The sequence below is a fragment of the Electrophorus electricus genome, chromosome 17 (assembly GCF_041902795.1).
Source record: "Electrophorus electricus isolate QZ-2024a chromosome 17, ASM4190279v1, whole genome shotgun sequence".
NCBI classification, from domain to species: Eukaryota; Metazoa; Chordata; class Actinopteri; order Gymnotiformes; family Gymnotidae; genus Electrophorus; species Electrophorus electricus.
This window is the reverse complement of record NC_137513.1, coordinates 16,483,933-16,594,846: the sequence shown is the minus strand read 5'-3', so window position 1 is coordinate 16,594,846 and position 110,914 is coordinate 16,483,933. Positions and strand designations below refer to the sequence as shown.

The following is a 110,914-nucleotide window of genomic DNA, read 5'->3' as shown; positions in this document are numbered from 1 at the left end:
CCCAGTGTAACCATCTCCCTATACCCCAGCACCTCCCAGTGTAACCATCTCCCTACACCCCAGCACCTCCCAGTGTAACCATCTCCCTACACCCCAGCACCTCCCAGTGTAACCATCTCCCTACACCCCAGCACCTCCCAGTGTAACCATCTCCCTACACCCCAGCACCTCCCAGTGTAACCATCTCCCTACACTCCAGCACCTCCCAGTGTAACCTTGTCTCCCTACACTCTGACATCTCCCAGGATCACCGTGTCTCCCTACACTCCCACACCTCCCAGTATCAACCTGTCTCCCTACCATTCCAACTCCAGCCCCTGGGAGCACAAAGTTCAGCCCTGGCCAAAGACACCTTATAGCAGGTGCACCAGCAGAGATGGAAATTGCTACAAGGGCTGATCAAACATGAGCTGCTCATTTTATCCTGTTAAAAACAGGCTGAATATTTTCAAGGACTTAAATAATTTTACAGTGCCATTACACTCACACACTTCTCTGATTACCCTCTCTGTGCCAAAAGCAAAAATGTTATTTACTACAAGCCCTATGTGCAATATAATGAGTATAGGTAATGTCAGAATCAAGGACAGAGAACTTCAATTCCATTTTTAGCAAAAAACTGTTTGCGAAGGCAATCTCATTGGATTCATTCAGTTCTTTCTTTCTATTACCACTGAAAGTAGGTTACAGGGTCTACATTTGTGGTGAAATTTACAGTGATATCTCTTTAACTACCACTTCTTCTTCTTCCCCTACTCACTGTCAGATCTCCAGTCTGCTATGCTTCGCTGTGTGCTGAAGCCGGGTTGCAGTCTGTCCAACATGTCAGGATGCTGAGCTGTTTAAATCCTGGCTACAAAGTTTTATTTGGTTTCCTGAGAAACCTTTTTTTTTTCGGATCTGGGAGCATGGCCATTGGTGAGCTCCTGAGGGAACGGAAAACCATCTGATCTCAAAAAAGAGGACGGATACGGCTTCGGTAACCTGACCAGTAGTCTCATTGCGGAGTTATGGCAGAGTCAGCAGTCTGTCACTTATAATAACGCTACTGTATACTTGCCTTGTGACCAAACAATAGTTTATAAATTCAAGGTTATATTCAGAAGTTTGGGGTTTTCGGGATTTTGATTGTTTTGTTACTGCTGAAATAAAGTGGTGTGGGATTGCTGCTGTTTACATAAAGAGGTTAATATAACAAGTTACAAAACCTGTCAGAGGCCCTGGGATTTTGACAAATACACCAGGAAAGCTGTTGGCTTTGGTCTCATAACCCCATATTTACCAGGAATACCACCATGAGAGGGCTGATCTGAGAAAAGATCCTGTTCCAAACCACAAAATTATATTCATTAAGATCTGAAGGACATTGTTCTTAGATAAGACGCCTGGAGAAGGCTGACTAGTGTGGGCCACTGACCTACAATAGAAGAATGTAACAGATGACAATTTCATCAAGTTTCTGGCAGCCCATTCAATCTAAACATTTGGGAGAGGTAACAGAAACACTCTAACCTAAGATAATTCTCACAATATTAGCACAATTCCAAGGTCACTAACCATAAATCAAGAAGCAGGCAAAAAGAACTGGAGCATGATTCCAACTTCATTACCACTGTTCTCACATTTGCATTTCAAAGCCCAGTAATCAGATATGAAAAGATTCTGGGATATCAAAGCCAACAGTGAGCTTTGAAGCCAGAGGAATTTGTATTAATTACCCAAAGACTTGGAAAGATGGTTTGAACAAAGTCTTCAAAGACTGTTCTACAAAGGGAAGAGATTACACTCAGTGTTTAAAATGGATCCCTGAGATTAGAATTCTGTTCTCTGCTGAATTTTCCTGTTAAAACATTACTGGACATCCTTCTCGCTTTTAAGCCACAAAAGGTGAAACATCCACCTTTTTTGATATTTCCTATCATGCTGCTGTTAGAAATTTACAAGAAGAGAAACCATTGAACAATGGAGCAGAAGCAGAAACAGTAACAACTGCTCTTGTGTATGCATTATGCTGGCCTGACACCAAACGACTGTTCAAGTGATTTCACTGTCGCAGACAAATTTCCAATGTCGGAATAAAGTCATGAGAGTTTTGCTAGAGTTGTGCCGCGCTCCAGTCATCTCAATCATTTAGTGTAAAGTGGACAAGAGATCCGCCTCAAGCCTGTCTTTTACTTGTCTTGACGCTTGATAAAATCAACCATGTTTAATATTATTTCCAAAGGAATCTCTTTACAATCTAGCAAATAGTTATCCATATTATTTGCAATATTGTCAATGACTAGTGACACTTTGGCTTTAGATGTGAGAGGTTGTCACACTTTAGTCTTTTTAAAGCCTTTTCAAAGTCTTTTAGTGTGTGGTTATAACAGGATGCTTCGAGATGAAAAGGAGATGGTTTTACTGGAACACGTGACAATCTTTTTAAAAAAGTAATGTTTGGAAATGAAGGGAAAGGGGTTCAGATATTTTGAATTGAATTTCTTGCTTGGCTTAAGACAGTGTCATCTGTGATATAGGACTGGTGTGGTTTCAAGTTATAGATAAAAGCAGAACAAATTGCCTACAGATGACTCAAGTAAAATATCTTGGACATGCTTATAAAACATTTATTCAGATGTTAGTCGTGTTTAAATGGTTCAAATGCACTATGACAATACCAAAATTTATAGACAGGAGAGGTAAGGTATTTTGAAATTGTATGTTTGCAGTCAAGAGACATATACAGAATGCCTTATCATTTATACAGAAGTCCACTTTATAATCACGAGTGTTTTCGATGTGAAACCGCTTGCTGAAGACAAAAGCTTACCCTTCTGCTGTCTGCCTCACATCACAGGAGAGCTGTGGGGAAAACATCTACTATAAACATTTATGCAAAGTTATATTTCTGCAATTCTCAGTGCACCCACAACTCCCATCAAACTCCCATATACCCCACTGGAGACAAGCCACTAGGCCTTTTCCAGTACAAATCAAAGCAAATCATTTTCAGATTTCAATGCTGGGATAGGGGGGTTGTGTGAAATTTCCCTTATATTGTTAACATCTATGTAAATCTTCTGACAACAGATGAACAAGTGGAAACCATATTATGTGGAAAAGGCTTCTTAACAGAGCATATGATTTGGGCCTAAAACTATACATTGCAGAAAAGAAATACAAGATTTGTGTTTCTTGTCATTCTTATTACACTTGCATAGTTTTAGGAGCTTCAACATCAAGTTAACAGTTGATTTTGTTTATCTTGTGTTTTCCACCAGTGTCCCATCCTCATGTGCATAGTCACCAGGAGTTTCAAGTGTTCATCATCAGTACAGCCTCATTCCAATAAAGGCTATTGCACTACTGTTCCTTCTCTCTGAAATTGTGAATGCCTCAAAAATTGGACATATTCGCATGCACACACACACACACACACACACACACACACACACACACACACACACACACACACACAAAGACAAGTGATCTGACAAAGTAATGTATGGCAGGATTGGCAGGATTTTATTTTTGCAATGTCACTTTCTGATTATAAAGCTTTCTGTCATTAGTTGGAGAGGTCATCTGTAACTCCATAAATAGTGGATGCACCCATGCATGCATGCACACACACACACATAGAATGAAGCATTCTGACCAGATGGCTCTCGGTACAGGGAGACCAGTAGCACCAATTCCAGTTCATCCTCTGCTCCCGTAGCCCTGAGAATCAACTGACTGCAATATACATACATGTCCACATGCATTTTCATCTGAAGAGAATCACCCTTGGACACTTTTACTGAGTGAGAGGCCTCTTTAAAAAAAAGAGAAAAAAAAGAAAAACTTACCCTCCTTCCTCATCAGCTTCTCCTAATTCAGAAAGAGAAAGAGAGGAACAGTCTACAACACAATTGTAAAAACTATAACATTTTAAGTTAATAGCTAATATATCAATGTAAGAGATATATATGACTTTGAATAAGATATGCAGGCATAAATGTCTGGCTGTAATTTAGGGTCAAATATTTCAGATTAAAGTTTAGTCTGGGGGCCAGTGTTGCAGACCAAATCTATTCTTTAACTAAATTACAGATAAAGAGAGGAGTTTTTACTGATGAATCTTTTAAACTGGGGACTATGATTGATCTGCATTTAGGAATTTGGCTGTTTATGTCACAATGCTAAATGTAAAGCAGGACAACAAAGGAGCACAGCCTAGTGCTCCACTGCTGCCAGCATCACATCTGCATGTAATAATCTGATATCTGGCAAATGCATCCACAACACCGACTCTGCTTCTGTCCAGAGAAGGTCAGGGCTGTCACAAAGAAGATGAACGGGACCTTCATATCACCTCCAGTAAAAGCCATCTATTTAAGAAAAACAAACCCGTGTCGCTCACAGGGACTCATTGCAATCCTACCAGTTTTCACAATTGCTCGATATATGAATAGCAGTCATCAGACAGTTAATCATTTTACTTTTGAGGACTGAAAACTGGCTGATTGCAATGCATTATGCTAAGTGGTTCAGACACTGATGATCCAGGAGTGAATTGAAATATCAATATGGAATATTTGTCAGTCTTGGTAAATAAGTTAAAAGAGGTGTAAGTCTCAGACAAAATCATTACACTGCACCACCACATTATTACCTATCTTTAGCCTGCATGTAGAGAGCATTGTCTCCCTCCATTCTAGTCAATCAGCATTAAGAAATACTCATCCACTCTCTGTCTTAATCAGTCATTCACTTCAGCAGTTGGTTTGGCACATGCACACTGCAAGCAGCACTGCTTTCTGCTACTTCCATATGGGAGGGCTTCAGGTGATGAAGTGTCATCATAGTGGAGATATGATAAATTTGATAGTATCTGACAGCTCTGTGCCATAACTGAACACCTCTTCCTCATGGCTCAAACAGCATAATCTACTACAGGATGAGGGCACCTGCACGGGGATGACAGTTATGCATGTGATTATGTGCATGTGCGAGGTTTTTTAGAATTAACTATCCTTCTAATGTCACCATGGCATTTTTGCTGGATTAAAACTCATTCAGTTTCTACAACTGCAAATTTCTTCTCCTGGAGCAGACCTGGCCATGCGCTGAAGATCACAGTCTTGCTGCAGCTGTTCTTCAGTCTGAACTCGCAAAGGGCCAGATTCACCACAGTCCCAAACGCTTTCCATATGAACTATATCGCAGATTGTAATACAGCAGTGCTCCAGAGCTTTGTAAGCTTTGTCTGTCTGCTCCAGAGTGTATCTGTCAGGACAGTAGTATTTAGAAAAGCATTTGGTGATTAGTAATTTAACAAGCAATGATAGGACAAAACTTATGTTGTCTTTGCTGTTTGGTTCCATCTGCGTCACACTGACAACTTACAGAAATGCAGGAAATATACCAAAAAAATGCATAAAAATAAGGGGTAAATTACAACAAATGTGAGTACGAATTATAGGATAAACCTAAAGTCAACCATCAGTCTCCTGAAGAACAGTTCCATTTCCAAGCCCAGACAACACTACCCTGTAATTATATATGCTTCCACATGCTCCCAGATATCAGTGGGTCTACAGTGGCTTAGTGGCCATGTTTAAGGATAGCAATGGTCTTTTCCTGAAACTCCATTCACTACTCAAGAGATGAGCTGCTGATCCATGGTCAGGTCTATTTTCTTCCTGTGCCTCCATCACAGCATTAACAAGCCGAACTGATCCAGAAACAGCACTTGTGACTATGCATTCAGGTTATCAACCAGACTGGACAATCATAGTTCTGCCCCTTGCATTTTACTGAATGACATGGTGTATCACAATTTTTTTTTCTTTAGTGATTTATAAGCTCACAGAAGCAAGCCTAGAGACCGAGTTGATTTACCGCACCGCTCAAAATGGCTAGATTTATCAGTGTCCTAGCAGTTTTTATCGTGTTGTCAGAAATCATTCAAATCAAATAAAGCAGCAATCCTCCCTCCATTTGTGTCACTATGACAAATTTCACTTTTTTTTTTTAACTTACCTCATTTACTTGGTATTTACTTTAAATACTGAGGATTTTATTATCAGAAGACATGGTAACTATAGTTAGCGTATCGGTACTGTACATTTGACCTTAAGTGCATTAGAGAGAACAACAGGATTATGATGCCACCTACTGGATAAATGAAGAAAGTAAAGATACCGAAAATATTTAACATTACTTCCATTGAAAAGGTATTGCAATCCTTCACACTTCATATATAAAAATGTGCAAATGGTGTGCAACTATGGTGTTTTGAGATTTATTCCCCATTCTAAAGTCTCTGGGGAGGGCCTATTTTTAAGTTTTGGATTGTTGGAACCCTAGAGGGAACTGAATATTTTCACCCCTTCACAAAACAGGCAAAACTACCAGATATTCAAAGAATATACTGCTTTATTTGTGTTATTAAATAGTCCATTCTGTCATTTGAGTGCCACTATGCTGATGTGCTTGATTTCATCCACTCTGTTCTTGTGCATCTGGAAAGCAGGCGTCACCCATCGGCCACATGAACACTGCTCACCGTACCAGTTAAAGGAGCCCAGCTTGGAGTTGCACTTGGGGCAGAGGAGCTGCAAGAGAGAATATCAACTTTACATCTCTGCACACACTAAATATTCTCGAACACGCAACCATGACCACAAGGTGGCTGTGTCACAAATTTTAACATTCATTCTCAATTGTTCAGCAAAAAGATCTTATGCAAATGAATGGACAATATTGACTGCCATTCATCACTAGGCACATTACCATCTTTGGTCATGCTATTCCTTCAAGTGCATGGCTAAGCTTTATTTTATTAATTTGTTTATTTGTAGGGTTATTAGGATCAGAGGTTTGCAAAGCACTGCGTGTGTTGATCAGGATATTTTAGTATGCTCATTCAAGCAAGAGTACGAGCCAATTTCTCAGTCCCAGGTCAGGCATAAGCACAGATGGTAAATAATTTCCACTGGTGATTTACCATTGGCAGTGCACTTAGATCCAAAATTCAGCTTTCATGTCTATGCAGCCTGCTTTATGTGTATGTAAACCAAAATATGTATAAACACACTTAAGCCAGGAAGGCAGTGACATCCTTTACCCAAACTGTAAGCTTTAACTCATTATTTACAGCAATCGCATGCCTATTTGACAGTTTAACAGGCGACTTAGTATTGTAACGGTTTTGACTTTATATTGCTTATGAAAAATACCTGTCCATCCATGACACCAAGCAATCCCTTCTCCATCCACTGAACAGGCTCGATGAAATAAGACGTGCACTCTGTCTGATCACCAGTAGCAGGAAGTCTGCCACTGGGTCTCTTATGGGAGAAAGCTGATGGCCCACTGCCCATGCTGTGACTGAGGATGCTGGAGCGGCGGAAGAGTACGCGCCTAGAAAGGGTTGCCAGATGTAACAAGCAGGCAGAATTTTCACATGGGACTCTCAATGATAAAAAGTGCACCATAGGTCTCACCTGCATTTTCTGCATCTGTAGACCACCTCGGCATTCTGTGTTTGCGCTGGGTCAGCGGCAAAGACTTCTTTGGGGACATTCTGAAGTTCTGCATTAATAAAACACAAGATCCCTTGCTCTCTGGTTTAATAAAATAATGTGTAATACTGTTTACCTAGGGATCAAAAATAGAAGTTTCCCAATAGGAGCACACCGTACTGTACCCCAACAGTAGGCTCAACGTGGACACAGTTACACTGACTCATCACATTACATGAGCACATTTTAGTTTGAAGATAACACATACCTGGATATTTTTCAGTGACTTTTCTCAGTCTAAACTGCTTATATAGTGGACTATTTCTGTCCAACTCACAATTCATGGATTCGTACATTGCCAGCTGGTCAAGAAACTCCTCATTCATTCTAAAAAATATAAATATATATTAAAGCAACAGTTACATTTAGTTTGCAGCATGTATGAATAATTTTCCTGCACTTACTTGACATCTGGTTTTAACCGCTGGAGTTTGGTATACGCGTCATGAAGGGTGAGCTTCTGAACTTTCATTAGATAAGCAGTCACAACAGCAGCACTTCTGCTCTGACCTACATGGCTGAAGTTTAAAACAACAACACTGAAGATGAAACCAAAAACTAAAAAGTAAAGATAATTGGCTAAAAACATTCAAACCTATCTTTACCAATGGACGAGTACAGACGACGGTTTACATTCTGATGCGTTCAGGGCGTCTTCAATAAAGTGGATACAGTCATCTAGTTTGCTGAGAAGGTCTGTAGACGAATCGTCCAGAGCGCGAACAAATTTAATCTCAAACCCAGTTACAGCTGGTTCTTCGGAGTCAACAGTAAGTATATGAGTGATTCCGGCCTCGGTTAACGCTTGAGCATCCTTAAGATCAGAGACCTCTCCGATATAGAGTCCAGTGTCAATAGCAATCATATCGTTCCTAATTTGCAATCTGTCTGGTGATGACAATATAAATATTTTAACTAGCTAGCGTTTAGCTAGATAAATACGTAAATTTGCCGTTATCATTCAATTGCTATATTTCAAAAACTATATTTCCTTCGATATAACACACAATATTAATTAAATAGCTAAATAAATATATAACGGTTTAATGAATGTTTCCGTCTAGAGGCTTCGCATATTATTTTTGCTTTTCTGAAACACACCTAGCTAGCTAACACGTTTCAAACAAGTACAACAATCTGTTCTGGTGGTCCGACACAATAACAAAGTCGATGAGCCTACAGAATAGGCTCTTTAGTTCCGGACAAGAACTCGTTTCGTTGTCGCCAGAGGGCATCAAAGAGCAAGTCATTGATGGGTTTGTTGTTTAGTTTTATGTTTGGTTGGTTGGTTTTGGCCTAAAATGTAGCTGATGTTTAAAAAAATCTTTAAAATATAAAAACCTGGCCAGAATCACTAATTGCTAATGGGCTATAAATTTTATTGGTAGATTAACTGTTCAGTATCCCTCCAGTACATTTAAAGTAAGTGTTACTGACTTCTTTAGTTTATTAGGATTAACTGCCAATGGCATTATGCCTAGTCATTATTTGTCATGTCACACCTTTTTTCTAAGTTCAAATTTAATATGCAGTAACATAATATTGGACCGTAATGTTACGAAATGGGTGTTCACACAAGTTCATACATTTGACTAAAACCACATGCCATGTACTGAAACTCACATACTCAGTCTATCTTCATCCATCTAGTTTCAAAGAATGTCTTAAAAGTCCCTGAACTCCAAGATCCCTGAACTCCAACATGCTTTTAACAATCAAAATGTGTTAAATTTAAGTGCTTTCCTATAGGCATTCTAATGATACTAACTTTTTCTGTTTTCTTAGAGATTGGATTACATTAGCTCATCTTGAAGTAATTTAAATCAGGTTTCTCTGAAGTGATTACGCATTTGTTGAGTAAAAGCTCTGGTTCAGCCTACTCCCTCCTCCGGTCACTGCTTGGCATCGTGCCAGGGGGCTCATGGCAAAACTCTGCAGTGTTTGCTTTTACTGAGACTCTCAGGCTCTTGTCCAATCAAGTGTGAATGATGTGTTACTAAGTTCAAGCCTCAGTAGCATTATGTCTGTCTCAGATGTTGTGTATGAAAGCAATTGCTGTGACATTTAACTAAGAGCCAGTCGCTCCTGAGCGGCAGCTTCAACTGTACATCTTTTCTGGGCAGTGACATCTTTCATAACATTCTAATTATTAATCCTGGGAATAACTTTAGCATTCAATATTTTTAAACACGCTAATACAAGCATACAACCAGCAGCAGGTTAAAATAAACATTTAATGCTCTTAATTGTGCACAATGGTGTATAACATAAATATCACATAATTTGCCCTAATAATGTCTGAAACAAATGACATTACTGTAATGGTGAATAAAAATATGTTGTCACTTAAGGCCATGTCTTATCTTTTGATCATATGATTTCTATGTGAACATTGAAAGGGGTGATGTAGGCATAATCTGACCTATCACCCCAGGGAATGTACACCTTACAGTGAACCAGACACCCAGCCCAAGGGACACACCCACTGTCACACACCACCTGCCCTGCTCCTAATCACCTGATTACTGACCACTAGCACCTGTGCCTCATTTTCCTCTTTGTTTCTCCCTCTGATCTGAGCCCACAGGAACGCCAGTCCAATGCTGTGCATGCCTCTCATTCTGTGTTGCTGATGCCCAGAGTGTTTGCTGCCAGCGAAATCACTGTGCAACCTCACTCTGCTGTGTCCGCTCGCTTTGAGACTCGGAGGTTTATAGTAAGCGCTTCTTGCTTTTCTGTGTGTTTTTGCATCACAGCAGCTCGTTGCTGTGTGCTTCTTTACGCTCCTTATGGAGAATAAAGAAGCTCCAATTATGCACTTGTATCTCGGCCCCTCCCTGCCACCATTACAAACTGCATGCGGTTTGACCCTGTAAGACGCCAGGCAGGGAACCTAGACAGTCTCAGTGGATCATAGCACCATGCAATACATATCTAATATTCTTTCCTTTCTTTCTTTTCCTATAAGGTGTTGCTAAAAGGCTTCTAGTGCAAATTATATACAGTTATTGATTTTATTATTAATTTGTCTCCTAGATAATATACAAGACCAATCTGGTCTGCATATCTTTAATGTGTCTAGACCTTCAGGACAGACACAGAAAATCATGGTATTAATACTGTGCTTCTTTGAAAATAGCATCTGTGTAAAATGTAATGTGACGCCTCCTCTGATACCATTCACTCCTGAGTCTGATGGGTATATAAATAGAACAGAAGAATTGGGTATAATAATTATTTAAGCAGTCAGCTTAAATTGTACCTGCAGTAGTACACTTTGAGTGTCAGTATGGCCTAGTATATCAATAATACATTGTGTATATCAGTAATGTACTCTGTAGCAGTAGTATCCTCTGTATCGCTAGGATAGTATAGTAGACTCTGTATCTGTTTGTTTTTAGCCTGTTTTGCGTGAGGATGTAATGCCCCTGAGGCCTGTTCCTCCCCTTAAGCCTCAGTGCCCTTTCTTCCCCATTTCAAACTCTAGCCCCGTAGCGCATTGCTCCCTGTTCCTGACCCAAAAGTCCCAGCTTCGCTAATCACTCTTACTTACAGCGCTCCCCGTGCACGTCCGAGCAGCCGGCCGCATCTTGGCAAAGCGAGTGTGTTCTTCCTCCAAGAGGTGATGAGAGGCCGCGGCTCGTGAATTCCTAAGGCACAATTGATTTTGCCCTGCTGCTTCCTCTCAAAAGTTCATCCAAGCGCATTCTGCTTCAGTTGTGGCCTAAGCTTCTATTTTAGTGGCCCTAAATATAAGAGTTTCCTGGCATTTGCTTTCTCCTGTATTTGTTTGGGTTTTTTTGCTGATCAATAAGAGTCTTTTAGTGCGTTATTTATATTTCATTGTGTGTGGGTTTTTTTTTTTTTTATCCATTGCAATCTAATGTACTTACAGTATGTTTCTCTCATCTTCATTGTGTCAGAGGGTTTTTTTCTGGTGACTCTGTAGTATGCCATGTTTGCTTAAGCATGTGTATTAAATAACACTTATTCCCAAAAATGTCATGTTTCCGCTACTTTAAAACATTCTGAAACAAGTGCACTTTTCTAAATGAAAGGCGTTGGCTAAACTGTTGAACAGGAACTGCACATTCTGTCAAAATAGCTTTCTTTCACAATCAAACAGAATATCAAATTAAATAGAACATATTTTGTTACCTTGAATTTCCAGCAGTAGAATTATATATCAGTCTTGTTCTAAGTAGATGTCTTCTTTGTTGTTATTACATCTTAGACACTTCCATTGTGTGCCTAGAAAGATGAGGCCTGAATTCCGAATTTTGCATAGTTGTTTTGTTGTAATAGCTGCTGTAAAAAAAAAAAAAAAAAAAAATGCAGATTATATATAGTTTAAAAAATGAAATTCAGGCAAACAAGACATTAAACAAGTTCATAACTGAGCAGCTCAAATATATGAGCTTTTCATTTACATGACTGAGGTAGCATTTGCACCTTTCAGACTGCTCTGCATATGATTTCTTTCCTCTCATGGCAAGTAGTGCATGTGTGTGCTTTGCTAGGAATGCTGTGTTCATGGGCACGCACGTGTGTGCATGCATGCATTCATGTGTATGCGCTGCTAGTTCATCTGTTGATCAGTATGTCATGGATGGCATTGCGCAAGCCACTCTGTCACTGCGCTGGAGGAAGATTTATGATGCACTTCCTGCAGGGTTGAAGTAGCGGGGAGTTCCTCATGAAGTAATGCATGCTGACCTTCTTGGAGGTCAGAGCCAGCTGCTCTGTTTGTGCAAACCGAGCACTGCACTTCTCTTTCACCCTTTGCATGTTGAAGGATGCCATTCAGAGGTAAATGTACCTATATCATATTATACTGAAGTTTTACACATATACTAGAATAACAATGTAAAGTTGTCTTCTAATCTGCCCTACTATTCAAACACATTAATTTTAATTAAATGTAGTCGATTTTAGCAATGTATTCTTATATTTTGGCACAATAACTAAAATGTGAAATAAAAACACTGACAAAAGGCAATTAAGAGAAATAAAAGAAGCATGTATTGTTGGTTAGTTACATGTTCCAGTGAGAACGTTCCATTGATACCGAAGCCTGTTCTTTTACACTGCACACAATGTAGTACATCACATATCTTTTGTGTGCTCTCCATTACTCTGACATGGCTGAAAGGTTGCCTACTGACAATGTGCAGCATGTGTAGACTTTAGACTTTAATGAACAAAGCCCAATGATCTGTGAGAGAGATAATGATCCACTGCTATGTGATGGTATCCATGTGTGTGTGTATGTGTGTGTGTGTGTGTGTGTGTGTGTGTGTGTGTGTGTGTGTGTGTAGAGAGAGACTAATAAAAACTTGAGAGGTCCACTTAATGAGCTCATGATAGATGAGTTTGTTCTGGCATACAACATGCACACACACAGAGTCGCTCTACAAGACAATAGGAGTGGAGTCAGGAAGACTGCATGTTGTGTGATGAACTGGTGGTGGTTCACACACATGTCTTTACTCAGTCACATTTCAGCCCTCACACCACACAACTGAGCCTTCACACAGTAACACGGAGGTCCAAGTAAAGTTGTGGCAAACAAAAAGAGCACTAAAGAAAGCAAACTGCCATTGGATGGATGGATGAAGAGGAGAAACCAGTGTTTTTGTACTGGTGTCTTTGCAGATTTTGCACTGGTATTACTGCAATTGTGTAAAACCACCACTGCAAAGCAATACATAGGGTGCCTGAGAAATTCAGAGTGGAAAATATATGATCAAACATGACATGAAAGACATGGTGTGCATAAAAAACAATTTAGAAAAATCTAGTAATTTTATGTGAGCAAATAAATAATTATATTAGGTAGTTTGTTATTATTATAGATGTACCCATACAAAGATTCAGTTGTGTTAAACCTTCTGCGAGGCTTCGCTGGGGTAAACATGCTAGCCAAAGAAGAGTAGTGGAGCCTGGTGACAGACAGAAGAGATCCCCAGTAATGCTTCCTCGAACAATGTAGTGAAATCACCATAACATGAACCCAATTTAGGGACTTGTTCACACTGTGAGTGAAATTAATATTCATGGTCCATTCATTTTAAAAACACATTGCAGTTTACTTTTAGAATCAAACATGAATTTTTAGACTGATTTAATTAATTACCATGCATTATCACATGAATAATATTCCTAGATACCGCTAAAATAATAATAGATTCCAGGAGGAAATGGTAGTGGGATTATCTATGGTAATACATGAGAAAGAACTGGAGATTGTAATCCAGTATTTTATCAAGTGGAACAGTTTTTGTTCATACACTAATATTTGGGCTGATTTTAGTTTTATTTATGCTTTTGATTTGTTTTTGTTGTTGGTAATGGCGATGTCTGTTTGTTTTTACAAAGGCAAAAAATGGCAGTACATTTTGTGCAAGTAAAAAAAAAAATTGTAGATTTCTTACCCTACAAGTGTGCTGGGCTTTCCTATGTTATGCAACTCCACCATTTCTTCCTGTAAAGATGATACCTAGTGAACCTAATGAATGTTCAGTGGTCCCTGGTTTGGTCCTTGGAATCCTTGGCCTCTTTTATAGAGCATGAGACAGAAGGCAAGACTGGAGCACAGAGTGCATGCTCTATCTTCCGAGTCTAAATCCCTCAAACTTGGGTTCTGATTACAACTTCCAAAATGTACATCTAACAGACAAAGGGCTGATTTTGTGCTGGTAGTTTCACATCCAATAAACAGATATTTAAGAGGCTTTAAAATGTTAGGGCTAAGGGTTATTCTTTCCTTTTCTCTTAAGTGGGTTAATTTTATATGGTGTGAATTTCAGCATATGCTGTACCTCTAAACACATAGCCTCAAATAAATGAAATTAAATAACATGAACTGGATGGTATTATTAAGCTTTTCTGACCCTTTTCCCAAGTTCTCTAGAAGGTTTTTAGTATCGTAGTATATAATAAAAGTGCATGTTTTTGTGTAGTACTTAGCACTGCAGAAAGAACATGTATTTCAGAAAGAACATGTATTTTAGCGTAACTAGAGTAACAGAGCTCAGTCATTAGTACCATAAAGAAACACCATTGTTTGCCTTCTATTTGTGTGTGTGTGTGTGTGTGTGTGTGTGTGTGTGTGTGTGTGTGTGTGTGTGTGTGTGTGTGTGTGTGTGTGTGTGTGTGTGTGTGTATGTCAGCACCCTTGTCATAAAGCTGAGGGATAGCAGGTAATGGTCATTTCTCCTGCATGCGCTGTCTGCTGCAACTCTGCTGGGATAAGGCGAGAGCTACTCTGCTTTTAAGCACTGATGGATGGTTATGGGGCTGGCTCTCCGACACCAGCACCCCTCCACTAGCTATTGTTGTAAACAAATGGCAAGTTTAGACTTTTTTCCCCAAAGCTCCAGGGAAATGTGATAAGAAATCCTTTTAAAAAAGGGATTGCATTCTTTCCTGTTTTCTGTCCTACTGAACCACTGTATTGCTTAAGGAAACATTAAAATGGCCATCCTAACTGTCACAGTATCCATACAGTAGGTAGGCATATGGCACAAGGTAGTGCTCATGCTCTGGGACATGTGGCTTCATTAGAGAAAACGCTGCTTGATAAATTGTCCATTTAAGTCCCTTTTAAGACCATTTAAGATTGCACAAATTTACATTATCTAACAGGCGCCAAATGAGAATAGCCTTATTAGTGTGGAATGGGATGGAAGAGAGCTATTTTCTTGCTTAGCATAGCCCTATGTTCTTTTGTGGGCTGTTTTTACAGGGCCAGGAGTCTACCCGTTGTTCCCATGTGCCAGTAGAGCTTGAGACTTATTCTGTCTCCTCCTTAAACAGGAGTTCAACACTGTGAGTGCTGGTGACATCTGAATAACCTCGTGCGGTAACAGGAGCTCACCCTTGTGTGACCCCACACTCTGAAGGGAAGTCTTGGGGGGATTCCAAGGGGGTATTCGGACCTTTCACCAGCCTTGCAGGGACTGAATGGGCTGGAATTCTGGGAATTTCTTTCTTCTCAGATTCCTGAAAGCCAGTGCTGTGTAGTTCTTCCATTAAACAAAGACATAATCAGAAATTTACTGCAGCCCTGTGACCAATAGGATTCACTGTTTAGGAATAAATATTAATTGTGTACAGGGTCAACACAAACTGTTGTAACTGCTTTTAAGCAATTTTATATTTAATAGTTTGTGCTACTAAATGACTTAGAACATTGCATCTGTATCTTATTTAAACACATATAAAGCCCTAAGAATGCTGGTTGTGCTGTCTCACAATCCAAATGTTTTAACTTTCTTCTAGGCAAAAAAAAAAAAAAAAAAGATGAAAATTTGATTCTCAAGCTTAATGTAGTTTAGATTTAAAAAACAACAATGAATTTATGGTATCAATATCTGTAATCCTAATATACTAAAATTGTTAGTATAATAGCCTGCAATGGATCCTTTAGGAAATATTTTATATAAAGAATATTTATTTGTTTATTTTTTGTTTATAACTTTAAGTAATTTCCCTCTTAGGAATGTCACTGAGAGAATCCACCCCCTAGGCTGCCCCCCTCTAAGTGGACAGCAGCGATTCCTGAGTCAAACCGCGGGCAGCAGAAAGGAGATTCTGCCGCCTTGAACGGCACAACAGGACATTGTGGGGGGAAAACGCACGGCAATTACATTTTAGCGACGAAATGGATGATAATGATTACCTCCACATCGGTAAGTATTTTGTGTGTTTTTGTTTAGAGTCTCGGTTACCTGGCTGACTTATTTTTCTACTGTGTTTTTGGTTATTGTTCTCCATTAACGTAAGTGCAAGTATTTATTTATGTTCTCTCGCTCTCTTTGAATTCTTTCGCACGAGAGCCATAAATCCACTCTAGTTAAATTATCTGTGTAGTTGTGTCATGTGTATTGACTTGTAAGCTGTGGCAATACTGAACTCTGCAGGTGATTCTGTCTCTCAGTCAGGGTCAAGGGTTGGCACTTTTATTGCATTTAAGTAATTTATGGTCTCTCCATCTTGTGTCTTGTTAAATTGTTTGCCTACGGGGTCTTTACTAATGGATTTCATGGTAGAGCCGTATACTTTCGCTTTACTAGGCAGTTGAACTCGGTGACAGTTGCGCATATGTGCTTTCGAGGAAGTTTGGAGGATATTTTTTTCAGATCCAGCAACACGATCTGAGATTAGATTGTGAATTTAAAGGGATTGTCAGAGGCTTTCTGCAGTGTGTACTTATGCATGTAGCTAAACTAGATATCTCTACGACGATTATGGAACCATACAGATTAAAATATCAATTCCATCAGTTTTTGACCACCAAGAAAATGCTGTGGATGCATTATATATTGAACAGGCAAAAGAGTACAGCGAAATCCTGTTACAAAATACCAGAGACAGCAAATGTGTTAAAAATACACGTATTTAACTTTTTCGGAATTAAACTTCACATTTAAAAGATATTCAGTCCTCTTTGTAAAGCTGAAATGCAGGATGTATGTTTTTTCCTTTGGTGTCAACAGGAAAGATGAACGTCCACGTTAGTGTATTTAACACGGATACCGGGACCACGGTGTAGTCACTAGATAAAAATGTCACTGTGCCAGTAAGCTGCAAGCCTTACTCCGTGCACAATTAGAGCAAAGTCCATTATGTCTCAGTTAATAACAACACGCCATGCCCTCACAGAGTGTGCAAGGCAGGGATCTCGGCACCCGTCCGTCTTTGACCCAGCCCTGGGGGCTTACCTCCAGTGTTGAAAGACATCTGCAGATGTTAACCAGTCCTATACCTACATGGCAGTTAGCCCAACACTTGATGTGAAAGCAAATCTTGCCATGAAGCATACTCAAAGCCAGGTCTCAGAGGTTTATGTGTAAAACAGGACAAGGTGCAGCAAAGTTTAGCCTTTTCCCTGATTTAACATAGTAGAGTCAACCTGTCAGCTAATTTCTAAGCCTTCTGTGAGCTGGAGTTACAGCCTTGGCTGGACGAGATGAAAATATCATTTTTCTACATGTTTTAAGTTAAAGTGCTAATTACATTTACAGTTTTATTTCAGTTTTGTTGCTGTCGTTTTGTTTTGTTTCATATAAATCTTTTATTGCACACTGCATTTTTCCAATCTTATCAAAACTATACCATCAAGCATATTTTAAAACTAAACAGTGTTTGGTAAAGAGTGTTGGTACATCCTCATTTACTTTTGTGCAATAGGTGTAGGCCAGGAAATACACTTATAGTGAACTAATTCTCATTTTGCCCTTAACTTCATCATCTCATTTCATTTCCCTTCTCACAAAACCGGCACAGTCAGTCAAGGCAAGCAGTAGTCACAGAGAAATTGAAATTGCCTAATAATTACTCAACATGTACACGTAGCATGGAATAGTTGCTTAAATGTGTTGCATACAAGATGTAGTGAAACAATGACAGTAACAGTAACAGTGATGACTTATTCTTAATCAGACACTATTTCCTGGGCATGTCAGTATGTCATGGTGTAACCTATCTGCCAGCCTCTAATGACGTGAATGGTTTTCTGCAGATAAGCAAGTTGGGCACCTCTGCTTTACCCGCATCTCAAGTTTCCTTTTCAGTGACATACTACTTGTCATGGTGCGTAACATCATCCCAGGGGTCATGCCATGGTACATTCATTAACACTTGCCATTTCTCATTTCTTCTTCCCTGAAACCATTTGCTCTACCTAATTAGGGCACTGATGTGCATTATCATGTCCATTTGAAGCATGCAATAGGCATGATGAAAGTGTGCTTTCGCATGCCAGTGACAGCCATGAGACCTCCTGACATCACATAACATCTCTGTCCTCTGGAACAGAGTGTGCTCAGACGCCCACAGCACCATTAGAATTACTAGATTGGCAGCATCCTAATCACTGCATTAGGAAAGTCCAGTGATGTTTTAGCCTGCTGGTGTCCTGTTTATCAAAATCAAGTGACACACCATTGAACATCACTATCGGGCATTTGTATTCAGTTTTTCAGCCATAACTGCACTGGGTCAACTAGCATAGTGAAAACTCTCTTTATGTATTGAAAAACATGGTTTAGTGAAAAACATTGCTAACAGTGAAAGCAAACAGCATTATGCAAAATTATGTTATGCAAAATAACATAATTTCAGTTGGTATCTGTTAGCATTATGCCTATGACATCATGGTAATTGGGAGTACTAGCTTCATTCACTGATTGCAGTAGAATTCTCCTGAGGACACATGTTAAACTAACACATTATGCAGCACATTAGACAAAGATTTTCCTAAAACTGACAAACTAGTCTATAGTCCAGTGTTATAGCAGAGAGCTGAGCTCACATTACAGCAGTCACTTCAGAGGAGCAGATAGAAGGCCAGTGTTGTGTCTTTTGTGTCAAGAGGCTATTCTCTGTTGCTTATGGACAGGATTGGAAGTTGAAGTGGAGACATTGAGTTCTGCCCCCCATTGTCAAAGACTGTCCTAATGTGTCCTCCTTACCCAGTTACAACACTGGTCTTGTATATGTGTGTGTGTGTGTGTGTGTGTGTGTTCAAGGATGTGAAGGAATGTACTTTACAGTAGTGCTACTTTGTAGACTTGAGTTTAGATTAATTGAGCTGAGTTGAGTTTAGATTAGTTGAGTTAAAATACAATGTTGTTATTGATCCTGTATAAAGTAGTTGTAATATCCACTTACTAAACTGTATATTGTAAATGTAACAAGTGAATATTAGTGACATCCATTAATTATATGTTCCACATTATGGGCATTAACACCAGTGTAACCGTATCAAGCTTTTAGAAATCAAATCACTGGAAATAAGGCACAGCTTGTTTTTGTCTACTGATTTTCTGCACAGGTTTCCTCAATTTCAGAAGTGGATGAACAAAATCTCAAGACTCAACTTACCATCATTTAATAAGGCTTTTGTGATGGATGAATTTAACCTGGTGTTCTGTGTCGTTTAACTTGCACCTATATCACCTATATACACATGAATATACAGTTTGTGTACACTATGTATCATAGTACATAATATCTAATCTCCCCCCCTACCCCCATAGATCTGTCATTATTGTTGAAACCAGTACACTGCACCTGGTCCCAAAGTGCAGATTTTCTCAGAAACGTTTTTCAGTTTGACTTTTTAGATGTCCATCAACCTAATGATGAGCTTTAGGTGCCAGTGTCCTCATTTTTTAATTTACCTTAATGCATCAGTATCTTTTTCAGTCTGTCTATTCAATCATAAAAAATAACAACATGAATGACTGAAGCTGTATGTTCAATTCTGTAAATGTGAGGTAAAACTCAGCGAAAGAGTAGAGAAAACAGACTAGTATGCGTTTTATCAGCAGACCTGTTTGAGAGCAGTGAGAGGAGCTCACCTCCAGATGTAACCTTTGCCCCATGCCCCCAGTTTAGGAGTATAGGTCAACTGCGGGACCCCATAACTATCAGCAGAGACTAGTTAAAGTTGTATTGGAAGGGGTTCTTTGGCTATTGTAATGTGAAAAGCTTTCTGTTCTAAAAGTGTGAAGACAGTAAACAGAATATAGAATAATTTATGCACCTTTTTTGCTGGATTTTTTCAGCTTAGATAACTTCAGAAGCTCTAATGGCAGGAAGATATTTATATTACAGTATAGCCAAAACAAGTTAACTCATCGGCCTCAAAATTTACGTGACCACACATATTCCTCACACAGACTAGGATGAGCTATACTCAATACTGATGATATATATCATAGAGTGAGAGAGAGAGACACGGGATTGATACTCTATATACTGTATATAGTACATTTACACTTCACAAAATGTATTCATTTATTTTACTAAGTGAAAATATGCTGAAGTGCAACATTGTGCTTTCTTATTGTTGGAATGTTCTATTGTTAGAGTGCTATTTTAGTACAAACACTTTGTGCTTCCACTGCTTCTAAATTGAGCTCCTGTTTTTTTTATTGCAAATATGTGGTAGTGTAAATGTTTGTTTTTTTTAGTAGATGAAATTCTCACACACACACACACGCACAAAAAAAAAGAAAGAAAGAAAGAAATGGTGCCAAACAGGAAATCCTGTATTGTTCTGCTCTGGCATTAGAACGCACAGCCTTCTAGTAGGGTAATGGTAGAGAAGGCCATGCAACTGTGATAGCATGTTTGTACTGTAGGAGCTATGGGTATGCTGGGTCTGAGTGAGAAGTGTGTTTGTGTATGCTCCAGTTGAGGCCCTGTTCTGTACCTGCTGTAACATCATCATCATCATCATCATCATCATCATCCTCACTCTGAATTTTCGAACAAAGATTGCGACATACTGAGTGTTGTTTGAAAGCCTGAGACATGCAGGAACATAAAGAGCTCTGTGCTGCAGCAGTTCCTCAGGTTTTAAAGTTGGCAGTGTGTGCATGTGTTTGCTTGTATAAAGGTGAGATAAGGGGGGGCTCCTTCCTGCTGGAGGACCCGTGCTGTGATTAGCCCACATGCTGGCACTCTGTGAAATGTGAGCCCAGCTGTGGTCATTTGTATGCCCCTAGCAAACTTGCACATGCACACACGGCTCGCACATGCCAGTACATCTCAGTTTCTTCAGGAAGATGCCTGTTTGGAGTCTGTCAGATAAGGAGCTCCCACAGGTCACAGCTGTAGGTTTTCAGAAATCTGCAAAGATCACTAAAGATAATAACAGTCATTGTGTTTCTGATTTCATCCAAATTAGTTATGATCAAATGTGGCATGCGGGTGCAGAGTCATACTGACCACCTCTTTGGTTTCTTACTGGGTGCAACTTGCAGACAGCATCCCCCATTGACCCTATCTCTGTGTCCTGACTGGATGCAGCTTGTAGCCAGTAACTCCACAGACCTCTCTTTCTGAGCACTGATTGGACACAGTGTACGAACAACAACCCCCATTGACCCTTCTTTCTCTGCATTCTGATTCTAGGCTCCTCAGTGCTGGTCAACCACAGTCACCAGAGGCCCCTGGCCTCCCAGCCCCCGATTGCCTCCATGGTGACCCACCTGCACCCATCTGTTATCAGCAGCCTAGGACCGCCCTACACTATCATCACATCTTCATCACTGAGCTCATCGGCCTCCTCCATGACCAGTACACCCAGTGTGGGCTACAGTCCTCAGGTGCCCCCCCCTTCCCGCACACACATAAAACAAGCTGTTGTGTAGGGGATCATAGAAGATAATGTATAAAACAATATCAGATGTACACTAACTGGTCACTTCATTAGATTCACATATTCTGTAGCTGTACCTATAGGCTACCAATCTTTTTTTTTTTCAGATCTGTGTGCTCAGATGTTTGAACTAATTATAACTTGTTTTATTCTTGGCACAGGATGTACTGTGCTTCCAATTAACTGCTTCACAAACAACCTGTTTTGAAAACATGGTAGTTCTGAATGTTTTATGTATGTACATGCAGTAAAATGCATAAACATCGATTTAAGCAGAATTCATAATTGTTTGCATAAAGAGTATTTACAAGTATCCACAAAACACCTGTCATTTGGTCAGAACCAGTTCAATTAATAAAGAATGAAGCAATTTGTGCAAGGTCCAGGACTCAGGTATACTCAGAATTTGACTTCAGCTAACCACAGAGTACGACTGTGGTGCCAGCAGTGCTGAATTACATTTTACAAGTGACGTTAAAATGTATATTAGTGTATTTGGTAGCTACAGATTAAGAGTAGGTGTATCCATATTAGTTTACAGTTCGTTATTCCATACTGGACTTTTTTTTTTTTTTTTTTTTTTGAATTGATCGATTATTGCCATCTAGTGGATTAAGGCAGGATTACACAAAACACTTGCTTTTCACATTTTCTAAGATTGCGTGAAATCATCTTATCATGTGGTCACTCTTACGAGCGCTTATTAAATAGCTGATGTGTAGAAAAAAAATCACAGCACTAGTGGAACGTTTCCCTTTGAAACGTTGTGCTGATACCCCTAAATAATGCCTAATTCTTTCCCTTCCTCAACAGATGAGCCATCTAAGCAGTTCCGAGGATGTGAAGAACAGTAACAGCAGTTTTAGAAGCTATCAGTGCATCAGTCCAGGCTCCCTGTCCAAACACATCTGTGCCATCTGTGGAGATCGCTCCTCAGGTAATCTCTGCATAACACCATGAGCAGCATGGTGGCTTGGTGGTTAGCATGTTTGTCTCTCAGCACTAAGCTCTTGGGTCTGAGTCTCTATCTGGGTGGAGTTTCCATGTTCTCCCTGTGTCTGTGTGGGTTTCCTCTGGGGTCTCTGGTTTCCTCTCACAGTCCAAAAATATGGAGGTTATGTTAGATTGGATACTATAAATTGTCCTGTATGAATGTGACCAGTGTGTGTAGGTATCTCTGTGTGTGTGAGAATGTGTGCATGTATGTCCAGTGATGGTTGGTGCTCTGTCCTGGTCTTAGCCTCCTCCCCTTCCTGTTCAGTTGCCCAGGGGGATATGGTTTCTGACTGAGAGTACGCTTTGCACATTCTGTTAAGAGTATGCTTTGTGCATTTCATTGTTGTGTGAGTGATTGTAAAAGCTGATATATGTCTGTGAAGTGACCTTGATTTTGAGAAAGGTGCTTTATAAATGTAACTAATAATAATAAAGTTAGCATGTCATCTAATTCAACCTGCCCTAAATGAACATTGAAGTCAGGGTAGTACATAAATGTTTAGGAAGACTCGACAGATATACATGGCGTATGCTTCTTTCTTTAGAGAATTCAACTCTATTATCAACCAGTATAGGCAGGTATAGAGTATACCAGACAGTATAGTTTGTGATATTAGCCATAGGTTATGACCACAACTGCTGAACATTTTGGGGGTGATGGATCACTCTCAGTCCAATACAATTGTATCAGCTCAACACCAACAACGTCACAATAATTGACAGTGTTAATACTGTACAAAGAATGGGCTGCCATTCGAATGCCATGCCGTGTAACTAGCTGCAGTGTGTAATTGTACACCTAAATTCACCTATAAGTATACCTAATAAGTCGCTAGTGAGTGTAAGTTCAAAATGGGTCTTCCCAGTGAAGTAACTAGGGAGTGCAGGATCTTAATAATGTGATTTATCCTCATGTAATGTCCAGGAAAGCACTATGGGGTGTACAGTTGTGAAGGCTGCAAGGGCTTCTTCAAGAGAACAGTCCGGAAGGACCTGACGTACATGTGCCGGGACAGCAAGGAGTGTCTAATAGACAAGCGTCAGAGGAACCGCTGCCAGTACTGTCGCTACCAGAAGTGCCTGGCCATGGGTATGAAGAGGGAGGGTGAGTGAAAGGGCTCAGACAGACTTGACAGAATAAACTTGACAGGGTTATTTTTGCCTTTATGTGACTAAAATTCATTTATTGTTGAAATGGTTAGAATTACCAATTGTACAGTACAGTAACCAGTGTACAGTATACCCAGCCCACAAATACATTTTGAAAGTTAACAGTTGGTTGAAAAGGTGTTAGTAAATGAGGCCAATGAATACATTAGTTTGCCTCTTCAGGCATGTAAGTATGGTGAACGTAATTTCACACAGTTCTAATCGTCTGTCGGTGTGTGTAGCTGTGCAGGAAGAGAGGCAACGAGGACGAGACAAGAGTGATAGTGAAGTTGACTCCAGCAGCAGTTTAAACGAGGACATGCCGGTCGAGAAGATTCTAGATGCCGAATTAGCCGTGGAGCCGAAAACAGAGGCATACATACACTCTAATGCGGGCAACTCAGTAAGTGACCGTTCCACATCTTTTAATAAGCAACATCTCTAAATCTCTTCTTACTATCACAGCCAACTGTCAGTTTCACTTGTCTATGTAGTGACATTTTCTTTGCTGGTTTTACCATGCCACTGACGTATTTTACCATATTTAGTCTCTACACCAGCCATGTAGCCAGATATTACAGATAGTCCAGATAGCTTTGTCCTTTGGCTCTTATTTCACACATGGTCATCTGTCTGTGTCGCACAGACCAATGACCCCGTGACCAACATCTGCCAGGCAGCTGATAAGCAGCTCTTCACTCTGGTGGAGTGGGCCAAGCGCGTCCCCCACTTCTCTCAGTTATCCCTGGACGACCAGGTCATCCTCCTTCGTGCAGGTCAGTAAGGCTTCAGCACACAGATCATATGATTACAACTGATCTGTTTACTATACAGCAATCCATTTAGTTGAGAGTACAGCTGGACATCACTGCAGTGTGCTTATGTGCATGGGCTAGTATGACTGAAAAATCTCAAAAATGTGTACCAGCATAACAGAGTATACAAGAATAGTAAGGATAGCAACAGGTGGAGAAAAGGTGATTTCTGAAATCTTTACAGTAAGAGTTTTTTGTTAAAGATCTATTTAGATTTAGAGTTATTTGTCTAAAGTAGCACATGAATCATTGCACATCCTTATGATAGCAATACTTAGTATGTGTGTGTGTGTGTGTGTGTGTGTGTGTGTGTGTGTGTGTGTGTTTGTACCTAGGCTGGAATGAACTCCTCATCGCCTCCTTCTCTCATCGCTCGGTAACAGTGAGGGATGGCATTGTGCTCGCCACTGGCCTGCATGTGCACCGCAGCAGTGCCCACAGCGCAGGGGTGGGCTCGATCTTCGACAGGTCCGAACCCACCCACCATCCCACTCCCTCCCCCTCGCTTAACATAAACCACGTCATACCCACCAGCCCCTCAGATCACCATATTTCCTTCAGATTCTGATCTATGATCAGACACTTAATTGCAGGCAAAGGGTGGTTGGTTGAATGTATCTACTGTCTGATTTTTCTGGTGTCTGAGTTCGTCTGATTCCTGACTGCACTTCAGGGTGCTCTCTGAGCTGGTGTCTAAGATGAAGGACATGCACATGGACAAGACTGAGCTAGGCTGCCTTAGAGCCATCGTGCTCTTCAACCCAGGTACATTTTAGCTCTCAGTTGTATCCAGACACTCTCTACAGACTGATTTCCACTATATACCTGTTACTGTTCACTGTTAATTCACTATTCACTGAAATTTTTCATTTTGTTATGCTGAATTAAGCTGAATTCCAGACCCATCATGTGTCACAGAAGAAATAGATGTTTTTTGTGTTGTTTCTGAATGTAACCCATAGATGCTAAAGGGCTGTCAAGTCCATCTGAGGTGGAGGCACTGAGGGAAAAGGTGTATGCCTCACTGGAGTCCTATACCAAGTACAAATACCCAGAGCAGCCAGGCAGGTGAGGGCCAGGCATGAGTCCTGTAACACTGCTTCTGAACACTTGCCTTCAACAGCCTCTTGATTATACAGTTATAGTCTAGTCATCGTGAAATACGAGCGTTTACCCATTTAAATTATTGGGTTGTTTTTTTTTCAAACTGCAAAATAGATGAGAGAATGTCTGAAGCTTTATGCGTAAAGTGCAACCAGCGTGTCAAATGGCTGAACGCAGCGACTGAACTTTTTCAAACTTTGAGTGATCCTGTTTCCTGTGTTTTACTTGTTTGACTTTTACTGACTACAGCCTTGGCTCTGTTACACAAGTTCATGGGGTGCTTTGGCTGTTTTTTGTGAACCGTTTGCTGCAGGTTTGCCAAGCTTCTGCTGCGGCTTCCCGCTCTGCGCTCCATAGGCCTGAAGTGCCTGGAGCATCTCTTCTTCTTCAAGCTCATTGGAGACACGCCCATAGACACCTTTCTGATGGAGATGCTCGAAGTGCCTCACCAAATCACATGACACCATTGGTGTCCCTGTAAATACTCACCCCAAATACCCTCCTTTGCACAAATCCACCCCAGAGTAACAGAGATTCTTGTTCTTGCTTTTTTTTTACTTCAGTGTAAAATATGGTTTGTAATGGCATTTTGAGAGTAAGATTCAAAGTATTGTAAACTTTGATTTTGTAAATAGATTTGTATCAATTATGATACCAATGACATAACGCAGTATGTTCAATGGAAACCTGTACTAAACTATACTAAAAGTCACTGCCATGTATTTTATAATGCTCCATTAAAATAAAGTTGTTCTAAATGCCATTATGTGGTTTGTAGTTCTTAAGACACTTGTTAGTTGTAAGCATGTGAAGTCTAGAGAATTATTACTGTGTTTGTACATTCACCCAATATTTTCCCAATAATATGATTCAACGTGTTATTTTCCTTAAAAGCAGCGATTTATTTTAATCTCAAACACTATTAATGTTCCATAAAACTAAGAGTTTCTGTTTGGGCTAGTCAATAACACAAAAACAAAGCCTCCCACAGCCCCTAAAATCTTTCAGTAAATGAACAAGTTTGAAAGAGGCTGCAACAGTTTTCCTGTACTGTAAGACCATAGATTGTATATAGTCTTTGTAAAACAGAACTTTTGCAAATAGGAATATGTGAATTTTTGTGTTAGTCCTGTGTCTTGTTTCTTATTTAGTATTTTGACGACGCATCGGGCCGCAATCGGTGGAAAAGAAGAGGTCTGAGCCGTCCTCAAGCTGCAGCGCCCGCTCCAAACCAAAGCAGCGCCTGCAGACAAAGAGCTCAGCGACCAAACCGCTTATGTGCCAAAGCTGAGCGCAGACTGACACAAACAAAAGCCGCACGCCTACGCTCACTGAGAGAGTAGGATGGCGATAGACCATATAAGATAGACCCACCAGCTCTCTTTACACTTCAGGTTCGTTACGTTTTCCCCCGCACTTCTAAATAACCACATATTTAGGGAACTTCTTTGTGTCTATGTGACTGCGTTCCGACGAACGGTTCCATTACAGGTGAATTGAACCGTGCACAGTAGCCTGCATATTGCCTGTATAAATAAATGGCGTGTAATGAAATAATTCTAGTAAAAGGATACTTAAGTATTTTTATATTATTCTGTGTTTACTTCAGTCAAGTGAATGAGATTTTGCTCGGCTCATACTTGAATAAAACATTTTCGAGAGCTTTACACTCTTGGGAAATGTATCTTGAGTTCTGCTATAGTATTGATACACTTTTAATTGACGATTTCAATCTTTTTTCATCTGTTGTAGGGTAAGCAATACGATTTTGTAAACTTCAAAAAAAGAACAACAAAATACTGGCACAGACCAAGCTGATGAACACGTGTCTGGTCTGAAGCTGTATCCTCAGTAGCATTCAGCCAATTGGCGAAAGTCGTGGTCAGAACAGGCGTAATAAATGCTCAGTACAGTGTGTTCCTAGGTGTGGCAGGCTACATTTTCACCAGAAAGACATTACCTCAGTAGAAACGAATTCCCACAAAGCGGATGTCTTCCCTCTCGCTTACGTTTGTTCTTTAAATGCTGCCGTTTTACTGCATCAGTAAAATGTACAGTAAAAAAAAGTAGTTTGCTGGACCACACTTAGGAAAATGGCATGCAGTTCTGTTGGTTGTAATTATTTACAATCTTCATTTTATGTAATTACAGTGACTCACTTCTACTGATATTATTTTTCTCTTAATAAATGCAACTATCGGTTGATTGAGCTGGTTCTTATTCTAAACATAACCTATGAATTAATATTATTTCGAAGTTGTAGTTGAAAATGCATTTTTTTTTAAATAAACTGCTACAACAGTGACTAACTAAATCAAGGGAGCTTTAAGGTCCTTTATCAGTATGTTATTAACTGATCCTTTAGCATCTCTATAACTGTTTTATAACTGACACTTTAAAATTACAATATGTGTTTTTCAGAACGTGTCACTGCATCTGTTACACTAGACAACATACAGTATTATGACCAATAATCTCATTCTATGAGTAAATGACAAAGCACCTTTGTAAGTCACTTTGGATAAGAGCGTCTGCTAAATGCCATAAATGTAAATCTTCTGATTTCGGTAGCTAATCAGTAGGCCTATAGCTAAGGCTTTGAGTGGTTCACCATTGAACATATCTTAGTCAGAGGCTAGGCTTACTCTATGATTTATCTCGCAGCAAATTATAGGCACAAAACTGAATATTGCAACAAACCTGTCTCCCTGTCAGCGAGGCAAGCTGAATAGCTTTACATGACTGTTGTAACCTTTTAACTTTCAGTCATATCATTGCATATTAATAGCAGTTAGTGGGAGATCAAAAACAAAAACTCAGATTTGAGTTTGATTCCAGTGCTGCAAAAGATCTTAATTGGATTCTTCTTGTACAAACATTAGCATTTCATTGAATGGTGTAACCTTAGAACTTGTAATATAATTGGATCTGTCTGAGTTACTCTGACATGAGTGGGCTGACAAAACCATGTCTTGGGCCTATGGGTCTAGAGTAAACCCCAGATGTAATTATTCTCTCAGTGGGCAGAGGAAGGTCACATAGCAAAGGAGTGGCAAAGGAACAACATGCATAAAATACAAACCAGGGCTGTTATTCATATCTGAGGCTGGTGATTAAAAATCCTGTCTCTGCTCAGTGAAGTGGCCACACTGTAATATGAGTGTTCAGCAACAAAATAATTGCATCAGGTCAGACTGATCTTTAAAGGATGTGAGCGTGCGCTTATCAAATAGGGCTCATTGACTGTGATGTCATCAGACTCCATGCAGACAGATGCACTTATAATGCTTGGATATTGCTTTCACTAACTGGAGTGTGTGTGTTTGAACTGATTTAGTCTCTTCATTTCAACCAAACAACCCTGGAATGACAGAAAAACAGGAAAAAAAACCTCTAGGTCTATGGGGAAGGGAGTACTTTTTTTTTTCGCAAACTGTATGTTTCACCTCCAGAAATGAAAAGGTCTGACCTCGGCTGAGGGCTAGGCAGTTTTTAGCCATAATAATAAACTGCTTAATGAAAACCCACCATAAAGACAGTAACACAATACTAAACAAATAGGCCATGTGTGCATATGTGTGAGACAGTGTAGGAGGCCAGCCTTTGTCTCATTCTGGTTTAATTGGGCCACGGTGGTTAATTACACAACGTTCTGGTCCACAGGAGAAATCCAGCTGCTCTGTCTAATATAAAGGCAAGCAGCCGTGAAACAAACCAAAGGTGAGTTTAGCAAAGGTCTGCCTGTAGGTAAGGTGTCCTCAACATGTCATGATTACATATAATTGTCTTCTGTCCTTGTAATGTACTGATGTATTTAACTTCAACTGTATATGTTTGACAATATATTCACTATATTTTTCAGACTTGCCTGTTCAGATCGTTCTGTATTGAGAACTGGTTGGGACTCAAAGTGTTACGATGGCATGTCCTTCTGTGATTGCCTCTCTGCTGCTGGTGGTTTGCATCCTCCTGCCTCTTACCTGCGTTGCTCAAGGTCAGTTATGTGGTTTGCTCAGGAGTTGTCATTGCTTATTAGGATGGATAAATTACATCAATTTTAGTGGTAGTAAAATGTTTTTGATAATTTTATTTGTACTAAGGTAATCGGATATAGAGGTGTGATCGATTATTATGAACTTAATTTTAACACTGTCGTAGCCAGAACTAAGAGTATGAGAGTTTGAGAGTTCCTCTAGAACAAGATGCATGTCTATTCAGCGCGTTTGTGACGCTGTGCAGGTAGCTGCAAGGGGCGCTGTGGAGAGCCTTTCTCCCGCGGGCAGCCCTGCAACTGCGACGCCAACTGCCTCACCTACAAGGAATGCTGCAAGGATTATGAGGACATCTGCACTATTCGTAAGCCTGTTCAATTATCATTTCATCTAGTAACGTTCTCTCTCTCACCAGTGGTACAGTGCTTAAAGCTCATTCACTCATACGTGCATTCTACATCTGGACTGCTCCTGAGACTCTGAGCTAATTCTAAATATGAGTGTTGAAATCCTGCACTGACTCAGCTGATCAAGGATATCTATTAAATCAGAGCAGGGATGGATGAGCCAAAAATGCTGTGTGCGTAGGGATGCTGTTGGGAAAGTGGGAATATCGCGACTGGCATGATTAGGTACGCTTTTAACCACACTTGGAGGCTGGCGGAAGGTTAAATTAAAGTGGTGTCTGTTGTCGATTGCCAGGACACTCTTGCAGGGGTCGATGTAGGGAAACCTTCCGGAGAGGGAGGGAGTGTGATTGTGATCCGGACTGCACCCTCTTCAACAACTGCTGCCTTGACTACCTCGGACACTGCGGTACGACATTTCATTTTTCTCTGTGTACAGGATCATCAGCCCGGCTCAACTTCATTTTCCACTCGCAGTTAACATGCAGTATTAACGCTTTTTAGATTTGGATCAGATCTCAGCAGCGGCCAGAAGCGCTCAAAACAACCTCAAGCCGACAGGTGCAGTATAAATTGAATCTGCCTACTTCATCCTAAACCTAAATAATCCGGTGCGACAGTCTAGAGTGACCAAGGTTTTCAATCAGCTGGGACAGAAATGTGACGTGTATGGCAAAGGGTGAAAGCGAAAATAAGATTTGCTCTTCTCAAAAATGATGCAGAACTGGAATGTCAGTGCAGAGTGAACATCCTTCATGTTTTAACTTCTCTTCATTAACCATGGCAATGATCACAAAAATACATCACAAAAAAATACATTTGTTAATAAAACTCAACATTCAAGTGACAGAAAGTAAATGGAAGGCATTTTCTCTGCTGTTTTCAGAATATGTTGAAGATCTAGCAGACCCTGTTGTGAGTACCATCTCTCCTGATGCTGGCCTCTACTCTCCTCTACTGCCTGCCAACCCTGGATCTAGCACACCAGGTAAAGTTCCAGAAGATTCATGAAATGCTCCAAACAGAGCCCTGCACATTATATAACACTTGGAAAAAAAAAAAAAAAAAAAAGCCAAAAAAAAAACCCCACTTGTATCAAGCATGCCTTACAGCTAGACAAATATGTTAGCAGTATAGTAGATAAGCTTTTTTCAGCAAGAAGTGGAGTCTTGATTTCAAAATATGGAGACCATCAAAGGAAAGGTCTCACTGGTTTCAAACGTTCTAGTCCAAGCTCTTAAAAAGTATATTTATTTTATTTTCTTCCCATCCAGGGGCTGATACCAACTCCCCCATATCAGCAGCAGGGCCACCCCACACTGGAGACGCTTCTTCTGGGAAAACCATCTCCATTCCCTTAAAGGTTTCCCTCTCCTTCAGCGAGCATACAGGTGAAGCCCCTGCATCTGGAACTGGAAGACCCAGCACACTGGCAGACATAACTCAGGCCCTGGAAGCCGGTGGCCCAGCAGGACTACCTGGTAAGGATCACACTTTGACTTGTAGATCCACAGCTATAATTATCAATAGTACAAGCAAGAATATTCATCGTGCTCATTTCAAGTTCAATTTCACAGAGTATACATTTCAGATTGAACTAAACTCGTGATGCCCAATGAATTTAATAGTTTTTTACTATAGTGAAAATTGCATAGTTTCCACTGGTGACTTAGGCAGTGCCAAAATTCAACAGAATACTTAATAATAATAGTTAACATTTTGTAGTATTATAGCCACTCTCCATGTATGAATCAATAATTCTATAACCTTTCTCTATTAAAAGAGAGTTCCAACCCTGACCTGTGCAATGGTCTTCCCATCGATGGTGTCACCTCCCTGTTTAATGGCTCCATCATTGTGTTTCGAGGTAAACTCTTAATCTCTGTTCAGTTTATTTCTTGAAGCAATTCAAGGTCAATACTGCCGTGACTGGTTTGCCATCAGATTAAATTTCCTCCTCCACAGGTCATTTCTTCTGGCTGCTGAACCCCCAGACCAGAGTGGCTGGTCCTGCGCGTAATATCACAGACGAGCTCGGTGTGCCCTCCCCCATTGACACAGTCTTCACCCGTTGCAACTGCCAGGCCAAGACCTACATCATCAAGGTTTATCAGATTTTTTAGCTTCTAATCAGTTTAAAAACATTTGAAGGTGGCCTTCAAAATGTCTGGCCTTGTTGCTTTTTTACTTTTTCTTTCTTCACTTTTGGCATTAACCTTCTGACCACTTCTTCACCTTCTCCACAGAATGACAAATACTGGAGTTTTGAGAACGGTGTAATGGAGCCTGGCTACCCTCGGTCTCTGTCTAATGACTTTGGAGGGCTCTCTGGAGAAATCTCCGCAGCTCTGCCTGTGCCTTCCAGCAGGAAGAGACCCGAGGTTATCTACTTCTTCAAGAAAGGTGACTGATAGGTCATATTCATTAAAGATCTATACACCTCTATCACCAGGTAATTACATGTGCCTGTATGTAAAACTAGTGCTTATCCATAGTTGATCAGCGATAATGTCCGAGAAAAATAATTACTATTCAGCACTTGTATTCAAAAAGAGGATCTACTCCAAAATTTTGAAATTTTGTGAGTAATGAGAAGCAAAGTGTTATAATAAGCAGAAATCCTTTCCCCAGGCAGTACAGTGCAAAAATTATCCTACCCTGCTCGAAGTAGCCCAAGGTGTAGCGGAAAGACATCCAGGAATTCCATCTACACCAGGAGTCACCAGGCTAGCTCTGAAGGTGGGCTATGGATGACTTGTTTGTACACCCTTCAACTTTAGCAATAATAATAATAATAATAATAATAATAATAATAATAATAATAACAACAACAACAACTACACAAGATTTATATAGTGCTTTTCAATAACAAAGATGCTCACAGGTACACAGTTGCAGGCTGTGGCTACACAAAATTTATCTGCTGTTCTTTACCCTGTTCAGCAATGGTCTGTTCTAACCACAGGACCACTGCTAATCAGATATTACTTGTGTATGCCCCCTATCAGTGTAGCTATGACACCGCAATGATTGTTTCAAAGTGGTCTGAATATCACAGCACTGCTGGACCAAGACTGGTCTACTACAGAAAAAAATAAAATAAAATCTCCAGTTGTATGGCTGCACGGTGTTTCATGTTTGTAGCAAAATGGGGTATGAATGTAGATTGTCTACCAGCAACGTTTAAGAGCCTTTCATTGTCATGAAGCCGTTTATACTCATTATAACCAACATTAGTGGGTCACAGTACATCTGCTGTGAAACTCCTTCGCTTTAGGTGCTTCACCATCTAAAATCCTTCTGTCTGGAGAAATCAGCATTAACCTGAACTGGAAGGGATTCCCCACCCCAGTGACCTCTGCCCTGTCCATACCCAACCCTAGGAAGCCCGATGGGTTCGAATACTTCATCATCTCCTGGCGTAAGTCTAATCCACCTATGACAATTGGGAGATCTGAGAATAATTGAGAGGTATTGTGGGGTGGAAAGATCCGAATACAATATCATCAACTTGTTTTACAGCCAAACTCTTCAGCATCAAGATCAGTGGCGAGAACCCATCTCTGGTGTCTCCCACGAAACTGTCTGGCCAGCAAATCGATGTCAGAGGCTGGCTCAACTGCCCCCAGCAGCCCTGATCCAAGAACACAAGCACCCGCTACCCAGCTAAGCTGCATGTTACCATTTATTAGCAAAAACATTCAACAGCAACAGAGTCGTTATTCACAAAGTACAAAACATTAAAACTAAATTGAATCAGCATGGTAAACTTAAATGGGTGGACAAAAGCAATGTACAAAATTTACAAAAAGGGGAACCGAGCGGGTGCTCTGGTTTTGCGGTGTGAATCTAGTGCAGAGGGAGTGGCTCCACAGCTGCAGGGGTGGGACAGGCCCTCAGAACCGAGCACCCCTCTTGAGCGACCGCCCTCGTCCCCCCCGGGGATAGGGTATACCTGTGGAAAGATAGCCCACATTAAACAACAAAGGAAGACGTTATGGTGAAAAACGAAAAAATTTTTAAAACCTTCAATTGTAGTATAGAAAAAAAAAGGCCTTTGTATTTTTTGAATTAACAGGCCTTGCATTATTTCCAGTGAATGATATCCTGTTATAAAACTACACTTTTTTTCCTGCATGAATACTTTGCTTTAATAAAGCTAAAAAAGAAGCAATTTTGAAGACTCTTCTGCATTTTGTGTATTCGTGTACTTCATTTCTATGACTTGACAGGGCAGTACTGCAGAGGTATTGATGGCCAGGCTGAAAAAGGAATGGTGTGTGGGTGTAAGGGGGGGGGGGTGTTCAGCACCTCTCCTGATGAGCTGACCTCTCCGGGGGGGCTGCAGATGGGTCAGGTGCCTGTCTGCAGGCTTGGACTGCTGGCTGCTACTGCTGCTGGTGTCTGGAGGCCAGATTGTAAGACATGAGTATGACTGAGAGAAGGCATCAAGAGCATTAGCAATTCTGCAGCGAGCATCGGGGAGCGGGTGTACCCGGAGCGGAGCTGGAGGTGGGCTCTTGGCTGGTCGATGGCAGGCTGGCGTCATCTGAAGGCTGAGCAGACTCCAGCTCTGGCTGGCTCTCCTGCGACGCCTCTCCGCTTGTCCTGTTCACACAGAGGACAAAAACCCTCGCATTAAAAAATAGCTCCAACAAAATCACACTAACGTGGTTAACAATGAATCTAAGAAGCAGCTACAAACAAACGTTAAAAAATGTTTCATACAGTTTTGATGTAAAGTGACAGTTATTTAATTTGCATAATGCCAACGGGTGGTGTTGCACTTTTATAGATCACTGAAGTTGTGTGACATCTAAGATAGCATTTTTTTTTCTATGGACAAAAAAAAAAAGCATTTTCGAAAAATCATCTCCATTGCACCCTGCGATAAATAAAAATTTTAAACCAGATACATGTTCTATATTCTCCTCAACATGACTGCCTTCTCTGAATTACGAGATAGTTAAATTGCTGAAATATGAATATTGCTACATTCAAGCCAAAAACAACTGCACATTAAAAGTGACGCTAGTAAGTCATTTGAAGCCAGCTAGAGTGGTCATATCCCTCTGAGTTGGGAGCCATTTTCATACGAAAGTGAAAGCCACTTTCAGTCTGGTCATGTAGTTTGATTGCAGCTCAGCTTGTAGGGAACAGAAGAAGGTCCATGGTGTCAGTATCAGATGAAGAAAGTTAATTATCTGCATCAGACTATATTACCTACAAAAGGGCTCTAGCCAACTAACCAACAAAGCTAACTGACAACCGCAAGCTGAACAGAAGCTGGTGTAACAAAAAAAACAAAAAAACAAAAAGTTTGAAAAGTCTACCTCATAAAAAGTGGAAAAAAACCACAATAACCAGAGGATTTGCTTCTTCTGCCAAATTAAATAAACAGTAGTTTGAGCTTGTAGCAAAATTAGTTTTTTGACCAACTCATAATTCAACATTTGGGAGAAATATGCATGTATGTATGACACAACATATCAAATCAAGTCATATATCTAAATTCAGGTATAAGCAATATTACCGTTTTATTAAATAACCCATATATTAAGCTTGAAGCTTATGTGCGCATTTTTTGTAGTCAGCTACTAAAACAAAACTGCATGATGTGGTTGACCTGAAGGTCAAGGGCTAAGCAAATGATGACTCCTCACCCTTCACTCTCTGCTTCAGCCATGAAAACATCATCTCCGTCATCTCCAGCGTCTCCGGCCACAGCCTCCCCTGGTAGTGTCAGGCCTACTGTGGACGTGCTGACCATGGGCACCGACTGGGAAGCTGGCTCCGCCCCATCAGACGGTTGGCTCTCCGTGAACACAGTCACTTTTACACAAAGAAATTTTTTAAGAAACCTGCAAGAATTCCATGGGCTTCAAACAGCCATGTGGTCAATGGTCAAGCACTGCAACTGGTTACCTGGAGCTGCGACCTGCAGTGGAGTGGTGGGAACACTCCTGCCTCCAGACTCCTCATCGTGAGCAGCCAGGAAGAGAGGGCTCTCGTACATGCCCAAACCTGATGCGTGCACACACACACACACACACACACACACCTGCTAGTACAAACAAGCAGACCCATTATCCTAATGTAGGATGGCAGAGGCTACCATCACCATTGTCCATAATAATTGGACGTTATTACCATTGTGGTGCTTATTGGACACACAAAGCAAGTACCATCACAGCTGGGCCATAGTTCAGTGTGAAAACTCACCACCCTGAGAGGCCAGCTGACCCAGGTCAGAGTGAGACGAGCTCGCCTGTGGAATCATGTCCTCGGGGGGGCCGAAACGGAACCGAGGGACTCCAGCAACTTGAGGAGAACTAGAGTGAGTGACGGACGAACAGAAAAAAAAAAAAAAAAAAAAAAAAAAAAAAAAAAAAAAAATTGTTAATATCTCCATCACGATCTCTACCTCTGCCCTCTGTTTGGCCACAAAAGGTTTAACTTTTCTATGATCTGCTACTTACTGAATAGCCTCAGCAAAGCCGTCTGTGCGGTGTGGTAACATGAGGGTCGGTGTGCTGGGAACCATCCTATCATCATCATCAAAGAAGTGTTGCTGCAGAGAAAAACATGCAAAGGAGCCCAGCTGAGCGTTACCAGAGGATGTAAATTACACCAAACACAAATGGAGTTTAAGCGAGAGAGAGAAAGAAAAAGAAAGCGTGCTTGTGTTCACCATGCTTCCTATTCCAGGTGTGAGCTGGGGTGCGCGGCTCATTGACAGGCGTCTGCTCTGGCCGGGCTGCCTCTATAAGGGGACACAAATTTTCCCTTTAAAACTCCTGCATCAAAACACTCCACTCATGAGAACATTAAATCTTTAAGTTTGTTACATTTGCACAGAACATCATTTGACCTTTCTGGACTCGAGCCAAAATAAAGCAAGTCATCAAAATTTTTTTTTTAAAAGACTACAATGCAGATGTATTTGGTTAGCCAAAAGTGGCACGTAAAACAGGTACTGGCCGTGGCAGGAGACGGTTACCTGCACGAGCGGGGGACCAAGCTCTGGCACGGGGTGGATATTTAGCCGGGGCGGGGGCGTGTGGTGGGGCCGGCGGGGAGACTGGGGCGGCCGGGGCCCCAGAGAGGCCGTGGTGCTGGCCACGCTAGGGGCAAGCTGCAGTTCCCTGGCCGTCTCGGCCACCGCGCACAGCTCTGGGGCACTGCCGCCGGCTTCACCTGCAAGGGGGTGGGGGGTGGGGGTGGTAGAGAGTTTTTGAGGGAAGTGTTCATTTATAGTGCATTCAAGAGTCAGGGGACACCTACGGTTATCTTTAGTCAGACCTTGAGAAATAACAGTTAAGCCAATTAACAATATGAAAAACATCTTTGACTAAATATAGGCCATCACTTCTATATGTAGGATAAGTGTGCATGCGCGCACGTGCGTGGCCTTACCACCGCTCTGAGAATCAGCCTGTTTCTGGATGGAGTCTGATGCTCCTTCACTCTCCTCGTTCTCAGTGCCTGGGTCAGTAGCCTCAACTGTCTGCAGTTACGCAGCCATCAAAGCGTGTTAGCATGTCAGAAGGAATTTTTGCTTTACTTTTTGTAGTGAATAAACAAGCCCTAAAAATGGTGATATTCTAGAAGGGAGCAGTCACCTCAGTAGCATTCCCCTCGAAAGGCTCGGTCACATCGCCACTGCCTTCATTGCTCTCCTCTCTTTCTGCCATTGCACCATCTCCATCTTCCTCCTCCTCCTCCTCCTCTCCATACTGCTGAAAGGGAAGGAGATGGTGAACAATGGCTTTTAAAACAAGCTCGACAATGTTTCTGTGTGGATAGATCACTGTAGCTTTCTGCCTGCGCAGCTACTTCAGGTGTTTATAGTTAGGAGGTCCTGACCTGTCCAGGCTCTTCCTCGACTTCCTCCTCTACCTCTGTGTCACTGTCAGACTCGATGAGGATGACATCGTGCCTGTGCTCCTCGGACGAGTCTTGCGCACTGAGCTGGGACTCGCTCACCTGATCCATGGGGACAGACTGGGAGAAGGATTCGTCCACACCCGTAGGGTAGCCCTCCTGGAACAGTAAACACGCACGCACACACACGTATTGCGACTGCATGCCCCAACCAGAACAGGTACCGCGTCTTGTCTGCCGTCTCTCACCTCCCCGATGTCGGGAGCTTCCTGCGTGTCTCTGGGAGACTCAGCCTCCGCGTCGCTGCTCTCCTCAGTGCCCACATCCTCCTGTAGCCAGACCAAGTTGTATAAAACACAGCTCATCACATGTACAACCGTTTAGGAGAAATTAGAAAGAAATCGACAATATGTACAATATGTGTTCTATATCTATTCTGCCAGCCCAAAGTATAAAAGTGTGTACAGGCACGCACACACTATAAAGATGCTGCATTATTGTACAGAGCTTACCTCCAGGCCGACTCTCTGGACGAAGCGGATCTTCTTGAGCGGGGGCGCCTCGGTCTGGTTGTCCTGTGTGCTGTCAGTCATTTCTGTGGAGCTCTCCAGCACCTCCTCCCGCACACGTTTCTGCAGAGATGGGTCTGTACTCGCCGACACCAACCCATACCAGACACGCGTCAGATACCAACCCTCCAGTTCTCTCCCTCTCTCTGTGTGTGAACAAGAACTTTTCAGACTGCCTTCACCCAAAAGGCATGCCTGAAAACACACCTGTTACAAACACGGCAGTAGAGGTGGACGGCCTTTCCATCTGAGAGCTATGCACTGCCTCCATCACGGATGATGGCGGCTCTTGATTGGCCTGCTGCTGAGTGGGCTGGACAAAGGCCGTGACCTGGCTCTGCTGCAGGGTAAGGATTGGCTGGGTGCTCTGCACGTTGGGGCTGGTGGCACGCAGAGCTGGCGGGGACAACAACGAAGCACCCACAAAACATTCAAGTTTAAAAAAAAAAAAAAGTGAAATAGAATGGAGGGAAGAGTGTAATTTTATGAAGCTGTTTCTTACTCGAGCCATGTCTAGTAGAGACTTAATGTAGAATATACAAGGTGTTGGAAGCCCAGAGTAGTCTGATGTTATCATCTACTAATTAGGTCGTCACAGCAACAACTGTCGTAGCCGTCAGGTGAACAGCGAAAGAGCTAAAGAACGTCTGCACTATAAAGCTTGTGGGCTCTGATCAAATCAAAGCCACTGGAATACTGAGGCGGAGTTACCCTCTTGTGTCTCAGCCTGTGCTGTGGGCATGACCGTAGCGGTGGGCGTGGTCACAGGTGCCGGTGTAATCATTGGCCGGATGCTGGCTCTGGGGGTGGACTTGCTGCCTGGGATTGGTGAGGGTTTGCTAGCTGCACCAGCTACAGGAGTGGGCTTGATGTTAGCTGTAGGGGGTTCTGTAGAAGTGGCACTAGAAACAGATTGAAAATTAAGAACCATTAAAAAAAAAACAAAAAAAAACAACAATTCAAATGTTTGTGTAATTCCAGTGTCTGATTTCTATTTATTTGGATTTGCACATCCAGTTAATCCACATCTAAAGTCCTAAATGAAAATGAAAATCATCCTGAAGTAAGAGTCCTTACCTTCCTCTGTCGGCTGTGGGTGTGGTCTTCAGGTTGATCTGCCTGCTTTCAGAAGGCCTCTGTTGCTCCTGAGTCTACAGAAGAGGACAGGTTCAAGCTCAAAGATACCAGCTGCATGAAACACTACACACCACAGCACCCGGAACCCTCTCTGAAGTCACACACCCAGTTTAACCGATTAAAGTTTTCACTGTTGAAAAAGGTGAGTGTCAATTTTGCTTTTTATAGCTGATAGGGTTTACCATGTTAAAAGTCTTTCTATTCCTGTGCTGGCAGTGTTCCCTGAGGCAATACATTCAGCAGAGCAAAATAGTGTTCTCTTGGTCATTGACAATTTGTTAAAACATTTCCCCCAATTATGAACCTTCACATGATAAAAAGGTGTCACTGCAGGGGAGGCACTGAATTGTGCAGTGGCGTGACTTGCCACCTGGTGGCCAGTAGGAAGCATTACCTTGATGGCTCCAGGATCCAGGCTGTCGTCCCTCGGCTCCCCGTGTCTCTCCTGCTGCTCGCGGAGCTCCCGCAGCTCACGATCTTGCCGGCTCAGCCGGCCTTCGTACTGAGACTTGAGCGCACTCAGCCTCACTTCCAGCTCCTCCCGCTGCTGCCTTAGCTCCTCATTCTCCTGCGCCAGCTGCTCTTTCGCACCTGGATATCACACACACACACACACACACACACACACACACACACACACACACACACACACACACTCTAGCATCACCCCTCTCCCACTCAATCTGTATTATTTTAATAAGGTTCCTGTGTTTACGTTTATGCAGAGATAAAGAATTATCAATAGTAGCATAAAATCGAGGCCCAAGAAATCTACAGCACAAATGAATACCATGACAACAGGGTGAAAACCTGACGAGTTTTGCAGGTATATAAGGACACGGGCTTTAAGCTGAACTAAATGAATGTTTGAGGTTCTGTTTCAGTGTCCACTCCCCCACTTACTATTGAGCTGGTGGATCTTCTGCTTGGCGCCCATAAAAGCCTTCTTGGTCTTCTCCTCCTTGTCGGCGATCTGCTGCCTGAGCTGCTCCTCTTGGGCACTCTTCTCCTGGAGCTGGGCACGCAGGCGCGTCAGCTCCGGCTGAGCCTGTGCCAGCTGCTCTTGCAGGCTCTTCAACTCCGCCTCACGCTCACCTGCTGCCTGCATCCAGGGACACCAGTTACAGCTTAAGGAGGCCCACCGCAACCTCGATACCCACACACCCGAAGGAACATGAGCAAGAGCTTACAGACGTTCGCTCTATCCCTCCACGTACGTACCCAGCAAACAATTACGGTTATTTCTACAACCGATGTCAACTAATGCTTTCAAAAAGGGGAACAGCATACTGCACAGCCTTCCACCAGACCAAACAGTGTCTCAGTTCGCCTTCAGCATAAACATTAGCATCTAGGTAGGAGAACTAGACGTGTTGGGGAATAAAGTGGTTACCTTCTGCTGGCTGTCCACCTGCCCCTCCAGCTCTGTGGCTCTGCTCTGAGCCTGGCTCAGGGAATTCCTCAGGCTCTCAATCTCCTGCTGCACCTGTGCCTCCTTCTGGGCCTCCTCCTCCTGGGCAGGCAAAGGAGCCTTTGCTGCCTCTTTGACCATCTGAGACGCACGGACGCACACGAGAAATGCACACAGAGCACAAGACATTAGAGATGTCAGGACACATACTTAACAGCATACTCTTCTGTGAACAAACACCTCTATAATCTGAGGCCTTTTGACTGTGGAGAACTATACATCATCCTGTCCGACGTACCTTCTCTTGTTCCGCTTTGAGCTCCTCGTACTGGGCTTTGTAGCGTCGCCCGATCTTCTTCACTTGCACAATGGTTTTGAGTTTCTCTTGGATGTCCAGAGCCTTGGCCTCAAGCTCCTTCTTCAGGACGTCTCTCTCGGCTGTGAGCTTGCCCATGCTGTCCTTCAGGTTTTGGCCCTGATTCTGCGCCACCGACGCCGAGGCATTCGCCCTGCACACACACAAGCAGTTGAGCAGTTAAGAGACGAATCCTACACACACACACACACGACGGCAGTTCATTATTTAATTAATAAAAAAGTGTGTAAAGATGAATTAAAAGCAGTGTAGGCCTACTCGAGACCAAACTTTAAAAAAAACTTTTTTTTTTTTTTTTACACATATAACGTCTCATTGACGCCCAACGTCAGAGACTCCCAGTCGGCTTATGCCACTGAATCACCAGTTGCCTTTGACCAGTTAGCTGGTCTTACATGTGCATTTATGACATTTAGCTGATCTTTCTGACTTCTAGGTTGGCCCCAATTTGTTTTCCACTCATCATAAAAGGACTCTAGCTATATGTGGCAGACATATTGCTTTAAATAGTTTAGTGGTGCAGTGGACTGAACTGAAGCAGTCGCCTACCTGGCCAGCTCACTCTTCAGCTTGGCCGTCTCCTCGGTCAGCTGCTGGATGCGTTTCAGGTGGGTCTCCCTCTCCATCTGGAGCTTCTTACTCTCCTCCTGGTCGCTGTCCTTCTGCTGACTCACCAGTTGCTGCAAACCAGCATAAGATGGTTTTACTTACACACACACACACACACACACACACACACACACACACACACACACACACACACACACACACACACACACACACACACGATTGCTGCACACCTGTGTACGGGTCCTCCAGCGCTTGACGTCTTCCTCCAGCAGCCTCTTCTCAGCCTCCAGCAAGCCGTTCCTCTCACTCACCTCTGCATTATTCTCCTGTAGGGGGCGTATGTCCGCCTCTAGTTTGCGCATCTGTGAGTGGGAGAGAGAGCACGAGAAATGTCCATTAGAGCTTGCTTTGGAAACAGACAAGTTGATGGAAATTAAGCAATTACCTACTCGTAAAATTACCCAACAAAAACTATACTCTGATAAGCATATTAAAAACAAACAATGAGATGAGTACGTGAAAACAATTCAAAAAGGCTCCTTCCAGTCTGTACAGCACAGAATTCCCAATGAAAGTAAGTGATCTTAAATGATCTCCAGAGACTGAGGGCCTTAAAGATAGCGAACAGCCTAATAGGCCTTTAAGTGAAGAGCCCTTAGCATGGTGGGCCTAACAGGCGAGGAGCCCTCAAACGGAAGGCTTATCAGGCAGTTGAGCTTTTGCCTTGGCACGGTTCTGCTGCAGCTCCTGCTCTAGCCTGTTCTTCTCCTCCTTCAGCAGTTTGTTGGTCTCATTCAGAGCGTTCACACCCTCCAGCCTCTTTAGCTTCTCCTCCTGCTGAGCCATGGCCTTCGCAGTCGCCTGAAGAAAGGGCAAAAGGTCACAATGGAGCCTGAAAGAGAACTCAATCATGCGCATATAAAGTACTTTTACAATCGAAGGTTTCTGTAATGGAAAATTAATAGTCAAATCAACCCCTTGAACAGTTTGTGCAGCAAGTTAAGATGTTACAGGTGCTTCCTCTCGTCTCTCTGACCCCGACCCTGCCCATTATCTGACCCAGTTTCTTGACACTGGTGCTGGGAAGATAGGTCCAGCAAGACAAAACAACTAGTAGGGAGCTGTTCCTTTTTCTCCCTGCTTTGGATAAACAGTATAAAGGTGGATTTAAAAAAAGTAATAAAATAGGGTGGGTGGGGCTTAGTCTTTGAATAAACTTTTTTTTTCCTTTTTTACCCTTGCCTTCCAGTCAATTCATAGCATAGCAATTGCTGCAATCATTATATTGTTTCTCTAACCTGTTCACAAAGATTTCCACCACACTTCTTAAGAACGCCACTAATACATAAGGATTTAACATTTGAATAGCACTTGAATTAATATTTTCCTGCTCCCACCTGCAGTTTGTCTCGCTCGGACGTCAGACTGTCTTGAAGCTCCTTCAGATCTTTCTCCAGGTGCTCCATGTGCTGCTTGTAGCGTTCGGTCTCTACCTGTGCAACCTCGAACCGTGCCTCGGCTATCTCCTTCTCCCGACGCACAAACCTGCACCATAACATGTGCATTGAGCAATAACAAACACATCCCATATGCAAACACTAGATTCTATATTTCTGAACTTGGAAATGAATTGGATTTTTAGCCAACATGTCATAAGTCATGATGCAGCACGAGACTGTGGGCCTTCTCACCTGAGGATCTCCATGATCTGCTCCTGGGTCTTGCCCTCCTCATTCAGAGACACGTTCAGACTGCCCTCAGGGTCTGCCTGCTGCTGAACTGTGAAGGCCATCTTGCTGCTCAGGCTCTCCATCTGTTGGTGGAGCATACCGTTCTGCTGTTGCAGCTCCACCACTCGTTGCTGCTGCTTGGCCAGCTCCTCCTGTATACACCAAAGGCCAGAGAGTTAAATACAGCCTAATGGGTTCTTCACCAAAATATGACCAACTATGAAAAAAATCGTTAGGTGCGTCTTGTCTGCAAATCTCTTAATACTATACAATTCCAAGACTCTTTAGAACCAATATTCCTAGTAATCTGAGAATTACTGCAGTACCTTAAGTACCATCAGACAAGAATATTTCAACAGCCAATATGCCTGGGACAGTCTGCCCAGACCTCCCATGGGAGTTAATCCTGCCCTCCCTGTCCCACCCAATCCCTCATTACCTTCAGGTTCTTCTCCTGTTGCTCCCAGCTTGCATGCCCCTGCTGGAGCTCAGCTGCAGCCTTTTGGGCCTTCTCCTGCAGCTCTTTGATGGTGCTCGCTGCCTGCTGGGCCTGCTTTTTAGCAGCCTGCAAGGCCTCCACATCGGCAGCGTGCAACATGAGCTCCCGCTCATATTTACCCTGCGCCTCAAATGCCATCTTAGCCTGGGGGGGATGGGATGGGGTGACAAAAGCGTTAGAAACACTTGAAAATGCTACGGTGAATAATTGGGGGTGAAGAAGAGGATGGGAAGGATAAATAGCCAAAAAAAGCCAGAATGTCACTTTAATTGCAATGATTACAAATCTTTTTATTTTGACCTCTCAATGCCTTTGTGCTAAAAACACCTCTGCACTTCTAAACATGGCAACAAAATCCAAATTGTGCTCATCAAGCTTTGGTTCACTTCATAGATTAAAGGGGCCCTTTTGAAGTGTTGGTGTGCTAGACTGCCAGGAAGCACACCTGCTGCTGGCTGTCCTGCAGGGCTCGCTGTTCCTGGCCCACGGCGGTCGTGGCTCTCTGCAGCGCTTCCTGCAGTTCTGTCTGCATGTCCGTCACACTCCGCTTCAGCTCCTTCACCTACCGGGAATGAAGAGAGAAGGCGGCAAAATGTTTGGGGTTTTTTTACCTCCACATTTCAACAGCCACGTCATATCTCTGTAGTTTAGTCTGATGCATCTCCTCCCACCCCACTGCACGCACAGTACACTCAGAACATGGTGCAAGTGTCCCAAGGCCTATAAGCCCTTGCTTTCCCTCTCTCAAACAAATAACTGACCACCAAAGGGGTGGGTGTGGCAGGGACAACGACCAGATGTTTTACTACGTCTGCAGGGTTCTAGCTGTACCCCAGAACCCAGAAGGTGCAGCTCACTTACATGTTTCTCCACATTCTCCACAGATTTAAGCTTCTCCTCCTGCAGTTCCTGTTTCTCCCGCTCGGCCTCCTCCAGTCGGGCCTCCAGCTGCTTGTTCAGCTCCTGGGCTTCCTTCAGCTGGCTCTCCACGGAAGCGCATGCCTCCTCTGCCACCTGGACCGGGAAGATAAAGGTGGAGTGAGACAACGGCCATGGGGAAAGGGCCATGGCCCGAAATTTCAGCATTTATCTTTATCTTTTTTTTAAGAGTATTCTCAAGTGCTGCTACATATATTGTCTGTTTTAGTACAAGAAATATGGGCATGTTAGACTAGTTAGCCTGTATACACATAAAATATCAACATCTAGATTTCCAAAAGCATTGCAGCAATAAGATCTCAATAGCTCATCTGTTACAGCTGCTGCTCAGTTATATTCATTCTAGAATGACCTGAAATTTAGTGTTTTTTGGGGAAACACTGCAGTTTGTCCGTTTCCCTACCAAGTTTTTAAAATGAGGATGTGTGTCATAACTAGAGACCAACGTAACTAGTCCCACCTGTTTCTCCTTGCTGATATACTCCTCCAGGCTGACTAACATGGTCCTGTACTCCTCAACATTATCCGTGGTGCTCTTCAGACGCTCCTTCAGGTCAGCGTTTTGATCCTCAGCCTGTTGCAGAAGGGCTCGCAGCTCTTCCACCTCCTGCTGTGGGACCCCAGGAGCTGTGGGTGAAGAATGCAAGAGTAGAGCTGCATATCATGTCAACTGCTCAACAATAAAGCACAAGCTAAATGAAATGGTCAGCACTGAAAACTAGTTGTGGCGCAGAGTTATATGATCTTTATAATGCCAGTTTGATTTTAAAAAAATTATGCCAAAACAAAAGCCACAATGCCCAATATTGCTTAGAGGTGGGCAATAGAGCCAAAAACCCATTATGGAGAGTGTAATTATATGGTTCATCAAAACATAGCAATCTGTTTAGAAACTTAATTTTAAAACTTTTCATAAATGAAAGGACAATATGGGAATTAGTTTTAAAATATGATTAATCTTCCCATGTAATGTCTTACTCACCCCTCTAAAAAAAGTTTCTTTTTATCATAATATAGGTTTATGTTTTTAAACTAAGGTTTAGCATTTATTGGCAATACAACCAACATGTTATCAACGACAAGGACAAAAGCTTGTTAACAGATACCAACGAGACAAAAAGAAGAAATGAGGAGAGACGAGAAATGAGGAGATCAGTGGCAGGGGACAGGACAGGACTGCGAGCAGACAAAACTAAATCCAACCGAGTACAAAGCGCAGTCGCCATTTGCACCTCAACATGAGGTGGACAGTGCAACAATAAAATACTACTTTTAAAAATATATTCAGGATCACACATCCATATGACAGAAGGTGCACCTTCCTAACATGCTCCTCACAGTAATTTTTCAACTGACTAGGAAGAATCTAGGAAGCTGGAAAACTTGACTCTGGCTGCATTTAAGCACTCAACTGGTGGACTTTTTCTACCTTTGAAAGGCAACATAAGATGCATTAGGGTAGAATGGAATAACAGTATAAGCTATTTACAATATAAAATTACCTGTAGCTGGCGGTTTGACAGGCTGTCTGCCCGTGTTACTCTGGTTGCCGTTGTTCAGCTGCTGCCTCAGTGTGGACAGCTGCTGCTCCGCACTCTTCAGCAAGTCCTTCGTCTTCTGGTGCAGAGTGCTCTGGGCTGCTAACTGCTTTTTGGCCTCCACTAACTGGGTCTATACAACACAAAAGCCAAGGTGATGGTAAAATCGATCAATATGTGCGCATTGGAAGTAGGTTGCGTCTTTTGTCTTGCATTCAAGCAGAATTCAAGCCAAAATTGGGGACAACATACTGAAGAGGCATCGTTAGCGAGCTAGCTAGGTCACAAATGCTAGATTGAGCCTTATCATATAGGTAGCTTGCTAATCATCCCCTTTAACTTTCACTCATTATTAGCTAATTTGGCATTTCACAAAGTTAGTCAAACAAAAAGCAAAATCAAAATATTGAGACTGCAGCTTACATCTTGCTTGCGTTCCAGTGCGTGTCTCTGCTCCACCTCCTGTTCAAGCCTCTTCTTCAGCTGAGCAATCTCCTTTTCCAGTTGTCCGACCTGGTTGATGTAGCGCTGTCTGGTGTCCGCCTCCGAGCGCTCCATTGTCAGCTATGTCACCAGAAACCAAGGGATTAGGAACATATCCCGACCAGACAAACGTCACTTCAACCCCACTTCGCCTGAAGTGGGTGCAAGCAAGTGCAAAGGATCCCCTTTCACAGTGACTCCCCTGAGAATACAGAGTAAAGTCCGAATACACTTCACTACCTACAAAGACTTAGCATAACTGATCTATCGAGGGAAAGACACTTTCAGTTTCCAGATACTGATCAAAGGGTATTGCACCCAAAAAATGGCAACAGAAAAAGGGTATTTGTGGCCCGCACTGCACCTGGATTGATTTGAGGTTGGTGAGCAGCAGGTTCTGGCCACGCTGCTCTGCCAGTATGGACTCCTTCTCCTGGGTCAGTCTGATCTCCACCTGCTTCAGGATGTCACGTTCCTTACGGACGTTTTCACAGCGCACCTTAGGAAAGGAAGGGGGTGAAATGCAACAAGAACACTTTCATTCTATTAAATGGGTGAAAAAATAGACCTTTGACATCAGTGCTGCTAGAGTTTTTACATGGTGTAATCAGAACAAATGTCAAACAATGACATCAAGCCTTTAAACTTAATTACAGTGAAAATGGCCACCCTGACACACAAGTGTTATAAAACTGAAGGACTCTTGCACACCTCCGCTACAGCTAGCTTCTCATTGGCTTCTCTTAGGTCCTGTGTCATGGTGTGGATGATCTGTTCATACTTCTGGGAAGTGGCAGACAGCATCTGAGCCTTCTCCCGCAGGGAGTCAATCTCTCTTCTATACCCATTCACATTTTCCTGAAGCATTGTATACCTGCCAGGTAGCACAGTAAGAACCAATTAAAAATGGTACAGCGCAAAAACATTCAATCCAGCCAAAAAAAAAAAAAAAAAAAGGATCCTTGAAATCAGAGGTTTTGGATATCTGACTGAATGAAACACCAAATACACTTGTTCACATTTCTGATTAAGATAGCAGTAGCCATTTTTCTCCGTTACATCAGACTATGGGACTGCGCCAGGGAAGGAGAACTCACCGCTTAGAGGCAAACTCAAGCTGAGAGGAGAGCTTGGCCTTCTGGGAGATGTAGTCCGACACCTGTCTCTGCAGTCGCTCATTCTGCTCATTCAGTAGCTTGTCATTCTCTGCCTTCTCCTTCTTGTATGTCATAAAGGCATCATTCAGCTATGAGAAAGCAAGGAAGTTCGGTCATACAAAAAGCTTTCCCCAGCGATCAAAATGATGACCAACAAAACCCAAGTTTCCAAAGTCTGGAAGATGCCTTTAGAATGTTGGAAAAAGGATCTTTAAGCCAGAAGAACAAGCATGACATAGGTAGAACATCCTAGAAACAATTATACTAAATGTTCACCCCAACTTAGTATTTAAGTTTGGTGTTTTTGTATGTGTTGTTAGTGTGGAGTTAACACTGAGGAAACTTCAATGACTGTAGCTACAGTTAAGGCAGTTTACTGAAAGACAGTGGGTATAAATACCCTTCACTTGCCAACATCATTTACAAACATCACAAAAAGGTACAGGCGTAAAAATGGGAACACTGACCTGCTTGAAAGCCGCTTTAGCTTGCATGGCCTGGGCTGAATCTGCAGCTCGGACTGGGGTGTACCGTACGGGCGTGCTACCGGGCGTGCTACCAGGCCTGCTGGGTGCAGCAGTCTGGGACTCTCCCTCCGAGCCTGAACACGAACATCATCTGCATGGTCATACTTAGATTATACAAAAAACTGTGCTAAACTCATGTGGAAGATAATTGAGGGAATACGCTCTAAAACGAGATTCATAGATTAGTAAACTGGTTTCACTTTAGGAACAACAAGCTGGAAAACATTCTGCTTAGCTCATTCTGTCTGGTTGCTAACCATAAAACCAGCTTTGTAGTATTACTTCCCTGCCTCAGCCAAAAGAACAGCAGGCTCACTCTGTGGCGGTAGTTCAACCCCAGTAGTCTGCAGCAGAATGCGGTACATGTCTCTCTGTCTCTTGGCAGAGTTGGCTAGCTGTTTCTGCTGGTTCATCTGCTCCTTCAGCAGATCCAGCTCCTTTTGCACCTGCTCCAGACTCTTCTCCAATTCAATTTGCCTGCAAGAGGGATTCCAAAACACCTCAGTGCATCATATCTGGTACAGTTCACTTGATTTTTTTCAGGTCCTACAGTGAGTAATGGTAATAAAACCTAGGGCTCTAATATGATGTGAAAGCAAGATTTAATCTTGTATTTTATTTATATATGCTTAGATTCAAGACTGATCCAGAGTAATCCATTTCTACTAAACTACAGTACCAACCAGAATATTCACAGCTGCTGCAGCACTAGCTTTACTTGTGCACAATCCTTTTGTACCTTCTACAGGGCATTCGGTAGCTGTTTGAATGTTTTTACAGTATTAAAGGTGGTTTGCTAGTTGGAATCAGTTATGTCCAATTAGAACTTTAACTTAATCCAAAGTGATTAAATCCCCATCGCCACTAAACAGGTGTATGCCTAGTGACTACCTGGCCGTCTTGGCTTCACTCTCCGTTCTCTCCCGCTGCTCCTCCAGCTCTCTGATCTGGGCCAGCAAGTTCTGGTTCTGCTGCTGGAGCTCCTCCAAACTACGGAAGGCCACCTGGTGTGGGCCCAGCACTTCTGAGCTGCTACTCACTGCTGCGCCCATGTCCTCACGCACCACCTGGTTGCCCCGAGCCTCCTCCAGCTCCACTAGCAACACACGAACCTGTTTCCAGGTAAAAGGTAACATTTTCTAATAAGCTGCACTTTCTATGGGTATTCTCCAATGAACACTGGTAAAACAAACATTTTTACTTTAAAGGTAAAATTATTCTTTAAAAGTCTGCTTTTGCATTCCTGCAAATACGGTTGTGTACCACTGACAAGATCAAACTCAAACTCATTCTGATGCTCATACACCATTAACATTCATGAAAAGATTATTAAAATTTATTGATACCGCAACAATGGAGGACCGGCTATAGAATATATAACAAAGTGGTTAGCCCACCTGCTGAGACATGTCTGCTATCTGTTTTTTAGCCCTCTGCCACTCTCTGTCCAACACAGATGCTCGCTTATTTGCCTCTTCTGTCTCCTTCTGCAGTTTGTCGATCTCCTGAAAAATGAAAAAAACAAAACAAAAAACGCTTGTCTAAGAGTGCATTTTTAGATCAGTTTCCTTGGTCTAAAACAAAGCAGAAAATGACGCATTGTCGCATCTCGTTTGTCAATTGCTCACACTGACATACCACCAAAAACTATAAAAGAAACTTAAAGAAATCATATGGATACAGTCACCTCCTGACGTGTACTTTGCAACAATAAACTAGAATAATGCTAACCAAACTTTCAAAACAATGCTCTGTGTTTGCCTAGCTGAAAATTCAGAAAAAGCTGGTAAAATCCATAAAGTTAAAACAACGCTACGAAGTCCTTCACATTGTAAATTTTTGGCATTTAACAGATGTTCTTATCGAGAGCGACTTACAAAAGAGCTGTCATCTATTCATACAATCCTAGCGAGTTCAATACAGTTGATCTAGAATACTGCTAAATATAGCGCCGATACCTAAAAAATGCAAAATGAGCAAAAGAACTACATCAAACAATGAGTGCATTACCAAACCAATGTGAAGTGTTCCATTAATAGTAGTACAAAATTCACATCTTGTGAAATTACATCCTATGTTTTTTTCCATTTGTGCCTTTGGTTTGTACAGTGTTCATACTACAAAAGGTTCAGTGTTCATTTGAAGAAGTCAAACGTTCTTACTTGCTGTAATAAACTGCATTAACTGCACCATCATACCAGAGTTCATTTCAATCGAACCAAAGCTGCCAAGTCTGAACATATCCTAAGAGAAGTAAACAAGCACAACTGCACTATAAATTTTAATATTTAATATTTTGACACTCGTCCAAGGGTCATCTTTTAATAGGCAAGTCCACTGGCATTTAAACCTCTCTGGGTGACTCATACCCATTATATTGCAGATCCTACTCACTGAAATATACAGGGAATAATTAGTGTGAAATTGCCATGGTAGAAATGTCAGGAAGGCTTTGTAAATAGCTGATAAGAGGCGTAGCAGCCACCCCCAACCATGAATGGCTGTTCTAACTAGACAGATAGCCACTATCACACTTAATTCACATCAATCGTCCTCTCTTCCAAATGTGTACATTGATGTCCTCAAAGGAGTATCCCTTTTCTTTTAGATGCAGATACACCATTGAGTATTCAGATTCAATTAGTCGCACCAAGAACAGGCTGACTCCCTTTTGCTTGGTTCAGTGTTTATATTATTCGTTCGAAGGCTCAGTAACAAATGCATGTCCGAACACACCCACCTTCATAGCTTGCTCCAGCTTAGCACAGAGGTTGCCCATGGACTTCTTCATGTTCTCATACTCCTCCCTCTGCCTCTTCAGGACAGGTGCCTTGGTTTCCACCTCCTGCACGATCTCATTCAGCACCTTGTTGACACGCTTATTTTCGAGCTTTTCCAGGTGCAGCTGGTCCTGAGCCTCCACAAAAGCATTATAGAGCTACAAGGGAGGGGCCACATTGAGCCAGTTATAATCACTGGTGCATAAGGTGTAAGGAAGCTTTATACTACTGTCACTGCTAAATATGGACAGAATAATATATACATGGGAAACTATTTAAGCAACTACTATTAAATGTTACCGTTTCATTTTATTATCAGCGACTGCTGATAATGAGGGTGATTTACCTCCATTAGCTTCATGCCAGGTTTCACTATCTTGGCCACAGCAGCTGCAGTTGGAGACAAGTTGGTCAGCTCCTCTTCGGTCAGAGCTGGAACCCCTGGTCCAGAAGCAGAAAATGTTACATTATTCACCAAGCACAAACTAAACCAGCAGGTTAAGTTGTACAGCCAGTGTTGAGTGCAACTCTTGTTCGATTTACAGTGAAAGCATTACAGTGAGATGTGTCTTGGGTTCTGAATCTATCCATATAGATATGCTACAGAACCTCTTCTCTTGAAGTTGGTGAGGCTCGTATTGGCATTCTCTAACTCTTTCTCCAGGTTCCTGATCTTCTCCTGAAGCTCATCCTCCATTTTGCTTTGCGAGCCCTCCAGATCAGATAACTTCTTCTCTGTAGTTTTGTTAGCTATTGGCAAAAGAGATAAAACATCAATATCCATTCACAGAAACCCAAAGCCTGGGCTAGTGTTGAAAAGCCATCATGTTTTCTGCTATGCTTAAAGACAGAAAACTGCTCATACCTTCTGTTGACTCCTTTAGCAGTTTGTTAAGCTCTTCCACAGCTCTATTCAGTTCTCCGTTCTTGGCCTCCAAATCAGCAGCTGAGTCCTGTTGAGACCACAAAGCTTAGTGCAAGAGCAAGCATGTGGTCTGAAATGCCATACAAGAGTACATTCAATACAGAACTGACATTGGCATAAACTGACCTTGTACAAGTTGCTGAGCCTAAGGTTGGCATTCAGCTCATTCCGATATTTTTCCTCCATGGCAGTGCGATGGTCCTTCTCCTGTTGCAAGAGGACATTGAAAATAGATGCTTTTTAACACCCCCCTTTATAATTGTGAACACTGAATAAAACAGTTTATGTAAAACAGCAGCCAACCTCTTCCAGTTTGGTCAACAGGGCCTCAGTGTTTTTCTGCAGGTTTTCACTTATGGTCTTAAGTGCACCCATTTCATCTTGAAGTCTGGTCACCTGGAGGGTAAGGGAACAGCACTGGTTAAAGCCCACTGATCTCCAACAAATAAAAACATGAGACTTAATACTACTACACACTCCAGAGCTATCGTACCTCATCCTTCTTGTTCTCCAAAGAACACTTGAGTTCCAGGATCTCTTTACCCTTCCCTCTGGACACGTTGAGCAGCTCCTCTGTCTTGCTCTTCAGTTCTGAGTTTAACCACGTGTTCTGGTTTTGCAGGAGCTCTTTCTCCTGCTCCATTCGCTTCTCTCGATGCTGTTAGGACAGATTCAGAGCCCATTAAATCCATTTGTTAGTTAACAATAAATAAAAATCAGGAAATAGAAAGTCATTTTTCATACATGTGCCCCTACAAGCTTTCATTTAGTATTTTTAGCATTAATAACTTTTTCCTTTTGGAAATTTTTCCTTGATTAGTGTTGCTATTTATAGCAATAATGGTTGACTTTACCTGAATAGACATCTCAGATGACTGGAGCTCATCCAGTTTGAGCTGAAGCTCCATCTTCACTGCACTGGTTTCCACTAGTTTGTCACTGAGCCGTTTAACGTCCTCTGAAAGTAAGCAAAAAATAGTTTCAAAAAATGATATCTAGAAGCATGCTGGCTTAACTGTGTGTGAAGCTGGAGAATTAAGAGGTTATCCTACCACCAAGATTTTCCACCTCTTGTGATTTCTTCTCAAGCAGACGTGACAACTCCCGGTTTTCAGCCTCAAGCTCATATTTGGCTTTTTGAGGTTTACCCTGAAACAAGTACATTTTCATTACAAAGGATATAGTATCATTACTACCTAGGGTTATAGTACTCAAGTCCGTTCTTGGTCTTGTCCACATAATTTTAATTCTCTCTTGTCTCAGTCTCATGGCAAGGTAGACTCAGAAATGCTTCTTGAGACCAGCCAAGTGCCATGTCTCCACCTGAGGTACTTAGAAACTGAACTGTTTTTCCTATTGTTATTGAAAATCAATAACCCCAACAAAATAAAACTGTCCTTTGCCTACATGCCTCAGTAAAATCTGCATTCAGATTGGCTACCAGAAAAACAAGGTCACGCCTTCACATTCAATATCCAGTCAATGATTATGTTTTATTCTGAGGAGTCCAACTTTAGGATTATATTATATTGAGACCTCACAGAGCCTGTTTAAGACAAAATGCTCCAGACCCTTCTAAAGCGGTTGAATTAATCGACTAGTAATCAGAGTTGCTAGTTCATGCCACACCAGTGCCAAATTGTCACTGTTGGGCCTCTGAGCAAGGTCTTTAACCAAATTGTATTCAGTCATAATTGTAAGTTGCTTTGGATAAAAGCATCAGCTAAATGGCATAAATGTAAATATGTAGCAGTGCATTATTATTATTACTGCTGCATATTTTTAACTACCATTGTTATTTTTAAGATATGTAACAGTGTCTTCCAGTGAGGGTATGCTGGGCCAAGATGGAAGCTACCTCTTGTCAGTTTTTTTGTCATTATTTAATATACACATCATGTTAATGAATGATGACTGAATCAATGAATTATAATTTAATTAAATTACAATGAATTTTTTTCCATTTTCCTCCTATACAGAAAAAAAAAACCTACTTAATCTGACCCTGGTATTTATTCGAATTCCGCTTTAGTGGTCTAACCACCAACATTACAGAATTAATGTGTGAGATATATATATATATATATATATATATATATATATATATATATATATATATATATATATATATATATATATATATATATATATACACACACACACACATAAATAATATGTGTGTGTGTGTGTGTATATTATATATCATTATTAGTGATGCTTATATCTGAATTATTTTTTAATTATTTACAAAATGTAGTAATACAATTTAAATGTGTCCAATATAAAACTTTATTCATGCATGCATTAACTAGTTACCAAGAATAATGCACAAATTTAGAAAACTAAGTATTTGTCTGTTAAAGCATGAAATCCAAGCCCTTACCTGCTGTGACGATCCATCCTCCTCCTCAGTGTCTTTTAGTTTCTTTAGCTCTTCAGCTAAATAAGAGGAATGCATTTTTACAATAAAATGAGGACTGGACAATTTCTAATGAAATGCACATACACGAACACTGAGCATATGACTTACTTAGTCGGCTGTTCTCCTCCTTGACAGTTTGGTATTCTTTGCCATGGGACACCAGCTGTTCCTGTGTCTCGTTCAGTTTCTTCTCAACATTGAAGTACTGTTGCTCTGTACAAATACCCATAACAAATTACAACCATGTCAAACACAACTGGAGTTAGTTATTATTTAAACAGTATATTTAAACAGCATAAAATATGCTAAACTATGAGGTGAGAGTTAGTCAGTGGATACGGTCTTACAACCGTTAGAAAGACTTAAGAGGTTAGCTATTGATTTTTGATACATGGATTTAGGTTGACAAAAAAAAAACCGTCTGGGAACGTTTGAGTTGGCTACCTAACTGCTTAGTTACCACTGCTGCCTGGACAATTCAGTCTTAATCTGAACACGTGGGACTTGTTCGTTCTACTCGTTGTGAAGTGTATATAGATACCGAAACCAGAACCGAATAAACCGAATATATTTTAGCATGATAACTGGCTAAGTAGCTGCAGCTGGCTAGATAGATGCTATGTCCCTTCACTTGTGCAGTCACGACATTTACATTTGAGGACATAAGGTCATCTAAGATATATAGTTACCTAATTATTTTATGGTTTGCTGCAGATTGTACAGAAAGTACTTCCTGTTTAAACAATCCCAAGAAACCTGCACTGCACTTTATTTTGCGTAAATCAGTCATACCAATCCAGTTAGCTCGGTAGCTAACAGCAAGCTAGTTAACTAGCTATCTTGGGCCTTTTATTTAAAATTCTTGGATGTCATGTTTTACGATATAGAAATAGAGCACATGGAACATGAATTTACGCATTGAAGTCACTTATAAAGAGGTGACTAAACAGTAGTAAAGTAGCTAGATAGTTTTCCAACGCTACACATCTAACTAGGTTAGCTTAGCTAGAGTGTGACTTCTGACCAACCTAAGCTAACGTTGAGAAGTGCGGCTATCTTATACTACTTACCGCAGTCAGCTTTGTATCGCTCATGGGATGTTTTGACGGAATCTAATTCTGCCTGCTGGTCTGAAAGGAACTTCTCGAGTTTGTTCTGGAGAGCTTTAGGGATCTTGTTCAGCTCAATCCTTTCCAAAGCTTGTTGCAAAAGTTCCGCCATATCTTCTACTGCTGCAGCACAGGCACCACCACTACCGAAAGTTGCGACGCTCCGACCAACGTCGACACATTTCCGCGACTGCGTATATTTTCAGTTGTCCCAGCACCTTTGGATGACGCGGCTTTTCTGCGTCAGCCGTAACTTTCCTGACTAGAGCAGAGAGCTCCTCTCAGCACATAACGTAGATACCAAGAAAAGTAAAGGTCCTGTAACGTTACGTTGCAAAGAGGTCAGTCTGAACGTTTTCCTCTGTTACCATAATCGGTTCTATTAAACTTGCTTTATACGAGCGAAGTGGCTCATTTATTTTGCACTAGCTTCATTTACAGTTCAAAAGCACTTAACACATACCGTGTTCCAAAACTATAGTTAGCTGTTTACTTAGCTAGCCATAGCGTTAGCTAATTAGTGGTACTTTAAAGGTAGCAAGCAAGTATGAAATCTAATTCAATAGACAAACAAGAATGATCTTCCAAAAAGTAGCCTAGCTATATTAGGTTGCTAGCCAGGTAACATAATTCTAGTCTTGTTTAGGCCTACACACTGAGCATATGTTAAAAGTCCTGGCTATGTTAAAAAAACTGGCTATAGTTCAGTCCATGTTTCATATATTAAATATTTTATATTTAAACAGTGGCCGACATTACTTGTATAAGTGCCATCATGCCCAGATAAAGCTATTACTTACCTATAACCATTTGTTTCAACAGGTATTTTGCAGAATGGGAAGAGGCTACATTGTTGAGGAGTCTGTGGAGAAGCACCTTGCTAATCTTTCAACAGTCGCCGGATCTTGCCTATCTGGACTTTTAGTTGGCCATGTGAGGAAACCAGACTAAATTCACATCCATCTAGTAAAATGGTTTGATATTTTGATAAATAATGAATGGGCTTCCTTATTTCCTTTCAGTCCTCAGCACAGAGAGACTTTGTAGTGCTGGCAGTGCAAACCCCTCGTCGAGAGAGTGAGGGCCCCCCGGAAGGCCAGAGAGGATCAAACCCTCTGGATGACACTGATGTGGAGTGGGTCAGCATGCATGCTAGGCAGGTGGGTGGCATAAACAAGTTTAAAATCGAAACGTTGTGTCTGAATTATCTAGTAATAATGTCGCTGTGCTTTACAAGGTTACAAGGATGTTACCTGGAGGTGTGGGTGTTCTTGGTGTATTTCTGATCACCCCTCCCGAGTTGGCGAAAGAAGCCCAGAGCACACTAAAAAGGGTATGAGTTTGTTGATGAAGAATGGCAAATAAATTTGTTAAATGTGCAGGTTTAATATTGTTGCTTTTCTGGTGTTAATGTAACTCACAAGTTAACAAGGATTAATTTCATTTTAAATAATTCTGTTACAGTCAGACATTTACTGTAGCCTGCATGCTAGACTATTTAACACAAGCAGATCTGTAGGCCAAATCTGTAGATCTGTAGGCCAAATCTCATATTTATAACCTTATAGACATAATCCTCTTCCAGATGATATATGAAATCTAGTTCTGTGCTACAATTTTAAGGGACACAAACAGAACATTTTGGAGCATAAACACATAAATATGAGGCTTAGCTCTTTCACTTAACATTATGCAATTCTGTTTATAAATTCAAGCTTACCATTTTTTAAAGGTAGTGCAGATTATTATAACAGTACAAAAGCCATTTAACAAGAAAGAGAACTAGACACAAGTCACATCCCTAGATCTTTTTGTGAGTACCAATGACTTTCAATCAGCAAGGAGAACTCTCTCTGAACAAAACTCAAAAATTGATTAGTTTGTCTTGTCCATTGCTGTTTAAAGAGAGTTTGTCTGCCACTGACTAATCAAAAGTAATCACATGCTAGAAACATACCCCAACAAGAAAGCCAATATCAGCAGTTATAACAAGGGATGAATTCACACCTAAAGTCGGATTTTTGTATGTAATACTTTGATATACTGATCAGTTGGCCATTTGTAGTGGGGTAGAGCCTGATTATTATAGAGTAGGGTTTGATAGAACCCATACTGGCATGCAGATCCACTGCCTTCTACCACAGTGTGTTATTCCTGACATCATAATCGAGAATGTTCCTTCACAACTCTGACTCTGTCCAAAAATGAAAGCTCCAATGATGAAATATCTCTGCATATGTGTGTGTTTATGCGTGTGTGTCTCTAGCTTGTCCTTGCTGTTGATAAATACATGTCTAAGACCAGGCTTTGGGATCTCTCAGAAGATGATGTGACTGACCGTGTTACACTGCACATCTGCTCCAAAACGAGAAAGTATCCTTCGCAATGTTAAATAAAACCTTCTTCATGTGAGGAGACTTTTAAAACAGCTACTTTTTATGCAACTCACTCAAGACAGCAGAGTGAGGTGTTTATACCCCAGGATAAAGTGATGGTATGACTAATAAATACTGAGTGCCAGACAGTTAGCAGCACCATTTGGTTAAATTACAATATGCAAAGGAGGGTCAGAGTAGATGGGTCAATTTCCATCAGTTTACTATAGGCCATTGCCTGCTTACAGGAAACATGATCATGAATATTTGTTTAGCTTCAAGAACTGGGACAGTTGCACACTGGGAATTTTTGATGGTTCTGTAGACAGTTGTGATTAAAGGATTCTATATTGGATTATATATTAGTTTTTGAAAAGTCATGCAGAGTGAGATGCTGCCAGTGTAGAACATAAAGTCTCAGTTGTTCAGTACAATAGATCAGTGATTGCCAGCATTTAATTATTGGTCTGACTTCAATAAAGATTCATCCTTCATTTACTATACACAGAGCTGTCTGCAAAACGTTTGACGTGAAAGACCCAAAGGTATGACATTCCCAAACTGGGTAGCCAGACTCAAGGTTGAACATATAACTAGTCTCCTTGTTATTTTAACTGGGACCCTGTACACTGGCTGTATTCTCTGCAGTGTTCAGCAAAGCCAGCAGATTGGAAGTACCAGTCAGGCATCTCCTCCTCCTGGCCGGTGGTCACCTGTTCCGTGAAACTCGACCTGGACATCCCTGTAACCGACATGTCCTCTGAAAACCTGGAGAAATGCCTGAAGGTGAGGTGCAATTTCTCTAAACTCTTGCTGAAATGTCTGCTTTGTTTTTAGGCTTCCCACGATTATGTATTGGTCTATCGTACATAACCATTAATAAAAACACTGATGGCAATTTCAGTATGACATGTTACAGGATGGACTGAAGAGGTGGGCTAAGCAGATTGAGTCTGGCGTTTGTCTCATAAATGGAAGACTGGCATTGGATGACTCTGAGCTCCTATCAGGACCAGTGAGCACCTCTCCTGACTTTTCAGAACAGTTTTCTTTAACTCTCTGTGCCTGTTTTGATAGTACTAACTTTTTATTATTTTTTTCACCAGTTAAAGTAATATAGAAGTTCCAATAATGCGATGTGAGCTGGTGATGCTTTTTTGTGTTGTAGAAAAAGAGCACCAGGGGGAGCCAGCGGCATACGTTTCAAATACAGATCCTTGTGTCAGCGGTGAGAGCAGTGCACTGGTAAAACAGGTGAGCAAGTGTGTGAGATGCCACTGTGCTTGATCCTTTGCATGTGCGCACGTGTGTGTGTGTGTGTGTGTGTGTGTGTGTGTGTGTGTGTGTGTGTGTGTGTGTAAATCATGGAGGCAGGAGGAGCCAGAGCCAGGGCAGAGGTCCAGCGCTCGGGTACAGGCATGCAGTGGTTCGGTGTGTGTGCGAGGGACAGTTCACTGCAGAGCCTACATCCACAGTAACAAACCCAAGGCCAGACATGCTGCACAGGTAGGCGGAGCCTTGCAGGTCTGCCTTTATCCGTCTTCATGCAGCTTCCATCAAACGTCAAATGACTTGTCTTACTGAGCTTAATGTCTCTTGCTAAACCACTATATTAAAAAAGTTGCCTTCACGCCTTCATAATATAGTTTGAATATCAATCTTATGATGAGTCTATATGTATGATATACTTGCAGTGCCTTAATTTATTCTCTTTAGTATGTAAATTGTTGCTGTTTGGTTTTTTTTGTTTGTTTGTTTTTTTTTTAAATCTGGCTTTTATAGGCCATCAAGAGGGACATACTGAACACAGTTTCTAGCCGAGTGGAGATGCTTCTGGAAGATTTAATGAATGAAGGGGGTAAAAAAAACACAGAAATTAATAATCACTTATAATTGTGAAGAAATATGTTAATTAAGTTCTTTGTCCTTAAGGGCTCAGATGCGATCTTTGTTTACCACTGATTTAGGAATGTCAGAAACTATGCACTAGATGGCGCCACTGACATATGTACACTTTAGATGCTCATATGCAAACAGATTTTTATTTCTTAAGTATTGCTTTGCTGAACCTTTTGGATAGTGTTAGGGAACATATCAAAATAAATATTCTCATAAGCAATAAATATTCTCTGTAGACAAAAATAAGATGAAGCCCTTATAGTTGTCTGCTTATGTTTGAAGGTACTGAGCTGGTGGTTTGCTTAAGATATCAGATGCGTCCTGAATTACCCAAATATATTAATAAGATAGTAATGCCAAATAAATTTAAAATGTTCAGAGCTGAGTATTCCTCTTTAAGGCAAAAATGTATGTTATGTACAGGGGGGTGGGAAGTAATTTGACATCTCTCTGAGCAGGTCCAGCCAGTGGGCAGCAGGACCTTCCCCGACGAGTGTTTGCCCCTCTGCCTGGTTCTGGCCTAAGTGTGTGTGATTATGTGTTCCCTGACGAGACCCCCACAGATGTAGCTGAGCGCCTTAAAGAAATACTTGAATGGGATTCGTCAGTGGAGGACATTGACATGAGAGTGGAGGGTAAAGATTCATAGCAGTTCATATATTAAAATAATGGGGGCATACTTGTAAAGCACCATTTTGGATGATAGTTTTTGATTATATGTGACTGCAGTATCACAGTGATGGAATTGAAGAATTTTCGTATCAAATAGTAATTGTTTTCATTAACAGTAACAGTAATTCTTTATATGTGCAGAATATTTGCAGGCTATTGGTTTTATGGTCTTTAAGATGTGTAGTTACAGAACAAGTCTTGCATTTGTAGTGGAAAACAGTATGTCAGTCCATACTGGATAGCTGGGAAGACTCCAGGCAAATGTTTGACACTTGAGTAATATGTTGAGGGCTTCTACTATTCATGGAATTTTTCCAGACATGGAAAGTCAGGGAATTTGATCATTTTTTGGTCAGGTCATGGAATGTCAAGGAAGTTTGTAGATCTTTTTGATAAACTTAATTAAAATTTAGTGTTATTTTCATGCGTGTCCCATTTTGTGTGAGCAGTTGTTATGGTTACTTGAGTTTTCTGCACCCATGTAAGAAAGCCTGTCTTTCCATTCTGTATGGGTCATGGAGATTCCGCTTTTTAGCCACTCAGGGAAAAATCAGGGAATTTGACATATGACTTAGTGTAGGAACCCTGTGTGTTTGACTCAGTCTGACTGAGCGGATCCTGGTGTGCTTTTTGGTTAAATTCTTTTCAGGGGGATGCCCTCATATTATTCTCTTTGATCCGCTTCTCGACATACCTAGTCACCTTTCCTTAAATTGTAAGAGCCATCCAAATATTGACTCAAACCAGCTTGAATAAACATCATGGGCACATGATTTCCCCTGATTAACCAGGATAAAATTCCAGTGCAAACATCAGAGGGAGGATATTGTTAACCTTGGGATGCAGAAAAGTTACCCAGCATTGTTCAGACAGTCTATAGCTCAGGTATCCCTTTCATTCATGGGTCTTTCCTCAGCCTGCTGCTCTGTGGATGCACTGGGAGGGGAGAATACATGTGATGATGGAGTCCCACAGGAGGGGCCTATACAGTCCAGTACGGATGCTGGAGAAAAGCCGAAAGCCTCACACTACTATGCTGGTATGTTGTATAGCAGCTGCAAATAAATCAGGGAACTTCCATGCAAATGAAGATATTTTTTTTAGTACATTGGAAATATGAATGATTTGATTATGTGTTGTTGTTGTTGTTGTTGTTATTATTATTATTATTATTGAATAGGCAAATATTGTATATTCGCCTGCGATTATGATATGACTGAATTATTCACTATGAGCTGTGTTAGTCATCTATGAGTATGATTTTATGCCCAAGTGTGTGTAAAAGAATTGCTAGTCTTCCTGGATCCCTCTCACACCATACTGCACACTTGTCTTACTGAATTTCTTTTCCTCTTCCCTCCCTCCACATCCTTCCTCAGGTGTGACAGTTGCAGCCGTGATAGCCCTCCTTGCTACTGCTACCTCTCTCCTGTATCTTACTGAGTAACACGCACACACAGACACACACACCCACACACACACGCAGTTATTCCTATAAAAAACCCTAAGATAATAATGCCTTCATTGTAAGGCATTGTAATATAAACCGTTTTCATTGTAAAATACTCACCATTACGGGCTTACATTTGTTGTATTTAACAAAACTATTCTTGGCTGGGCTGGAATGTTATGTATCTCAGAAGCTGGCTGTGTCATCGTTGTCACTTTGTGGCATTTAAACTGTCCCATTTTCAGAGCACAGTGTGAGCCCCTCCATGTAAAGAAATACAAGAACATCTTTTACATATGTGTATGTAATATAATATGTAAAACCACTTTCAGCATGAGGAAAATTGTTGTTTGTACAAGTAAAACCACTTTAGCACATTAGGAGAAATACTTGTACTTAGGGTCACAAAGAAACAGTGTTAACAAAAAAACTTTCATTTTTCCAGTTACCTTAAACAACAAAATCAGTTATTGTTATGGCTAAGCATGAGAGCTTTATTAAAATGCCTGCCTACAAAGACTACATTACCAAGAATTCTTAGTCATATATATTTTATTCATATACTGGTTGTGTGATCTATAAAAAGTGATAATAAGTGTAATTGACTTCTTCCTTGACATTAATGTAATGATAGTTACATCAAGTTAGTTCCTATGAAGTTCATATTTCAGATTTTTTAGATCACTAATAACAGTATGAAAAGAGTAGGTCCTTATCCAGCATTTCAGCTGAACATAATGGAGCTTAAATATACTATATATGTTGGTTTGCCTCCCTTGCTGGGTGTAAACTGGATGGCCAGTTTAGGGGTCTGGGGGCAGATGTCAAAGTTTGAGATTGGTGCTGTCTGGTGATTTCTAAATGTAGGTGATGTTGCATGCATTATAGCATAGATTTTGTATCTGTCACATTGGGATAAGTCATACCAGTTGCCATGTCTCATATGCCATGGCCCCCTCCCAAACAGATAGGATCCTGCAGGATCATTCCACCCCAAGCTCTTTATCGCCTTCAGGGCAAGGAGCAAGCTCCTTGGCTGGCAGTAGGCCGTATTCGTTAAGGAAGTTCTCCACGTCGGTGGCAAAGAACTCTTCGTTGAGATTCTTGGTAATGCAGATGAAGTTGGCCAGCATCTCTCCAGCCTTGTACACCAGCAAAGTGGGCAAGACATCTTTGGGGAACTGCTCCTCAGCACCCGTCGCAGACACCCGGATGCGACAGAACTTCACAGTGGAGTATTCATCTGCCAGACAGGTCAGGCATTTGTTGAGTGCCTCACAGCCCTGTATTCCATCATCATAGATGTGCACAATGACCAGGGTGAGGTGGTGCTCCTTCTCAATGGTGTCCAGGAAGGCCTCACCGTCCTCTAGCTCGATAATGCTGTTGAACCTGGGGCCGAAGCTCAAGTACTCATGCATCTCCTGCATGCAATGCTTGCGATATTTCCTCAGACATCCCTCGTCCTCCTCACGGATCATCTTGTATTCTTGCATGCTCATCTGTTTTGGGTGACATATTACACCTTTAGTTATGTCATGTGCATTGACTGATATTCAACAATGGTGATGACTGATGGAGGCATATCTGATATGTTTTCATTGTGAATTTCATTTGGGTGCAGTTAATGCTTTTGACTAATGTTACCAAATGTACTCCTTCCAGTGTCAAATGCACGTCCTAGTGCAGCCCAGTTGAGACTTGTTCCCAGCTGATGGTGGGATAAAAAGTCTCTTCAGAGGCTATGCAGAAGCTGGAGCAACACAACAGTGTTGGTCTGATAATGCACTGAGTGCAATAACTAAAAATACTACACCATACAAGTCCAGCATTTTCAGAGCCTTCATAATGTGGAGACACCAAGCTTTCTGTGGTGGAGATCTACTGACCTTGCGGTTAACCTGCTCATTGTTGGTGTTAGCCTTGGGGTTGGACATCTGTCGAAGGAGTTCTCTCCTTTTCTGTGGTGTGCTGTCATGGTCTTCACTTTCTAGTTTGAATTTCCTCCAGTCATGGATCACTCCTTTGGGACCTGTAAGAGTCACAAGAAGAGGATGGACTTTGCAACCCCTTTAGCCCTCTACATCATGAGTTTATCCGCACCATCCTTGAATTTAAAGGAACGCTTCACCCACTGCTAGTGCTTTTAGCAATGAATATTTGGGGATTAGCATATGACAGTAGGATTATCCAGACTGGTTACCATTATCTTTTATTAAATGTTAGCATCATGTTAACATTTTTGCTAGCTAATGTTCAGTTTCATTGTTTACATCAAAATCTGGCACTTTATTGAACAGTTCAAAAAATAATATGCTTGGGTGAGCTATAATAAAATACAATGAAATAAGAAGCAGGTCTTCCCTACAAATTTGAAAGAGTAATAGATAAGGGGACTTTGGCTTTAGGCAGTACATCTGTGCAGACCTATGTGTTTCAAATGCAAATGTAGCAATGGCTTTGCAGGCTGCAAAATACTATTAATACTTTTTCTGGGCGTTAACAAGTATAATAAAAGGAAAAAACACTATTTTGTCTTTGAGTGATAATTGCTTAATAGAGTAGATATATACCAACATGTGAAATTCTGCACTTCCATGTGTATTATATTTTGTCAGAGGCAGTTGACAAATACATAGATGACAATGTCCCTGGGACAACCTTTGTGGTTCAGAATCTTGTGGAGTAGTTTTATTGTGCGGTGTCTTATGTTGCTTGAACGAACTAAAAGTAGACTGATGCCAGCTTTTAGAGCTGTCAGCATCTGCTTGTTACCTGTGCGCATTGCTGGCTGCTCCTCTTCCTCCACAGACATTTTAGTGGACAACACCTGAGGACAGAATCAGCACTCCTAGGTTTGAATTATTGTTGTGCAAGGGTGTAATGTGAAATCATTTTTGGTAAATTCTTTTGCACTTCCTCTGTCTCAGCATGTTCTCTTTTTCATGAACATACTGAGAATATTGCTCAACTTTAAAAAGAAATTATTATGAACAGATTATAGACAGGTATGGATACATAGAAATAAGAATGCTTCCTCAAAAGGTGTGCTGGATTGTGTAACACCATTCTTGATGATGTAACTGCATGACATTGGATTATACTTTGTAGCATGATGTCATTCAAGATTATCTGGATTGAGGAAGGATTACAAGATTATACATGTGATGAGTTTGGGTTTCAGTAGGCACCTGTGGTCTGTGCGGAAGTGCTATTGTCTGTAACTAGTAATTATGGTGGTTATATGTCATTAAAACTTACTGGTCTTGTTGGTACCTTGTTTGACAGAAATCAGAAAGAAAATGCTCCTGTTGTGGTTAATGGAAAAGGTGAAGTTACAGTTATGCTACAGAGTTCAGGTGAAAGGAGCCAGGTATGCTGTCACATGTAGGACAGCCAAGTTCCACATCACAAGTAATAGTATACGTGGTACTGAGTCACATTCAATAGGCTAATCATCTCTTGCCTCTTCTTCTCACATCCTATAACATACTTGTCAGACCCCAAATAGAGATTCTGACTGAACAAAAATATTGGCAGCAGGATTTTCAATGGTGTTGGTATACTAGTTATATACTTTAGGCAAATACTGGAAAGCAGAGGCAAAATATCCACTGATACAGCGCTGCTGTGATTTACTTTCCATAACATGCTGTACTCCAGGCCTCAGTAAATTCTCATAACCATTGTACGGCAGTTTTGAATAATTAGACTCGTGCTCTGTACAGTTAGTACACAGTGTTTCCCATTTCATTTTGATAAGGGCTTATTCATTCTCATAACTAAATACCCTATACGTTGTACTTCTCAATGTTATATGACTACTGTGTATGCACCTCAGACAGATTAACATTTTATTTCTCAATCTAAAGATTTTTTTTACATTTACTGCAATACTCCCAAAGATTATTTCTTTATAAAAAAATGTATATACAGTACAATAATTTGTAATAGTCTAAATATGTATTTATATAAATGTATTTTATATACACAATATATTTAAACTGTAGGTCCATATAAATAACTTAATACATAATGTAAAGTGAATGCATGCTGATTAATGGAACAGCATTTGTCTCTTAAATTAAGAACATAACACAGATTATCAAACTACGAAGGTGCTAAATGTGCAGTCAAATAGCTGTCAGTCTTACCTGTTTGCTTGGTATGGTTTGAAAGGATTCACTCATGGTTTATGAGTGTTCTGTTATGTTCTGACTGGAACATTTTTGGCCACCCAGATAGACCCTTGACAAGAGTGTGGGGTGGGTTTGGCTTAATATGCTTTGAGCATTAGACATGGACAGGATGATATCTCAGGCATAATTCGATAGCATGTAATAGGATTACAGAAGGACAGTAAAACTACCTCCACAAGCCAGTACTGTGAAGACACTAATGACACTGTAATATCATTACCATTGTAATGATAATAGAAATTATGATGAGCTTTTAGAAACAACTTCTAGGTATACAAGTTAGAAACTAAAGCCCATGTATTAGCAAACCTCTAACACTTCACCCATGGTTCGCTTCTTGCTATACAATGGCAGCAGCACTAGTCAGTATCTAACCGCAGCTCAATCAATGTGGGACTTTTCGCTACACATCACTGACATTGACACCGACGCAGTGGACAGTCCATGGATGTCCAACGGTGCTGTCGAGCTGTACACTCAGTCTCCAAGGCCTCTTGCGTTGGTGTTCATGAATGTCTGCTAATGATGTACACTCAGGTCTGTTTCAGTCATGGATGCTTTGTGTCACAGTCTTGCTAGTCGGTCCAGCGCAGTGAAGTGAGTCCAGGTCAGCATTGTTGTGTAAGAAAGGAAATTCTAAGGAAGTGAAAGTTTAGTCTACTCATTTGCAAAACTTTCACCAAATCCCTCAATATAGTGGTGTGTCAGAGAGAGAGAGAGAGAATAGGATTACAGAAGGACAGTAAAAGTACCTCCACAAGCCAGTACTGTGAAGACACTGTAATGACACTGTAATATCATTACCGTTGTAATGATAATAGAAATTATGATGAGCTTTCACTTCCAGAAACTTTCCACTTTTAGAAACAACTTCTAGGTATACAAGTTAGAAACTAAAGCCCATGTATTAGCAAACCTCTAACACTTCACCCATGGTTCGCTTCTTGCTATACAATGGCAGCAGCACTAGTCAGTATCTAACTGCAGCTCAATCAATGTGGGACTTTTTGCTATACATCACTGACATTGACACCGACGCAGTGGACAGTCCATGGATGTCCAACGGTGCTGTCGAGCTGTACACTCAGTCTCCAAGGCCTCTTGCGTTGGTGTTCATGGATGTCTGCTAATGATGTACACTCAGGTCTGTTTCAGTCATGGATGCTTTGTGTCACAGTCTTGCTAGTCGGTCCAGGTTAGCCATGATTTTCATCAGTTATAGTATTGACCCAGCTGACTTCTGAGCCGCAGCAGTTCACAAAGTGCACGACTTTGGACCAGGACATCCGGAGTACAGCACAGTTTGTTGGTCATTTGATTCAAGTCATCAGTTAATTACCAGCATTCAAACAGGCAAGTCAAAAAACTCTGCCAGGCTTCAAACCTCCAGGACTGCCCCTTTAAAGAGGATCTCTAATGATGATCACTAGATGGAGGTAAAATCAAATTTTTTAGGACAATTTGAGGCCCCATAAAGGAGGAAAGTTGTTCCTCCCACACCCCTCTTAGGAGCAGACTGTTATTCTCATTCATGTTTACCTGATCCTCAGGAGCTTCCGCTGGCATAGATGAGTCTCTTTGTGAATCACACTCCCTCATCAAACCCTTTCGTGCAAGGGTTCCCAAACAAACACTTATTTGTCAATCCAAGAGCACCACCCACAGACAATTGCACAATCCTGTGAAAAAACCAGTTAGTGGTATGTTCTTCCCCCCCCCCCGTAAAACAAGTTCTATACCTCCAAAAGCATTTTATCTCATTTTGCACTGTTGACTCAGAAAAGGCTTCCATGGTAATTTGTTTTTCTGTCATCAGTGAATGTTTGTAGTTTTCCCAAGCCTTTCGCTCCCTGTCATCATACTTGTGTCAACACATCATGTGTGGGTAGAAAAAGGGATTCCTTATACTTTTATTTCCTCTAACATTCCTTTTGCCCTTTGATGTATTCTGATATTACATCTATTTTGGTTTGGGTTTACATCTATGGCCTTCTCCCATCCTTTTCCATGTGTAATGTCTTTCTGGTATTTTATTCTATTTTGCCAGCACTGTAAATTATTTATAGTTTCTCCTAAACAAACACACTTAAATTGGGTAGGTGAATATCCTCAGATTCCGCTTCACTTCTTTCTTGTTTTAATTTTTTCTCTTGCTGTTATTAATCATAGAACACATTTATATCATTGTGGGTAAGATTATATGCATGAGAGAGGTCAGTACAGGGAGGTCACGCTCTGCAGACTGTGCTTAGGTATGTAAGTTTCCTGTGTGCACACGAGGTCTAGTCGGTGCCTGGCATGGATAGCGCAGTGAAGTGAGTCCAGGTCAGCATTGTTGTGTAAGAAAGGAAAGTCTAAGGACGTGAAACTTTAGTCTACTCATTTGCAAAACTTTCACCAAATCCCTCAATATAGTGGTGTGTCAGAGAGAGAGAGAGAGAGAGAGAGAGAGAGAATGAGAGTCTTCATGACTGGGTTCATATGGTTTTAGTCCCAGATTTGTAGGGAAATGACGCACTAGACACTTTTTGTCTGCCTGATGTGGTGACCTCATTGTATTATTGCTTTTACTGCCTGGCAGATTTTCATGAAGCAGGGATCAAGTGGGGGTTTTTTTTCAGGAAATAACTAGAAATAACTGGAAATAACTGGTTTTTTGCTGTTTAGGACATTAACAGCAAACAGAATATTGATATTCAAAGCGTTTACACTCTCGCAGAAATAAAATGCTCAAAACACTGACCTTCTTAATGATACTTGACCAGGAGAAAAAAGTGGCATTTCTGGCTACAATGATTATGCCTTCTTCTGTAAAAATAATAATAATAAAGCAAAAGTGCTGTCTGTTTTTACAAGCCAGTCAGAGAAAACTAAGCGAAAATGTAATTCCATTCAATTTTATTTGGGTTGTGGTGGTGTTTTTACCACAGACATTTTGGCAAAGCAGCTAAAGAAACCCAGGAGCCAAGTTTCACAAAAAGGAATTCAAATCTGTAACCCACTAGCGAGGCTATGTCAGTCTACCACAGCACCTAAACACAAAAGAGTGCAGTGGGAGTAGGTGTGCTATACTGCCATATTATGAATCCTTTTTTTTCCCCTTCAGGCACATTCTTTCTGTAGGCAATGTTTGTAGGCACATTTTTTTTTCATCACAGTCTCTGTCAGCTATGGGACTGAAACATGCCTGAGCATGTTTCCATCTGCTTCAGTGTTGAGGCAAAAAAGAAAAAGCCATGACATGAACTAAGTTGTTCTGACTGAAGTAGTTCACTCTAGCTAGTTAGTTTACTTCTTAAATCCATGAAAATCCCTAATCCAAGCCTAAATGTATTTAAAGCAGAGAGAAAGACAAAGAGAAAGCCATTTTTTACTTTGTCTGTGTTTGAGATCAGTTTGAGTTGCTGCAGTTGAAAGAAACATACATTATCCAGCAATCAAACAACGGGCAAATCTAAAGTCATACACAAAGTCTAGCAAACACAAGCTCAAAATGTAGCAACAAGTCCAACCCAGAACACCAAACTCTTCTCCAATGAGCCCTTTGTCTCTTCCTCTTCCTTTTATTTTGTGCTCTGCTCACTGGAAAACCTGGTGTGGATAAGGATGGGGACACCAGAGAGGAAGAGGCAAAACCTGGAACACAGAATCTTTTTCTATGGTGCCATATGCTAACTGATGTTTTACAAATTTCTTTGAGAAATAACACCAGGTTGTTCTAAGCCTTGGGTATCCTCCTGTATGAGGACAGCACCAGCACCTACACCACTAGCATCAACCGCCAATATAAAGGGACGCGAGAAGTCAGGTGCAGCCAGAACAGGTGTATGGGCTAACAATACTTTTTAATAGCATCAAAAGCGTCCTGGCACATAGGGGACCACTCAAGGGGAACTTTTTCACGGAGTAAGTTTATTAAGGGTGTCACAATTACAAAAACATTTCTACAGAAACATCTGTAAAAACCAGCCATACCCAGAAAATGTACGAGACTCCGTTTGTTGTCTGGGACAGGAAAGGACAGAATGGCTTGGACTTTGGCATCCAAAGGACCAACCATCCCATGGCCAACTAGTTTGCCCAAGTAAATCTCGATCCACATAGGGCTTTAGCAAATTGATATGACACATACGTGTCTTTCATCTACGATCAGGGGTAGCCAGAACATAATTGGTAGGGGACAATCTTTTCTCTATCACATAGGGACCTGCAAAGCGTGCACTTAAGGAAGAGCCCAACATAGGCAAAAGGGCTAATACCTTGTCACCAACCTCAAATGAATGACAAACAGCTTTTCAGTCATAAATTGTCTTCATTGCCTGAGATTCATTAAGATTGTGTTTGGCTAGGTGTCGAACAAAATGCAATCGATTATGTAATTTGGCAGCAAAATCACAAAGGGGGACACCATTTTGGGGACTGGATGACAACCATTGGTCATATAAAACCTTCAATGGACCACGCACTGTGCAGAGGAACACCTTCATCCCAATCATACTCAGCACAGTAAGACTTCAGCATATTTTTAAAAGTCTGATGGAACCTTTCCAATGCACCCTGAGACTTGGGGTGATATGCACTGGAGAAGTGGTGTTGGATATTTAACTCACATGTTATTTGGACGAATAGGTTTGAGGTGAAATTAGTCCCTCTGTCAGATTGGATACATTTAGGTAGCCCAAAGGTAGTACAGAACTTAATAAATGCTTTAATCAGAGCTTTAGATTTAAGTGAATGAAGGGGGATCGCTTCCAGGTACATAGTGGTGGTGCACATTAAAGTCAACAAGTAATGATGTCCTGCCCGTGTCTTTGGCAGGGGAGCTGCACAATCTATGAGAACTCGTTCAAAGGGTTCACCCACCACAGGAATTGGAACCAAAGGTGCAAGGGGAATAACCTGGTTTGGTTTCCCAACCAGTTGGTATGTATTACTAGAGCGACAGTAATTCACTACGTCTTTTCGGATTGATGGCCAAAAGAAATGTCTCAAAATCCGGTGTGTGGTCTTTCACACACCCAAATGACCTGACAATGGGTGATCATGTGCTAAAATCTAAATATGGGCACAGTATTTAGCTGGTACCACTATTTGCATCACTGTGTTCCACTCTTCACTAGGATCAGTCGAAGACCACTTCCACATTAGCACTTTGTTTTCAAGGTAATACTCACTCGTACATCCTGTAACTTTTTCTCCTTGTTTTTATCTGAGGATGAAGCAATGTAAAAGGGTGCTGTCTGCTCTCTGAGCCACAGCCAGCTCCTTTTGTGACATGAGATCTGGCACCTCAGGATCAGGAACAATGGGCACAACTTTTTCTTTAGCCGCTGCAAACACAGGTGCATCATCACCTACTGGCACATCACATATTGCATGTTCCTTTCAGGGGAACCACATCACCAACTTTCCGTGCCTGAGCACGGGTCAAAACACAAGCAGGAAATGTGCCTAATGCATCTTGTGCAGACTCACTAACCTCCACAGGATTCTCTATTACCTATGGCACAGGGAACACCATACCACCAGCTATGTCATTACCTAAAATGAATGATACACCACAGACAGGCAGTTCAGATTGTACCGCCACCCTGAATACACACTTGAGCATAGGTACAGATGATGTACAGGGAGCCTCATAATACTTAGTCCTACACCCTGCACCAACACATCGTTACCACTATATGTGTCTGATGACAATGGCAACACACTTCCCAATATCAGGGATACAGCAGCACCAGTATCCCTTAATCCCGTGATTGGTCATTGTTCCTCATCATCATCAGTGATAGAGACAGAACCTTGGAAAATAAAGGCTGAAAAGCAGGTTCTACACATTCAACTGTATCTGAGGGTAGAACACTCATCGCATTTATTTTCTTAGCTGCTCTTGCTGCTTTGCGCTCTAGGGCCGGACAAGATGCAATGATGTGTCCTTTTTCATGACAGTAGAAACACCCTCTTGTTTCTATTGTAGGAGAGGAAACAGGTGCTCATGGTGGTTTCAGGGTTTAACGGGGACTAGGACTAGGCAGATTTGTAGTTGCATAGGTACGCGGAGCAAACTCAGTTTTATGAGTTAGAACAAATTCATCCACCATAGTAGCAGCAGAAGTCACTGTGCATTTTTGTTAGGATGGCGAGTTTTGACTTGTTTGGTTTCACTCTTTGTCCTACCCTGGAGCAGTTTGACCTGTTACTACTAGCAGATTTCTTTGATGTTGTGGTGACCCATTCAGCCACAAAATAGGAAAGCCTTAGAGGCCTGCATAGTACAAGAGGGAGTTTTGCCAGAATAAGGTGGTCCTGTTGGTGTTGTGGTGGACCTGACACAGGGCATGTCAATGGCGGAAACCGGAGACAACTCTGGTCAGCTCATGCATAGAGCCTCAGGTCATCCAGTTTCCTGGTGGTGACCTGATGCTGACTTTGAAGCTAAAGGAAGTGGAGCTGGAAATCAAGAGGCAGGAGCATGAGACAGAGCTACTGAGGGTGCGGGCCTTACAGCTTGAGGTTGAAAAAGCAGATAAGGAGGTAGTGATCCGGAGACAGAGCATGGGTCCGGAGGATCCTATTCCTCAGCCAGGAAGTTCTCCTCCCCTATGCCAGATGGCTCAGCTAACGGCAGTGCCCCGGTACCATAACCACACCTGCCAAGATCGCCCACTACTCCTATATCCGCTACACCAGTGGCACATGGATTTGACATGCCGGCATCCCAGATGAGCCCCCAATTATGTTAGGACCCTGTCTAGGCTGGGAGGCCGTAACAGTTTTGAGTATTACAATAGTAGAAATGAGTAATGGAATGAATAACCAGACAAAGTTGACAGCAAAGATCTAGTGTATTTACAAGGTTTTGGTGTTTAAAGACAAGAAACTGGTGCAATCACGTCAGGAGTGACCAAGGCCAGTATAACAAACAAAACCACACTAGAAACAAAACGACGACTGACTAAGCTAACAAAAAGAAACTTACAGTGACAACACTGACTACACTGTTAGAAACAAAGATAAACCCACACCCAAACAAAATGGCACCCACTCTCTACCACCAGTGTGTAACTATTTGCAGGACAATATACATACAAGAAACATACATTATCCAGCAATCAAACAAGGGGAAGAGAAGAAGAGGCAAAACCTGGAACAAAGAATTCAGACATACAGGCGGACATAACATTTTACATGACAGGTAATTTTATATGACAGCAAATTGCAGACCCACTAGATTAACTAAAATGACACAGACTGGTTAATTTTGCTCATTGGGTGTTTGTAGTAGAACATATAGCTGGCCTTTACTAACTGTTATAAATGATAGAGAAATATATATGTCATTTTATTATTTGAACATGACTTACTGTACCATGTATGTACCATCTGTGTACAGGTAATGGATAAAAGATGATGAATTTAAGAATTCAAGATCCCACTGATAACTATTTTCTTTTGTTTTTAATTGAATAGTTTTAATTTTAATGTAATAGTTTTAATTGAATAGTTTTTAATTGTTTTTAATTGAATAAAAAATGTAATAATGCTGATCTGTAAATCTCAGTGGCAGCAATGGTTCAGATGAATTCATTCACAGCATTTCAGCATAATGGACTCACATCACTTCCCCAGCACATGGCTCTACAGCCCCTCCAACTTTAACTATGACTCAGGGAAAGTTCTATCCATGATTTTTCCTTCACCAGCACTTATGTGGTGTGCTGAATTTCTGTAACACAGCCAAACATATCAGGACAGATATAAGGTTTTTGGACAGAACCCTTCAAACAGAAGGTAAACACTTCCGTTTTAATGAATCACCCAGCCTTCTTCAGCTGCTTTGGCTGCTGAACAGGCTAACTCGTACATGAGTCACGAGTCACTGGTCAAATGCAGTTCTGACTGAGGTAAAGTGAGTGACTCTAAAGTGATTGTGATGATTGTTGTTGCTGTTAATGCATGCCAGGAAGGAAAATACTGACCAGCAAAGGCATTGCTATATGTGATCCATGTGGAAGGTTGTCTTGATGGTGGCAGGGGTACTTGGGGCTATGAACCCTAAGTAGGAGGAGTGACTCCAACATATCCCAGGAATGATAACATTGTTGGAGCAACAAAAATACTGCACCACACCCTTAAGCTCTCAGGCCTCTAGTAGAAGGTCCAAGTGTGAGTGAAAAAGAGAACACCACTGGAAGGATGACAGAGGAATGTTTTCTATGTAGTGCTTTGCAAAATTATCTACATCAGAATTACTTTGCTAAAATGTGGAATAAGGTTTATAGTCAGATGAGACAAAAATGGCTTTTTTGGGGGCAAAAAATCAAATGCCATGTGTGACATAAACCTAACACTGCCCATTCCTCAATAAACACTATACAAACAGTGAAGTATGGGGGTAGCAGGGTCATGTTGTGGAGGTTCTTTTCTTTGGTGGAGAATGATTATCTTATTAAAATTACAGGAAAGAGGGATGGTGCAAAATATAGTGAGATGCAGCAAGATAATTTGCTTCTGCTTACTAAAAACTAAAGCTTGAGAGAAACTTCACCTTTCAGAAGTACAATGATCCCTCGTGGAAGACCAATGCAACAAACAAGTGATTGAACAGCAAAAAGGTGCATGTACAGATCAAAGACTAGATCGACAATATCTGGCACTATTTAAAAATTGCCGTACCATCTGCAAATCTGAACAACCAGGAGTAAGTCACCAAAGAGGAATGGGTGAAATTGCTACCAAACAGTGTATAAAGATGTTATTGCAGAAAAAGGTAGTTGTACCAAGTTCTAATCTGAAGAGATTGAATCTTTATGCAAGCAGCATTTATTAGTTTTTAATATTTTTTTGTAAGATTTGCTGATATGAAATGCAATGAATGATATGAAATAAACAGCCATACAATGGAAAAGTGTTCCATTCACCAACTTCAGCACTCTAGAGAAAACAAAAAAAAAAATGCAGCATAGTCCATAACAACAGTCCTCACTTTTCAGACGAAGAAAACCAAAGTGCGCACAAATCCCTAAAGGCCCTCACATCTGCTCCAAACATATCCACCCCCCACCTCTTCTCTTCCTCTCTCCTGGTGCTGGTTTTCCTTGACCCTCTGCCTTCAAAGCCAACAGTACCAAAACCGTTAGTATACTTGAACATGTAAAAGAGTTTACCATGAATAGGTATGTTTTGTTTGAATATTTTAACATTTGTGTACAAATAAAGCTTTTTGTTAATACATTACCACAATTTGAATTTAGCTGGTAATCATAATTTTGAAACTAGTTCTTTATGTATGTTTCCATTGCTACAGTACAGTATGATGGTTTTACTTATAAATTGTTGTGTACCTGCTGTATTTTAAAAAGTGACAAACTGCCGTTGTTCTGATTTTTTTAGAGATGAGGCACAGTTTCGTCTTTTTTCTGTTTCTTGTTGCTTTTGTGTTACCACTCACCTGTACAGTATAGTCATGATATGTCAGTACACAGTGACGAATGTCTTGCTCAGTGTCAACTCATGTGCCACTATCTGAGTTAATGCAGAATTAATATCTGTAAGTGACTGGAAGCAGACTGATTTAACTGAGTGTGGTGGAAAGAACAAGGAATTATCTCTCTCCTACTCACAAGGTATTTTACTCTTATGAATCTTAGTAATAGCCTGAGAGCAAGTAATATGTAATATGTAAAACTGAGTTAATTATTAGTTATTTAGTCTTTTTAAACCAATGAACATGGAGCGAGTTTACTCAGCAGTGACACTGCCTGGTGATAATCTTTCTGGGAATGTGCTGTGTGTGGGAGGATGTGTGACTGTGTCTGTGTGACTGTTACTATGACATTGTAAACCCTTTTTTTCTGGTGGGACTTGCTGTACATATAACCTTTGTGTGGGTTGCCATAGCATTTTGTCCATTTTTTGGGTGGGACTTGCTACATATGCACCCTAATTTCCCAGAAGGTTCTATTCATCCTTTAGTACTCTACTAAATACTCAGAGATATGTTTGCGTTTACCTGATTGGTTCTAAATTAACAATGCTTATACATAATCCACAATGAATCATATTTTATATTCATCTTAATTCAGATGGATAGGGGCTTCACAAGTGGAAACATTTATCAGTTTATGTAAAAATTCAATTCAACGGAGAAAGCTCTACTTATCTGCATGAAGCCAGGGTCGTCTACACTTCTGGTTGCGAGTAGTGGTAGTGAAGAAGAAAAGAGAAAGAGCAGAGAGAATTTGCAAGCGGTGAATCCTGAGAACTCTGCTAAACCTTCTCAGCAAAATCAGTGAGCCTACATGCAGCTATTGTGAAGGAGGTTTTATGTGCAACAAGGGAGCGGCAGGGTATATCTAGAGGCTTAGACAAGGCTTGGCTCCTTACTAAATATTTAATGCTTTCTTATCAGTATGCAAAATTGTACCATGACTACTAAACAAATGTACACAAATTACTCATATTTTGAATAAACTATAATCTTACATGTGTACATAAGAGCAGGAAACATACATGAAAGTGTTTTATTATGTATGTACAAATCTATTGTACAATACTGTAAATGTACAATTTAGTACAATACCTATTTTCTGGTTTATAAAGTATAATGTGGTATGTAATTTCCCTGAAATATATATGTTTTAGTAATAATTCCTCTTTTATTCTCTTATTTTTTTATTATTATTTGTTCAATCCCATGTATTGAAGCGGGAAAAATGTGACATTAATATTCTGTATGGTTCAAACTGTCTCCCACCTTACGATCTGTAACACAGTTGTTTATTTCATAAGTTGGTTTTCTACATAAGAATTTCTGAGGTAGCATCAGCAATCTTTCCCAGGAGTTCAGAAAGCAGCGCTGCAGTGCTTAGTCCATTGAACTGAACTGTGGTGCCCATGTCTTGGCGAGAGACAGCACCTGAATGGTGCAAGGTACGCTGAATCAGAAAAAAGCAGCTACTCCTCAGCTCAGTGAGCCAGAGCTATGTTGAGCCAAGCCACTTGTGACTAATCCCTCTCTTCTTTTTCAATTTGAGATTAGGCTGCTGTTCCTTCTCAGCCAGTTTCATGCAGTCCCTCTATTATGTGATTAAAGGAATCACTATTACACCAATTACATGCATTCCTTGAGTGTTAAATACTGTAAAATATTTTGCAGGGTGGGTGGATCATGTCTTGTAATTTCATTGCCTTCTGAGAAAATGGCATCAGTATCTTTGTTTAAGATCCCAGAATCTTCCAAGTATCAATCTGAGGATTGACTTTGTCTCTCGAGGTATAGCTAATGGAATAGCCAGACCAGTCTAAGCTTTCAAAAACCAACCACATTTCGTTTGTAACCACGCCCTCCTTGTTCAGACACCTGCACATGGTTTAATGTGATGTTTGTCTGTATATATTTAAACCCCTGGTTATTGTTCATGTCATTTAAGTGCTTGTTCACATCGTTAAAGGTAAGCGTATCCATGTTCACTGCTTATGTTATATGTGAGTGCCGTTGTCTTCTTCATATGTTAATGTCTGTCTATGTCAGTGAAGTCCTGCTCCTCGCACTGCGACATTCGGGCCGTTACAGTTATGGCCGAATATTTGAAATTTGTTTGCGAGATGTGTTATGTGGAATAATTGTGTGGAATAACTACTCTCATTTTTTGGTTTGGAAAAAAAATCAAAGTCAAAATTTATTGAGTAAATTATTTAATTGAAAATCGAGTGTCACTGAAAGACAATCACACAGGGTTTTAAAATGTGTCTACAAAGCAAAATGCCCACTTTTGAATTAGCACCTACAATGTTTATTCACCTTTAGCCAGACACAAATAAATATATACAATATCACTATAGGTGTTAATTCTATACTAGAAATGTTGCTGTATAGATGTCTTACAGTCTTACTACCCAGCTGCACAATGCAGGAGGAAAAAAAAGAACAAAAACTGAAAAATATTCAGAATTAATATTTTTTGCAATAAATAAATAAATAAATAAAGAAATAAATAATCAAATAATATATCAAACTTTAAATTAATTTAAAATTAATAACAGCAATAGCAGGAAAAATGCAAATCTTTCAGTGGTTCAGATTGTTATGTTTAAAGCTCTGAACTCCTTTCCTTTAGTAAAACAGTTGGACTGACATCACTATGTATAGAAGAGGATGAACTCAAGTTAACATTTCTTAAACTGTGAACCTTCACATCAGGTACTTTGAAAGACACCATAGGGCAGGGCCCTTTAACATTCATGCAAACCAGCTTCTTCAAGGAGGCACTGTTGACAATCTCAAATCCCACATTGCCACCAAAGGTACTGGGCATCCAGTACTGAGGGGAGCAGATGGGATTCCCCAACAAGCCTTTGAGGGAATATGGGGCTCCCATTTCCACCATGGTCTCCCCAAACACGGCACTGGACCGGGGCTCTTCCACCAGCAAACCAGTATAAAGCTCCACAGAGTCCACATCTCCATACAGTCTTTCTAGTTCTGCCGCCAGTTCCTTATCTCCTACAATCCCCACCACGAAGACAAATGCACATAAAGATTTAAGACTATTAAGTACAGCAGAAATTTCCACATGGTAATTTTCAGATGTTACTGATATAAGAAGAGGTTTTCTGCTAGATTATTCATTAAAAGCCTGAAAATGGCAATGCCCCCACCTGTCATATCTTCAAATGATCTGTAGGGCCTCAAATTGAAACGCTTTCTATAGGCATTGAAGGACTGGTACCGCATCTCTCTGCTTTGCTCCAGAACTTTAGTAGCCATTCCCTGCACTGCAGGAGGCAGGTTCTTTCCACCAGATATCTAAAGAGACACAAGATGCAAATCAGATAAGGATATCAAGCTGAAAATTGCCAATATATTTTTTAAATTATCATGTGGGAAAGACGGAAGGAGGGACTCACCCTGCCAGCTCTTTGCTTTGTGAAGGACTCCACAAGGTTGCTGATACCATGCTCCATCACTATGGAATTGTTGAAGAAGAACTGGGGATATGTGTACATCTTATACTGAACCTGAAAGGCATCAGGCAACAGCGGGTGCCAGTGGTACAGTGTGTTAAACTCGGAAGCAATGCGGTTCTGATACTGGAACTTCTCGCTGAATAGGATCTGTGGGTCAAACTTCAGCTTGAAATGGTAGCCACTCAGGTGCTGCACATAGTCCTCAATCACGATTTTGATGGTCTCCCCTGGGAAGAGAGAGCCAGGGGCAGAAATTAATCACTACTCATTTGGAAGGTTCCATGAGACGCTATGCTCTTTAAGTATATAATGGGAGGAGATTAAAAAAAATCACAATATGAAAGATTTCAAAATCAAATATCATGACACCCCACAAATGATTCATCTGGATATTTACCAATCAGAATGAGTCGAGTCGTCTGGAAGAGGCGCTCATCATCCCAGTCTGGATGTTCCTGCTTCAGGACGTCACAGACGCGGTTGTGTTCTCTCAGCCAGATGGTAGCATACATCATCAGACCAGGGACAAGGCCAAATGCCTCATGGCCTACAGCAAACCGGTGTTCCTCAGGCACATGAGGTGGGTAGTGCATCTCTGCCTGGACCTCTTTAACCAGAGGGGGGTACACCTCACCGTCCACAACCTGCGTTTCCAATATAGGTTCAGTCAGATGGACTCTTTCACAATCAAATGTCTTTCAGGTTTAGGAAAGATATTCTTACAGAGTTTTGATGTTAAAAAGAACCAAATAGCAGGTAGACATGGCATTGTACCTGATATTTTAGCTTTCCATCTTTAAATAGCCTCAGTTTATGCTGTCTCTCCAGGGTGTCTCCATAAACATGACTCAAATCCACCTGAAAGGTGAGAGAACAATCAGAACAGTTGTGCCATCACTTCATGCAATATAAGCCTGAAATAGAATTTGCTTTGCTTCATTCAACTCTGCCACACTATGTGGACATAAATGATACTTACTCCATGACCCAAAGCTTTTGTGAAGGCTGGCCCTTTCTTCAGGTCTGATTTGAAGAACTGGTGCGTGAAGTGTTGGGCAAAGAAGGCGAACATCAGGCTAGAGCCCTGTGGATCTGGGATGAAACGTTGTCGCAATAGGACCTTCTCTACTACCAGCTTGGCATCAGGAAGAGTCCTTGTGCCCATTAGGCAGTGCTTGGATAATGGGGGCAAGGTGCGGGTGTAATAGGATAGGTTGGCGTATGCCTCCCAACTTTTGTATCCATAATCAGCATTGTAAATTGGTGGGCTGTCAACCAAATTTGACCTGGCTGTAAAGTAAGAAAGAAAACAAGTTGTTTTTTTTTTGTTTTGTTTTTTTAAAAAAAGCTGTTTTAATTTAACTATTTAGGCTCTGTTTAAAAATATGAGAAAGAAATGTTAATTTTGTCTATAATACTATGTATTAATTCAACATACATGTCAAGACATAGCGCATTATAGCGTCCCTCAGAAATGAAATGTTGTTTATGATGTCCCAGATCCATTTGTACTGTGTCAAAATGTAATGCACAGTGTTCGGACTTGGTTTCAGGATGGATGTAATCCACGTGAAAAGTTCCGCTACAGAGAAAATGGGGAAAATAAAACAGTATTAAGATTTTAAAAACGTTCAAATCCAGTGATGCCTCCTGACTTAACTGTAGAGAAGTTTTTTAACGGCAGACTTACGTGTAGTGCAGTTCTCGCCGTAAAACCCCGTTCTGGTACAGTCGCACTCGTATGCGTCTGACCCTTTGGATATACACACGCCTCTGTTCTGGCAAGGGTCTGCGCAGCAAGGGTCGACTGTAAAATGAAATGGAATACATCTCCGGAATAAATATCACATAAAATTCAAGTAAAGCTTATTTCAAGAAATAAAAAATATAAACTACATAAATATTTTTTATATACTATATATATACTATATATACTATATTTTAGTAGGCTTGTAAGGACTAGCCTTATTGCAAATAAATTAACTTACGTCCATCGCAGAAAAAGATCAAGTTTACAAGTAGAAACAAGCAAATAGTCGTATTCATTCCAGAATCTTTAACTAAGCGAAACTCCTTTCTCGGTACCAAGTGTGCTCTCACCGGTCGGTAGCTCTGTAACTTCACCTGCATGTGGTCTCGCGCTTTTTAAATCAAGGGGCTTTCCAAGCGACCACTGCAACGCTTACGCGCACATGAGATCACACGCATACAATTCTGGTATGTCGACAGCGTAACACGTCACTGTTTGCTCCACCGCCTCAATCATGGCTCATGTTTATTTAACAGCCTTTTCCTTTTTTGTTCTTTTCCGGAGCCGAATGGTCACAACAAACCTACTGATGTCGTTGTTGCTGACGATAAGGATGGTGAGTGTTTCCAACGCTTTAGAATTTTAAATGGGGAAAAATAACGTAAAGCAAAATTTTGATCGCCCTCTGCTGGACTAGATAGTATGATAACGTTATCATGAGAAGCAGTTCACTGGGCAACAAAATTAAAACTTTTTTGCTTTCCAAACCAAAATAGGTGGACCTTATAGTACGTTTTACGTTGAACAATTTAGAAATAATTGTTCTATTTCGTATTTTTAGGTGACAAGACAATTGCGTTTGACATTAATTCTATATTACTTATTCATAAATAAATATAAATATATGTATTTTTTCCATAGAAACGGGATGTTTTGGAGAGAGCTCCTTTCTTAATTTGTAGTATTTGTATTACATATATTAAAAAACGTATTTGGCCTATCAAACAAACTATAGTTTTCCATTTTCTTGTTTTCATTTTAAAGAAAATTTCAGTACTGTGACAGTTTGCTGTTACGCATAAAATGGATCGAAAATAATCACACAGCTACATCAGGGATAAATTATACCATTATTGACTGCTTCTGTTATTTTTCATGGAGCCATGTGATATGCAGATGTGAAACCACATAATGTATTTGGAGGAAAACCAGGGGCGTGCACCGACCGAAGGCAGGCGGAAAAGTAGCTGCTCCTATTTCTTTTCTCCTGTCTGCCTCGACTACGAAAAAGTTTTTGCGAAAGAGGCCAAAGTGGAGCGCTGCCGGTTGTCGGACATGCTTCTTACCTACGGTAAAGGTAAGGTTTCTCGCGTTACATTTTAGCTGAACAGTGTATACATGTCATGCAAACCAGATGTCTGTAACCACTAGGTCGACCAACTGTTAGTGTTGTAATAATTTATTTCTAGTCCTTAAATTTCACATCCAACAGACATTAGTCGCTATTAAGCTATGCTCTTCACAATAAAAAAAAGTTACACTACAACTTTCTTTTTTTTTACTTTTCTCAACAGTTACTTTACAGAAACGCGCGATGTCGTGGACAAGTGTCCTGTAATGATCTTTTCGAGACGGGGGGACCGGTTTGGTGTTCGTTTTCTATCACCGAGTTGTCGGCCCTACTGTAAATATTCCAGGCCCCATAAGTTCCGCAGTGAAACCCGAGGCTGATGTAGAGAGCAGCAGCGAATGCTCTCCCTGTTAAATGTCGGAAGATATCGTTAGGCAACTAAATGTGGGTGTCTTTAGATGCACAGAAACGGTCTGTTCGATTTACGTGTTTTGTGCTATACTCTGTGTGTGTGTGTGTGTGTGTGTGTGTGTGTGTGTGTGTGTGTGTGTGTGTGTGTGTGTGTGTGTGTGTGTGTGTGTGTGAGAGAGAGAGAGAGAGAGAGAGAGAGAGAGAGAGAGAGAGAGATGGGAAGAGAATTTGTTAAAATCAGATTATTTTCTCTGTGTTCTGTAGAACTGACAGATGCTTCTCAGGACAAACATGAGAGGCTTTCCTGACCTCTAAAGCTGTTTCCTCACTGTGAGCGTTCCCTTACTAACAGAATGTCCTCCATAGATCCCCATCAATTTATTATAGTAAGTGCTGGTATTTAAATTGGTCATAGTTATTAAAGGCTTTGTCAAGTCTGATTACACTTGACAGTGATTTTGCTTTTTACAAAAAAATCTTTACAGAAATATGAATGCATATTTATTATGTATTTTTGTACACTGAATCCAAATATGTTTTCAGAATTTTTCTATCACCCAAAGATTCTTGTGCTAGTATGCTCATATGTCATTATGTATAGTATGGAAAAGCAATACCAAGGAATGTGGATACCATCTATGTTGGCAGACTACTGCTGGACATTGAAGAGGGATGTTGCTGAGGCCAAATATAGACAAAACATTGTTCATTTTAGAATTGCATTTGTACACAATTTAAGTGTAATAACAGACTTGTTTATTAATAAGTAATAGATAATGTAAAAATGTGCATATGTGATAGAAAAAAACATATTTGGTATAAAAATTCTAAAAATGGATTCAAATTCAGCGTAAATGTACTATAAGGTATTGGGAAACAAACAAAAAAAAAGTTAAACTTTTGGTGCCCAGAGGTAATATTGAGTATTTCAGTGAATATTTGTTGTTTTGGGTTAAAACCACCAGTATCAGGTTAATCATGTTCCAGTGACTAGAAAGAAAGATGACTAATAGGTAGAATATTTGCCTTCCATCCAGTTTTTTTATTGAACTGGTTCAGCATTACAGGAACTTTCCTGTGAAAACAGTGGTTTCCTGGCATTGTTTTGCAAGACACCAGTTTGTAACAGTTTTAATCTTGTCTATTGTAGAAAGAGTTATATGCAAGTGTTTATAGTATACACACTCACAAATGAAGCTATAACTCACTAACAAGCCAAGGTGCCAGTACGGCTTGATAAGTGAATTCTTATATGAGCATATTAAGTCTAATCTTCTTCCACTCGCAACTGTACAATGTATGACAGTATATTTTACAGCAGTTTGATGTTGTTGTATTTTTCAGGCATTACTTTTTAGAGGGTAAATCATTGCTCACTAATATCAGTGTTTTTGCTTTGACAGGTAGAACATCAGTATTCTCATAAATTCAGAGTGACTGTAGTGAAAGCAGAGAATGTCACTAAAGGAGCACTTGGGGACTTGCGTAAGTATACACATCTTTTTTGTATAGTCCATTACTTAGATATTTTGCAGTAATGTGAATGATTTAGCATGTTGTGTGTGTGTGTGTGTGTGTGTGTGTGTGTGTGTGTGTGTGTGTGTGTGTGCGCATGCGCATGCAGTTGACACGCCGGACCCATATGTGGAGCTGTCAGTCCCAACAGCTCCAGAGTCTAGAAAAAGAACACGTCACATAGACAATGACATCAATCCTAAATGGAACGAGACATTTGAATTCCTTCTGGACCCCCAACAAGAGAATGTGCTGGAGGTGGGCAGTTTCTGTTGAAGTCAGTGTGATGAAGATGACCAGCTTCTGATCACTTGATTTAATGTGGATTTGCAGTGATTTAAATGATTTAGTAAAGTAGATGATGTTGTGGTCTCCAACATATTCTCACTTTTCTCCTTTTAGATGACATTAATGGATGCTAACTATGTCATGGATGAGACTCTTGGCACAGTTACTTATTGTATCGACAAACTCAAAGTGGGGCAGGCAGAGATGGTTACGTTCTCTATTGGCAAGGTAGGCTACAAAGAGGTCAATGGGCAGACAGGATTTTAAATGCTTGGCATGCTGGATCCTTCTAAGGTTAGGATTTCAGTAGAGGGTTGTGCTTTACAAAGAACATGCAGTTTGAACATGAAATTGAACAAGGCATCAGACACAGCAAGATATTTTCTCATATATATGTATGTGTGTGTGTGTTTGTATTTATATATATGTGTGTGTGTGTGTATATATATATATATATATATATATATATATATATATATATATATATATATATATATATATATATATATATATATAACATTTATTTTTGTATTTTTTTTATCAGACCACCAAGGTGTACCTAGAGATGTGTCTCGAAGTGTGGTAAGTCCATCATAATGCATCATAATCTTTTCCATCTTCGCTTAGCATGGCCCATATGGACCATGGCCTTGTATAAAACAGACCTTCGGTTAGATTGTTAACGGCTGTCGGCATGTGCTTTAGTACGTCCACAGACCTACGATTCAGCATGACCCTGTGCGAGCAGGAGAAGTTCTATAGGCAGAAGCGCCGGGACAGGGTCATGCTCGGCATAAAGAAGCTCTTCAATATGGAGAACCCACGCTTCCTGCCCGCAGCTCCCAAAGAGGTGACCTCAGACCACACGCCAGTTTCTGTCTACCTGTCATTCGCAAGTGGCACCATTTTTAACTTGTTCTGGCACCTTAAATACCACAAAAAGTGCTAATGTCATGGTATGTAAAATGCCTTAAGGTGGGCACAAGTACAATTAAAATACAGAATTATTAAAGCATTATATACAGTACATACAGTACTATGTGATGTATATAATGCAATATATAACATATAGTTTGCATTATGTATCATATATGTTACACAGTATCTATCACCCAGCTCCATCATTAATTCTGGCTCTTATCACAGGATGACACCTTGTATTTGTCAGGACTCTGTCTTACTGTATTTCTCGTTGTGCCCAGGTTCCGACGATTGCCATAGTGGGATCTGGCGGTGGATTCCGAGCCATGGTTGGCTTCTCTGGGGTGATGAAGGCCCTGTACGAGTCAGGGGTGCTGGAATGTGCTACCTACGTGGCTGGACTATCTGGATCCACATGGTGTGTGTTTTAGTGACCTAAAGGGTTAGAGAGCATATATTGACATTCGGTGATTTATAGATATGTATAGCTCATAAAGAGAAGAGGAAGTCACAACCTCTCATACTAAGGAGGTGCATACTGTACTATTAGTGTAACCACTGTCTGTGGTTGTGTAGATTAATTTCTCTCTCCAGCATACACTCTCTTACTAGAGCATGACAAACCAGATCAGGCCAAGTGGCATGTATGGAAGCATGCAGTCTGACTATTTGTGGGTGCTTGTACAGGTACATGTCCACACTATACTCACACCCTGAGTTCCCAGCCAAAGGTCCCAAAGAGATCAACCAGGAGCTGATGAAGAGTGTAAGCAGCAGTCCCTTCAAGCTGCTGCTCCCTCTGCACATCAAGCGCTACATCAAAGCCCTGTGGAAGAAGAAGGCAGGCGGCCAGCCGGTCACCTTCACCGACATCTTTGGCATGCTGATCGGAGAGACGCTCATACCTGGGGTGAGACTTGCATGCATGCACTTATGCATGCTCACACACACACACACACATACACACAGATTATATCTATGCATGAATGCACATGCACACGGTGTACATATGTGATGGGTTTGGGGAGAGTGTTCATGTGCTGTATCTGTATTCAAGTTGCTGGAGTACAAAGAGTGCTGTGTACACTGTTAATCTATGAATGACGTACCCTGATGCAAATGCCCTTGCCCTGGAATACCTTTCATGTGGCTCTCAAATATATTACTAGACAGAAGGTGTTTGCCTCCGTACTCCGTTGCCTTTAAGAAAGTTGTTGGCAAACGTGTTGGTCTTGGGTAGATATTTCGCAAAAAAACACATTCATAAACCATGCAGACAAAAGACAGTAATAATTATGGAACTGACAACTGCATGAATAAACCTCAGATTGCTGAATATCTCTTGCCATGGGATTACATTTATCATTTGCTGCTTTAGTGCTCTGCACAAATGAATGATTGGGTAAAACATGATTAGAGTGACAGCCAGCAACACCAGCTGGAAAGTGTTACAACATGGGTGGGAATCCAGGGGGTGTGTTTTATAGCTTCACTCGCAGCTGTTTTGCAGCGCTAGGTATGTTCCTGTGCAAAGCCTGCAGCCGGGCTCCTTTTGACCATTTGGTTCGTTGACTGCCATTGCTATACACAGCTGACATTCCATCTTTCTCATGCTAACTATGAACATCAGATTGAAAGTCTTCTGCATTAGAAAATCTGCATTGTTCATTTGTTTATAATGATTACAGCCTAATTGTTTTAATGGAAATCTCATATCTGGAGCTTGGAAGCTGAGTGCCACGACAAACATCTTCTCATACGGCATCTGGAAACAACGCAGAGGGGGCACACCCTTAATATGGCTGAATGAAACCACCTGACGAGCAGGCGTTTTAGTCAAAGTTAAAACAGCATTCCTTTACTCTTTCCATCCAAAGAAAGTGGCTACTTGCAGAGATTCATTTACAAATGTATAAAGCAATGATGATTTACCCAGTATTTCTGTCTTAGCCTGAGGCAGTTGAGACTACATACCAACTATTTATGCCATAAACTGTATACAGTTAATATGTTTATACAATTGGATTTTCATGCTGTGATGTTTTTTGAGATCATTTAGGTGTGCAAATCACTATGTCATACAGGCCTATTAATAATTTCTGTCCCTTGAATTCGCCCATCTTAAAACGACACAGAGCATGCTTAATGCTGGTGTGTGGCAAAGGAAACCAGGGATAAGTAAATTAAAAACACCTTCCTCTGCTCTGACATGTTCCAACAAGCTTTCAGGTCTTTGGGAACTTCCTTTAGAATTATAAATCAAGAAGTCAAAAAGGGTCAGGCTGGTTCTAGCTATGGTATAAATGCAAGACTTTTAAAATTGGAGTTTCAAGATGTAGAAGTCATGATATGTATGTGTGTGTGTGTGTGTGGGTGTGTGTGTGTGTTGCGGGGGGGTGGGGGGGTGTTACAGCGGATGGACACAAAACTGAGCTCCATGCAGGAGAAGATCAATGACGGCCAGATCCCCCTGCCACTGTATACCTGCCTCCATGTCAAACCCAACGTGTCTGAGCTCATGTTTGCTGGTAACACCAACTTACTTGCGTAACACACCGAAACCACGTCTTTGTATTGCATTCATGTTTGCATTTATTATTAATGATAATGTGCACAAAAAAGCATTGTGCAGAGAATGTGCAGGGTAACATTGTCTGCAGATCCTCTATGGTTTCACATTCAAATTTCCATAATCATCACAGTGCTATAAACTGAAGTAACACATGCCTTCACCAGATTATTTGTGTCATACACAGATCATAAATAAGCTGTGTTTATCTGTACTTTAATTAAAACTGCCAAACCCAGTAACAAGTTGACATCCTTCTCTGAAGTGTATATGCTGCAGCGGACAGCAGCTCAAAGCCAAAGTGGCGTGGTGAAATAGTCAGTATTGTTTGGAACATTTTACACTTGGGCCTACCTCAGCCATCGCAGAGACTCAAACAAGCTATATTTGCCTGGATTTGTTTAGAGCTGGTGCGGTTATGTAAAACCTTCTGATGGCTACAAGAGTAACGATCGACCTGTTTCGGGGGCGGTACCATGTTGCCTCCACCATCTATTATGGAAAACCTATTTTTAGGAAGGTAGTTTGTCAGACACAACAATAAAGTTGATTGTTAGGCAATATTCAATTCATATCAAGTGATTTGTGCTGTATTATATCCTTTTGACTGTAACAAAGGTATTCAGCTCTAGCCCTATGGACCCGCTGCCCTGTACGGTTTCATGTTTCCTATTCACACCTGATCCAGATCAAGAAGAGCTTGATTTTTTAGCTACTGAGCTGGGGGGGTCGAACAGGGAAGAGTTGGGAGTGTTTGTGTAACGGGGCAGAGAAAACTGGAAACCATGCACAGCAGCACGTCCACAGGACTGGAGACCCCTGAACTGGAATTGATGTCATTGAGCAAACATTACTGCCTCCCACTGCAAGCATGTACATGCCTGACGCGCTTCCCCATGACAGACTGGGTGGAGTTCAGTCCGTATGAGATTGGCATGGCCAAGTATGGCACCTTCATGGCTCCTGAACTCTTTGGCTGCAAGTTCTTTATGGGCAGTGTGGTGAAGAAGTATGAGGAGAACCCCCTGCACTTCCTCATGGGTAAGGGGCCGGCCCACATCATTCTCATGTTGCCAAGCCCCCAAACCATAGCCTCATGTAGTTTGTTGGTATTTGTGCCAAGAAATTTTGAAACTCAAGACAAAGAGAACATTTACATGCAATTTATTATGATTAGTTATGGACACACTGGTTATATTTAACCAGAGACACTTTGCTGCTGTAGGTGCATTTCAACTTTAATTCCACATAGACAGAGAGAGAGAGAGCTGTAATTATAAACAGCCCACAGTACTAGATAGTTCTCCTGTTACCATGGACAAAATAAAGTTGTTGAAATCTGCCTTGAAGGCTCCCACGACCTGATAGTGTTTGGTCTAGTCAGTCTGCCATACGTACATAAGTCAGGCTTAACTTGTGCATTCCTATGACGGCAATTGATATGAATCAGATGCTCTATGAGACTTTAGGTTCCATATATTACAGTATTACACATTGTCACCGTCTTAGACAGCCTTTATGACACCCCTCAGTACAGCACAGGAAGTCATAAAAGTTGCTGTGAACTTGGTATGAATGTGTGTTTTAGGTGTGTGGGGGAGTGCTTTCTCCATCCTGTTCAACCGAGTGCTGGGGGTGAAGGAGTCCGCTGGCACAAGCACCATGGAGGAGGAGCTTGGTAAGGGGCAGTCTCAACAAGGGCTCTTATCTCTTCAGAGGTTAACTCGCTTTTTGGCACACTGGAAGAGCGTATCTCTGAGAGGGCAAGCAGTGATGGGCAGTGGTCCGTATGAGGTCAAAGCCGGGTACATACACCTGAGTTCCCACAAAATGCTCTCACATGCAATTACTTGCTGCCAGCCATCCAGAATGGAATTTATAGCATCGAGTCCAGTGCCCATTGTACTGAACATGCTGAAAGGAAGGGCCATGCAGTAACCCCACTGTGTCTTTCCTTCATGTTTCCTGGCAGTGAACTACTTGTGTCAGTTACACAGAAATGACTAACACATAGTGCTGTTTGTGAATAAACAGTACTTTACACCAGCCTGAGTCAGATATCAGTCTGATAACAACTTCCCCTCTGATGATAATAGACAAATATACTACAGGACATAAAGCCAATCTAAAGGCCATCAAGAAACTGCTTAGACAGAAAAACTGCTTAGACGCACAAATGTACACAAATATATACAAATGTTCATGTTGATGTACCAAAGCATGCTGTATGAATTGCAACTGAGTTTTCGTGAAAATGTGCCATTTCCCCAGGCAAGTGGCTAATTGCAGAGTTGCATGAAACCTTGCAAACATACTGTCGATGTTCATTTGGCCATCTGTCTCTCATTTTTAGAGCAGATTAAACCAGAGCACATTGTTGGAAATGACACCACCGATAACGAGGAGGAACCACACAGGGGTGCACTGTTCTTACACTTCACTAAATTACTTACCTGGCATCACACACACACTCACACACACACACACACACACACACACACAACCATCTGTATCATGTTTCTCATTGCCTTTCTTTCGCTATCTTTGCCCAAAACACCCCACAGTGGGCACAGAAAGCGTAGAGGTGGAAGACGAGAGACAGCGGCATGCCCAGGTAAGCTGGATGCAGCGCATGTTCACCTCCATGGTGGGAGACACGGCACTCTTCAACACCCGTGAGGGCCGTGCCGGCAAGGTGCACAACTTCATGCTGGGCCTGAACCTGAACTACACGGCGCCCATCACACCTGGCAGCTGCTTCATGCACCAGGTCTCTGTCGATGAGGAGGTGGACGCCGTGACAGGTGCGCCTACGCCAGCCCAGTGTGTTCCAGGGTTTGAACAGAGGGTCTGGTTTGTATGATCAGGGGTGGGCAGACTTGACACAGGACTCTCGGAGGACTAAGATACCAGAGCTGGTTTTCGGCACAGGATAGATCTAAGTTTAGCCTTGTAAGTTCCTGTACAGGTTCTGTCTGTCTTAACTGACAGTGAAAATAAAAGGCACCGTGGAGATTACATTCCTAGGAAAGGAAGTGAGAAGCTGTTGTCCCAGCAGAATGTATGAAATAAAGTAACACAAGTTCATCTGCATGCCAGTACACTCGTTCGTCTGCATGCCGCCACAGGTTTGGCCATGAAGCTGAAAGCTGGCGGTAGCTAGAGGCATGTCACATGATGTTTTGCATCACTATAAGCTTAACTGCCAGCTTCTGCTGTTTCTGCAGTAACACAGCACAACTAAAGATGAGCTCTGCTACAAAAAATGTGCAGATGGTTTATCAGGGGCATAGCCTGCTCTGAGATACTTACTTCAAGACCATTATTAAGACCAGCCATAAACATAATATAAAATAATGTTTCTAAAAAAGAGTCCCCCTTACCTGAATCTTATGGAACCCTGCACAAAGAACACAGTAACTTCTTTGATTTAAGTGTCAATTCATCACCTTATAAAATATAACTGAATGGCTCTTCCTGGATGTTGGTTCATTTGACAGATCCTGATGAATTTGAACGTATCTACGAGCCCCTGGATGTACGGAGTAAGAAGATTCACGTGGTGGATAGCGGCCTGACATTTAACCTGCCGTACCCCCTTATCCTGCGACCACAGCGGGGCGTTGACCTTATCATTTCCTTTGATTTCTCAGCAAGGCCCAGCGACTCTAGTCCACCCTTTAAGGTTGGTGCAAGCTGTAACTGTGTCAAAAGCTGCAGAAATGGAATTAGTTCAACAGAGGCACACTACCTTAAGTGTGCTCATAACAGACACAGTGACATTGATGTGAAGAGAAGCACTCTAACATAGAGACAAACTTATTGTCTAGTTTAAAATTATGTGCACATTGTTTGAATGGACCTGTTTTTACTTTTGAAATTAAGTGCATCAATGGTCACTGCACTGACTTAGCCACTTTATTTGAGGAACTGCTTATGTGTGATATATAAACCATGTAAGCTTCCTGTGTGTGCCCTCTGCATATTTAATATGGCCACACCTTTTAATTAGGCCGTTTTTTAATTCAACTTTTACTTTTACTGTCGTTTTATGTTTCAAGAAGATTACCTCTTGATATGGCTCTGTCTTTGGCATCTTTATCAGGAACTGCTGCTGGCGGAGAAATGGGCACGCATGAACAAACTTCCTTTCCCCAAAATAGACGTGAGGGTGTTTGACCGAGAAGGCCTGAAGGAGTGCTACGTTTTCAAGCCCAGGAAGGGGGACAAACACTGTCCCACTGTCATTCATTTTGTTCTGGCCAACATCCACTTCCGGGACTTCAAGGCCCCTGGTGAGCACATTGGTCGCTCTTAATGATAAAAGCCCCTGACATTTTACTGACTAATTTTAAAGCAATTTTTGGCACTTTTTTCACCAAGTATTGAAACATCTAACAGTAAGGACTCTTGGGGAGGAAGCATGAGTTCATAAATGTAAATAGAGCTTATCTGTGTGTTTCTGGAGTACTGGGGTACTTGGGGCCAAGTGAAAAACGTGTTGTTATAATATCACAGGATGTAGTTCTAAAAATTGATTTTGGAAGTACCTTTCATTCTGAAAACTTTTAATGTTAGCTGTTGTTACTTTGTTGTTTGTTGTTATGGCTTTAAAGCATACGAGCCAATGCCTTTGCAAAAGTGAATGCTTTGATACAGGTAGCTCTACAACAGCCTTGTCATTACTTATACAATTAAAAAAGAAGATGGGGGTGTATTCAAATATGTGTAAACACGTTTAATGAGTAGCGCAGCAGACAAGAAACTAATTCATCAATACACATGAAATATTTGATATTGGGTCTTCCTTGCCTTTTGCCTTGAAGGAGTACCCAGGCAGACAGACAAGGAGAAGGAATTTGCTGACTTTGACATATTTGATGATCCTGAGACTCCCTACTCCACATTCAACTTCCAGTACTCCAACCAGGCCTTTAAGCAGCTTCATGACCTCATGGAATTCAACACTCTCAACAATATAGAGGTCTGGCCATGTTTTCATCCACCAAGAGAAAGGAGTGTAACATTTTAGACTCGTTAAGATGTAACTGTCGCTGTGTTTCCTCTTTTCCTTTGATTTCTACGTATTGTTCTGCAGGTCATAAAAGATGCCATCAAAGAATGCATTCTACAGAGGCGGGAGAACCCATCCCAATGTCCGGCCTCCTTCTCGCTCAATGACATCGAAAACAAGAAGCTCCAAAAACGCAATCCAGGTGTCGCAAAAAAGGACACACTGAACAGATAGTAGGGAATACCAGACTGAAGAAGAGCTAAGGTCAGCCAGCAGTTGGACTTGGGTGTTGCGTCATTGGTTCAACGGTCAATACATTAAAATGTACATAACATGCACAATCAGATGCATTCCATTAAAACCCAGTATGATGGGGAAGTTTACTTTCCTGCTGTCTTTTGAACTGTCTCTGTGTGCTTTGGACAGACACTCTTGGGTTTGAAGAGATTTGCATCTCAGATTTCATCCTACTGATATGTTCTTTGTAGTCTTCCACAATCTACAAAGCCATCCTCTAGTTTGAAGTGGCATGCATTGCATTGAAAAGCTGTCTCAAGGCATGAGAGAGCTGTGCATTCTAAAGACAGTCAGAGGTGGGGTTTGGGCCTCAGAAGGCCCAAACCACAGCACGACAGTCACTGCCTGACACCCAGAGAACATTTCTGTTTATAACTAAAAAAAACACATCAAAAATTCATATTTGCCAACGTACAACTGTTAATGGAAGGTCACCAAGACAAACTGCGGGTTCAGTATAGCTCCATTGTGTGTGTGAACTGGATGCTGAAGAACATTAGTTATAAAGTTAATGGATACAGTTACCCAACGTCCACACCCCACCCCCAGGGATGGCAGTAATAAGAAGTGGAACTGAACACTGTGAGCACGGCCCCAAGTCTCTGCCCACTTTGGGATGGGTCGAAAGTGACTGCGTGATGTGGCATGCTGTGTGCACACCTCTTACAAATTCTTGTGCTTGTGGCATAGCGGAATGATGCATTTCATGCTCGGTTTTATGTTCCTACACAAACATTTCCATTATTACACTATTGCCATATGCTGACCGTCACATAGGATAAACTGAACACATTGCCAGGTGTTTGAGTCTGTGCTTGAAGAATATCAGTAGTGATTTCGTTGTTTCTTAAAACTGTATTTCGCTCATTCCCTTAGGAATGTTAATTAAAATTAAAAACTGTATGTAGTTAATGTAGAATACTTCTGAATGGTAGTTATACTTGTTAGTGTTATTTATATGTAGTAACCACATAATTAATTATATTTATGAATCATGTATAATATTATTTGTTAAGTTGTGTGTGAATTATTTGAAGCCTGTTTGTGATTTTATAATTATTTACATTTACAGCATTTAGCAGACTTGTAAGTTGCCCTGCATAAGAGTCTGCTAAGTGCTGTAAATGTAAATAAATATGAAATGCTTTGTGCTTTGAAGTGCTTTGTTATTTACTCATATAATACATCCTAGCCAGTAGAGTAGGTTAGAGTCCAATATACCAATGATCTAGAATACTGTAGAAATACAGGGATCAATGATGAAGCCTAGAGGTACACATTATTTCATGTTTATTTCATTCATTGAGCATATGAGCAGAACAACTCAGGTTTTCATATATCAAACACTTTTAACTGTATGGGTAATACTGGACACAGGTTAACATTAAGACTGATAAAATGAGCTTCAGAAAATTCTATTATAACAGCTTCACTGCAGTAGAACATATCACTTTGTCTATTATGGCAATATATGCACCACCCATTTCATTAGAAACAAAAGCCATTCATTGGCCGCTTCATTGTGTATATCTATCTTAAAATTTTCATTTTATAAATGTACAGGTACAAACTGTACCTCATTTGTTGCCATTAGAGAGTACTGGTAAGACACGCAAGAGTTTTTAACACATGGAAGTGGCCCTGCTGGTTTGAGAGTGGTTTGCCACCTGAAATTTGCCAACAGCAGACCTGTGGTGACAAACTGAAGAGTTTGAAGATGGCTACGACAAACGGCATGGCAACAGACACTGTATACTTGTTTTCAATAAAAACTTTTCATGGAGTCAGTCGGGTGTATCTAGACAAATTAACTAAAGGTGATTTTTGATGAGACTGATACGACTATCACAGAAGAAAGGGTCTCAAGTCATTGGTAGGTAACATGGCGCAGAGACTATGTAATAGGTTGTATAAATCGACCCTTCTCTAAGTATCGCCTCCTATAATTACTGTTGGTATGACTCAAAAACATTATGGAACAGTTCTGGACTATCAGATAGATGCAGACAGAAAGGACTACAATATGCACATTCACAATATAATTTGTCGGTGGAGAATGATAAATGAAGAGGACAATGGTAGATATAGGCCCCAACAATACTAACAATGAAATGCTATGTCTTTTCAAATTGAATAATACCGATATATTGATTTGTCTTATGTAGTTATGAACCACTATGCCAACCTTTTTTTGATGACTCCAGCATCTTGTAACGTCAGCACAGTGGTGCCTATCGATGAATTCTATGACACGGAGAGAGAAAACAAGTAATTTCGTTTCTGCGAGAGAGGTTTAACATCTCTAACTTTAACATCTTGTAATCTTTAGCGATTACAGCTCCATTAAGGGAGGGTATGACCTTAGCATGGCAAGATAGCCTGGTAAGACTAGGTTACTCTTAGCTGTGCAGCTAGCTAGTTAATTGTTTTATTATTTGTGAACTTTTAAAATTCGCGAACCTGACCAATTTTGTAGGGCCCTAGCAATGTAACGTTTCACGGGAGCGTGAACAAAGCAATTTGGCTCCACCTAGCGGCCAATTTGGTGTGATACATGGAATGAACGCCGTACGGCCACCACCACTAGTGGCGCTCTACGCGGAAGTAATTGCGGAAGCACCCAGACGGAAAGAAGAGTCGACTTGTTCCTGAAAAGTGCCGGAGGCCCGGTCTTAGCTTTCAATTTTTGTAAGGTTTTTAGGATTTTTAAATCATTTGAACATGTCTAAGAATACGGTGTCTGACCGCTTTAGAAAGGTAGATGTGGACGAATACGACGAGAACAAGTTTGTCGACGAAGAAGACGGCGGAGAAAACCAAATAGGTCCGGATGAGGCTGAGGTGGATTCTCTAATAAGACAATATCCTTTTTGTTCATTGTTGTTTGACTCATCCGATTTGCACTTGCTGTGCTGAGAACGGCTTGCCATTTTGGTTAAATTGTTGTATACTTAGTTAAGTCCGTCATTAAAAGCCTAACCACTGACAGCGCGTAGACACGATGGGTGTGGTATCTGTCGTTTGCGTTAAGTCAGTGATCGTTCTCATTCATTGGATTCTCTTAACTAATTGCGCTGCAGCAATCAGTACTGCAGATCTTCTGGCGTTGCAGCCGTTTGAATGTAGATGTTTTATTAAAGTATAAAAAATAAAATAGGTTAGCAATTCTGATGCTTCTGCAGGAAGACTTCCGCAGTCCTGCAGGCATGTATCTAAAGTTTGTTTCAAACGACACGGCAGCTAGGCCGCTGTAGCATTGCTGTGTTTCAGTAATATGTGTATATAACTACGTTATAACTGTCGTCAGTGTTGTGTTTATAACTACGTGATACCTTCAGTTAAGCAGCATCTTTTAGAACGGTTTCCTTAGCGCTGCACACAGGAAACCTGATGGGGGCGCTTCAGGCGGTGCTGAAAAACCCACCAATCAACACCAAGAACCAGAACGTCAAGGTCAGTTACCTCTAATTAAGTCAGACTGCAGATTGATAAACATAACCTGAACCTAGTACCCATTCAAATTTGTGATAACGTCTCTTAATTTTATGTATACATTGCATGTACATTCGTGTTGCACGTTTGCAGTAGCTCATTTATACATGCATGCAGGACCGCGCTGAGGGCCTTGTCCTAAAAGTCCTCACGGCTTTTAAGAGTAGCGACATAGAAAAGGCGGTGCAATCTCTGGATAAAACTAAAGTGGACCTCCTCATGAAGTACATCTACAAAGGCTTCGAACGGCCCTCGGAGAACAGCAGTGCAGTCCTGCTCCAGTGGCATGAAAAGGTACTTTGAGTGTCTGCAGAAATTAGTTATTTTGTTGTAAAATGAGCATGACTGTATTGAGTGAGCAAAACTGAAAGAGTACAAAACAATACTAATACAATATACTATTACAATACTAATAATGATACTATTACTACTACTATTAAGGATACTATTATAATACTAATATTAAGCAATCAAATGTAGTGGGGGTGGGAGATCACTAAGCATCGCACAAGGTTAATGTGACATTAAATGGGGGTTCAACATATAACATTTGATAATTGAATGATTTCTAGGCACCTCCATTTTTTCACATCAATTGCTTAACCCCAACCAAATTACATCATTTTTAATGTCTTTAAAAGGTTTGTAGATTCTAATTAATCTAATTAATCCTAGCAGTGTGCTAGGCTAATGTATTTTGCTACATGGAAAGTAGTTTTGTTGTGCTAATTATGTAGAGAACAGGTGTGACATTTGTCATTACCTTGACATAACCATATACAATTTTATGGAAGGAAGGAACGCAAGAACAAGTGGCAGTCGCTCAGAACTCAATATAATCATTATAAGAAGCATGCATTTTCAGAAAGCAGAGGTTTTCGAGGTATTTTCTTTCAAGCAGACACAAAATACATGCGTGTTATTCATCAGCTGTAGTGTTTGGTGTGTTCAAGTATAAAATACACACAGCCGACAATGGGCAACAGTGAGCTGACAGAATGCGTATGAGTTGCTTGTAGTCGGTATCGGTGTGTTCCTAGTCTTAGTTCTTCAGATGTGATTTTAGGTGAACTTCCCCTTTAAGATAAATTGTTTTTTAAATTGTTACTTTGAATAACAAAGTTTTTTTTGTAGCTGAAAGTATTAGTGCTCTTTGTGTGTGTGCGTGCGTGTGTGTGTGTGCACGCATGTGCATGCAGGCTCTTTCAGCAGGTGGTGTGGGCTCCATCGTCCGAGTGCTCACAGCTAGGAAAACCGTGTAATTCTTGCCATACCATCATCTGGGCAGCGCTGGCACAGGGATTGGCTGGTACAACCCCCTCCCCCAGCACTGGACCCCTGACTACACTGTGGAGGACTTCCAGTCTAATGCTATTTTTGCTCCTTCTCTCTCTCTTTCACCCTCCTGTTATACTCCTCCCATATTTGGGTTACTCACATTCCTGCAGTGACAACAAAGCAGAGCAGCTCAGATTTGTAAACATATTGAATAGTCAGAGGGAATGCAGTGGTACTATACAGTCAAGGACCCCAGCTGCTCCAGTTCTCAAATTGCTTACAACCCAATGGACTCTTGAAATGGCTTCAGTTATACTAAAAGGTATATGCGATAGGGCTGACTGTGGACTGTTGTGTTGTTTTTCCACCGTGTCATGTAAAATGAAAAACCATACAGTCTGATGCTATTAAATTACATTTTCACAGGGGTCACTTTACACTAGTGCTTCTCAGATGGGGCAAAGCACCCCAAAGTGGTTTCTCCAATTCAATCACATCTAACTGTATTCCACCTGTCATGCTTAATGGCCTACTCATAAGCTTTTCTTTGTTTATGTTGCCAAAAACAGGCCAGTTTCCCAGACATGAATTAAGCCTACACAGACTAAACTGCAGTGCTACTGTTCCTTTCCTGTAGTCTAGACTAAGACTAAATATGTGATTAGGAAGCTGATCCTCCTTGACTATAGCTATAGATTTTGGTGTTATTCTTTCTGCCAAGGTTTTGACTGTGTTAGTGGCAATCTGTTCCTTAGGAATGCTAATTTAGAATCAGTTCATTTTTTCTCTTCAAAAGACCAAAACTGATTCAAGATCAGCATTTAAGACATTTGATCATTATAGGCCAGAGAATATTGTCCAGAATGATGACCAGTTTTATGTGCATCGTGCTCTATTATAATGTCATAATTATTGAACAGCAACAAGTCTAAGTTTCACTTATTTGTTAGGACAGAGGTTTTCATCATTGGCCATAATTTACATCAGAGCATGCAGTGTGTGTGTGTGTGTGTGTGTGTGTGTGTGTGTGTGTGTGTGTGTGTGTGTGTGTGTGTGTGTGTGTAAAATTGTGTTTACTTTGAAATTCCTCAAAAGTACTGTACTATATGCTGTAGCTAAACATTCCTATCCCAAGTCTGTATTACCAAGGAATGTAAATGCTGTTTTTAGCAGCACAGTACAACCTTGCTCAAGTGTTTTGAACAAGCCATAACTGAACCAACTGAGGTGGCCACATCCATCTGATTCTAATTGTGAGTTGGGGTATGAGACTTTGGGGTGGTGCATATAACCCATTTGATCAAGTGCAAATTTAACAAATTAGTTTACCAACTGCCTTATGAAATACTCCTTTTATAATGTGTGGTCCATTTGGAAGCAATAAAAGTTATAACAAGCTGTTTTTGTGTATTTTTAAGCAGCTACTTAGGTGAAAGAAATTTAATCGAGTAGTGTAACAGAACAAGAGTTTTAACATGCACTGCCAGTTACAACTAACAAATTAAACTATAGTGTAGTAAGAATTCTTCTGAGATTTTGTTCATGAGCTCCAAAGTCATAAATCCATGTTGAATGAAACACAGAAAGGCACATCAGAACATGTAAAAACAAGCTACATGTAACAACAGTTTATAGCAGCAAGATATTTCTCCATATAGATGCCAATAGATCTGACTTAACTAAAAGTGGTTATGAACACCAAGAAGGGTAATGGTCAAAACTGTATACTGTTGGGTTTAGGTTTACAATGCAAAAGTCTTATGACAACATTAATAGGTAGATTCATCTTTTTTCAACCAATACCTTATTGCTGTGGTTTGGCTGTTTTTGTCTTCGGTTGCTCTGCAGTGTATTTTTTTCCCTGGACATTTGACTTCTAATCAGAAGGTTGCCAGTTGAAGCCCCACCACTGCCCAGTTACCACTGTTGGGACAATAAGCAAGGCCCTTAATCCTCAATTGCTCAAAGTTGCGCTCAGCCATGATTGTAAGTCGCTATGGATAAATACTGTAAATATAAAGTTACTTTATTTGCATTTTGAAATGATGGGGGAGGGGAAACTTACGGTTTAAAAATAGCAGACCTTTTAACAGATAATAACTGAAGATTTGGATGCAAGCCTTTATGCCAATTAGCAAATAAATAGATTAGTTCTCTCCGATACTGACAAACACATCAGTAATGTCATAAAATGTCATTGTGCACCATCTCCAGGTGTTCTACATCTGGATTCCTGTCCTTAACTGCTGAGGTTTAATCTCCTTCTGAAACCTTGCAACTCTGCCCATTTTCCATATCCTCTGGGCCTTCCCCGGGGTCTACTCTGCACTCTCTTGTCTGTTTCTGCAGTACCAGAATCACCCTGTGCTGCTTTGGTGTCTCTGTCCATCAGCGTCTGAGTTTCATAACTTTCTGAAAACTCATTACTTGCCCCATTTTCCACCAAAGCCCGCCGGGGTCGACCCAGGGGTCGGCTGTGTGCCTTCTTGCCTGCTCTTGTGGGGCCGGAGTCATCCTGCAAGTTCCCATGAAGGGCCTCAGCACTGTGGTAACGCTGCATGTGGCTTTTAAGGCTTACATTGTGATTGAAGCGCCTGTCGCACGGCTTACACCTGTAGGGCTTCTCCCCCGTGTGTGAGACTTCAGGTGGCCTTTCTGGCTGAATGTGCACATGCACACACAGCACCGAAAAGGCTTCTCCCCTGTGTGCACAAGCTCGTGCCTCTCCAGCTTGTCGATGTGAGCAAAACCCTTACCGCATGCCTTGCACGTGTACTTCCAGGGCCCCCGATGGCTCCTGGCATGCTGATTGCGTTTGTCAATGTCATCGAACCTCTGGGCAGTCTGGACAGCTGTATGGCTCATGCTTCTTTTGGTGTGTCTGCTTGTGCTCCAGTTTGGCGGGCCTGTTCGGGAAAGGCTTAAGGCAGTATTTGCACGGATGCACAGAGTTGCCGTGCAGCATGCGGGCATGCACCTTTAGGCCCTTCGTACTGGAGAATCTTTTCTCGCAGGCCAGACAAGTGAACAGCTTTGTCTTGTGCTCGCACACGTGCTGCTTCCAGCCATTGGCCTCCGTGGGCCTGCTGACAAACAGACTGCACTCTGAGCACAACACATACTGCCGCAACCCTGCCTCCTCTGCATTACGCCGATTGATGGCGAGGTTAACGAAGTACTCCTCATCTGTGGATGGGTCGGAGCTTTCGGAATCTGCCATGGCTTCTTGTGCTGGTGACTCCCACTCATCTAAGCTGTCCTGATTATTCTTCTTTCTCCTATTCTTCTCTTTCTCTTCTTCCGCTGGACTTTCATAGTCCTCATCACTCCATACATCATCCGAGGATAAAGTCACTTCCACCTCCTCCTAGGGAAGATTCAGTGTGGACTATTAGTTTTACAACTCAGGTTAGTTTCTGTGGCTGAATGTTCAGCTGGTTCCTCTAGGTTCATTTGTGTGCCAAATCATAATATCACTCATATTATTAATACATTCATCTACTTCCACCACTCTCTGTTCAGTGCAGACACATGAGGTAGTGATTGGTTGAGACCTTCATCATTCACCAGTTCTAAGGCTGTGCCCACAAGTGAAGTAACACCAGTGCAGGTACACTGTTGGTTGTCATTTTTTTCTGTCTTCCAGGGGAATGAATGAAAAGAGATCTGGCCAAACAAAGTGGCTATACTTACGAAGTTGGGTTCATGCTCTTCCTTGGACATAGAGTGCGTAGAGGCCAGAATCTAGAGGAAAAACACTATTGATCAAAAATTAAATGGCTTGTAGTTTTACAACTAAAAATACTCTTGCAGTATATGGCAGTCAAACTGGAGAAAGCTATGCAACTTTTTCATTAATTAAACCCACACTCCATAACACTCAAAGATATAAAAGTACAGTTAGCAATGAATATCTAATATCACCTTTGTCAATAATTGGTGTCTATGAGGAACACAAGTCACTTATATATGAACTAGCAGAGAAAATGTGGGATTATTTATTAGTCTCCTGGTCTCCATCATGGCGCGCCATGCACCCAGCCCATGGACACACCAATGTTGTCTATTTTTGGCCAACTCACCACTGTGCTCTTTGTTTTGCCTCACTATAAAGACATTCCAAACTTGCACCCATTACAGTCTCCATTAAGTGAGACCATGTGCACATGTGCATAAATACAGCCTTGTCTTATTAACCCAAGCCACATCACCAGTTGGTCTTTGCCTAGGAGGTATCATTAAAAATGCATAACGGCCACTTTGGATGATCTACCAGACATGGGGACCGATTCATATTCAAGGCATACATACTTATGTCTCATAAAAATAGACTTCAGACTAAGCAGAAATGGCTCGTGAACATTCTGAGTCTTTTATTCACAAAATGTCAAACTCAGAAGATATGCATAGGCAAATAATTTTCTTTGTTCAGAGCTGCCAACTGAAGCAATTTAGTGCAACATAATCACTGAAAAAAAATGCAGTATGAGAATCAATCCTCCTGGGTGTTGATGTCACAAATACTACATTATTTTACCCATTATTATTTCTAGTTTTGCAAGTGTTTAGCCTACTATTTAGCTGAAAACTTGATCAGAATACATTCCTTGTACATGTGATGAGGAAACCGCACTCAAATGCAGCAGTGTGGTACTGTATATACTTAGATCAGTTTGCAGAAGTCATTATATCTGTATAAAAACACATCTAACAATAGTATAATTCATAGGATGTTTGCTGTGGAGACTTGGTAGAGTGGTACTTATGCACCACGGGTCTCGTATCCTAGAATTACACCTTACTTTGTAAACCTTGTATCCCAGAATGATCTCTTATCTCAGAATTATCCCTTTCTCAAAATTATCCCATATCCATTAATTATCCCCTATCACAAAATAAACGAGACCTTACAAATCTCAACATTATGAGGTAGTATCTCAAAATAATAACGGCATTGAAATAATCAGATTGAACCTCAAAGTAAGGAAATAGAGATTAATTTTATAATGATGAACATTTCAACATTAGGTGTTAGATTTTTTTAAGTAGCGTAAATGAACTTCGATATTATTTACGTCTTCGATATTGTGGCTCAGTAAAAAAAAACAAGGTAACGGTAGCGCACGAGCTGGAGTGCAACCAATTTTCATTGACCCGGAATGCATTGCGCCCGTAAAGGAATGGCGGCCCCTGTAGGTCAAAATGTGTATTAAACGTTGAAGATTTGTTAATAATAAAAATTTATTTCTAATAATATATTTTAGTGGGGGGGGGCGCAATTATAGAGTATTAAGGGCTACGCTCAATTCTCGGGGTTTCCTTTAAAATCTAACCTTAACACCGGCTCTAACCTTAACTTCAAACTAAACCCAATTCTAAATTCAACTCCACAGCTTTTGCAAAACGGCTTAATCATTCATTGACGAGCGTTTTGGTGTGAAATGCGGCTTTCTAGAAAAATTAGGAGACGTCGAAAGCATTTATTGGTTCAAAGCTTTAATGGCTCTAAAAGCTTCCGTTATTACACAAAATGCTTATAAATACGTTGCTTGATGCGTGATACTTTGTTTTGCGATAGTTTTGTTATAAGATTTGGTCTAAACGTGTTTTGGTATAAAGTTTTACTCACGGATTACTTCCGTGTTGCCCCAAAATCCTATTTTCAACTGAGATTATTGCGCGCTGTCAGTAATTGCGTGGCCTACTTTCTATAGTCTAATGGCTATAGATTATGGCTAATGGCTACTGATTTATTTCATTCAAACGTTCCTTACCTTGATTACAGTTTCTTTGGTTGGTAACAGAACAGAGGGAATATCAGTTTTTTTAGCAGCCGGAATTTGGAGAAATCCGTTTAGCATTTTTTCACTGGTGTCGAATAGTTGTCGGTGAAGTGGTCACTACAAACCCTAGATTTGTAGAGCTGTTCGACTTAAGTATTTGCGTTTAGTTTCAAAATAAATAAAATGGCTACATTTGTAGTGTAAACATCATGACGTGTGGTTCCCAATCCTATTGTTAATATTACTGTAAGTTTCTGCAAAACAGGGCTTTTCACTCCAAATAGCTCTTAATAACTTTGTTTACATCTAAATGATGAGGAAACGTTGCCATTTAATCTTGTTGAGAAGAGGTTCAACCTGAGGTTCAACCGGTAGTTTCTTTACAAATTGTGCACCTGTATAGCTACAGGGACAATCAAAAATAATGTAACCAATTATTTAGCTAGTGGAAAAGTAAATAGTGTTTATGAAAAATGTAATTTTGCAACATTTTGCAGATGTTTTTTACCTATAACTTTCAGCTAAGGAAAATCACCAAAATGTTCCTCGTACCTGCGAAAACATTTTAAAAGTTCACTTTTCCCATATTTGAGCCTATCTAGGACGAGGTCTAGACATCAAACAATTTATATTAATTGCTCGAATAATCTGTTAGAACGAAATAAAAGTTGAAAACTAAAACCGCTCCCCCAGTCCCGTTGGACTGCATTCGATTGCCACTACACCTGTACACGAACAAATAAATATAGGTTAGCTGGACGTTCTGCACCCAACAAAACAGACACAGCGAAACTGGACAGAAAACTAAGTTATAAAATAGCTTCTTAATGTCAATCAAGAACAAACGTACCTCCAAAGACTGTACCTCTGTTTTTTGCAATGTCCCGGTCCATGGAAAAACAGTAGGTACAACTCCAGGGTTCAAACGGTCCCCGCTGTAGTCCGCTACCTTGAAGTGGTCATTGCAGACCCTCAAAGATTTGTGTCTTATTAGCTAGATATATGTATCATCCTCATCGTCATATACAATCTAAAACTGGGGGTTTTGTCCCGCCTCCAGCGCATAAGCATAGCGCTTATAAATTATAGATAACCTATTACTAATTTTATCAGTAGCATCAGGCCCATTCAAACTGGCTGCCCCAGATTTCCTTCTATACATAATACAAATATAATACAAGGCTGGCTGAATACTTGATGGTTATTCTTAATTCTTTACTGTGAGATGTGCATCTCTATTGCCAAGTATGACCAGTTAATCGTTATTTTACATTCTACATTTAGACTAATCAGTAGCTTGTTGTGAGATAATGTGCGTCTATGAGAAGTGTCATATTGTCTGGAGTGGTCCCCGCTGAGGTTGCTGCTAGAAAGCGCGAGTTTCATTTCGTCACCCATTTTATATAGAGTGAATTTATCGATTTCTCATAAATTTCCCAGAGATTTCTCTGTACCATATTTTCATAAATCTATATTAAAATCCTATAATTTTTAATGGGACTTTGAGACAGTATGATTATCGATTTCTCAGAAATGTCCCATAATTACTCCCAGACAGTTCCACTACCACATAAGTGTAGTGTCACGGACTGCTCCGCTTTCCACTGGTCATTTTATTGGCTGTAATGCGTTGACTGCATTAGGTACGTAAATACAAATCTCAACTTGGAATTTTGTTTGGTTCACTTCATGGACATAAAATGTCTACATTCGGATTAGTAATGCTTACTAAAATTACTAAATGTCACTGGGGCGTCGAGATAGTTTTCAGCAAGGAAGCATTTACGTTTGTATTTATGGCATTTAGCAGTCTCTCTTAAAGTGCGTTTCATGTCTACTTAGAAAGGTAGCTAGCTAGCACAAATAGGTTAGAGTCCAAAAAACCCTTAAGAGAGAAAGAAGTGTCAGTGTTGAAACGTAGACTGAGCGATACAACACAATACACTGCTTTAAAATATAAGGCAATTCGAGTGCTATTACAAGGCATGACAGATCTACTGCAAGTATAAAATCTTACAAATGAATGATTAGGTTAAATTTAAGTGCTTTTCAAACAGTTGGCTAATTCTTAACAATCTGCTTATAACACAGGATAGCTATTGAGAGATATGAAGAGGAATTCGTGCCCAGTTTAAATGCCACGGCAGTGGAAAAACCCGAAAGGCAATACAAACATTACTTTTCAGTCGCGATATGCAATTCGGGACAGAATGAAAAGCAAAACCTGTATTATATTGTTTTTACGTCGTTTGACCAATTTATTGAGAAACGGTAAACACTGAAACGTAAACAAAGCACAACAACATTGCTTTAATATCGTGTATTTCACATTGTATTTCACATTTTTCCACTATCGCGATTGCAATCCAATTTGATATGAATTCCTTTACATACTTGCGGTACAGAAACGATAGATGGCGCCTGTTTACCAGGGTTATGTCGTTTTCAAGGTAGGGTTCAGACCTAACAAACATCGATTTTACAAGTGTGGAATGAGGTGTTGGCGGTTAACCCTTACTGAGTGTTCCAGCATAACTATAAGAATAAGCTACGAGGCCGTTGAAATAAGAGGAAGAAGACGTTAGCAGGAAAATATCACATTACATATGTTTGTTTATAATATAGAGAATGTGTGGTTTTATTTGGACAGACTATTGCTGATAAGAAATGAGGTCAGTGTTCTGGAACCAAGCCTCTATGTATATCTGACACTTCTTTTCTAATTTAGTCAGTGTTTGGCAAATACAAGTAGGACATATTTATGAATTTTATTTTCCTGCTTTTATTGTGCAATTCATTTAGCAAACAGATCTAGAAAATCTCAACAGAAACTACAGGTCCTTACCAAGGGGCCATTTCATAGAAATGGTAACAGAAACTAGCCAGCACCGATCTGTGACCTTCAGCACTGGAACCAAGACAACAAGGACAACCATGGCTTGTAATAAGCAAAAGATCAGGTGTCTACCACATAGTAATTTTGAATAACAGAACTGAGAGATCCTGATTCTGAAAATTTGATAGATCAAGGTACTATTGTACTAATTGTCATGTTTGAGAGTTAGGATAAAGTTCCATTATAAGGTTGCTATATACTATAAACATACTAAAGCTTTCACCTGTCAAAGGGAGCAGTGGGTTTTTTCAGACTGTCATGCTCCTTAGGGGGATAGTTATTGTTTTGTAGAGGCTTTAGCCATTGTTTTGATTGCATTAGCTTGGTAACCAAGATGGAAACATCATGGAAACACAGAAGAGAAAAATAACTTCATCCATAGATTTAAGCCTAGTTTATCTTAAGCAATCTTCACAAATCACGTAACAAAACCAGCCAAACTACTCTCTGGATATTTGTCATGTAGACAGAGTAACATGTACATAACTGGCTAACGTCTTTTACATTTAAGCAGACTTACATTGAAAAATGATAAGTTTAGTACAAAAAAATGAAATTAAATCTGTCAAAGATTGTTGCTTTGTGGCCCTGAACTCAGTGTTTCTTTTTGTATTCTCTTAAGGTGCTTACCGATACCAGATCATAGATATCATCCAATCATTGTTCCAGGCAGATAGGCTAATGTGTAGAAATACACTGAGTTATACAGAAGATTCACAGGCAAAACACACTGGCAAAAATATTTTATGCACTAGCACTCCATTACCTTGGCAACTCTCTTGAATATACATGAGTTCCAGTCATATTATTTAAAGGAGAAAATGTTCTGGATTCTCATGTACTTACAGATGACTGTTTTTAGTAGGCCTACCACATGCACTTGCATAGAAATAATGGAAAAATAACAGGAACTGTCATCCAGTTGTACTGTATGACTGTATGAGTTAATTACAGAACATCATACCCAGTTATTACTTGAATGAATGTAACTTTATGGCTTTATTTATATTTATTGCTTCATTTACATTATAGCTTCTGGATACATTATCCAGGTTGTGATATTTAAAAAGCAGCAATTATATTGTTCTATTTTGCAATTATATTATTCTATATTGATTGCTCTATGCTGTGTTCCTATAAATATGACAACTCATGATACCCAAACCTAAACCCAGAGACAACAAGTCCTAGTGTGACATGAAAGCGTGAATAATTATGGGGGTTGTGTTGTTAGGAGAGTGAGAGTATTATTTGTAAAGAATCTGTATTATATAATATCACCTTCCTAAAATAATGGCCTAAGTCATTTTTTGACCAAAATGATTTTTTTTTGCCTAAATCACCTCCTCACCATGCTGGCCACCTTTGGTAAAATCGCCTATGTCCTCAGTTTAACAGATCATGTGATTCTACCCCTGTAATATAATGGCCTATGTCAAGAGTGTGACTTGGGAAATTTTATTTTGCCTAAGTCAAAAGACAATATGACTTTTTTCGAGACTTTTCAAAATGGCATCTGCTCTAAAAAGGACAAAACTCTACATAGCCCATGAAGTTATTTCCATGATTCAGGACTCATCCCCTACTGGTAAGTGATGACATTTCATATAAGATTGATAATACTATAAATATTGCATAGTTATATATCTTTTTATTCAGTCTCTTTAGCCAGCATTTTTAGTGAGTAAACTAGCTAAATCCATCAAGCTAGCATTTAGCAAAGAATAGAAAGTCTCCAGAATCTATGGCTCTGACAAGTGATAGGATTTCTGTTAACACTTTATTTTCTGTATTTCATGCATAGTTATATTTCTTTCCACATTAAATTTTATAAATCTTGAACATAGTATTAGTAATTCTAAATAAATAATTACTAAAATAATTTGAGCAGTATTACAGTGCACCTGTTTTTACAGCTTGCAAGCATGTTCTTGATATAGCTTAACAGCAAATTATTTATTTATTTTTAAGGAGAATTACTCAACACTGAACATGCCTCTTCCATGGAAGATGACAATGAGACTGTCATGGAAGGGATGAGGCAGCATGTACTAGGCCAAGAGTCTGTTTCAGATGAAGCAGAAAATGCCATAAAGACTCCTATTGATTTGGTTGAGAATGCCAGGCAGACAAATCCACAACATGAAGAGGACATATCTGATGACGACGATGTCATCCAGGATCCAGATTATACCCCATCCTGTGCTGAGTCCTCTGTGCCTAAACATGAAGACAGCCTAACCATGGTGGCAACCTCTCTAGAACAGAAGAATATTGATTTAAATTGAGCCAAAAGGTAAATAAATAAACGGCTTAGTCTGGGAACATGGAAGCACAGATGTTCCTGTACACTATGCCAGGCACTTGGTTTTGGTGTTCTATGTATGCCCTGCCTGCTAGCATCTTGCATACTGCTGTTAAGTACTGGATTGTCTCAAGGGAATCTTTGCACAGCTAGCATTTCAGGTCCTACCTGGTGTGCTCGATCCTAGCCTCTATTGTATTATATACTCCTGGATCTTGGCTGTTTCATCCTGGATAGTGGCTCTGATGCTCACTAGTCCTTGGTTCCCCTTCTTCTGCTTAGTGTACAGTCTCAGAGTGCTGCATTTGAGATGAAACCCTCAGTGCATTGTGAGAAGTTTCCTTGTCTTGATGTCAGTGGTTTCTATCTCTTCCTTTGGCCAGTTTAGTATGCCAGTGGGGTATCTGATGACTAGTAGAGCATAGGTATTGATAGCCCAGGTCTTGTTCTCCCATTCAGCTGACTTCTCAGGATTTGCCTGGCTCTTTGTAGGTATTTGGCTGTAGCTTCTTTCCTTCTGTCCTTTTCCTCATTCCCGTTTGCCTGTGTGATTCCAGGGTACTCGTAGCTGCCCTCCACATCTGTTATATTCTGGTAGCATGATGCCCTCTGACTTTCCGCTGTTGTTAGATTAGTGAGTCGATGGCTCGTTCACTTCTGGAATATAGCTTGATGTCATCATGGTTGATGGTTGCTCCATTCCATAGCCGGTGTCCATAGCCACCTTTTGTGATGAGTGGGAGTTCAGGCCCACGCAGAACTACCAAGGGGACAAGTCATCTCCTTGGTAAATCCTGCACTTTGTTAGTGGCTCATGTTACTGGCTTGAAGTTGGCCTCTAGGGTTGCCCCCCTTTTTTTCTAGGGTTGCCTCCCTTTTTTTCTTGATGAAACTTTTTAGAGTCCTGTTGGACCATATTGTGGTCTGGAGCTGTCCAGCTCTTCAATCTTGAGACCCTTACTGCTCCGTAGTGTTAAATTCACATCTTCCAGCGGCCTTTCAGGTTTACTTGGTCTTGGTAGCCTGCTACGACTAGTGTTATTTAGCCATGATCTCAATCTCAATCTCTGGTTTTAAGCTTGGTGCATGGGTTCATTGGGTCTTGGTTCCCAATTTCGGGGGTGATGAGGATGATGACCTGTTGTCCTGGCTCCCCCTTTTCATATAATTTGTGTTGTACCTTGTCATCTCCTACTGAGTTGACAAGAAACCAGCTATGAAAAGCAGAGAGA

General features: G+C 40.9%; 10 protein-coding genes across 22 annotated transcripts; 5 read left to right on the top strand and 5 right to left on the bottom strand.

The window, feature by feature from the left end:
- Positions 1 to 6,387: 6,387 nt before the first annotated feature.
- On the bottom strand, positions 6,388 to 8,718 carry dusp12 (dual specificity phosphatase 12). The gene is made up of 6 exons (XM_027027700.3): positions 8,159 to 8,718; positions 7,958 to 8,071; positions 7,762 to 7,880; positions 7,476 to 7,563; positions 7,209 to 7,392; positions 6,388 to 6,584 (listed from the first exon to the last, which is right to left on the bottom strand). The coding sequence occupies exons 1-6, from the start codon at positions 8,416 to 8,418 to the stop codon at positions 6,435 to 6,437; spliced, it is 915 nt and encodes a 304-aa protein (XP_026883501.2). The 5' UTR covers positions 8,419 to 8,718; the 3' UTR covers positions 6,388 to 6,434.
- Positions 8,719 to 16,100: 7,382 nt separating this feature from the next.
- On the top strand, positions 16,101 to 26,556 carry rxrga (retinoid x receptor, gamma a). 2 transcript variants are annotated; one of them, XM_081700052.1, is made up of 10 exons: positions 16,101 to 16,246; positions 21,483 to 21,676; positions 22,543 to 22,666; positions 23,651 to 23,815; positions 24,117 to 24,277; positions 24,521 to 24,650; positions 25,025 to 25,157; positions 25,363 to 25,454; positions 25,652 to 25,757; positions 26,107 to 26,556. In XM_081700052.1, the coding sequence occupies exons 1-10, from the start codon at positions 16,219 to 16,221 to the stop codon at positions 26,252 to 26,254; spliced, it is 1,281 nt and encodes a 426-aa protein (XP_081556178.1). In that variant the 5' UTR covers positions 16,101 to 16,218; the 3' UTR covers positions 26,255 to 26,556. The 2 variants fall into 2 exon arrangements, with proteins under 2 accessions (XP_081556178.1, XP_026883352.1); XM_027027551.3 differs by having other exon boundaries at positions 23,651 to 23,830.
- Positions 26,557 to 26,696: 140 nt separating this feature from the next.
- prg4a (proteoglycan 4a) lies at positions 26,697 to 33,854 on the top strand. Of its 3 annotated transcripts, XM_027026902.3 has the most exons (13): positions 26,697 to 27,187; positions 29,457 to 29,787; positions 30,033 to 30,149; positions 30,488 to 30,601; positions 30,697 to 30,753; positions 31,079 to 31,180; positions 31,467 to 31,673; positions 31,976 to 32,059; positions 32,158 to 32,297; positions 32,439 to 32,595; positions 32,824 to 32,931; positions 33,470 to 33,613; positions 33,715 to 33,854. In XM_027026902.3, exons 2-13 carry the CDS (start codon positions 29,712 to 29,714, stop codon positions 33,828 to 33,830), a joined length of 1,422 nt encoding a protein of 473 aa, XP_026882703.2. In that variant the 5' UTR covers positions 26,697 to 27,187; positions 29,457 to 29,711; the 3' UTR covers positions 33,831 to 33,854. The 3 variants fall into 3 exon arrangements, with proteins under 3 accessions (XP_026882703.2, XP_081556175.1, XP_081556176.1); XM_081700049.1 differs by lacking the exon at positions 30,697 to 30,753; XM_081700050.1 differs by lacking the exon at positions 32,824 to 32,931.
- A 5-nt stretch (positions 33,855 to 33,859) lies between these two features.
- tpra (translocated promoter region a, nuclear basket protein) lies at positions 33,860 to 56,429 on the bottom strand. 4 transcript variants are annotated; one of them, XM_035534134.2, is made up of 51 exons: positions 56,210 to 56,428; positions 55,248 to 55,352; positions 55,101 to 55,156; positions 53,770 to 53,866; positions 53,572 to 53,675; positions 53,211 to 53,375; positions 53,021 to 53,113; positions 52,844 to 52,924; positions 52,658 to 52,745; positions 52,402 to 52,542; positions 52,139 to 52,233; positions 51,753 to 51,950; positions 50,410 to 50,517; positions 49,904 to 50,124; positions 49,329 to 49,489; positions 48,953 to 49,086; positions 48,426 to 48,574; positions 48,040 to 48,202; positions 47,693 to 47,827; positions 47,269 to 47,409; positions 46,810 to 46,978; positions 45,768 to 45,934; positions 45,230 to 45,382; positions 44,814 to 44,930; positions 44,309 to 44,512; positions 43,831 to 44,021; positions 43,537 to 43,684; positions 42,863 to 43,000; positions 42,370 to 42,501; positions 42,119 to 42,249; positions 41,492 to 41,702; positions 41,176 to 41,334; positions 40,686 to 40,884; positions 40,177 to 40,373; positions 39,723 to 39,796; positions 39,357 to 39,547; positions 38,853 to 39,041; positions 38,589 to 38,722; positions 38,325 to 38,405; positions 38,059 to 38,235; positions 37,815 to 37,931; positions 37,609 to 37,699; positions 37,193 to 37,389; positions 36,884 to 36,955; positions 36,672 to 36,763; positions 36,415 to 36,524; positions 36,118 to 36,216; positions 35,856 to 36,024; positions 34,688 to 34,800; positions 34,504 to 34,596; positions 33,860 to 34,147 (listed from the first exon to the last, which is right to left on the bottom strand). In XM_035534134.2, the coding sequence occupies exons 1-51, from the start codon at positions 56,358 to 56,360 to the stop codon at positions 34,089 to 34,091; spliced, it is 6,960 nt and encodes a 2,319-aa protein (XP_035390027.1). In that variant the 5' UTR covers positions 56,361 to 56,428; the 3' UTR covers positions 33,860 to 34,088. The 4 variants fall into 4 exon arrangements, with proteins under 4 accessions (XP_035390027.1, XP_081556169.1, XP_035390028.1 ...); XM_081700043.1 differs by having other exon boundaries at positions 34,522 to 34,596; XM_035534135.2 differs by having other exon boundaries at positions 37,815 to 37,928; positions 56,210 to 56,427.
- A 43-nt stretch (positions 56,430 to 56,472) lies between these two features.
- Positions 56,473 to 65,174, top strand: odr4 (odr-4 GPCR localization factor homolog). Of its 2 annotated transcripts, none has more exons than XM_027027972.3 (14): positions 56,473 to 56,589; positions 57,071 to 57,181; positions 57,271 to 57,408; positions 57,486 to 57,581; positions 58,515 to 58,621; positions 59,132 to 59,168; positions 59,272 to 59,409; positions 59,543 to 59,638; positions 59,792 to 59,851; positions 59,998 to 60,129; positions 60,406 to 60,481; positions 60,981 to 61,157; positions 62,111 to 62,233; positions 62,574 to 65,174. In XM_027027972.3, exons 2-14 carry the CDS (start codon positions 57,083 to 57,085, stop codon positions 62,639 to 62,641), a joined length of 1,347 nt encoding a protein of 448 aa, XP_026883773.2. In that variant the 5' UTR covers positions 56,473 to 56,589; positions 57,071 to 57,082; the 3' UTR covers positions 62,642 to 65,174. The 2 variants fall into 2 exon arrangements, with proteins under 2 accessions (XP_026883773.2, XP_026883764.2); XM_027027963.3 differs by having other exon boundaries at positions 59,528 to 59,638.
- On the bottom strand, positions 63,628 to 66,910 carry pdca (phosducin a). Of its 2 annotated transcripts, XM_081700054.1 has the most exons (5): positions 66,799 to 66,905; positions 65,906 to 65,952; positions 65,420 to 65,474; positions 64,534 to 64,676; positions 63,628 to 64,146 (listed from the first exon to the last, which is right to left on the bottom strand). In XM_081700054.1, the coding sequence occupies exons 3-5, from the start codon at positions 65,457 to 65,459 to the stop codon at positions 63,628 to 63,630; spliced, it is 702 nt and encodes a 233-aa protein (XP_081556180.1). In that variant the 5' UTR covers positions 65,460 to 65,474; positions 65,906 to 65,952; positions 66,799 to 66,905. The 2 variants fall into 2 exon arrangements, with proteins under 2 accessions (XP_081556180.1, XP_081556179.1); XM_081700053.1 differs by lacking the exon at positions 65,906 to 65,952 and having other exon boundaries at positions 66,799 to 66,910.
- Positions 66,911 to 78,523: 11,613 nt separating this feature from the next.
- Positions 78,524 to 81,960, bottom strand: ptgs2a (prostaglandin-endoperoxide synthase 2a). Its single transcript, XM_027027953.3, has 9 exons — positions 81,801 to 81,960; positions 81,503 to 81,619; positions 81,251 to 81,394; positions 80,792 to 81,102; positions 80,587 to 80,670; positions 80,210 to 80,456; positions 79,753 to 80,039; positions 79,504 to 79,651; positions 78,524 to 79,348 (listed from the first exon to the last, which is right to left on the bottom strand). Exons 1-9 carry the CDS (start codon positions 81,940 to 81,942, stop codon positions 78,936 to 78,938), a joined length of 1,893 nt encoding a protein of 630 aa, XP_026883754.2. The 5' UTR covers positions 81,943 to 81,960; the 3' UTR covers positions 78,524 to 78,935.
- A 94-nt stretch (positions 81,961 to 82,054) lies between these two features.
- pla2g4aa (phospholipase A2, group IVAa (cytosolic, calcium-dependent)) lies at positions 82,055 to 94,935 on the top strand. Of its 5 annotated transcripts, none has more exons than XM_081700047.1 (20): positions 82,055 to 82,178; positions 82,724 to 82,919; positions 83,137 to 83,246; positions 83,589 to 83,710; positions 84,728 to 84,809; positions 84,949 to 85,097; positions 85,242 to 85,355; positions 85,672 to 85,709; positions 85,833 to 85,977; positions 86,330 to 86,466; positions 86,736 to 86,958; positions 88,462 to 88,576; positions 89,488 to 89,658; positions 90,206 to 90,295; positions 90,971 to 91,036; positions 91,182 to 91,421; positions 92,118 to 92,302; positions 92,723 to 92,912; positions 93,444 to 93,601; positions 93,716 to 94,935. In XM_081700047.1, exons 4-20 carry the CDS (start codon positions 83,678 to 83,680, stop codon positions 93,863 to 93,865), a joined length of 2,286 nt encoding a protein of 761 aa, XP_081556173.1. In that variant the 5' UTR covers positions 82,055 to 82,178; positions 82,724 to 82,919; positions 83,137 to 83,246; positions 83,589 to 83,677; the 3' UTR covers positions 93,866 to 94,935. The 5 variants fall into 5 exon arrangements, with proteins under 5 accessions (XP_081556173.1, XP_081556172.1, XP_081556174.1 ...); XM_081700046.1 differs by having other exon boundaries at positions 83,137 to 83,357; XM_081700048.1 differs by lacking the exon at positions 83,137 to 83,246 and having other exon boundaries at positions 82,724 to 82,913.
- Positions 94,936 to 96,544: 1,609 nt separating this feature from the next.
- Positions 96,545 to 99,783, top strand: arpc5a (actin related protein 2/3 complex, subunit 5A). Its single transcript, XM_081700499.1, has 4 exons — positions 96,545 to 96,790; positions 97,310 to 97,381; positions 97,538 to 97,714; positions 98,620 to 99,783. Exons 1-4 carry the CDS (start codon positions 96,650 to 96,652, stop codon positions 98,680 to 98,682), a joined length of 453 nt encoding a protein of 150 aa, XP_081556625.1. The 5' UTR covers positions 96,545 to 96,649; the 3' UTR covers positions 98,683 to 99,783.
- Positions 99,784 to 100,230: 447 nt separating this feature from the next.
- On the bottom strand, positions 100,231 to 105,805 carry LOC145651885 (uncharacterized). The gene is made up of 3 exons (XM_081700498.1): positions 105,332 to 105,805; positions 102,392 to 102,442; positions 100,231 to 102,065 (listed from the first exon to the last, which is right to left on the bottom strand). Exons 2-3 carry the CDS (start codon positions 102,419 to 102,421, stop codon positions 101,523 to 101,525), a joined length of 573 nt encoding a protein of 190 aa, XP_081556624.1. The 5' UTR covers positions 102,422 to 102,442; positions 105,332 to 105,805; the 3' UTR covers positions 100,231 to 101,522.
- Between the last annotated feature and the right edge of the window lie 5,109 nt (positions 105,806 to 110,914).

Coding starts and splice junctions, on each gene's coding strand:
- dusp12 (XM_027027700.3), bottom strand. CDS start 8,418: ATGATTGCTATTGACACTGGACTCTATATCGGAGAGGTCTCTGATCTT. Junction 7,564..7,761: donor AGTCACTGAAAAATATCCAG/GTATGTGTTATC, acceptor TTATTAATGCAG/AACTTCAGAATGTCCCCAAA. Junction 6,585..7,208: donor TTGGTGTCATGGATGGACAG/GTATTTTTCATA, acceptor TCTCTCTTGCAG/CTCCTCTGCCCCAAGTGCAA.
- rxrga (XM_027027551.3), top strand. CDS start 16,219: ATGGATGATAATGATTACCTCCACATCG. Junction 24,278..24,520: donor ACTCTAATGCGGGCAACTCA/GTAAGTGACCGT, acceptor TGTGTCGCACAG/ACCAATGACCCCGTGACCAA. Junction 25,158..25,362: donor GTGGGCTCGATCTTCGACAG/GTCCGAACCCAC, acceptor ACTGCACTTCAG/GGTGCTCTCTGAGCTGGTGT.
- prg4a (XM_027026902.3), top strand. CDS start 29,712: ATGGCATGTCCTTCTGTGATTGCCTCTCTGCTGCTGGTGGTTTGCATC. Junction 30,150..30,487: donor TGAGGACATCTGCACTATTC/GTAAGCCTGTTC, acceptor GTCGATTGCCAG/GACACTCTTGCAGGGGTCGA. Junction 32,596..32,823: donor TATCTACTTCTTCAAGAAAG/GTGACTGATAGG, acceptor TCCTTTCCCCAG/GCAGTACAGTGCAAAAATTA.
- tpra (XM_035534134.2), bottom strand. CDS start 56,360: ATGGCGGAACTTTTGCAACAAGCTTTGGAAAGGATTGAGCTGAACAAG. Junction 37,932..38,058: donor TCGAGGAAGAGCCTGGACAG/GTCAGGACCTCC, acceptor CTTCCCTTTCAG/CAGTATGGAGAGGAGGAGGA. Junction 36,525..36,671: donor GGCTTTGCTGAGGCTATTCA/GTAAGTAGCAGA, acceptor CACTCACTCTAG/TTCTCCTCAAGTTGCTGGAG.
- odr4 (XM_027027963.3), top strand. CDS start 57,083: ATGGGAAGAGGCTACATTGTTGAGGAGTCTGTGGAGAAGCACCTTGCT. Junction 58,622..59,131: donor ATCTGCTCCAAAACGAGAAA/GTATCCTTCGCA, acceptor TACTATACACAG/AGCTGTCTGCAAAACGTTTG. Junction 59,852..59,997: donor TACAGATCCTTGTGTCAGCG/GTGAGAGCAGTG, acceptor TCATGGAGGCAG/GAGGAGCCAGAGCCAGGGCA.
- pdca (XM_081700053.1), bottom strand. CDS start 66,834: ATGAGTGAATCCTTTCAAACCATACCAAGCAAACAG. Junction 65,475..66,798: donor AAACCATACCAAGCAAACAG/GTAAGACTGACA, acceptor TTCTGTCCTCAG/GTGTTGTCCACTAAAATGTC. Junction 64,147..64,533: donor ATGAGCAGGTTAACCGCAAG/GTCAGTAGATCT, acceptor CACCCAAAACAG/ATGAGCATGCAAGAATACAA.
- ptgs2a (XM_027027953.3), bottom strand. CDS start 81,942: ATGCAGGTGAAGTTACAGAGCTACCGACCGGTGAGAGCACACTTGGTA. Junction 80,040..80,209: donor GACTCGACTCATTCTGATTG/GTAAATATCCAG, acceptor CTCTCTTCCCAG/GGGAGACCATCAAAATCGTG. Junction 79,349..79,503: donor ATCATTTGAAGATATGACAG/GTGGGGGCATTG, acceptor TGGGGATTGTAG/GAGATAAGGAACTGGCGGCA.
- pla2g4aa (XM_081700048.1), top strand. CDS start 83,678: ATGTCCTCCATAGATCCCCATCAATTTATTATA. Junction 86,959..88,461: donor GAGAGACGCTCATACCTGGG/GTGAGACTTGCA, acceptor GGGGTGTTACAG/CGGATGGACACAAAACTGAG. Junction 91,037..91,181: donor CGAGGAGGAACCACACAGGG/GTGCACTGTTCT, acceptor AACACCCCACAG/TGGGCACAGAAAGCGTAGAG.
- arpc5a (XM_081700499.1), top strand. CDS start 96,650: ATGTCTAAGAATACGGTGTCTGACCGCTTTAGAAAGGTAGATGTGGAC. Junction 97,382..97,537: donor CCAAGAACCAGAACGTCAAG/GTCAGTTACCTC, acceptor ACATGCATGCAG/GACCGCGCTGAGGGCCTTGT. Junction 97,715..98,619: donor TGCTCCAGTGGCATGAAAAG/GTACTTTGAGTG, acceptor ATGTGCATGCAG/GCTCTTTCAGCAGGTGGTGT.
- LOC145651885 (XM_081700498.1), bottom strand. CDS start 102,421: ATGTCCAAGGAAGAGCATGAACCCAACTTC. Junction 102,066..102,391: donor AAGAGCATGAACCCAACTTC/GTAAGTATAGCC, acceptor AATCTTCCCTAG/GAGGAGGTGGAAGTGACTTT.